We start from the raw sequence: 119,859 nt of genomic DNA on the forward strand, positions 1-119,859 counted from the left end.
ATCATTATTCAGAAAAGGATATTAGCTATACTTTCTAGACATGAAAATAAAATGATGCCTTATACGACCAATCCCCCCAATTCCCTTTCCACCCTGAAACTCTCTATCTCAGATTACATGGAATCACATATGCAAAAAGAAAACAAAAGTAATCATAACACACTTTATTTGACTAGACAAGTGACATCTCTGGCTTGTATATGTAGGAAAAATGAAAAATTAAGCTTGGGGTTATTTTTTAAGATTCTAATGGTTGTACAGCAGCAGCTTTAGGTATTGATGGGATATATTAACAATTATATATGATATATTGGCAGAGGTTTCACCTTCATGTGAAGGAAAGATTACCAAGCAATTTAACTGCCTACTCTCTCTTTATGTCACTCTTCCAAAGCCAGAAAAAGAAATAGGGCTAAATATCTATAAAACAATTTAGCAATCTAACAAGGAGACAAATGTATTGCACTACTTTAAAAAAGCTCCCACAGAGTAAAATTTAAAACTTGAAATTGCAGAAAACCCCACAACTTTATTTATACATGAATTTTACAATAAGCAAGAAAGCATGTACATCCATCACATAAAACAATACATGAAATTACAAACTTTCCACATCTATACTTACCCAATCCATTGGTAATTATTAATTATTTAAAACAGAATAAGTATTTTGCTTTTAGGCTATATTTAAACTTACCATTCTAACTGGAACCACCTTCCTGATAGATCAAATACATAGTACAATACTTTCTGCAGCAGAATTAATCTGCTGATTTCTCCATCTCTGAGCAATGCACTTAAAGATCCTGTCAAAAAGCCATCAAATGACTTGCTGCCAACGTAGACGAGGAAAAAATTCACATAATGAAGATTATTTTGATACCTGCCAAAGGTAATTAATCTTAACAAAAAATTTCTACAATTCAGGAATAAGACAAAATTTCTAATTGTGTATTACACTGGTGGATTAGAAGAACAACTTAAATTAGGAAAGATGTTTATTTTTGTATGTATTTGATAGCTTTCATTCAAAGATATCAGTAGTAATTCCCAGTAGTAGCAATGCAAAGAATGAACTTTTAGATTCTAAATTTTAGATGTGCGATGAGTTAATGACTTAAGGACTATTAACTTGATGCTCATTTTTTAAGGACAGAATTTATGTATTTTTAAATGGTAAATCATGTTATTATTGAAGTGAGATTAAGACTTACTGAGTTCCACAGGCTGAAAATTAAAATCGACTGCCTTAAATATCACATATTAAAATAACCATAAAGAGAATTTGAGCTTTCAAATTAAAGAAAATATAGTATTTTAACCAGGAAGGAGTATGCTACTATTGTGCTCTCACTATAAAAAGTATTCATAATAATTTCAAAAGTCCATGTTTTAAAAATGATTCATTTGTAGCAAGGATTGATTACTTCTATTTTTTCTTACACAAAAATATTTAATGTCAGAATCATACTTTTATCATCAATTTGACACATCTGATAAATATCGATGAGGAAATTTCATAACAGATCAATTAATTTTTCTCTCCTAATGTCAAAACCAAAGGCATGCATAAAAATTAAGAGAAAAATCAAAAATTGCTCATGACATGTGGCATGTCATACATTTTTTTTTTGCTGAAGGTTCCCAGTGACATTTCTATATTCTGTATTCCTAATAACAATTTCACTTTGACTATTAACTCTCCATATTTACAATGCCTAAATATTTGATTCTTCTTGGGATCAACCTACTTTTTACCTAAATAATAACATATTTTGATGGGGGGGGCTGCCACTTTTTCTAATTTGAAAAAACAAATATCAATTTGAATAGCCAGTTTACAACAATGGTCTTCATATCAATCCATAAATAATAAAAAGGATCTGCAGTATTTTTAACATTTTCACTTTTCATGTTACAAATTAGTGAAATGAGTGCTTTTACATACAAAAACTAAACAAAATGTGTTAATTACTCAACATTTTACTCACATTTCTTGAGGCTGAAATTCTAAGTCACAAGTCATCAAAACGCTGACCAGACATTATGCAATGATTCTACCATAAGTTTTCAAATTTCTCATCTCAAAAATACTGGTTTCACCCTTTTTCTTAAGGATGGATTTCTCTGCTGCTAAAACTTTTAAGAGATGCTCAACAAGCTAGATTCAAGTTACATGCATTGCTTTATCGAGCTTTGATAAAAACAGAACCATCTGGGACTGTGGCACCTTCTTCCTTCTCAGTTATGGTCTCAACAGTCCCTGATGCTGACACGATTACCATCGTTTTGTTTGCTGAAACCGTCTTCTGTTTTTCTGCAATAGCTGCACAAACAGCAACAATCTCATCACTTTCAAAGTCATAATCTGGAATTGATTTTGGTGAAAAATGTATTTCTTCAGCTGGTGTTTCAGTTCTTTTAACTCTCTGTGCTTCCTTCTGCTCCTTTTGCAGTGTTCTTGCCCAGGAAAGGTCTTCTTTCCATATTTCAGGATTCATTGGATAGATATGCAAGGCTACCTGGAAACTTCGAATTGCCTACAAAAAAAGGGATCAATAGTCCTTGAGTCAATCTATCTAATACTAGCCATATCCTGTCCGTATTTTCTATTTGTGTTTTATACTAGGAGTTCCCTGGGAGCAATCTATTGCCTTAAATCAAAAATATTATTTGTTGTCATTGACACACCCCAGAATGCAAACCAGTAAGTGACTGGCTAAGGCCTTACTAACTGTTTTTTAAGCTTCTTACCAAAGTCTTGTGTTCTGAATATATATCAAATGGCAGTGATAAAGGAGATGAGGGGGGCAGAGAAGCAGAGGCTGAGAGCTGGAGTCTGTTCTGATTTATTAGTGCACATTTGGTTCCCCTCCTCTATCACCAAGTTCTAAGGAAGAAATAGATGGTGCAATGGCTGTAATCACTTTGCCCTTTTCTAAGAGCCAGCCTTCTCACACCTGTAAGAAGATATCTAGGCAAAAAGTGAGTTTATATTTTAAAATGCCATTATTCTTGACTGCCATATCTCTCTGATTAGCAAGTGTGTCTGCTGGATGGTCAGGTTTGGGCCTCTTTTGTTCTCTTTCTTATAGTAACTGATTGATATCAGCTACACTTCCATCATTGATGTTGGTGTTCTTTCTTCATCAACTCATTTTTCAGTGATGATAACCTATCCAAATAGTTCAAGTTGGAATTTTTAAAATTTCATACCATATCTTTTTATCTAGTTTATTCTTCTACCTGTATAAATTTTAATATTTGTTTGATCAAGTTAGCAATCTATTTTCTGATAGGTAATTAAGGAATCCTTCCCATATGAATAATAAATCATTAAAATGTAATCAATTTCCTTTTTTGTGATGTTATTTGGTGATTGACATGTCCAGAGCCTAAAGATTCTTTTTTTCAAATAGTATTTATGACGTATAGGCACACGACTTCTGTACAGTCTATAAATCTTTGGCCTCTCTCATTTCCTATTTCTAAATTTTTAGTTCCCAACATAGTTTTCACTGTGCTTGATTACTCCCACCTTTGAATTTATATTACTGAATATCAAAGTAGATACTGACTTGTTTTGGAGAATCTTCTCAAGCTTTCCAGAACTTCCTCTAATTTTTCATTCTTTTGCAACACCTACGCATTCACATTTAAATATAAGAGAAAGAAGACATCCCCCTACACCCTACTCCTTTGCAGAAGTGATAGGTCCATAGGTGAGGAACACTGCATATATTTTCAGATTTTTTTTCAATTTATTAAGCAGATTTGTTTCTTATTATTTTTCTTCAAAAAAATAATCTTTATTAAATGTGATGGCTCTCTGAAAGGAGAGGAGAAAGCAATAGTAGGAAAAATGATGGCAATGTAAAGACGTTAATTGCTATTTTGGTATCAATATCAAAACAATATAGAAAAGATATTCCTGAAACTGTTTCTGCTTTCGTTTTTTTACAAAACAATTCTTGCAGTTCCATTATTTGCCTCTCCAGGAGGGTCTTTGAGTCATACTTGCATTTAGCTACAGTCTCTTTCTATCATCGTTTGTTCACAGAGAGAAAGCCAAGATTGCTATGACCCCAATTCCTTCCCAGCAGTATGTCCATTCCTCCTTTGGTCAATGGACAAAAATATGAAATTTAGAGTTCCAAAAGCAAAAGTTGCTTCTGTGCCACTCTGTCACTGTTACGACAGAAGTTGTACATTATATTTGTTCTCTCTTCATTGATAACCCAGGCTACAGAATTTTGGTGATAAGAATCTCCATATTTAACTAAGTTGGTCATCAAAGAACAGAGTTTCTTCCTAGGAAGAGACTTGAAGCCTTTACAGTCAAGGCTGCTATTCTGCTGGCACAGCTTGGGGAAGAACCTATCCAGGTCTATGATTCTATGAGCAATTCATTTGAGTTCTATAAATGAATAGGCTTTTATATTCAGGTTTATCCAATTAAAACATGTTATTCAGTATTTGGGTAATGTTTTCTTACCAAGACAATCTCCCCTAACCCTAGCTGAGCACGTCCCAGAGTCTGCCAAGCCTCCCATGAATGTGGATTTCTCTGAACAGCCATTTCTGCTGCATGAACAGCAGGGAACATTTCATGAAGAGACATCAGCACCTACATCAAGAAAAGAAAAAAGAACAAAAAGGAACCAACTCATCAGTTAGTGTCACAAAATGACAATTAGTTTCCTCAAAAAAATAAAAACTAAGTCAAGCACCTTTTTTATGTTTCTTTCTGCGTAAAATTTTTTGTTACACTTAAATGCTGTTATTTGTTCCTCCTCAACTCTCTCCCATTTATGTTGTGAGTTAGAAGATGTTGTCCCTCCCTCCTTGCCCCCCCAAATAACTAGAATTCTTATTTAAACATTAAAACTGTAAGAGTGGGTTGCAAAGGGAAACATGAAACATTTTTTTCTAAACACAAATATTTATAGCCATAAAGAAAAAAAAAAGTGTAGTTTTCAGGACATTTCCAAGGCAATGAAGTAACTCAAGCTTAAACACTTTCTTTGAAATAACAGCTTTATGCTGGGAGGACTAGCCAGCTTTCCACTTTAACCCTATGTATCTTTGCTCTTGTGAAAAAAAAGGAAGGAAGAGAAGGGGAATATTAAACTTCTCTAGAGTACTTTCTTCAGGAATTAATGAGTCCCTATTTCAATCCCACTAAGTCAACCAGATCAAGAAGAAACATTGCCCACATGAGGTCAAGAGATGTGGTACAATCCTTTTTGGGGGTCCACGAGCCTAAGTTCTCCTTAGGTATTGGGGAAACCAAATAATTCAGGATCAATGGCAGGTTCTAGAGCTCATTTCACACAACTGGCCACATGTTTTACAGCTGTTCTCTTACCAAAATGTTTCACATTCTTGCTGTTTTGAGGCTTTCAAATCTTTTAGTAAAACTCAGTCTGAGTGCTTAGCAACCACAACTCCTTCTGTCTGATTTTCCCATAAAAGTATCTGACATATTTAAATATGTGTATTATTTTTAAACTATTCATAAATATTCCTTTTGAGTATATTTTAATCTCCTACTCGGGCTTTTTTTTTTTAAAGTAAGCCTGATTATCAGGAACCAATGATATTCTTATTTTTAAGGAAACTAAGACATATGCCAAATACAACACAGACAATTTCCAAAGAAGATTTCTACTTTAAAAATATTTTTAGAGAAAGAAATCTAGCTGCCTCATAGACAACCATAATTAGTTTTTATAATTGTTGATTTAAATAAATTCATACATTTATCCATGAGTAGAGGCAGTGGCAAAGTACAGAGTCATGAATCCTTGGTCTAACTCTCACCTCTAAAATATATACTAGCTGCTTCACCTTCACTAAGTCCCTTTTACCTCTCTGTGACTCAAGTCACTAACTCTCAAAGATCAGTGGTTGAAAAGAGGGTGTCACTATGTCCTGTAAGAGTGAAATCATAGGCCACAACAACAAACAAAAATAATCCATGAATAACTGGTAAATGTGCTTTAATTCTTTTTCAGAGGGCAGCTGTGTGGCTCAGTGGATTGAGAGTCAGGCCTAGAGATGAGAGGTCCTGGGTTCAAATCTAGCCTCAGATACTTCCTAGCTGTGTGACCCTGGGCAAGTCACTTAACCCCCATTGTGTATCCCTTACCACTCTTCTGCCTTGGAACCAATACCCAGTATTGATTCTAAGATGGAAGGTAAGGGTTTAAAAAATAATTTATTCATTTTTAAAAATTCTTTTTCAAATAAAACTATCTTTGAATGATAAAATAAGAGCAAAAATGCTATTATAATTCACCTTGGCCCACCAAATACATGCTATATAGTTTCATCATCATCACCATAGCACTTCAAGATTACAAAGCATTATTTATACATTATCTTAACCTGATCCTCACAAGAACCCTGTGAAGTAGGTGTCCTTATTAATCTATTTTATAGACGAGGAAAACTGGGGTTTAAAAAGGTGCCATGATAATAAGTGTCAAGGCAATAAGGCAAGATATGAAAGTCAGGTCTTCCTGACTCCATGTCTAGTCTTTTTAACCTCTGTACAACCTACCTGACTGATAAAGAAAACTTTTATTACATCAGTTCAAAAGTAGAATACTCCCAATTACTATAAATTCCTTGGCATGGGAATTCTTTCTAATAATGCATATCATAACACATCTAAGGCCTTCCCATCTTGTGAAACTCTTGTCTATATTTATTAAAAGGCAATTCTGTCCACATATTAAAAAAAGTTTTTAAACCCTTACCTTCCATCTTAGAATCAATACTGTGTATTGGTTCCAAGGCAGAAGAGAGGTAAGGGCTAGGTAACTAAGGTTAAATGACTCAGGGTCACCCAGCTAGGAAGTGTCTGAGGCCAGATTTGAACACAGGACCTCCTGTCTCTAGCCTGGGTCTCTATCCAGTAAGCCACTCAGCTGCTTTTAATTGCTTTGGAACAATAAATCAAGATAGAAAATGCCAACTTTTTACCTTAGTCTATCAAAAAAATACTGTAGTTATATAATGAAAATTTCTAGAAGTGGTATCACATAAATTTTGACAATACTATACTTATTATAAAATTTAAAATACATGCATTCCCAGTATGATTACTAATGTGCTCATATGATCACATGATTTTAAAATGTTGAAAAATAAAAACTGAATCTACCTAGATAACATTTATTTTAAGCATTCAGTGAGATATCCAAAAAAGTGGGAAAGATGTTGTAAGGGAACTTAAATACATATAGACCATAGATGGCTATTTAAAATTCTCATAAAGAAATTAATAACAACTTTCACTGTCATCTAAGGAGCCCCCTCCAATACTTCAGCACACATCTGAGAATCCAGCAAAAACAAATCTCAATAATTTAGAACTTTGGATGAATTACAGGTTTTCTAGTCAAGCAATTTTTAGACACTGGAAGGCAAGAGAATCTGAAGCACAAAGTAAGAATTCAACAAATACTTTTCAAATGAATAAATAAAATACTGGAGTTATCTTTGCTAGTAGGCTTAGTCACCAGGAAAGTTCAGGCCTTTTACCCAAAAACTTAAATCTTTCTACAAACTACCTCCTGTAAAGTTTAAGGTCAGTCAGTGATCTTAGAGAAGAAAAGCACTTCTCCCCAGACTGGTGGTATAAATCAGTCCAAAAGATAATGTTTTCATGGCCTAGCATACAGTGAGGCATGCTATCATGCTATCATACTTTAATGTATCGGGTTTTTAACAATTTCACAACAGGGAGGCACTAGCAGATCAGGGAAAGTAAGCAGTTTTCTAGCTACTAAGTCAGGTCTTCTAAGGCTTCATTTAATTCCTTCATAAGGCTACTGATGTGACAGTAATAGCTGGTCACAGATGCTGGTTTAAAACCTAATGGCAAGCATATTGACTGCATGACTTCAAATAACTTAATTCCCTGGAGTTTATTTCTTAAGGCAGAAAGGACAAAGTTTTCTCAATAAGTATCTTTTTTGGAGGAGATGGAAGCAGAGAGAAGAAAGGAAGAAGGAAAAAAATCTGCTAAGTCTGCCTAGATGCATTCACACTTCACCTGCCAAGTTCTACCTATGCAAGTAACTAGCTGCATTAGCTTAGAGAAAGCATCTATTATCCTTACCTTATATCCCAATTTCTTCATCTGTATATTTTTAGCATGATTACTAATATACTAATATGATCAAAGGAGAACATATATAAACTACTTATTTCACAGAATTGTTGTGAGAATCAAACGAGAAGAGACTAGAATCATGAAACAGAGCACAATATATCATTTTAATTACATAAACTGGGCCTTGATTTGAGGCATCTATTAGTGTCTTCATTGAAAGAAGATGTAGGAAATTACAAAAGGGACAGCGATAGCTAAAAAGAAGCTTAGAGTATGGCTAAATTTAAGTATTCCCTATATTTTAAATAATAATATTATACACAAAAATATTTTAATTCAAATCCAATTTTGGGGACTACCCATTTTCTTCACTTGTTATCATTTTAAAATTCTAAGAGTACAAGTATTACCTGTGACTTCATCTCATACAAGGTAGCATCATCTGGAGTTAACTGAAGTGCTTCATCCCATTTGTGAATTGCCTCCCAGTACCTGTAGTTATTAAAATAATGTTATAATTCTACTAAGTCCCTCAAAGTGTGCCAACACTGTTAAACAAATGCTTATTAAGAATTATGAATAAGATTATTTAGGGATTGAGAGAAATGAAATGTACATACAGCAAGATGAGAAGTGACATGGGTGAGAACAGGCAGAGAACCTTGAATCTAGGGTTAGGCTAACTCTAATATTAAATGATAGAACCCCAGGACTTCTGTGAAAAAAAGGAGAACATGGGGTTATTTTCAAGGAGAGAAGCCTATGAAGCACTTTGGTTAGGTTTTTCCTGTGATTTCAATCAATTAGCACTTATTAAACGATCTACTATTTTCTCAGAACTCGCCTAACTTGGCCTGGGCTATAATAACAAAAAGCCTGATTGATCCCAGGTGCTCTCTGAAAAGACTCTTCTCTGTGCCTGAACACTCTCTCTACAAGAGTCACAGAATCTTTTAGTTAGAATAGCCTTCCCTAGAAATAAACTAGCTCTAATAAGTCATTCAGGTTCTCCTTCTCCCATCATGGAGCAGTTCTCTTTTAAAAAGCCTGAACACACCCATGGACAAGACACTAATTCACTAGCTTGATCACTCCATTTTTGGTTTCATCAAATTTTTAGAAAATTCTTCCTCCTAGTTTGCTGAAATTCAATTCGAGTCAACAAGCATTTATTTAGAGCATACTAGGTGTCAAGCACTGGGGAAACAAAGAAATAGTCACAGCCCGCAGAATTTACAGTTTACTGAGGGAAAACAAGTACACAGATAAATAGGAAATATGTACAAAAGTTCAATGGAAAGAGGAGAGTACTAAAAGCTGGGGGCAGCAGGAAAGGTCTCTGGTGTGTAGGGAAGTGGCATCTGATCTAAGTTTTGAAGAGGGTTAGTGATTCTAAGAAACTGAGATTAGAAAGGAGAATCTTCCAGGACTGACACACAGCTGGCACAAAGGAATGGAGGTAGGAACTAATAAGGAAAGTCACTGACCAGATACGGTTAAGTAGATGAGAGGTGGTAACAATAAATCGTTCTGGAAAGATGGGTTGAAAAAAGCTCTAAATACCAGAAAGGAATTTGTATTTTATCCTAGAGGCAAAAAGAAGCCAATGAAAATGATCTGGAAATAATAACATCATCATCTCTAGGATATATATGGTGCTTTAAGGACTGCAAAGCACTTGACATATCTCATTGATCATTACAATCATTCTCATTTTACAGATGAGGAAAATGAAGCTGAGAGAGGTTGAGTGACTTTCCTAAGGTCACAAAGAAGTGCCTGAGTCTTAGTTTTTAGTCTCAGTTCTACCTTTTGGAAATACACAGAGGAAGGCAAATTCCTCTTCTACATGACAATTCTTCAAATACACATTTTTAAAATGACAGCATAACCTGTGCTCTTAAGTCTTCCTTCTACTACTGTACGGTTACCCCTAGAATAAATACCCTTAATTTCTCAGACCAATTTCATATGGCATGGTTCTTTGATCCTTCACTACCTTGTTCATGAAGTTTTAAATATTCTTCTTAAAATGTAGCTCTCAACAAAGAATACAGGAGAACCTAACTTTCTTGATCTGGATACTATCCTTCTATCAATGCAACCCAAGACTGCATTTTCTGTTTTGACTGCAATATCACTTTTCTGGCTAATGCTAAGTTTGCAGAAAATTGAAACCTTTTCCAAATGAACTGCTGCTAACAGTCAAGTCAACAAGTATTTATTAAGGTCCTACTATATGTGCTAGACACTGTGCTAAGCACTGGGGATACAAAGAGAGGCAAAAAAAAGTTCCTACCCTCAAGAAGCACCCAGCCTAAAAGAGGAATCAAAATCCAACAAACTACATATCACAGACAGACACCACTTTCAAAAATATGTAAATGATACCATCCAGAGGAAATGAGATAGTCTCATTGATTCTCCCAGTTAAAAAAAATCCAGTGCATGAATTAACAAAATGAGAATAAATTGCTCATATTTGTTTAAATAATTTCTTCCCTTTTCAAAAAAAGAAACTATGCTAATATACTCTGATAATTGCTACAAGCATAATTCCCTCCCCAAAACACAGCAGGGCAATTAGTATTAGCAATCTACTAACTAAACGAAATTTCAAAAGGCAACACATTTAAGTACAATAAATTTATTCACAAAAATATGGCTGATTTATAAGACTATTTAATTATGTACTAACCTAGACTTCTATCAAAAGCACTTTTAGGTTTTATTATACTCCTGTAGAAAAGAATCTAATTATTCCCTTTTAGCTCTTATCATTCTAAAGAATCTCTATTTGTCCTTTTGCTTCATCCAATCTTGCCTTCAAAAAAGTTTTTTTCACATACCCAAAAAAAAAAAAAGCCCTTTTTAAGTAGCACAAATCACTTTGTTTAAACTCTATGAGGAAAGCAGCAAGGAATTGTTCATCAAGATCATGAAGACCCCCAAACCACAAAAAAAAAAAATCCCATACACCTAATATGACAGATTTAACAATCTATCAATTTTTTTTAAAAAATAGAAATAACAAAAAGCAAATCTCCATAGTCACACAGACAAAAACTATCACAAAACAATGACACCAAAGCCAGCTCTCTACCTGGTATGCCACTCTGCCCTTACAATAAATAAGGAGAATATAACTATACATCTTACATAATAGAGTTGGCAAGTAAAATCCTAGGTAAAATGTGGGTAAAGAAAGAGTTATTACTAACCTGGAAGGAAGGGAGAGGTCAAGGAAGGCCTCCAAAATGAGATAACATTTTAGTAAGGTATTAAAAGATTGGAATCCATCCCTGCTCCTTCCTGATTCCATCTTCTCATTATAATCATAACAGAATAAATGGATAAACAAGTATTTAATTTTTACTATGTGCCAGACACTATTCTTAAATGGAGAGGATAAAAATACAAAGAATAAAAAAAATCCCTACTCAGAGAGCTTTTGTTCTTTCTGGGGAAACAACAAGTATATATATAAATATATACAAAATAAATAAAGTAGTTGAGGGCAGAACTGCATGGCATGGTGGCTAGAGGCAGTTTCAAAGGAAGCAAGGAAGATCTAGCTGAGGTCAAATGCCATGTCTACTTGTGTGAACCTGAACAAATTGTTTTGATAATCTTATAAGGAGAACAGAAAGGGAGAGGAAGAGGAATAAATGGAGGGATGGGGGTTTTATAGAAAAGAAGGAAAGGAAAGATGAGGAAAATTAACTCACATAATCATAATGGCCAAGTAGAAGTCTAACCAAATAAGGAGGAAGGCAGCAAGGGAGTAGTTGACACTTGATCTTCACTCATATGAACTAGTGAAAGAGAAAAAAGCCACATACTTTTCTGCTGGGTTCGGGAATAGATTTCACTCAAGAGGGTTCAAAGGAGAAGGAAGAAATTAATCCTAAAAGAAAAAAATTCTGACAAAGGATATGCAAGTATGTATAGAAGATGTTTTAGTATTGAAAAAGAATTGTAAAGAGAAGGGGTACTCACCAATAGGGAATAGCTGAACAAGTGGTATATAAATATGATGGACTATTATTGTGCTATAAGACATGATGAAGAGGACAGTTTCAGAAAAACATGGGAAAACTTATATGAACTGATATAGAGTAAGATGAGCAGAACCAGGAAAATAATTCATGCACTGACAATAATACTGTAAAGGCAAACAATTTTGAATCATTTGAATCAGTAATCAACCATCATTCCAGAGGACTCAGTGAAATCCATCTCCCTAAAAGAGAGGTGACAGACTTGATAGATTCAGGACAGATTAAAGCCTTTTTTTTTTTAATGTAACAATGTGGAAATGTATTTTATCTGACTAAACATGTTCATAAAAAGTTTTGGTTTTCTTTCTTTCTCAAGTTGGGGGGAGGGGTAGAAGGAAGAGAAGGTAAATTTATGTTCATTGAAACCAAAATTTAGTTAAAAAACAAAAAACAGTTGCTGCAGAACTGAAAGTAGAGCTGTGCCTGGGTGTTCCTCTGCTACAGCAGGTGGAGGCAGAGTAGTGTAACTTCATCTAACTGGCTACCAGAGAAAAGAGATGGACATAATAGAAACCCTATGTCCTTCTCAGTGATTCTCACTAGTTCCTCAGTAATCCCTGCCAATAATCATGCTTTCAATTCAAGGTCTCAGTCACCCCAAAAGATAATGCCCTCTTTTATAGGGGCAGGTTAGCTTTGAACTGAGATGGTCCAACTCTGTTTTTAAATAACAAGCTGCTGTTTCAGCTCTGTCATATACCCAATTGTTCTTGTGGGAGTCAAGTAGGGGAAAGGAAATTTTATCTACTTCTCATTTGGGTTAGCTAGACAACTTTCAGAAGTCAATTGATGATTCTATTATTGCCAAGGATAGCAAAGAAAGAAAATGCCTTCCCACAGTTTGAAATACATAATCCTTGTTCAATGAATTAGAAATTACAAATCGTGAAAACAAATTTTACAACTATCATCCAGTTACATTTATAGGAATTCAGGCTATGAAGGTCTAGCATTTTATTTTCTTCTACTAAATATTTGCAATTTTTAAGTCATGCTTAGTTGTTTCCAAGTTAGACAATATATTTCTTAGGAGTTCATGTTTTATCTTTTATTCCACTATTTGATGAGCCTGTTAGTGAAAACAATACAGTAAAATGCCTTTTTACTGACTTATTTTTATATTCTGTTGTTTTGGACAGATTTCTTTTGTACAATATTACAGCAATGTTTGGAAGTTACGTTTTGTTTATTGTTTTAATTATGTACCAGCTGTTTGGAGACATGATACTGAAAGTGCTTTTTGATAGATCACTGTTTCTGTGGGAGAGCCAGACAAATGAGTTTTTCTATTAAAAGATTTTCATTTGATCAAAAACCATCTCCTTTCTAAAGTAGTGAATAAAACTACAAATTAGTCAATTGGATGTCAAAATTTTTCTTCCAAACCTTAATATTTAGATTGCATAATGTTTATCTCCCTCAAATAGAAAGTAGCTGTCCAAAAAAGAAAATCAAATCACCTTAGTTATTTCCTCATCTGTAAAACAAGGAAATTATACTAGATGATTTCTAAGGTCTCTACCAGTTCTAACATACTAGAAAATAGTATAAATTTCACACAATTTTTAACTTAAATGCATTCAAAATAAATAAAAATAACAAAGATTTTGACTTTGAAAAATGAGTGAAAACTATGAAAGAAAAAAAAATTTTATCACAACATTGGACAAAATATAGGCCCTTCCCCAAAACAGGCCACACCTCTAAAATGAGATCTCACTGAAAGGAAATGGGAGAGATCTCTTCCCTTACTTTGCAGCACCAATAATAGCAGGGGTTTCAGGTACAGGCTCCTGCAGCAAGAGAGAGGGAGGGAGACAATCAGTTGCACTAGTTTTGTTACTTCTAGAAAAAAAAAGAAGTACTTAACTGTCTTTGGTATATAACACATCATAAGAGTTCATATATTTTTACTTCTATTCTTTGCTTAAGGCTCAGCTCAAGTGTCATAATGATTCATTTCCCTGATCTCCACCCCTAAGAAATGATATCTTTCAACCCTTATCTTTTATGCCAATGTTTGACCTATTCGACACACTTCATCATATCTGTATGGTAGAATTATTTCTGAAACAGCAAATTGTCCTCAGCTGTTGCATCCCAACTCCCTCCCCTCTGCTGTGGCCTTCTGAGGTTACAACATGCCTTAAATATAACCTACTTTAAAAAGTCTTGATGGCTGTTTGTGTTCTCTGGTCTTTTTTTTTTTTTTTCAAAAAATATCAAGAGATGATCACATGGTTTGATGGGGATGTGATTGGGGAAATAAGACTCTAAACGATCACTCTACCTAATAAGTTATAGGTCTTGAGCAATGATACATGTAAAACCCAGTGGAACAGCCCACTGGCTACGGGTGGAGGAGGGGGAGGCAAGGGAAAGAACATTAATCATGTAACCATGAAAAAATATTCTAAATTAATTAAATAAATTTAAAATAAATATATCAAGAGGGGTAGCTGGGTAGCTCAATGGATTGAGAGCCAAGCCTAGAGACAGGAGGTCCTAGATTCAAATCTGGCCTCAGATACTTCCTAGCTGTGTGACCCTGGGCAAGTCACTTAACCCCCATTGCCTAGCCCTACCACTCTTCTGTGTTGGAACCAATCCAAGGTTTTAAAGAGTAAGGTTTAAAAAAAAATAAAGAGATCTTAATCACTACTTATTACTTTACAATGCCTACAAAAATCTGGAGTATAAAAATAATAATGTGCATATTACACTAGAAAGGTTAATGAAGGATATCAAATTTTGCTTTGATGTAAAATGTATACCCCAACAAGACAACAACACACTAGAACTGGAATTGAACCTAGGCAACTATCTGTGGTGTAATTTAAGGGATATTTTGTAGGTCACCCTACACAAATATTTTTCCTCCTCTGTCATGATGCTTCCTTGGACTTTCCACTCTTAAAATACAAGAGACCCAGGGGGCAGCTACATAGCTCAATGGATTGAGAATCAGGCCTAGAAACAGGAAGTTCTGGATTCAAAGCTATCATCAGACATTTCCTAGCTATGTAACTCTGGCTAAGTCACTTAACCCCTACTACCTAGTCTCTGTCACTCTGCTGCCTTAGAACCAATATATAATATTGGTTCTAAAACAGAAGGAAGGGTTTAAAAAAATAAAACCTCAAGAGACTTAGATGACAGAGCAGCATAAAGCAATGTAGTCAGCCAGTCTCCCTTCCACAAAAACTCTTTCTAACAGGCCTAGAAAATGCACCAGTCAAAATCCTAATGGGGAAATCTGGAAAATGTTATAGTGAGTCCTTTGTCAGGCACAGCTTTACAAAAAGAAACAGAGATGTCTGATGACCCTGGGGATAGGGCTGGGACATTATTAACACAGCACCCTGGGATTATCCTGGTGTCCAGGGAGAGGCTATCAGTGCAAGAGGAGGTGTCCATCTCAAATTAGAGTGCTTTTTAACAAAAAAGCACTAATGTCCTTCTATTGTAATACCCAAAATAATCCAGAAAAAAATAGCTCAGATTTTTATGGCACTTAAATTTACAAAGCACTTTTTGTAAGACTATATGAGGTAGGTTGTAAATAGAGATTATATGTATATATGTGTATACAAATTCACATGTATACACATACATACTTTGTTGAAACAAATTAACTAATATTTGAAACATAGGTTTCCACCAGTAAGATTATTCTCCAACATGTTAATCAGATTATTTTCTTTGTGTGAGGAGAATAACGGATGTATGTAGGAAAGAACTAGTTGTATTCGTTCAACTAGTTCTTTTCAACTTATTTTAATTTTGGTTTCCAATATAATACTAAATTGACTTTTGTAATAATTCTGCACTAAATGTTCAAATGTGCGTAATGATAAAAATGGACACCCTGCCTACTCTATTGAATTTCACACACCCTATGTTTTTCAATGTTTTATGTTTTATGCTAAACAATGTTCCAGGTAGTAGTTGCAAAATAATTCATCGTAGTCGAATACAGAACTAATGATGCTTTCTAACACTGTTACACCTTCCCCACACTAGAAATATTCTAATGATGATTATATATGTGATCTTATTATCCTTGCCCACACTTAGAAATATACTAACTAAAGTAAAAGAAGCTCCTGCTGATACATAATTTTATGTTAACTTATTACTAGTCAATATGGAAATGCTGAATAATAATGGCCTACAACTTAAAAGCAAAATTTTACAAGCAGTTTTTAGAACAACATAATATCATTTGGGACTTGGAAAACATTTTTCAACAAAAGCAGTATTATAAATGATGGTTAGATTTCCATAGTAGCCCACTAGTCTATATTTACCTATGATATAGCTAAAATACTGTATACATTAAAAGAAAAATCATAGAATCCCCTAGTTACCATACTAGTAATGAAATGTTTTCAAAAGAATATTGAAACTTTAAAAAGTTTTATTTATATTTTGAATTCTGGAATTCAAAAACATATCAATTATTCCCTTTCTCTCTAAGCTATCTCTTTTCATCAGCTCAAAGCAGACCTTGATCCTTGCTGGTTACCTACCTTATACCTCCACATCCCTGCAACAGTTAACCAACTCCTCTGCTCCAGATGACAAACTCTATTCTAGACCAATCTTAAACTCTAAGTTCTAATTCTTAGTACCCCAATGATATAGGGGGAACTCCCAGATGAGGAAATTCAACACTACTACTGTAGGTTAGCCCTTCCTTTGTAATTTATAGCCTTAGACAGTTGTCTAGACCACTTAAAAGATTGAGACATTTGCCCAAGGTCACGTGTGTAAGAGCCATGACCTTATAGAAAGAGAAAAATGGAGTAAGAGTTTTGATTTTCTTAATATATGGAAGTTTTCAGTATTATTTTTTGTTTTGTGATCTACTTCTAAAACTAAAAATACATCTGTAAAAATGAGAATGTTAAAGACAACCACAAATTTTTTTTTTCATTTTTCCCTATTTCTAGAAGATTTACTAATTTGTGAGGTCAGCAAAAAGTTGTTTCTCATGTTATCTAATCTCAATTTAACTAATATCTTTAAAAAATGCAGCTTCTCTTGAGCCTTTGCTTCAGAACCTGGTGTATTCATCTTAATTACCATAAGAGTATTCCTCTCTTAACCTAAAAACTTATTTTCTTAGTTGAATCTCTTTCTTTCAATTTACATAACTTTGTATGGAGGCAAGTTTTTTTCTTTCTACTTTGATGATTACATACTTCATCTATTTGTAGGCAATTTGTTCAACTTTTGTTTGGCTTACTGCAGTCTGACTAGTCTATTCTACTAGCTCCTAATTAATGTTTAGCTTTTCTATGAAGCCATGTATACATTATGACAAAATAAATGACTGAAAAAATTTCAGTTAAACATCTGATTATTTTCTCCATTTGACGTCAAAAAAAGAGGTCTGACTCACTTTTCACTGAATTAACAATATTTGGGTATTATGTGGGCAGGTAAACACATCTTGTTTATCTATATGACAAGGACACAGAGGAAATTCAGGAGAATACCATAATAATGACTAACTTGCCTTTTCCTTCTCTTTTCTTGCAATTTAGAAAAAGAACAATAATAGTACGTTATTAAAAAGTACTTACAAAAATTCCTAAACTTACTTTTATGGATGCTCAGAAAGTGATTTCATAAATGTGGAAATTTAGTTAGCCTTTTTTGTGGTTAAAACATAACAGCCAACCTTGTAAAGTACAACTGGAGGCATGTTTTTGTATTAGACTGCTAATTCATAATCCGTAACATTAACCTGGGTGTTATGGCTTATTCTCCTTTTAATAATGTGTAAACTAAGCATTTGTTTTCTATTTCTATTAAAATTTTGTGAAAGATTATACCCTAAGCCAAAAGTTAGAGGCAAAAAGAATTCGTTAACTTTAATACATCTAAGTTGTTTATAGTATTATAGTTCACAAATGATTAATGTAGGAATGTTACAATTTTCTCAGTTAATAAAGCATCAGTTAGCTAATATTTCATTTTTCAACATTCAATAAAACCCAGATTTTAAAGATATAGTCAGATATAACATAAGCTCAATTACACATTTGAATTTCAATGAAAAGATATTCTCTATACCATAAGTAAAATTTGGATTAATTTAGGTTTGACTATTTTTTTCATACCTATTCTACCTCCTACCACTATAATTCAGATTCAAGATGTGAAAATTTGCAATTAAACACTCAGTATTAACCTTTTCCATATTTTTCATGATATCCAATCCACACATAAATCAAAATATCTCCCTTGAATAATCAAAATATTAAGGAATTCATTAGTAGATCTAGAGCAGCTTCCAACTTGTACTGGTAAAGGGAGTTCTCTAAACCAATGAAATCATACACAGGTCCAGGCCTTAATAAAAAAAAAGATGAACCAGTATTTCAATTAATTAAAAAGTTCAAGTCAATAATAAAGAGGCTAGCCAAGAAGATCCATAAAGCCATTAATAAACAACTAGATTAGGAAAGCTAAGTAATTCAGTGGAGAGAGACCAGACCAGGAGACCAGAAGTCCTGGGTTCAAATCTGGCTTCAGATACTTCCTAGGACTTCCTAGCTGTGTGACCCTGGGCAAGTCACTTAACTGTGTATGACCCAACTGCCTAGTCCTTACCATTCTTCTACCTTGGAATCAATACTTAATATCAATTCTAAGCCAGAAGATAAGGGTTCAAAAAAAAAAGGAAATAATTAATAACACCCCTTCTGGAATCATCCATGTTCTTAATGATATATTTCCTTCACTGAAAGCAAATATATTTTGTTTGGGGTTTTTTACTTTTTGCTTATGCTTTCATGCATAAGCATTTTCCAAGTAAATGAATTCCCTTTACCAAGTCAGATCAGAAAGCCTACTCTGTAAATTATGGTTTTCAGAGAAGTGACTATGGCACTGAGAAGTTAACAAACTTGTCCAAGTTCATATACTCAGTGTGAGTCAGAAGCAGAAGTTGAACCCAGGTCTTTCTGACTTTAAAGGCCTGCTCTCTTCACTATGCCATCTTACCTACTGAAGATACTTTTGGTAAATACCATAAAATTTCTGATCTGGGCTCAAGGAAAAAAACCTAATATCAGAATATATAAGCCAATCATGAGGTTACTATTAAAAGTAGTAGTGAAAATGCAATGGAAGTCAGAATAATGCCAGAAAAGCAGCATAATCATCAGGATCTATTAAGAGACCTGATTTTTCTTTTTGTCATCCTCTCTTCACTTCCTGTTAGCTAGCATCTTTTTTGGTTCTTCCACTCACTCAATGATCTACTAACTCCACTCCCTCCATTATTACCTTCTCTATACCCTTATTATTTTATGTACTTCCTCAGTAAAATAAACAGGGTGGAATCATGAGATTCCATATCCCAAAAACATCATAAAAGTCAGAACTTACAGACCAGTCAGAAGTTGCTCTCAAGCAGTCCAGCATTCACATATCCCTTCCAAATTCTAACCATAAAATCTCTGTTCTATGTATAACATGGTTCTCATTACAATCACAAAGCCTGGAGCCACTATTTACCACTTCGATTGAATGATATCTCCAATGGTTGGTTTCCACCAACTACATTTTATTTTATGCTATCTTGCTTTATAATTGAATCTTATGTACATATTTTGCTAAATTGTAAACTCATTTAAGGTAGGGTCTATAATTTACACATCTTTCATATTTCTTATGAGACATAAAGGTACAATAACTTAAAAATTGATTCATTCAATCACACTCCACTTAAACTTCTATAGTGATATTCCTGTTCCCAACCTTTGTAGATCCCACTGCCATACTCAACTAGTACCCCTGTAGCTAGTGTTCCAGAACAAGACTAGGAATTGGGAGACTAGACTACTAGACCTAGTTCCATTACAAACTAGTTATATGACCTTGGGTAAGTCACTTCACTTCTCTGTGCCTTGTCTGTAAAACTATCCCCCTTAGTTTATGTGAAAGAAATAAAATACTAGAGGCCTAATAGATCTAGGTCTGGGAATGTCCAGGAGGCACATAAGATTAGTAGTGCAGAAGAAAGTGCTAATTATAGCTTACATTAGGGGCTGGTGCAATTCTTAAAAACTTGTCTCAATACTAAAACTTCTGGTCAATCTTTTGCCTTCTCTCCACTATTGTAATTCCTTTTCTACCTCCCTCTGCTGTTATTTTTTTTAAAGCAGTGTAAAAAGACAAAAAGTGGCCTTAAAGTACTTTAAAAAAATTATCCCAAGTACTGCCTTGTATTTTGTACTTGACAAAAATAAACAAGGCACAAAAGTAGCACTCTTTTTGTTTGCCTACTTTTAAAGACTGGGTCTCCCTATGTTACTCAGGCTAAAGTACAGCAACTATTCATGAGTCTAATACTTCTACTGACTGGTAGAGGAACTCTAACCTCAATTTCTAATATGGGCTAGTTCATCACTCCTTTGAAAGGTTGGTGGCCTCCTGCTCCCACCATTTTGATGCCAGACTTGGAACAGATTGCTGATCAGCTTAGTTCTCTGTAGTTCAAAACCATCAAACTCAAGAGATCCACCAGGCTCAGCCTCCATGGTAGCAGTGACAACAAATATGTGATGTTGCATCTTGTAATCTCCCCATTATCTGTATGTCTGGACAGCAGCTTCTCCCTTACTTTTGTTTTAATCACAAAGTTTAAACAATACTATAGAGATGGGGATAGCTAGGTAATTCAGTGGATTAAGAGTCAGGCCTAGAGTCAGGAGGTCTTAGGTTCAAATCTGGCTTCAGACAGTTCCTAGTTGTAAGACACTGGGCAAGTCATTTAACCCCCACTGCCTAGCCCTTATGATTCTTCTATCTTGGAACCAATTTAATGTTAATTCTAAAATGGAAGTTAAGAGTTTTAATTTTTTTTTTACATTTTTAAAAATAGCCTCAATTCTTAAACCAGGGACCAATTACTAAAATTCATTTAAAACTTAGATATTTGGTTAGATTATTCAAAGTAAAACTAAAGTTCTATTAACTACTATTGTAGTGAGATAACATGTATGTGTGTAGACATGTGTATATATATATGTGTATATATATATATATGCCCAAATACATAAATACATATTTCTGCTATTGCTCTTTACACCGTATCCTCTAGATACAGAAAGCAAAAGTATTTCAATCATTAGATGATAATCTAGCTATTCCCTAACAATTATCTAGAAATGCTGTTATTAGGCTATTAGATTTCCTAGTATGGATTTAGAAGTTCCTTACAGAACTTATGAATTAAGATGTAGATTAGTATCACATTTTCTTTAGTCATCAACTACATCAAGGAATCTATTTTTAGACCAAGTCAGATACAAAGGATCTCTTAAAGCTGGGGACAGCAAGTTCTCTAAGACAAGCTACACAAACAAATAAGTCTAGTGTTGGAGAAAAAAACCTTAGATATTACTTAGTACAATCTGATTTTTTATAGATTAAGACATTTACACCCACAGTCACTGGTAAAGCCAAATAATGAACATAGAAGGACTACTACTAGCAAGTATCAGCAGGAGAAAATGAGACAGGAAAAAGAAATCAGATAGAACAGAGACAAAAGATATCTACAGTAGAATGACAGTGGGCAACTAGTAGCTATCTCAGATGCCACTCCATTGTACCAGTGTCTGAAAGTCACCTAATCCTGCCCTAATTAGAATAATTTGATTCCTTACCCTGCTAAAGTATTTTTACAATTACTAAACAGAAATTTTCAAGGAATAAATTAGAACTCTCAGAGGAATGCTATAACTCAATCTCTCACCTAGTAGTGCCTCAGACTGGGAAAAATGTTTAGATGAAAGTATATATTCCCAAAGCTGCTTTTGAGAATTCCTAACTTTCCTAGTATTAATTCAAAGTTGTTAATGCCATAAGAAAGCTTCCAGAAGTCAAATATTCCAGGAGAAAACAAATCTGAAGTACTGCCTTTTTAGATGAAGCTTTGAATGGTGGCAGAGCAAAATCATGAAATAGTTTTGAACCTGTGAAATAATATAATCAAACTTAAAATTTTTAATCTACCTTAATCATAAGAAGTTTCAAATACTTTTGCAGTCTATTATTTATTTTGTTAATTTAAAATGTACGAATACATATCTTTATCTATGGACTACATGGTCAGAAAATTAAACATAAATTCCACTGCCTGACAAAGAAAAATATATACCATACCTCCTATTTTCAGCCAAAATTGCACCTTCATCCTTTAACCGTTTACTCTTCTCTGTACAGTCTTCTAGGAGAATTGCTTTCTTTCGTTTAATTGCATGAAGCCAATTAACGTCCTCATTCTCCACTAAGCCCTTCTCATCAGCAGCTTCAGCTTCAAACTGCTGGGATGTGACTTTTGAGACCTTTTCACCAATTTTCCTCTTCCATCCAAAGGAAGCCATTCTGGAAAATTACAGATGATCAACTTTAACAATTTCCCTAAAAATTGTAGATTGTCTGAAATGTTGGTGAAGGATCTGTGGGTGATTTCTTCAATCATGAAGAGCAATAAAAGAAAAGGGGAAAGATACAAAGATATTAAATCTGACAGTAAAGCATCTAAGCAGGAGCAGAAAAAAAAATCTGCCTGATATATTTTCCCTCCCAGATGAGAATCTTTAAAAAAAAAGGGGGAGTAAAGACTGCAGGGGGCAACTGGTTTGGAGAGGTAAGAGTGCTTTCCAGTCTAATGGAAGAGGGGTCTCAAGGGACAACTGAGCTACTGTAAGGGATCTGAGAATCTACATGTGTATCAAACACTATCATTTTCTTCTTTATTCAATTCAACAAAACATGTCGAATAAATTATGATCCTACAATCAACTGAGTTACTATTAGATTTGACATTAAAAAGAGGCCCTCAAACTTGAAAAGATTGGGAACCCCTAAGGTAAAGAACTAAAATTTACTAATAAATTCCTAGAGAACCCTTGGCCCACAATGTGCTATTAGGTCAAACACTTGTCGCTTAAAGAAGTTAATTTCACAGAAAGTTTCATTCACCCTCAGATGGCTATTTATAAATAGGTGTTATTGGTCATAAGGGTAAATCTACCAGAAGAGCATAACAGGATCCACATGACTGTAACAATATTCTAGAAAAGTAATTCATGAATGCATGCCCAATGACTATAGATCAGTAGTGTCATCTTCATGTATGAAGAACAGCACATAAATTATTTTAATGTTATTTTTATTATCTTTTGTTTTTACTAAATATGTCCTTTTTCCTTTTCCCACTCAGCAAGGTATTCCTTACTTGTAAAAAAGACTTAAAAAGAGAAAAGCCTAGCTTAGTAAATCAACTGTATCTAAAAGTATATGCAAAAGCCCCCACCCATAACCTTCCACCTCTGCAAAGACAGGCAATAGTTTCAAAACCAAGTAAAACCCAAATAAACAAGTTATTTACTTTATTTCTACAAATAATATTTTTATTTTAATTAAACTAGACAGATCTGATAATATTGCAAGTAGGCCCAAATTCAAAGAAAAAGTCAGCTTAGAGATCAGTGTCTTGCTTTTAGAACCTCCATGTTCATTCTTTAGAAATATGTATTACCCAAATCAAAGATTCAGTAAGCTCTAATGATCTTCAAACATAGCCTTAAATACTCTGACCACAGAAAATTTATATGTCAAAGTCAGATTCTTTAAAATAGTCTCTGTGGATTAACATTTTCCCAGTTCAACCATACTTTTGATTTATGAAAATGTTTTTTCAAGATAGTACAATCATACTTTCATTTCCAAAGTTACCCTGAACAACAAGGTCTTGCTAGAAATAGGCCTTTCCTAAATCTACAAAAGAAGTTGTTTTTATTAATCCTGGGTTGTTTTTTTTTTTTGTTCAGTCCTTTTAATCATGTTGCTCTATTCCTGTCCTGATCTGGGGTTTTCTCAGCAAAGATACTAGACTGGAGTAGTTTGCTATTTCCTTCTCCAAGAAGAATGCTCATCCACTTTATGGATGAGCAAACTGAAAACTGGGTCATGAGACTTGTCTAGGGTCCCAGCTGGGAAATGTCGGTAGTCACATATAAACTCAGGAAAAGGAGTCTTCGATATTTCAAACACAGAGCTCTATCCACTAGGTCGCAGCTGCTCCAGCTTTTAAAATACAATAACATAACATTAAAAAAAAAAAAGTTACTTCTGTGCTAACAAAACCGTTTTACATTCAAACGAAATCAGTATTTCGATATAGGAGTAGTATTAAAGCAAGCTCCCTGTTAAGAGGTCTGTCTTTTGCCTCTTATCGACAATATTTAGTACAGAACCTGGCACGTAGTAGGTGCTTAATAAGTATTTATTGACTGGTCGGTTATTGCCCTGATATGTACCTTACAAAAATGCACGCTAGGCACTCTATGCTATGCCTGATGGATATTTTATTTATTTATGAGCGATTTTTTATTCAATCCTGAGGCTCTGGAAGGCAAAGCTTATCAGTGCATTACCTAAACCCCAAACACAGGCAAGAACAGTATGACCACAGCTCAAGATCCTTTCTGTCCCCTGAGGTGTAGTCAGCGGTAACTCCGTGAAATGATGTATCTTCGCTTTAAAAAGGAGAGTCAAGAATCTTCCCCACTGAGTAACGTACTCACGGTCGCCAGAAAAAAAGGGGGGAGGGGGCGGGAGGGAGGCGGCGATCCGCAGATCTTACTCGCCCCAGAATCCACCAAACCACCCTCAGAGGCCCCCAAACAGTCCAGGGGAGGAGATAAGAACCCACACCTCCTACTCCCATCTCCGGAGAAATGAGTTAGTAGCCCAAAGGGCACAGGGGTCCCGACCGCTAAGGGTCAACCGGAACTCCCCGCTTAACCCCAGGGTGTACCAACCCACAGAGCTGTGGTCCGCCCACACCGCAAAGGATCCCCCAAACTCCTAGAGAGGTCTCTTCGCCAAAACTCGGCGCTCGCTGTCTCCAACTACCCAACCCACCAAGAGAGCCCGGGGTTACCTGGCGACAGCTCCCTGCTACCCGTGTTTACGTTCCGCTTTGCTTCAGCTAACCGGAAGCGGAAGCGGCTTTGCCCTCACTTCCGTCTTTCTTTACAAGGCAAGGCGGGGATGGAAGCGCCTTAAGGTCTCCTAGGAAACAGAGTAGCTATGCCTGCGAGAGTCAGGGAGGCCCCTGTCGGCCCGGCGGGGAACTCGCCCTCTGCGCGACTGAGGCTGCTAAGAGCCTGGAATTCCAAATGCGTCCAGCAAAATGCTGGGTTCTCGTCATCCCGAGAGGATTGCAGAGTGTAGTGTCGGAGACGTGTCTATTCTGTGGCCAAGCCCCTTCCCTCCTCTGACACTGCCACCACTCTGGTGTAGGTCCGTGCAAATAGCCAGCTGGTGAGTAGGCCAGCTTCAACTCTCTCCTCACTCTATCCTCTCCAGTCACTAAAGTGATTTTCCTAAAACTCAGGTTTGACAATGTCACTACCCTACTCAATAAACTGCAGTGGCTCCCTCTTGCCTCCAGGAGCAACTACAAAATGCTGTAAACATAACCTAGCTCCCACCTACCATTCCAGTCATTTTACACCTTACTCTTCAAAAAGTATTCTTCAATCCAGTGACACTGTTCTCCCAACCCTCTGGCTCCAGACTGGATGAGATAGAGCCCCCTTAGTCAGAAACTAACTAATCTGCAGACATTGACACTCCATCACCTTGACTGGGCAGTTCTCTGTCTGTCCCCCAACCCTGGAACAGGCTCTCTCTCTTCATCTCTGCCTACTGACTTCCCTTCTTACAAGAAGCCTTCCCCAGCCCCTCTTAATTCTAATGCCTTCCTTCCGTTAATTCTTTTTTTTTTAAACTCTTGACCTTCTGTCTTGAAATCAGTATTGTGTATTGATTCCAAGGCAGAAGAGCTGGTAAGGGCTAGGCAATGGGGGTTAAGTGACTTGTCCAGGGTCACACAGCTAGACTGTCTGAAACTAAATTTGAACTCCACTGAACCAGCCAGCTTCCCATTGTTACTTATTTATGTTATATGAGGCTTTGTGTGTGTTACATTGTCTTCCTCATTCAGCTGTAAATTGCTTGGAAGACAGACTGTCTTTTACCATTTTTTGTACCCCCTAAGCTTAGCACAATGCCTACCACATAGTAGGTGTTTGTTTAATAAATACTTATTGTTGGGTGTGATTGTGTAAACTTCCCAGCAGACAGCACAAACATTTTCCTTTCCACCCCTAAACGAAGAGAAGAAGGAACAGGAGGGAGGAAAGGATCGATCTCAGTCTCTCCAGACTTTCTTCAACTCTAGGGTCTTTGGACTCCTCTAGCTTTGAGAGAGAAAATAGGCAATGTCAATCCCATTGCAGATCGCTAAAAGAAGAAGCCAAATGAGAGGAGCTGGCAGTCTCCATCATACACCCATTCCCAGCTTGCTACTCTGAAAACTTCAGGTAGTTTCCCTTTTAGATGAGATATAGGATTCTGTCTCCTGCTTGGTTAAGCTGAGCTATCCTGCTCCCATTGGAAGAACTTTTTCACTCTGTATGTCTGTTATATCTTCTCCAATGTACACTTTCTCTATGTCTGTTTTGCTATGTTTTCAATTTTTTGCTACTACTAAAAGTGCTGTTATGAATATTCTATACACATGAAACCTGGTTTAGCCCCATTGTGGTATAGGTCTATTGGTAGATTCTCTGCTTAAAAGGATATAACCATTTTAGTTCCTTTTTTTTTTAAGGCATAAGGAGCTTGCTGTCCCTAAGAGAATATGACCTGTTCATTAATAAATTTAAGAGGTATACATCCCAAATATATAAGGATGTAATGGCAATGATGGGCTAACAGTACCTAAAACATATATGAAAAATTCTGACTCCAATCCCATTGTTCTTTCTAATATATAAGTGGCCCACTATTCCTTTTTCCTCCTTAACACTTTATATGCTGAATTTATTCAGATTATAAAATGACAAAATAATCTGATTAAACATAAATAACCTTAAGAAAATGAAACTGAATTTCATATCAGCATAAAACTGTTTTCATCTGCTTATTCTTTGCTGCTTAATACTACTAGAGAATCACAAAACTGTGCTTTTTAGGTCTATTATAAATTCATGCTATCTATATTGAACTGGAGCCTTTCTACTCCCCAGAAACCATTTTTTTCCATCTGTAGTTGGCTGCATTGGCAAATGAAATAGGGAGTTGTTTCAAATGTTTTATCTCCAAATAAATGGCTATTACCAAATGACCACCTTGCTTTCAGCCAATGATTTTTCCTCCTACTTGACTAAGAAGAAGCAATGCAATGCAAATTTCTTCAATTTCCCTTATGTCCACCACATTGCAAATTTCTTCAATTTCCCTTATGTCCACCACATTTCATTTTTTTTTGTCCTAAGAAATATTTTTCCTCTTTTCAAGGCTTAGCCCCAATGGGAGCGGGATAACTCAGCTCAAGCAGGAGACAGAATCTTATATCTCATCTGAAAGGGAAACTACCTGAAGTTTCCAGAGTAGCAAGCTGGGGATAGGTGTATGATGGAGATTTCCAACTCCTCTCATTTGGCTTCTTCCTGTGTTCCATATGTGCTCTAGATTTCTTTCTGCACCCTTTCTCAATAACATTCCTCCATTAATTATCCTACTCAACTCATTTACAATCTTTTCTACTTCATTACCCCATTTCCCTCTGTATTAAAATATATTCACATCCATCAGTGTAATTCAGCCGGCTTTTTGAGCATTTTCAGTTTGACTAATGTGTAGCCCTGTATCCTCAGTCACATGGGTTAGCCTCTTTGATTGGCTGCCAACATGGTTAAAGATGGCTAGACCAACCCAGTGATTTGTTTTCTGCTATTTTTTTTTTTGGTCACTCTTATCTGCTATGCTCAGGATGGAGGCCATGAATTGAACTAGGAAGAGGGGAAGGATTTCTTTTTCTTACTTACCTCTCTTTTAACGCCCCACTCCAATCAAGAAATGGGTTCTGGGGATGGTTCTGCTTTGTGTTGTTTCTGTTCAGTTTCAAGTGCTGTGATTTCCACTGGCCTGGTAATTGGAGTCATGGCGACTTTTGAAACAGAAATACAGGCAATAGTGCAGCTAACCAAGTTGGCTTGGAAGCCCTGAGAAGCCAGGGTACCTGGGACTCAAGTGTGAGGGAAATTTGTACTTGGCACTAGGACTGTGCATTACAGGAACCAAACAAATCTATGAACCTAATCCTGAGCCCCAGAGATTGATGTGAGGTGGAGTAAATTTTTATATTTGTGATTATAATTTCTGAGTAAATATTTCTTTTCTAAAAGGTCCTGTATTACACACGTGCAAAAAAAATCTTATTAAAAAATCTTATTAAAAACTTTCTATTCCCCTGAGCTGTATGTACGTAAACTTATTTTGCTCCTTTCTTTTACAAGTCAAAGGTAACAAAAAAAAATATCAGTTTCTTGTCTGTACTTCCTTATCACTGATTCATTTATGAGAAACCTTGGCATTCTGGCTTCTAGTCAGTTGTACTGGAACCAGCTCTAACCAACTAAGCGTTTTGTTAAATTTTCATCATGAGCTTTTACACAGAAGAAATCTATAGGCAAAAGCTACAAATCAGGGCTTGATTTATTTTGTTAATGGCCCAAAGGGTTAATAATGTGATAATTAAACATTAAAATTAATTATTAAAATTATTTGGGCACATATTTATCAAAGTTATTTACAAACCTTAAAATAAGTTACCAATTCAGTCCTTGAGAAACTACACCATTAGGTGCCATCCATTTAGAGAAGTACATCTTCAACTCCATAATATGCCTCACTCCCTCACCCCTCCCATATCAAAGGAAGGAATGATGTAAAGAAGGAATGGCATCCTTCATGTATTCCTTGCTTCCTGGCTTCTTTCTATCCTTTCTTCCTTCTTTCACTTTTTCCCATTTGTTCTTTCCTTCTTTCATTCCTTGAACCAGTATTAAATCATTCCTTCCTTCCTTCTTTTCTCCCTTTCTCCCTCTCTCCCACCTTTCTTCCTTCTTTCTTTCCTTCCTTGCTCCCTACCTATCCCCCTTCTTTACTTCCTCCCTCCCTTGCTTCCTTCCTCCATTCCTTCCTTTGTTCCTTGGACTAGTATCACTAAAAATGTGTAACTTTCCCCTTTAAGGTCACCACTGTAAAGCCAGTGTCTGTTTCTTAGTACTTATAATTTGTTTTTTAATCTTTAAAATTTAACTCCAATTTGCCCTTGAAATTGTGTCCTATTTAACTTCAACTTCTGGCTCTCCTTTTTCCTCTCTCTTCTATCTTTCAGAATGTCCTCAAATGACTGCATTTCTTCCTCTTCCCAACCCACACATTTGGGTAATCTCAAAGTTTACAGTCCTTTTATCTTCTTAGGTTTTTTTTACTTTGGCAATTTCATTAATTTCCATGCCATTAGCTTTTTAACTCTATATTATTTATTCTTTGTGTATTCATTCATAAAAAAAAAAAAAAAAACCCTTACCTTCCATCTTGGAATCAATACTGTGTTCCAAGGCAGAAGAGCAGTAAGGGCTAGGCAATGGAGTTTAAGTGACTTGCCCAGGATCACACAGCTAGGAAGTGTCTGAGGTCAAATTTCAAACTAGGACCTCCCATCTCTAGGCCTGGCTCTCCATTCACTGAGCCACCCACCTGCCTCCTATATTATTTATTCTTAATCTCTTCCTTCACTTACAATAATTGAGCTCCAATCACACATTTCTTACTTAGCATTTCCACCCAGATAGCTTGCTCATTAACTCTAATTGAACATGTCACTAATGAAATTCATTATTTCATACCTCTGCTCATCTCCCACACATACAAACCAATCTTACTGACTTAACTATTTTTGAAGAAGATAAATAATATGGAAAAAAAAAGAATGGTGCGTTAATCCCCCAGAGAAGGAAATGGAAAACTACTTCAGTATCTTTGGCGTAATATTGTCCACAGGGTCCCAAAGAATTGGACACAACTAAAGGACTGAACAACAGCAATAACAACTTTATAAAAGTATAGATTTTATAGTTCATATTTATGGAGCTTAGTATGATAAAGTCAGTAGTAAATAAAGGCTCAATCTGAAGCAGTTAGGCAATAAGAAGTTGATAGAGTGCTTGACCTGGAGTTAGGAAGACCTGAGTGCAAAGCCTGTTTCAGACACTTGAAAGCTTGTGTGACCCTAAGCAAATCATTTAATCTCTGATACATTTGCCTTATTTGTAAAATAGGGGTAATAATAATGGCAGTTAACACCCAGAGTTGTGGGTAGGATAAAATGAGATAATATGTACAAAGCATTTTGAAATGCTTCGTGCCATATCATTACATAAGGTGCTCTATTATTGTGAACTTTGAAAGTACTAGCTATTATAGGTAAAATAGGTCCATGTGAAAAATAAATAATACACTTGGATGAAAGAAGAAATAATGAAAAAATTACATTAATCAAGGATAATGTCAATTCAGAGAATGTATCAGTCTATGGGAGGTAGTGAAAGCACTTATAGGTAAATTTATAATGGTGAATGTCCTCCAAGTCATCATTCTGCCTCTGATACAATGGATTAATTTTTAATTAAACTGAGGGTTCAAATAAACTTTCCCTTCAATAAAAACAAATATAAACGTTTCCAGTAAAAGCAGTCATCAAAGTGGCTAAAAGTAGACAAGGAAGTTGTCAAAAAAAAAAAGATGACTACATACTTCTGGGGCAGTTAGGTGGTTCAGTGAATAGAGAACCACGCCTAGATACAAGAGGTCTTAGGTTCAAATATTGCCTCAGACATTTCTCAGCAGTGTAACCCTGGGGAAGTCACTTAACCTCAAATGCCTAGCTCCTACTGTTCTTCTGTCTTGGAACTCATACTTGGTATCAATTTTAATACAGAAGGTAAGAGTTTAAAAATAAAAAGATTACTACCCACTTCTGTTGATTCACATCAGTATACTTGACATGCTAAAAATATCTCTGTAAGATATTATTAGGGGCAGCTACATGGCTCAGTGGATTGAGAGCTATGTTCAAATCTGGCCTTAAGATACTTTCTAGCTGTGTGACCCTGAGCAAGTCACTTAACCTCCAGTGCCTAGCTCTTACCACTCTTCTGCCTTGGAAACAATACATGGTATTGATTCTAAGACCAAACGTAAGGGTAAAAAAGAAAAAAGTACTGACACAAATTTTATAATTTCTTGGAAAAAAAAATGAAGACCATAGTCACCTAAGTTGGGTTTTCAGCATTGGAAATACTCAACAATATAAGAGGGTAAGATTGTATTCATTTATGTACAGACAGATAAATAAAAAGCAGATTTGGGAAGTGAACAGTTGGTTAAGAACATGAAAATAGGATTTGAATTTGGGGCCCAGGGTAGGAAATCTCTTCACCAGCAGTAAGAATGAAATTAGCAAGGGATGCCCTTCAATTGGAGAATGGCTGAACAAATTGTGCTATATGTTGGTGAGACACTCGCCTGCGAATGCCTCAAGAAGAGAGAAAGGATAGTAGTTTAAATTCCACGAGGGGCGAGATGGAGCCGGGAGATGGCAGAATTGAGTCGGGAACCAAGCCGGATTGATTTTAATGGAGCCACAGCACAACTCCGGCCACTGGAAATCTCAAAGGAAAGAACCATCCAGTAGTCCAAAATTAACACCACTCAGGTCAGAGAAATGATAGAGCTTAGCTGAGAGATCAGCCTAGGTTCCTCAGACTAGTTGCCAAGCAGGAACCCTATGGCTGAGAGAATAGGGTGTAGATAATAGGATGAATTAGAAAGAGCTAGGTATTAGCATTGGAAAAGGAAAGCACCTGGCCAAAGGCCAGGTCCCTGGTGAGAGAGAGAGGAGAGAAAAAGAGGAGACAGTGTTGGGCAATGGGTGAGATCCAAGAGAGGAGGAAGTGACTGTGGGCCGCTCCTTGTAATGTATTTGATATGCAAATATGCATAATACATAAACATGAATATGGAGTGTATTGATTGGTTCAGGTGTAGATTCGAACCAGGTAAAGGTGGGGTTTATCCCAGCATGGATAAGACAAAGGGATCTAAATTTCGTGCCTTAATCTTAGCAATGCTGGGATCCAAGTTCATTGCCATGCGCAAGAATGGCCATGTGTCCATACACAATCCTTACATCTTAATTATACATATGGGCTGGACTGCTACAGTTGGTGATGGAATACTACTGTGCTCAAAGGAATAATAAAGTAGAGGAATTCCATGGGGATTGAACAACCTCCAGGAAGTGATGCAGAGCAAGAGGAGCAGAACCAAGAGAACATTGTACACAGAGACTGATACATTGTGGTACAATCGAAGGTGATGGACTTCTCCATTAGTGTCAATGCAATTTCCCTGAACAATCTGCAGGGATCTAAAAAACACTATCCACAAGCAGAGGACAAACTGTGGGAGTAGAAACACCGATGAAAAGCAACTGCCTGACTACAGCAGTTGAGGGGACATGACAGAGGAGAGACTCTAAACGAACACTCTAATGCAAATACCAACAACATGGAAATGGGTTCGAATCAAGAACACATGTGAAACCCAGTGGAATTGTGCGTCTGCTATGGGAGAGGTGGTGGGAGGGGGGGCGGGGGGAGGAAAAGAAAATGATTATTGTTTTCAATGAATAATGTTTGTAAATGACCAAATAAAATAATGTTTAAAAAAAAAGAATGAAATTAGCTTGGCGTCTTGAAAATCAAAGGGGATATATGTAAAACATCATGGAAAGTTACCTGTTGAAGTTATTGTATACTTAAAAAGCAAAGCAAGCTGTATAGTTGTAGTTTCACATTTTTTTGTTTTATTGTTTATTTTAAAATGTGCATTTTATCTGATACTTATAAAATTCAGAATTTTTTAAAAAGGAAAAAAATTAAAGAAATCAAAAGGGTTTTAAACTGAAAAAGGGAAAAGGAGAAAGCTGCCCCCCTAGAAAACATTTGCAGAGAGAAAATAACAGTTGAAACATCCAGAAATTCACAAGAAATAAGATCTACTAAAGGAGGCAGTGGCAAAAGCCAAGTCCAAATGTCTATATACAAATATGCACAAATACACAAAACTGAGGCAAACGAGCAATTTGAATTGGAGGTCATAACACAATAAATCAAATCTGTTCTGATAGATTTCCCTGGAACTTGGAGGTATGAGAATTATATTTAGAGTGTGGTTCTGGAAGGGTTACATTTTATTCAAAAGAAACAGGAGTAATGGAAGGTGGAGAGAGGGTAATATTAAACATTATTAAGGTATACTCATAAGAATATAGAATAGGAATGTAGATGATTCTTTTGATTGACCAATAAAAGAAAGGGGAAAGATAAGGTAATATGTCAAAGTAGTACAATCCTTGGGAAAAGATTAATGAAGGCAAAAATAGGAGGGATTTTGTCATCTTGGTATGGGCCTTATAGAGAAAAATGAAATCAATAATTTGGAAAAATAAGTCACAAACCAAGCTTAGGGGTGATATAATAGTAACAGGGGACTTCCTATGTACAAACATCTACTGAAGATATCTACCAAAAGCATATGTAAAAATTTCTTGTCTTGCTTAAAGGATACTTTGAACTTTAAAAAAGTGAAACTGCTAATAAGGTAAAATTCTATTCTGGATCTTATTTTTACCAATAAAGAGAAACTAGTTACTGAGTTAGCAATAATAGGAAACTGGGGCAAGTGACCACTCCCTTTTTAATATATTTTATTTGATCATTTCCAAGCATTATTCGTTAAAGACATAGATCATTTTCTTTTCCTCCCCCTCACCCCCCATAGCCGACACGTAAGTCCACTGGGCATTAGATGTTTTCTTGATTTGAACCCATTGCTTTGTTGATAGTATTTGCATTAGAGTGTTCATTTAGAGTCTATCCTCTGTCATGTCCCCTCGACCTCTATATTCAGGCAGTTGCTTTTTCTCGGTGTTTCCATTCCCATAGTTTATCCTTTGCTTATGAATGGTGTTTTTTTCTCCTGGATCCCTGCAAGTTGTTCAGGGACATTACACCGAGTGACCACTCCCTTTTAAGAGTTTATAACAGGGGCAACTAGGAAGCACAGTGGATAGTGCCAAGCCTGGAATCAGGAGGACCTGTGCTCAAATCTAGCTTCAGATACTTTTAGCTTTGTGACCCTGGGCAAATCTCTCAACTCTAATTGCCTAGCTCTTACTGTAAGCTTTTCTGCTTAGATGCTAAGATACTTAGATAGTATGACAGAATGTAAAGGATAGAAAAAAAAAAGTTTACAATTAAGAAGAGGAAAGGTGGGCAGAGTCTGACATGTCCCCTAAATTTCAGGAGAGAACATTTCAAGGAATTGAGAGGAAGGAATAAGAGATAAGAGAAAAAGAAATCAATACAATTATTAAGACTATTACACAGTTCTAGTGAATAAGATTAAGAATTTGAAGTAAAAGTATGACAAAAAAAAGGAAAATTTAAAAATATGAGGATAACCTTAAGACCAGTTTCCTCACACCTTATAGGTTACTATCATTAGCAAATCAGGAGCATAGAATAGTCTGTCTCTCAGATCTATATATAAGGGATTTCTGACCAAATGTGATAGGAAGCGTTACAGAATTTAAATAGATAAAATTTGATTATATTAAAATAAAAAAGGTTTGCACAAACAAAACCAATGAACCAAGATGAAAAGGAGAATGTGAAGAAAAAAATTTTTGAGCAACATTAACATTATTTCCCAACTATAGAGAGAACTGAATCAAACTTGTAAGAATACAAATCATCCCTCAATTGATAGGCAAAGGATACGAATAGGCAGTTTTCAGATGAAGAAATCAAGGCTATATATAATCACATGGGAAAATGCTCTAAATCATTCTTGATTTGAGAAATACAAATTAAAACAACTCTTAGGTACCACCTGTAAGATTGGCTAATATGACAGAAAAGTGTAAACCTCAAAATTTCTCAGACTTATGAATGTTAGGGGTTTCCCCCATTGGAGAATCTTCTACTTAAAAAAATTCCCTAGCAGATGGTGAGAACTCTACTTGAGTGTGGGGGCTCCCTGCCTTGGGAATATCCCTACTCCACCCTACTTAGGACTGCTTTAGGACAGAGAGCTCCTTGAGAACAATGAAAAGTACTTTGATCCATGCTTATGGAAGAGACAGGAAGTCCTTTGAGTCATGACTGTTTTAGAATTGATACAATGGGATACTAAGTACCTATAAAGGTGGGGCAACTTGTAAACTACTTAAACCTAAAAGGGTGATAACTTATTCAGAGGTTTTTTCTTATGAAATTTGTCCACACAGCAGCATTTTTTTTCTGACTTACTAAAGAAATTAAAACTATTCAGCTGTGAATTCAAAATGGGCGGCCCTTTAGAAACATCTACAGTGATTGGTAGATGTAAGGACTTAGGGGAGGTGACAGAGAAGATTTTGCCCTTAAAAATAAGAGCTCAGGGAAAAGCTGGGAAGTCATTCTGAAACATTCAGATTGGAGAGACTCATTCTGAGGAGACTGATTCTGAAACATTCAGATGGAGGAGGGAGCTGGTGAAAGCAGCTGAGATGCTGCTGGCCTGGTGTCATTAGAAATCCTTACTTAGACAGATCTTGTGGTGAGTTATAAAAAACTGACTGATTACTCTTTTAAGACTCAGATCTAGGCCATATTGGCTTGAGGCCCTTCATACTTATTCCTTTCTTACTCTCTTTCTTTGATTACTCATTGTATTGTTAATTAAAATCTCTATAAAACCCAATTGACTTGGGTATTTGAATAATTGGGAATAATTCCCTGGCGACCACCTTATATTTGATTTTAAAACCCAAGACACTGTAGTGAAACATATTTCTGCAGTCAAATTTACTCACCCTCTCTTATATCTATCACAATTTATATCTTCCACTACTTTAATCACTACAGTTTAAGACCTCAACCATTTTTAAATCTCACAAAAGTTAAATAATAAATGATGGAGGGAATGGTGGAAAATTGAAACACTAATAATACACAGCAGATGGAGTTGTGAACTGATCCAATCATTCTGAAGAGTGATTTGGTATGCCCAAAGAACCTTAAAACTGTGCATATCCTTTGATCCAGCAATACTATTACAAGGTCTGTATTCCAAAGACATTTTAGTTTAGAAGAGGGTAAAGCACTTGTTTGTACAAAAATATTTACAGTAGCTCTTTTTGGAATGACAAGTAATAGGAAATTGAGGGGAAATCCATCAATCGGGGAATGGATAAGCAAATTGTGGTATATATTTGTAGTCGAATACTATTGTGCTATAAGAAATGATAAGGGTGATTTAAGAAAAACCCGGAAAGACCTATATGAACTAATAAAAAGTGAAATGAGCAGAACCAGGGGAAAATTGTACATGGTAATGGCAATATTATATGATGGAACATTTATGAATGACTTAGCTATTCCTAGCAAAGCAGTGATCCAAGAAAAAAAATCCTCAAGGACTCGTGATGAAAAACTCCACCTGCCTCCAAAGAAAGAACTGATGGAGTCTGAATGCAGACTGAAACAGTACAGTTCAGTTTTTCACTTTTATTTGTTTGTTCGAGTTCACTTTCACATAATGACTAATATGGAAAGATTTTTTTTACACTATTATATATGCAAAATCTTTTATCATATTGCTGCTGTCTCAGAGAAAAGAGAGGAAAGGGGAAGAAAGGGAGAATTTGGCTCAAGTTTAAAGTCTCTTTTTCTCTTAATAATGAGTAAATAAACATCAAAAGTGCAAAATCATATGTACTAGGAGTAATAATCAGGCAATTAATTTTGCTTAACTACAATCAATTACACAAATTTGGGAGTTATAGTATTTATCTTGGGAAATGTCTTGTGTCAAAACAATATATATACACAGTACAACTAAAAATCCTAAATAAAGCCAAAGGAAGCAGAACCCAAAGAATTCATGAGTTAATTTTGCTAAATTTTAATGATCAACTCCTAAACTATTGGGGTAAGCCATTTAAATCATGCCTCTATAGAGGAAGAGGGCATAGAAGGAAGAGGGCAGTGCAGATAGAAACAGCTGAACCAACTGATGAATATCCATCAAGTTAGCCTTACCTTCTTCTGTTTTGTCTCATGACATTCAGGATTGATGTGTTCAAAGGCACCTTAGGCCAGTTTAACCTGAGATTGGTGTATCTGTAAGAGACTTCAGCTTCCTTTGTTTACCTTAGGGTCTGAGCAATTTTATATTAATATTAGCAAGTCACCTGCAGTTTTACTATTGTCTGATTAGAAATAACTCCTGAGGCACGGTTACACATATAGCTTCATTTATATAAACACACAAGCAGAAAGACTGATAAGATAGCAGTGAGACGGACTAGAATATAACTTTGTATTAATATTTAAGTATGAATCAAGGTGAATAAGATGAGAAAGAGCCAAAGTCCCCAGAGCTAAATGTCTTACGAGGACTCTGAGGGGGCAGAAATAATACCTACTCTACAAAATATAGTCGTAAAGGGACCTTTTTCATAATATCATAAAGTTTAAGCCAAAATGAAGCATCATGTACAACAGGGGTACACTTGAACCATTCCCAATAAATGTAAAAATGAGTAAGGATGACTACTCTTCTATTATTGGATGATTCTAGAAGTGCTAGTTATAGAAGATGAGAAGAAAATTAAAGGCACAAAAATAGAGAAGAGATAAAACTATCTTTATTTATTGATGATGTGAAGGCTTACTCAAAAAATCCTTGGAAATTAGAAAAGATTTTTAGCCAATAGCTTCAGCAAAGTTTTAATAAACCTATAAAAAGAAACACTCAAAATCAACAGCCTTTCTAATTAATAAAACCCATATAATTCCATTCCAAATGATTACAAAATACATAAAGTACCTGCTGACCAACATGCCAGAGCACAAACAAGACTTTTATTTACATAATTATAAAGCACTTCTTAATAAGGAATATCTTAAGTAGCTGGAGTAATACTGAATGCTCATGAAAGGGCTATGCCAATATAATAAAATGATAATACAATCAAAGTTAGTATAAGCTTTTAATGTTGTACCAATCAAAATATAAAGGGATACTTTGTAGAACTTGACAAAATTTGCCTGGGAAAATGAAAAATTTGAAATATCAAGGGAAATAAAGGGGCAAAGAGAGAACTGTGCTTCTAGATTACATAATGTATCTCAGGGGCAGTCATCAAAAGCATCTGGGAGTGGTTAAAAAGTCAACGTATATCAAAGGAATAGACTACACATGGGAGAATCAAAAACAATGGAATTCAATAACCCAGTGTTCAAGAAAGTTGGAAAATGCCTTAGATCAACACTTTAAACCATACAACCCAATACATTCTAAATCATACATAACCTTAACATTGAAGATCATACTATAAAAAAAATAAATAGAAGAGAAGCAGATTGCATACCTCTCACAGCTAAATAGGAGATGTATTCTTAATCAAATACGGTTTAGGGGCAATTATAAGAGGTAAACCTTGATAAATTACATAGTGAAAAGCTTCTTCACAGACAAAATCAATGAATGCATCTAAGATAAGGAAGCAGATTTATGGGAAAAATTCATCAAATTTTTCTGATAAGGTTGACATTCAAATATGTAAAGGATGAGCATGTACAGTATAATATATTTGTGATTTTCCAAGACAATATGCCAGCAGGGACCCATTTCTATTTGACTTTGATACCTTTAGTCCAGAGAATTCACAATGAAAATGTTACCTATTTTGTAGGAGACTGCAGATGGAGAAATATTTGGGGGAAAAGGGTTGGTAGCCTATGTGAGAATTTGTTTTGATTATATGTTTGTAATAATAGTTTTGTTTCTCTTTCTTGCTCAATGGGGGTAGTTGCAGGGAGAGATGAATTTTCACTAACTGAAAAACAAGCATAATTTAAATAAAATTTGAATGTAGGCAGAAAGTAGGTGAATCATTCATAGTCAGATGGATAGAGCAAGAACTTGTCTGTCCGCCTCATCCAAAATAGTGGTGAGTCCCTCTCTTAATTTTTCTTAAAAGACCAAATTTTAAGCATCACCCTGTTAAGAAGAGATGTGTTCAAATTCAGAGGTGGAAAAAGTAAGACAAAATATATTCACTATGTATCCAGCTGTATAAATGACAAGAAGGATCAAACCACCATTTTAACTCTAAAAATTCAAAAAGTTAATTTATTTGAAGGTTGAAATTTTCCATATTATCTTTCCATCTTTGGAAAAGAATAAACATGTTATTGGGGGAAGACAGAAAGACTCCAATGTAGACAAATTATAAGTGAATGGTAACCTGACTTTGGCACATATACAATTCTTGTTTGTGGCAGTATTTAAAGTTATTTTTCAATGCATTGTCATGGCATGGAGTTGATTCTAGATTCTTCCAAGTCTAGGACATTAAGAGCACAAGCTTTGGCAGGTATTACCCCAAGCTAGAAAGGCTTCAAATAGAGCAAGGATGACAAACTATAGACCCCTCACCAGAGGACTTACCACCATGTAACATCACTTTAAAATAAATAGGTATATCTTGGTATATAGCACAAGTTAACAAAGGTCAATCTTATATTTGTCTAATAAAATATCTCTACATTCCAGAATATACCTGTCAAATGTAAATACTGCTACTTGGTCAATTAAGAACCAACACATTAAAAGGTAAAAGGTTATTAGATCATAGAGGAGTTCAGAATAGAACTCTGGAAAGTCACAAACCTTTTGTGCTTTTTTCTTATAAGATAGTTTAACTTAAAAGGCTTATTATCCAAACATGAATAATAATCTCCTGGGTCCTTGAAGATAATCCCTCATAATTAACATGGATTATTACAAAAAGCTATCTCCATTTTTCCTTACCTCTTTCTTTTTCATCTCCCCCCTTCAGTTATGATTCTAGTATACATATGTAACTCTTTTCTTTAGACTGCCGAATGAACAAAATTCAAACCCCATTCAAGATCATCCACATCTGGAATTCTTTCTATCCTTATTTCACATTTCCCTCCTGACTTGGACACTTGTCAAATTGAACTTTTTCCCCCCTTTAACTCAGTTTGTACTTTTCTGACTGAAACTAGGTACAATATATCTTCAAATATAAAATTACCTAAATTTTTTAAAAACATATTCAAGTTTTAACCTGTATTTGTCATAGAAACCAGACCTACTCACATTGTTTGCAGCAGTGGTGGCTGATGAACTGCAAGAGATTCCAACATAGACAAGTGTACAACAAGGCAAAAATTATCATTAGCAAGAGCAACAAGAAGGTAGAAACTCAACTGCCAGTATACACAGTTTGTAAATCAACCTCAATTTGGAAGAATATTCTTTTTAAAACTGAAATAAAATTTACCATGTACTGTTCAGGAAAATAAAGTCATATGTTAAGAATAATAAATCTTTTCAAGTATATCCACTTGGGGGCAGCTGGATGGCTTAGTGGATTGAGAGCCAGGCTTAGAGATGGGAAATCCTGGATTCAAATGTGACCTTAGACACTTTCTCATTGTGTAATCCTTGGGCAAGTCACTTCCTTTATTGCCTTTTATATAAGGGTTATATATAAAAATAAAATAAAAGTATATTCAGGCTTACATTTTGGATGAAAGCCCAGTGGCCTATTAGCAAGTAACACTCAATGCAAACATCACATCAAAATGCATGATAATAGTATTGCTGTTGCTAATAAGCTTTAAAAAACAAATTCTTTTAGAATGCCCTGGAAAAAAAATTTAGTGGCTGCTCTAGATGGATATGCATATAAACCTGCCCATGTTTATGTAGATATAGATTATTTGTCCAGCTGACCATATCACCCAATATATGTTAGATCCACTCAGCATTCAAGGGTGGTAATTTCTAAAAGTTGAGATAATTCTGCAGTATTAAGCAACAGAACTTAACTAGACTGTGTTAAAAGTTTTGGGATGCCATATTGTAAATTAAATATTCAACAACCATTTAAATCAATTTTTAAAACCGTAATTCCTGATCTTCTTGCTTGCAGATTAAATTTAGTATACACATTTATTTCAGTGATGAAGAGAATAAGAGCGATTTCAACCATTAATCTCAAGAGATATTATGTAAGTATCATTTAATTACTGATTCATCTACCTTTAGTATATTAGTAATATACCGAAAAGCAGTTCAAATGAATAGAATGATACTCTTTTGTCTCTTAAGTTTGCTTTATGGGTAACAGTAATATGAATAAGTTGTAAAATGTTTCAAACAAGAAAACTATATAATTTTGAAAGGCAAGATATACTAAGTTAAAAGTTGATACATGGCTAAAAGATTGGCATATTTTAGATATGGAAGTCTATTTAGTATAATAAACCTAAATAAAAATCAGAAGACTATTATTCCTAAGATTGTGACTGACAACTGATTAGCACAGGCTCTATTAGGCAGCAGTATTATTAAAACAACACAATTAACATTAACAACTTAAAATATACTACAAAAGTACTAATACTCGGTAATTAATGGCAGTTGCTATAATTTCATTCAATATATATTTTTAAATTTTATTTTGAAAATATTTTTTCATGGTTACATGATTCATTTTCCTTCCCTTCCCCATCCCAGAGCCAACAAGCACTTCCACTGGGTTGTATGTTATTGCTTGATACCTATTTCCATATTATTCATTTCTGCTTTAGAGCAATCTTTTGAAGCTAAAACCCCAAATCATATACCCATATATAAAAGTGGTAAGTGATAAGTCATAAGCTTTTCTTTTGCATTCCTACTCCCACAGTTCTTTCTCTCAACGTGGATAACATTCCTTCTCATAAATCCTTCAGGAGTGTCCTGGATTACTGCATTGCTACTAGTAGCAACGTCCATTACATTGGATAATTTCACAATGCTTCACTTTCTGTGTACAATGTTCTCCTAGTTCAGTTCATTTCACTCTGCATCAGTTCCCTGAGGTATTCCATCACCAACAGATACCACAATTTGCTCAGCCATTCCTCAATCAATGGACATCCCCTCATTTTCCAATTTTTGTCACCACAAAGAGTATGGCTATAAATATTTTTATACAAGTCTTTTTTCCTTATTATCTCTTTGGGGTACAAACCCAGCAGTGGCATGGCTAAATCAAAGGGCAGACAGTCTTTTAAAGCTTAGTGTCCTGATTTTGCCTCATCCCCTCCAACATTTATTATTTTCCTTTACTGTCATATTGGCCAATCTGCTAGTGTGAGGTGGTACCTACGTTCTTTTGATTTGAACACGTTTTCATGTGATTATTGATAGTTTTGATTTCTTCATCTGCAAACTACCTATCCTTTGACCAATGACTTAGTTCCTTATAAATTTAAGAAATTAGACCTTTGTCAGAAGTTTTTGTTATAAAACTATTTTTCCCAGTCTACTGCTTTCCTTCTAATTTTGGTTGCATTGTTTTGTTTTTTAAACCCTTAACTTATGTTTTAGAATCAATATTGCATATTGGTTCTAAGGCAGAAGAGAGGTAAGGGCAAGGCAGTGGGGGTTAAGTGACTTGCCCACAGCCAGCTAGGAAGTATATAAATCCAGATTTGAACCCAGAACCTCCCATCTCTGGGCCTGGTTCTCAGTCCACTGAGCCACCCAGCTGCCCATGCATTGGTTTTACTTGTACAACAACTTTTCAACTTAATATAATCAAAATTACTCATTTTACATTTTGTAATGTTCTCAATATCTTGCTTGGTCTTAAATTCCTTCCTTTCCCATAGATCTGGCAGGTACACTAATCTATGCTCACCTAATTTGTTTACAATTTCCCTCTTTATATTTAAGTCATTGACCCATTTTGAATTTATCTTGGAATAGGGTGTGAGATCTTGATCTAGACCTAATCTCTCCCATATTGTTTATCAATTCTCCTAGTTTTTGTAAAACAGTGGGTTCTTCTCCCAAAAGCTAGGATCTTTGGGTTTATCTAACACTATCTTGCTGTCATTTACTCCAAGTCTATTCCATTGATCCACCCTTCTATCTCATAGCCAGGACCATATTGTTTTGGTGGTCACTCCTTTGTAGTACAGTTTGATATCTGGTACTGCTAGGCCCTCATCCTTCACATTTTTTTTCATTAGTTCCCTTCATTTTCTTGATCTTTTATTCTTCCAGATAAACTTAGTAATAATTTTTTCTAATTCTATAAAAAAATTTTTTCATAGTTTAGTAGGTATAGCACTGCATTCTCTATATTTTTAATGTCTTTTAAGTGACTCCTGATTTTAAATGAGTAAAAAATCCACTGTAATTTAGTTACAAGAGATACAAAATCACTTGCACACCATTTTAAGCTCAAAAATAATAATTATTTTGTATTTAGATACAATTTTTAAAAGTTATAGCTACACAGCTACAAATATTTTTTCATCTGGTATTACTAGAAATTTCAAAAGGAATTAGTTATAAAGTTCATAACAAAAGAAATATGATCACTGTGCTATAATGTACAATGGCTCTAAAGCAAAGTAAATTGTTTATTTGAAAATTTATACTGAAATACACTTCAGGCAAAACATACATGAAAATTTCTCGGAATATTGCACCACAAAGATCAATTTCTATCTTACTACCAGTTTATAAAATGTTGCATGTAGAATTTCAATCAATTTACCAATGACTATGATGAGAAATTATAATGAGAAAGAAGGCTCTGTCAAGGTATTTTCATACTGATGAAAATCTGGGAGAGGGAAAGTAAGAAAAAGACATACAAAATAGAACATACTTGAATAAAACTTTTTGGGTTTTCATTGCCAACACTGCAAATCAGATCTCTGAAATTTAGTGAAGCCCGCATCTTATCTCATAACATCATGGCACCAATTCAACAAGCAGGGCATCACTATAATTTCAAAGACAACAAACAGTGTATAAAGAGGGGAAATTGGTGTAAAAAATCATCCAAAATCTTCAACAACATATATTTTAAGAAAAAAGTGGAACAAATAAAAGATGGAGTTATATCTTAATCAAATCATACTTAAGGTAAGTAGTATTAGCTTCTGGTTCCCCCAAACCCAGTATAAAAGTCCTCTCAATGAGAAATCATCTATTTTTAATGGCAAAATCTTTACATGCCAGAAAAATTTGCATTATATTTAAAACTATGTATATAATACATTTGTGGCAAAAACCTATACATCTTCCAGCTGTCAAGACAAAGTAAAAAACATGGTTGCATTAAAGCACAAAAAAATATAAATTGCTGAAAAGATATAAAAAAAGATTAAAAACCATTTGCATCTTGACTCCTTGTACATCTTCAACATTAGTAAGAATTTGCAGACAACAACAGATTTGTGAAAGTTTTGATGAGACCTTGACATATACAACCAAAAGTTCAGTTCATTTCAAAAAGATCCCAGCTTTTAAAAGCAATATATTGCAATAAAGTCTGTGCATTTATTATACTATTTGTACAAGTGCAATATTAAAGCATCTTCAAAATGAAACTTGATTACTAGAAAGGATCACAACAACTTAAAAGAATATATCAGAACCGAATTTTATATGATTAATAAAGTATTTTAGAAAGTTCTATTTAATTGGTTCCTTTTCCTCTGCCATATTAGCTTATATACACAGTGTAGTAATGTCCCCTGTATTATATATGCACTACAAATCTTCAACTTTAGAAATATAATCTTTTGCTAACCTCCAGGGACATTATGCTTCATTTGAAGAGCATGTGTCAAAATACTGTTCTAAAGATGAAGGGCCATAAAGAAAAATTTTGAATGAGATTTTGTATCTATATTAAGTAGATCTATTAATATGTTGTTTAGTCCAAATTTAAAATTAATTACAGCAACCCCTAGACATAAAGCAGCATTATGCTTCATTTCAACTCAGGACATTTTACTAAATTATTGGAGTTGACTCTAGTAACCACTTATATAAGTTATCATGATATTCAAATGAACACACTATCTAGCATCTGATTAGACAGATACTCACTGTATTTGCCTTTAGCAAACCTAAAAAGTAAAAGTACTTAAATAAAGGAAAGAAATATTTGGAGATATGGAACACTTCTAGGTCATCTATTAAAAAAGAATCAAACTGAAAGTAACATATATAAGGCAAGAATATTAGATTCAGCATTTGTTTATTAGCATACACATGATATCAAATTCCTCTAAAATGGCTTTAAGTTTGTATTTACCATAGCTATATGACACCATTATCAAAAAGAAAAATGAATACCTCCAGCTATAGAAACAGGTTTCTAAAAATCAGATCTTGAGGTGGGTTAACATTTTCTTCAGTTCATATAATGCTATTTAAAAAAAATTAATGAAAACCTGGAACTAGTTTCAGAAATATGATCCTTCAGAAAACCTAACTTTTTCTTGCGAAAATTTATCAGAGAAATAAAACCCCAAATATCTGGATACTTAAATACTCTGTGTAGAGGTTATCTGCATTGTCAATTTTGGCTAAAGACTCATGCTTAATTTAATAATGAATTGTCAAGATATATTATAAAAGGTAAATAGAGTATTTTTAAAATTGGAGAGCACTGCCTGTCTTATTTACAGTGTATGCCAACTCATCCCTTCTGACAGAAAAAGCAATTTATATATAGAAAGTATTAGCACTTACTACTAGAATAAATTCAGTGCCACGGGATCTGAATGCTGAAGTGCTATCTGTGCTTGGACTTCTCAGCCTTGTCTAAAATGAGTGCATTTTATGTCTTTGAAGTAACAATTTTCAGTTATATTATAAGGTACTGAAAGGGATATAGTCATTCAGACTGTTAAAATGGTTGAATAATTAAAGGACAAGCACTTTAAAAGAGTTGAAAAAGATCACTTCTTTACTTTTCTAGGGACCAGTAAGCAAGTATTTATTGACTTAAATTTTGAAGCAAATTTAACAAAAAATAAGAAAAATATAAAGGCCTTTGAGGTAAAACAGTAATATTCTACAAAGCTCAGTGTGCAGTGAAATATTCAAAACTAAAGTGAGCTTAACAGATCTAGAATTCATTGTGTCTTTTGTGTCTTTTGTATTACATACCATATACCTGTGGAAGAATGAACAAAATAATCACAATTAACTTCTGCACATTAGCCACTGAACTATTAATCACTTTCCAATCTCTGTGCAAATTGCATTCAGAAAGGGCTATTCTTCTCAGCATCATAATTATAACTTGATTACAAATGGAAGCATTTGGCTATGATTTTTGCATGCTTATTGCTATGAAAGAAATAAGCAAACATTTATGTTTACTGTGCAAGAATTTTAATAAGATTTGCACACATCTCAAAAAACTCTATTGTGTGACTTCCTGGCCTTGGGGTTAAGTCAACTGTTGAAGAGTCAAGTGAAGTAACTGATGAGGTAAGGGAAACATCTGAGGATCTTCCTTGGGCTTCAGCATCTGAATCATTCTTTTGGCAAGATCGATAATTGCTCACAGAACCTGATCTTTGAGGAGTAGTAGTTCCAGATTTGGCTTCGGTAATTTCATCTATAAAAGAAAATAGCTCAATTTAATCTCAATTTTGAAGATGAAAAAAATTTTGTATACCAAAATTACACTTGACAAACTTGTCAGAAAATATATGCTCTTGATTTTGAAAAAAAAATGACATTTTTTCTAAGCTAAGTCAACCTCTGCAATCAATCATTTGTGCCCCTTTAAGACCCATTGAATCATTTTGGTAATCACCAGCTAGTCAAGTGCATTCTGTGGCTATGAAATAAGTTTTCTTATTTCTTATGTCTTATAAAATATTAACTGGAATTGAACCCACACTATGGTTTCATTAGCACCAAATGAATTCTTTTTTAAACCAAATGAATTCTTGATCTTTCCCAGTAATAAGATAATTCTACAGTATGATTAATTTCAGCTTAAATAGAGGAAAATCTAAAAATAAGAAATACAACTTAAAATACCACAAAAGGACAAAATTATTACTAGCAATTCAATCTTGTATTCATTCAACCAGTTATTCCTAATAAAGTTGTGAATAAGAATTTTAAAAGGGGGGGGGGAGCTATTATATAGTAAAATACATCATTCCTTTACCTGTATCATCTAACATAATGTAAGACAAATAATCAGACAATTCTAGATCATTAAGGTAATGTATACATAGAAAAGACAACAGATTTCTACAATATATACTATATGTCTTATACAGCAGTCTTATACAAGTTTAGAAAAATTTCCAAATTAAATTATTTCATTAAAAGTAAAAATTTTCAATTGATCGACTAATATGAGAGCACTTAAAATTAAAACATCTTTATAATGTTGAAAGGATAAAAAAAATAACTACAGGTCAATTATACAACCTAGTCTGAAGAATTAAAGTGATAAGACTTGTCTCAGACACTTCCTAGCTGGGTGACTCTGGACAAGTCACTTAACCCCTATTGCCTAGCACTTATTGCTCTTTTGCCTTGAAACCTGTACTTAGTATCAAGTCAGAGAGAAGGTAAGGATTTGGAGGAAAAAAAGAGACTGAGACTGAGACAGAGAAAGTGAGGAGTAGATAGAGAAGTAAGAAGAGAACAGGAGAGATCAGTGTCATGGAAACCCAGAGAGGTAAAAGTATCCAGAAATACACAGCAGTTATCAGTGTCAGATTAGTTACAAATTATGCATGGTGTAAAAAGGCTATTAGACTCAGCAATTAAGGGATGGTTAGTAACTTTGAAGTGGGGATTTTTCAGATGAGTGATGTCAGAAACCAGAGTGCAGTGGGATTAGAAGAGAATCACAGGAGGAAACTGAAGAACTGAGCATGGATGACTGGCCAGGTTTGCAACTTGGTACAATGCTTACTACTTCTCATTCTCAACCAGCCTAGTTCCTACCTCATTATCTCTTCTCAGGATTTACTGCAACAACTTATTTGGTCTCCTTGCCCCAAGACTTTCTACATTCCAATTTGTCCTCTAAACAACCCTCAAGGTGATTTTTCCAAAAGCTCCTCTATTAATAAATCCCAGTGGTTTCCTACTACCTGTAGAATAAAATTTAGATTTCTCTAGCATCTAAAGTGCCTTATGAGTTGGTCCCTTACTTCTCTCCCCCACTCTATGATCTAGCATTATTGACTGCCCAGTTGGCAGAAGATGGTCCAATACCTAGAATCTTACACCTATTGGAATCCCTGATTTCCTTCAAACCTCTGCTAAGATGTCATCTTTTACATAAAGTTTTTCCCAATTTTTCCCATTGCAATGTCTTTCTCTTGAAATAACTCTGTGTGTGTGTTCATGTTATATCTCCTATTATTAGAATTTAAGTTCAAAGAACTCAAAGAGGGTGGCAACTGCTTAATGGTCAATATCAGTTTTGGTCATTATTACATTAGGCTTTTACTTTCCTGAATAATACTTTTTTAAGAAATATGATTTACAGTGACACATGTAAAACCCAGTGGAATTGTACACCAGCTATGAGAGGGGAGTGGGGAGAGGGGAGGGAAAGAACATGAATCTTGTAACCATTGAAAAATATTCTAAATTAACTAATTAAATAAAATTACCAAAAAAAAAAAGGAAATATGATTTAGCTGATGGTGTGCCTCAACCAATGTAGTAACAAAACATTCCATTCTCATTCTATTGTGACATTTTATTCATACAAGTATAGCAAAAAAAAAAAACCACCACAATTTGTTTTCCTAATTTTAAAAAAGGGATAAAACAGTAAAACAGTACTCTTCCATGTCATAGTCAAATCCACCTGCATCTCTCCATTTGGGAATGACTTTTCCTTACTTTCAGTCAACACAGCCCATTGTTCTCCTCTAATTCTATCAATTACTATCAAGTAATATATATATATATATATATATATATATATATTTATATGCCTCAATACTTCATACTAGATCTTACCTTCCATTAGGGCACTGTTTATATGACTCATTCTGATCCTGTGTCAAACATGTAAACAATCATGGTTCCTGATTAAATGCAGCTCCTGAACAAATGTAGTAACTATGTACCTATACCCATTTCTGGGATCCCCAACTATAAGTTTAGACCCTCATCTGATTTCTAGTCCCCATAAAGAAAATTCTCAGAGTCTGGTATAAATAAGCCACTTGAGTTTTCCTCCCATGTCTGAGTCTGATTAGAAATGGCCCCATTCCATATCTGGCATCAATTACCTGTTGTCAACCAAGCCAATGTTTAAGGTTTAAACTTCCCTACTCAGAACCCACTCTGCACTTGGACTTTAAGAGATTTTAGCAACAGTATGTCTTCTTCACATGACTGACCTTAGCCATGTGAGTGGGCAAATCTCTGCCGATGTAGTTAGGCAGCATATGTGTATGTGCATGTATATACACACATGGCACTTTTGATTTTTGTCTGCTTGGTGTGTTACAGAGCAATATGTAGCATACTTATACTAGTTTCCTGTAAACCTTACAATTTCTTAGACCTATAAATGTTGGAAATTTCACCATTGGGAAATTTCATACTTGAAAAATTTCCTACTGATAGTCTATTGGAATATGAACCCCCCCCTTGGCATGGGAGGGTCCTTCTCCTCCCTACTTAAGATTACTTTAGGACAGAAACCTTTTGCTGAACAATGGAAAGGGCTTTGACCTATGCTTAAGCATAGAACAGGAAGTTCTTTGAGTCATGATTGATTTTAGAATTGATACAATAGAGATACTTGGAATGACAGAACCAGGTCTTGGAACTTCCAATCTCCACCCAACTCAGGGTAACATGATTTAGGAAGGGCTGCAGCAAAGGATCAAGTCTCTGTCTCTGTCTCTGTCTCTGTCTCTCTCTGTCTCTCTCTCTCTCTCTCCCTTTCTCTCTCCTGTTTGTAATTAAACTCCATAAAAGGTTGACTGCTGACTTGAGTTTTCATTAAGGAATTACATAGCTGAATTCCTTGGCGACCTTAAATTAATATATATCAGTCTTTTAAAGTGATTTCCTTGTCACATTCCTGAGTACTAATTTTCTTTAAATCCTCAAAGCCAGTTCTTTGCTCTAACCAAAGCCATGAGGCCAAATAAAGCACCATCTATTGACAGAGAAATGACAATCCAAATATGCAAAATGTGACTCATTTTTAGATGTGGTCAATGAGGGACTTTTTTTTTTTGCTTCATGAAGCAAATTTATTTTAAGAGTTTTGTTTTTCTTTTTCATTGGAAGGAGGGAAAGAAAAAAGAATGCTTGTTAATTGATAAAAAAATAAAATTTAATTTAAAATTTGAAAAAATAAGATTTTTGTAGCACTGAACAAAGAGGAATTGCAAAAAAAACATTAATGTACCCTGTAGTTTCCTAAATGTAACCTAGAGTGAGCTCATCCTCCTACATAAATATAAATACAAATATCTATTATAGATATATATTTGTAAAATATACCCAAAGATGAATTTACTCAGTGGGTTGTCAAATCAATTGCATGTTGTGCAGAGAGTAGCAAGTTTTCCATGTACCTGTTTATTTCTTTTAACCTGTGGGTTAAGTAAGACCAGTCAAGTGTATGAATATGGATTCATAGTGTTAGAAATGTATGAAATTAATATAGTACCAACTATATACCTTTTCTTGACATTGATAACTCCACTGATCAGCATTTTGAACATAATTACCTCCACTAAGATCCATCATAGTTTTGTATAGTTGTGACATTAGTGAGAGACACATCGTAAGAACCTCTAGTGTTACATTTTGTCCTAAAATCAAATGACCTTTTCAAATCAACTAAGAATAAGTAAGCAAAAACTAATTTCAATACACTTTTCAATTAGTAATGTAACTATAAATCTGCTTTAGAAAATAATTCATTTCTTTGTTGTAAGAGATTGTTTTTTGAAGGGGTGTGGGAAGAGAAATACAATAGAGGAAAAAGTAATCTAAAATATTAATAAAATTTATCTGAAAAAAAGTATTTGTTCAATAACAAGTAATCTATATACTTTGATCACTTCTCAACTGATAGGCACTCCCTTAGTTTCGGGGGGAAGGGGGGTTGCCATCACAAAAAAGCTGCTCTAAATTTTTTGTACACATAAGGTACTTCTGTCATTTTCTTTGATCTCTTTGGGATGTAAGCCTTCTGGTGGTATTACTAGGCCAAAAGTTGTAAGTGTCTATTATATGCCAGGCACTGTGCTAAGTACTTTTAATACTCTTTTATCCTCACAGCAACCCTGAGAGGTAGGTGCAACTATTATCCCCATTCTATAGATAAGAAAACCGTGGCTATACACTTGCTCAGTGTCACTTAGCTAGTATTTAAGCCAGATTTAAAGTTTGTTCTTCTTGACTCTAAATCCAGGGTTCTACCTAATATACCAACTAGCTTAAAAGACTGCTTGATCCCTTTCTCATAATTTTACCTGTAATCCCCTCTCCCCCTTTTAAAATCCTTACCTTTCATATCAGAATCAATACCATGTATTGGTTCCAAGGCAGAAGAGCAGTAAAGGCTAGGAAATGGGGGTTAAGTGGCTTGCCCAGGGTCCCACAGCTAAGAAGTGTCTGAGGTCACATTTGAACCCATGACCTCCCATTTCTAGACCTGGCTCAACCACCCAGCTGCCCCCTTAGTGTCAGTTCTAAGACAGAAGGTAAGAGTTAGTTTTTTTTAATTGCTGCACATAAGATTTTCTACTCCTTTTGGAATCTTCTCTTAAATGCAAAATTCTGAATGCCTTTAAGACTGTGCTGTCTAGGGGTAGCTGGGTGGCTCAGTGGAATGAGAGCCAGGCCCAGGTCCTGGTTCAGATCTGGTCTCAGACACTTCCTAGCTGTGTGACCCTGAGCAATTCATTTAACCCCCCCTTTGCCTAATCGTTACTGCTCTTCTGCCTCAGAACCAATAAACAGTATTGATTCTAAGACAAAAGGTAAAGGCTTAAAAAAAAAAACTGTGCTGTCTCCATCACTGGCCACCTTTTGCATTTGGACAGTTCCAGATGCTACTTCCTTGCAGAATACAAAGATATGAAGGTGCTAGGAGTCCAAATGTGGTGGCTGCACAAATATTACCAATGAGGGTACACATCATAAGAGAAATTTTGGAAAATTTATTCTGTGATGTATCTTTCTATTGTTTTCCTACTTTTATCCACAAGTTTTCTCAGGCAGGATGATCTGGTTTAGCTGGATTTCATTCCAAGTTTTGGCAAATTTAATTTCTTCTTAATTGATTTTAAAAAATATTTTATGATAAAAAACTGGTCAAAATCTTCTGTCACCCTCCTCCATAGTATTTTACAGAAGCTTTATAGTAGGATTTATGATTATAAATGACCTTAGGGAACATTTAGTCCAACACCTTCACTCTACAGAAAAGAAAACTGAAATCTTGTCATAAGATTTAACCCAAGTCAATTTCTCCACTCCATGCCATTTTCATAAAGCTTACTTTATACCACAGGAACTCTAATTTAAAGTTAAAGTGGGCTTTAACAACTGGAACCCAGAAAAATTCAATAACTTACCCAGGATCATAAAACTATTAAGTTTCTGAGGTGAGATTCAAACCCAGTTAATACAAGTCTAGTACTCTATATTATACCTCAGATTTCAATAAAATACTGTGAAACTGGACAATATTTTTATGAAGAAGTTGTTTTGTAACAAAATTAAACTATCTCTAATGTCCTAGTTAGTTTTGTATCATTAAATTTTTACTATCTTGACTGCAACAAGTTTTTAAAATTTAGGCTCAACTCATTTCTGTTGGCAGCAAAGGAACTTCTGTTCAGCAAAAAAGGATAGTTACAAAAACTTCTTTGACAAATGATAATGGAATTTCTAATTTTACTTTCTGTTGATTTCCCATTTTTCAAAGCTAATAGCTGATGCTATTAGTTAATAGTCTGATGCTATCTTCCCATCTTTAGCCTTTTTTGGATAATAAAGGAAGACAGGGAAATCAAGAAGTAGAGGTGAAGGGGCAGAGAATTCTAAGGAAGTACAAAAGCATGGAGGGCATGGGAGGGTTCAAGGAACAGCAAGGAAGCCTATGAAGCGAGATCATAAGAGTTTGTGGTGGGAAAAGTAGGAGGTCAGTAGGAGGGACTCATATTTTATTTTGGAAGTATAAGGGAGCCACTGGAGCTGTAACAGGAGGAGGTTCGGAATGTTGAGAGTGTGTGCAGTGAAGCAAAGGGTAGGCTTGTGTCTCAGGGTGATCTGTGCCCACCCACCCTGTGTTATCCTCGTCATCATCCAATAGGGAAGACTTCCCTTCAGCACACCAGCACTGGTCCATCACCCAGAAACTTCATCTTCCCATGATTTATCCCTCTTGCCTCAGCCCTGGTGTGGTGAGATAAGGAGAGCACCTAGCAGTCACAGACATACAGGTCTGCCAACTATTCCATCTTGACTCCTCCGTTACACCCACTAGGGCAGGGATAGTCACCTTGTTAGTCAACCATAACAACTCCCTCAGAACAACCATTACAGAGCTCATTGAGCATACATGGTTGGATATATGCTTTAGAAAAATCACCCTGGAAGGCTGAATAGATTAGGATAATGAAAGGTAACATCAGACTAGACTAGGGTTATGACTGTGAGCTAAGAAAATGAGATGCTATGATATTAGAAATGTAGAGAGGAGATTCCCACACTAAAATTCTTCCTTCATATTAGTTCCCTCCAAGAAATTCTAGATGGCTAACAGCTCTTGAATGCAGGAGTTAATCATATATAACTGCAATGCCTTTTCATTCCAATTCAGAATATAAAATTTCTACTATGGTTTTGAAAGAAGGAAAAATGGATTTTTAAAAAATTGGTGTAACAAAATTGCTGCATTAAAGTGAACTGTTATTCACAGAATACTGAGAATGTAATATCTTACTTCTAAATAGTTCATTTCAAATTTTTAAAGGGTTTTTTAATTTATAATTACTTGTTTGGAACTTTGAAATTTATTTCCTCATAAGAATAAATACATATAGCATCTTGATTCTCAGGTAAGCCTACAGAATCCTGTCTACTTCACAACATAGCTGGATGGACTAATATACAAGTAACATAGAAGCTAATATGAGTAACATTTCTTTAAAAATAACAATTCATTAAATATATCTTGAGCATTTACATATCTGCAAACCAGATTTCCAACATAGAATGCAAGAAACATGGTATACCTTGAGGTGAGATGGAAAAATTCCTTCCTTTTCTGCTATGGCTAAGACTTCCAGATCTAAACTATTTGTTCCTAACTCAGGGGATCTAAGTTGCATGGGAACAATTTATAAATTATATTTCAAAATATAAATCCTATATAAATGCCAATTATTAACTATTTGTAGATTGCCAAGAAGCCAAAACCTGCAGGGAAAATTTTTTTGGTTATAACAGGCTCTTCCTTCCACAGCCTAATGGATTCTTTCCTTTCACACTACCAAAATCTAATATTTTAAAACAGTTTCTCTCCTTTCCTAGGCCATGGAAGAATATAATGCAGCCCATCTAAAAATCTCTATCATTAACAAGATTTAAATCTAGCATGTATCTTTTCCCACTTTTGATACCTATAGTGAAAAATAAAGTCACAAAGTGCTAAAGATTAAGATGTATCCATAATTCAGAGGGAAGCCACTCTCCTATGAAGTTCCCAAAGCTTATCCCTTCCTCATTCTTCTTTCCTTCCCATTCTTTTCGATGGATCCAAATAATGTCTCACAGTTGGTAGTAGACCCAAAACAGCATGCTGAAGAAGGAGAGGCATACTCACAAGCCAACAAGGAAGAGGGAAAGAGCCAAGAATAACAGTAATTTATATGCAGAAATAACAATTACCTCTGAGTATTTATTTAACACAGTCAGTAAAGTTTTGACTAAAAGCAGAAATACAAGAAAAAATTCACTCTGAGATCAAATTACAATTAGATTAAGAGTCCAGAGAAAAAGAATTTGCTTATATTGTCATGAATCAGACATTAATATGATTAATACATAAAAGCTCAAATCACATTCCCTTTTGGTTTCTGAAAGGAAAAAAAAAACCTTTAAGACACAACAGATTTTCAGGAAGCCTAAAGTACCCACATTATTTGCTTTCAACTACATACCATCAATGCTTCGGAAGTCCAGTAAGTAAGTCCTACTGTCAACCTGATATAACTGTAGACTCATTTTTGAGTATGTGCTTGTCACTGGATTCTTCCTTCGAACACGCAAATAGTAAGGGTTTACAACCTGGCACACCAAATGAAAAGGAAAAAACATCATATATAATTCTTCATTAAGACAATTTACATACTTTATCAGGCACAAAAAAAATAAACATCTTGTGTACTTTATTGGGCATCAAAGCTCAATAGAAACTCCTTCCCTAACAATATAAAATTATACAAATAGAATTATAAAACTACTCATATCCTTTGACCCAGTGGTTCTATTACTATGATGCTAATGACAGAATAAAAATCAAATGTGTCCCTAAGTATTTCAAACAATACTAATCATAATAGCAAGCCATTATGAATATACTCTGTGTCCACTCCAGGAAAGGCAGCTAGATGCCTCTGTGGATAGAAGACTGGGCCTAGAATCAGGATTACCAGAATTAAATTTGGTTTCTGATGCTTAGTAGCTGTGTGACACTGGGCAAGTCACTTAACATTAAACATGTCTTTGTAATCCCATGGATCATACTGTCCATGATGTGTTCTTGGAAAAAAATGTAGTATGGTCAATAGGATCATGAAGAGTTAGACACAACTCACAGAACAACCACCATTGAGAAGAGTTGGACAAACTGTGTAGTATCTGAATGAAAAGTTATTTACTCTGAAAAATAATAAATATGAGATGCATGAAGTGATAAAGCAAAGAAAACAGGGGAGAACCAAAAGAAAATACATACTCTCTGAAACTATGTATAAACAATAATAACAATATTCTGATACATATGAAGATAGTCCAAAAGGAAGACAAAGAAATAAAAAACAGGATTTTGCTACTACCCCTGCATACATCTTTAAACAAATCATAAATCATTTTTTAAAAAATTCTCTCACCTTCCATTCATAATCCAGTTGTTTAATTGAGCGACAAACTTCTGCCATGATATCATTTGGTCGACTTTGACTTCGAATTCCCAAATGCCACTTTGCCCTCCTAACACCCTGGTGTTTGGACTTTTGAGGATTCAATTCATCCAAAGTATGACGTGACCTTGGTGTTTCAGCAACCAAGAATGGCACTCTTTCAGGATGTGGGCGAGAAAAATGGTGGTCATCTAAGAAAGAATCTGGTGGGCTTGTAGCCAAGTAGAAATCTTTGGCCTCATTCATTATTCTCCTGTTATCTATTATGAGGTGATAAGCAACTGCCAAAGGGTCCTGATGGTTTCTGCTATACAGACAGCTGAGAACCTCTTCTTCTGTACATTCAAATTTTTCACATACTTCTTTTAAGGCTTCGTCATCAATCATGGTTGAACTATATGATGGATCCTCAGGAAAGAGATACTTTGGAAGGTCTTGCTTAAACCACTCATGTTCCCTACATTAAAAAAAGGAACAAAAATCATGAATTCAAAGATTCTGAGTAGACTGTATCATATACAAATAATAATAGTTTGGGGCCATTTCAAATGTCATTCATAGGCACAATGGTTTTAAAAAACAAAATTTTAAAAATTAAGGATATAAATTTCATAATCCATGCAAATAAAATACTTGTCTTCTGTATGATATGGGGAAAATAGTAATTTTTGAACAAACGTAGAAATGCACCCAATTTAAATACAACTAAGAAACTAAAAATGTCCTTTCTTTTTAAAGAACCATAGCATTAAAAAACAAAAGAGCTAAGAATTGGTCATATACAAGTTGTTTTTTTTTTAATTCAAGTATGATTTCTCAATACTAAGTAAAAATACTATTGCTTTTCATTGAAAATTTTAAAATATTGATTTTAAAGAATTATATTTTTAATTTTCCTAAGATAAAAACAAATGTTATCAATAGAACACTTTTTTTTTAAACCCTTACCTTCCATCTTGGAATCAATACTGTGTATAGGTTCCAAGGCAGAAGAGTGGTAAGGGCTAGGCAATGGGGGTCAAGTGACTTGCTCAGGATCATAGAGCTGGGAAGTGTCTGAGGCCAAATTTGAACCCAGGACCTCCCATCTCTAGGCCCAACTCTCAATCCACTGAGATACCCAGCTGCCCCCTATAGAACACTTTTTAACATTTACAAAGTGCTTACTTTTTCTCATACTTTCTCACTTGGTGAAATGAATAAGGAAGACCCACTTGGTAATTTTGAGCAAGTCATTTAACAACCCAGAGCTTGTTTCCCCATCAGTAAAATGAGGATTAGAATTTGTCTCCTGGGATTGTGGTAAGAATAAAATAGAATAATACTTGCAAAGTTCTCTGCAAACCTTAAAGAACTATAGAAATACCAACTATTATAATTCTGAGAGGTATGTACTACAATTATCATTACTTCCATTTTTCTGATGAGAAAACCAAGGCTTCAGGACTTAATCACACAACTAATAAGAGTCTGAGATGAATTCTAAAATAACTCTCATTTTTTGCCCAAAGACTTCTCATTTGAAGTTTTTGGAGAGGGGAAAGAATCATTTAATAAATATTACAGGATCTGAATAATTTTTCCTTTCCATTTATGCCTCACCCCCACCCCACCAATTTCCTATTCATTCCTACTAACCCTGGGCCCAACTTCTCTCTATACTTTTGACTTTCTCAAATAAACATTCATTCTCCTTCAGAAAAATTAATAAAGTGGGCTTTCCAAAAGGAGAGAAATGAGAAGGGGATAGAGGGGAAATAAAAGTCTGTTGTATATTCACAAAGATCCCCCAAACAACATAACAGGACAAATACTATTCTGATCTTCAGAACCAAGTACAAAGGTTTTGGCAGCACAAGAGAATGAACATTTGACAGTAATTTTTTCATAAGTATTATATGCATGCAGCTTTTCTATATAATCAAAAATAATGTCAAAGGAATTTTATGACTTAAATTTTATTTTGAAGACCACAAGGAAGTGTCCTGTTAATTGATAAATTGATCAATTAACAAAGACTTATGAATATACTATATGCCAGGCACTGTGCTCAGCACTAGAGATAAAACTGAAACAATCCCTACTCTTGATGAGCTTACATTTTACTCGAGGAGACAATATGTACATATATAAATATAAGCAGAATAAATACAAAAGAAATACAAGGGAGTTGAGGGATCAGAAAGATTTTGTAAAGAAGGTACTGTCCGCCCTATATCTTAAAGGAAAAGAGGAATTCTTATAAAGCAGAGGTGAGTAGACAGTACATTCCAGGCATGGAAGACATATAATCAGTGTAAAGGCTCAGAGATAAAAGATGAAGTACTGTGTGCAAAAACTGGAAAGCTTGTTTGACTGGATTGTTAAGTACGTCCATGTGTATGTGCTGGGTTGAGGGAAGCTATTACAGTGGGAGAAGTCATAAAAAGCAGGCTAGAAAGATAGGTGGAGGCCAGGTTATAAAGGTTTTATAGATAAGGGCAGTTAAACTGCTCTTCGAGATTTTAGAGAAAATTGTCAAGGAGCTGAAGGTACTTTCTCTAATGTCATCAGTTTGAGCCCCTGTTAGTTATATTTCCCTCACTGTTAGCCTGCAGTAAGTAGCACCTCAGTTCTATTTAAATAATTAAAACTAATTATCATTTATTCAAGAATATTTGCTTCAAAATTATAGCAAGAATGAATTTAAATATTTTCTCCAAAACATTGAGGACACACTCTCCCTTATATTATCTTGGTTTATGGGGATACAGGGCTCACTCAGCACAGCTTCTATATAACACTGATCCCATTAAGTTCATATCCAGATGAGGTATGGCTACTAGATCAGTCTTCTGTCTCCTCTGCCACTGGTCTGAGTTCTAAAAGTCACAAACTGCTATTTCAGGTACCAATGCTAGCTGCAAATCCCAACATGAGACTGGATTTCCAGAATTCCAGAGGCTGGTTCTATTAACCTTTTGAAACTCATACAGAGTCTAGCTACATGACTGTAAGTCATACAAGCAATGCTCTCAAGATTAGAAATTACAGAGCTACCAATATGCAATGGTGGAAGGAGTTTCTATGCAGGGAGTTTCTTATGTTGATTTAAACTACAATTACAGATTTTTCTTAAGCCTAGAAAGGTAGGCTAGAGCCACATTATGAAAAGTTTTTTAATGTGAATTGAAGATCATATTTTTTCTTACAAAGAAAGGAACAACTTTTTCAGGAAGATTATTTTGGCATCTTTATTGGAAGATGGATTAGAGAGATCAATCAATAAATAAACATTTATTTAGCATTAACTATGTGCATCAAGGACTATGCTAAGTGCAGGGGATACAAAGAGAGGAAAAAGACAATTCCTACCTCAAGGAGCTTATAATCTAATTGGGGAGACAACATGCAAACAGATACATACAAAAGGAGCTACATACAGGATAAAATAGAAATAATTAACAGAGGGAAGACACTAGACTCAAGAGGCATTGGCAAAGGCTTCTTGCAAAAGGTAGGATTTTAGTTAGGACTTAAAAGAAGCCAGAGAGGGTAACAGACATAGGGGACTGGTAGTGTTCCAGGAATGGGGGATTCAGAAAGAATGACCAAAGCTGAGATATGGAATATCTTGTTCATGTAATAGCCAGGTGGCCAATGTCACTGTATTGAAGAGTATGTGTCAGGAGTGTAAGAACACAGGAAAGGTAAGCAGATGCCAGTTATGAATGGCTATGAATGGGAAACAAAGGATTTTGTATTTGCTCCTAGAGACAATAGGGAGCCACTGTAGTAAGGGGATGACATGGTCAGATGTGCACTTTAGGAAAATCACTTTAGTGGCTGAATGAAGAATGGATTCGAATAGGAAGAAACATGAGGCAGGGAGACCCATTAATAGGTTCCTGAAATGATCCAGGTGTGAGATAATTAGAGTTTATACTATAGTAATGGTAATGTCACAGGAGAGAAGGGGGATTAGAAAGCTATTTCAAAGGTGACTTGATGGGCCTTGACAACAGTTTGGATATTTGGTGGCAAAGAGAAGAGAATGAGAAACAGTTATGAATACAGGATATCTATTAGGACTGTGAGCTTATGAGACTGGGAGGATGGTGATACCATGCTTTCTATAGCTACAGCGAAAGTAGAAGTGGGGTAGAGTTTAGGTGGAAAAATGAGTGCCAATTTGGAATTCTTAGTTTATGGTGTCTATTGATATCCAGTTTTAGTTGTCTAAAAGGCAGCTGAAGATGTGAAATTAGAAGTCAGCAGAGAGTCTGGGGCAAGATAGGTACATTTGAGAACAGTATGGAGATGGTAGTTAAACTCATAATGAGACTATGAATTGAGCCCAGGACAGAATATTATAAAACAAACACCCATGGTCAGTGGGCATGACCTGGATGAGTATTCAGCAAATGAGAATGAGAAGGAGAGGTCAGATAGGTAGGAGAACCAGGAGACAGTGGTATACTAGAAAGAAGAAAGTATCAAGGAAAAGGTGATCAATAGTGTTAAAGGCTGCAGTGAGGTCAAGAGGAGAACTGAGAAAAGGCTACTGGATTAGCAACTAAGATATCACCAGAAAATGGAGGCAACTATTGAAAATAGCCTTTTTCAAGTTCAACCACAAAAAGCCTTAGAAGAGATATAGAACAATAGTTAGCAGGGATAGAAGGATCAAATGAGGATTTTTTCAGGATAAGTGAGACAAAGAGCATGTTTGTAGGCAGTAAGGAATGGGCCAGTGGAAAAGGATAAATCAAAAAATAAAGAATAGAGTAGGAATAACACAGTGGGCAATCTGTTTGAGGAGATGGGAAGGAATGGGATTGCTTGAGCAGGTACAGTCAGCCTTGGTAAGAAGTAAGGTCACGGAAAGGATTGGAAATTGAGGGGCTATTCATCAACTGTGAGATGACTGAACAAATTGTGGTATATGGTTATAATGGAATACTATTGTGCTATAAGAAATGATAAACAGGATGAGTTCAGAAAACCTGGAAAAACATATGAACTAATACAAAGTAAGGTGAGTAGAACCAGTAGAACAAGTGTTTACAGTAAAAGAAATGGTGTAAAATGATTAACTTGTTTGAAGGATTAAGCTATTATCAGCAAAACAAGGTCCCAAAATAATCCCAAGGGACCTATGACCAAAAAAAAAAAAGTACTATCCATAGTCAAAGAATGAACCACTGTTGGAAGCATGCCATCATTTATTTTATTTCTTTTATTAATTTTTTGTGTGTGATATGTATCTTCTGTCATGGCATAGGGAATGTGGAAATATGTATTGCATGAAAGCACCAGTATATTCAGACTATTTACCACTTGGTGGGGGAGAGGGAAAGAATGTGAGAAAGGGGAAGAATCTGAAATCCAAAATTTCAGAAAATAATTGTCAAAAATTATTTCTACACGTAACTGAAAAAAAGAAAGGGAAAAAGATTGCTAAAAAAATAAGGCCACCCTCATTATGGGCACCAGGGTTGATGGAATAGTGGCAGAAGGCATATATATGAGTGACAAAGAGATGAGAAAAGGCGAGAAGAAAGGCCTCAGCTTTTTTCTGTAAAGAGTTAAGAGAATGAAAGCCAAAAAAGTTCAATTTGAAGACTTACATAGTTCAGGTGAGAAGAGACGAAGAAGTAGGGTGGTAGCTATAAATGAAGAGAAGGAAATTAATAAAAGGTATAGTGTTGAGACAGAATTTATAAGACTTGACAATTAACCCTCAGTGAGAGTGTAGAGTCAAGGATGACTCCAAAATTTGTGAACCTGAGTGACATCACTATCCCTTACTTGAAATAATCAGTTGACAAATCTTATAGTTTCTATCTACAAGATATCTCTTGCATTTGACTTTATCCCTCTGCTTACAGTCACCACCTTAGTTCAGGACTTCAATAATTTTCAGCAGTACTATTGTAATGTACTCCTAATTGGCTTCCTGGCTTCCAACCTTTCCTCCCTTCAGTCTATCCTATATACAACCATCGAAATTATTTTCCTTAAGTGCAGATGTCACTCCCCTTCTAAGAAACTCCAGAGACTCTCTATTACCTTAAGGATAAAATATAAATGCTGCTAATTAGCTTTTTAAGTCCTTCAGAAACTGGCCCCAACCTATTTTTTCCACTTCATTTTGTATTAGTCATTGTCTCATACAAGCAATTTAACCAAACTGGACTTTTCTCCAATTCCTCATATATAACATTTTATTGCCCATCTCCATGCCTTTGTTCTGAAATCCAATCTCCCCTGCATGCCTGAAATGTCCTCCCCCTTCACCTACACTTCTTAGAATACCTCTCTTCCTTCAAGGCATAGCTCTAACACCACCTTAGAAACTGAAACCTTTCCTGATACTCCAACTTCTAGTGCCCTCTCTGCCTACCTATGACTTTGTATTTATTCTTTACAGTTATTCTGTATAAACTGATACACCTGTATAAATATACATATATTTGTACGCTCCCGTTAGAATGTAAGCTTCTTGAAAGTATGAATTATTTCTTCTTTTATATTTGTATCCCAAGTGCTTAGTATAGACCTGGCATATTAAGCAAATGCTTAATAAATGTTTGTTAATTAGTGAAAGGATGATAATGTTTTATAGCATCAGAAAAAGCAAAGTCTGGAAGAGGGTAAAAGTAATGAGTGCAGGCAACTTTTTCTAGGACTTTTATTGTAAAAGGAAGGAGAAATACAGGATAATAGCTTAAGAGGATAGTATAGTTAAAGAAGGTTTTGTAAGGTAAGGGAGACTTAGCATGTCTACAGGCCAGAGAAAAGTCAGCTAGAGAGAGGTTGGGAAGGTGATTGCTAATAAAAACCCTTCCAACTTATATTCTATGATTCTGCAACCATGAAATTTCTATAGTAAATGTAGTTTTCTAACAAAATTCAAGATATGGACTGGCTTTCATTCAAATGATGGTCTATCCTATGATCTTGAGGCCTATTCTGGAAGTGGTACTCTGTCATCACAATGACTATTAATAATCTAGCACTACTGTCAGAATGGTCTGAATGTGATAAGGAATAAGAGCAGGAGTTATACTAGGACAAGAAATTACTTATAAAAAGATAGAAGTAAAAATTTTGCCAGTGAAATGGTTTTTTGTTATTCAGTCATTTTCAGTCATGACTGACTCTTCATGACCCTATTTGGGGTTTTCTTTGCAAAGATTCTGAAATGGTTTGCTATTTCCTTCTCCAGCTCATTTTACAGATGAGGAAAATGAGGCAAACAGTTAAGTGAGTTGCTCAGGATCACACAGCTAGTAAGTTTCTGAGACTGGATTTGAACTCAGGAAAAGAAGTTCTTCCTGATTCCAGGTCTGGCACTTTATCCATTGCGCCATCTATCTTCCCAAAATGCTTGAGCAAGAGTAGTGGGGAGTAATACACAGTTACTGGAGCAGAAAACTTTAAAACTCAAGAGAATCTTAAAAAACTAGAAGGAACCTTAGAAGACATTTAATTTAATTTTGCACTCAATATGAATTCCTGTAATACTAATACTAATGATGACAGGTTGCTATATAACATTAGCCTATGTCTTGTTTATTTTTTATTTTATAGATGCCCTTTGCTTTTCTCATCACATCTTATATCTATCTCTGCCTTTATCTCTTTATTCTTCTCTACATCTGACGGGTCCTCTTTTGTAACAAAGATTAAGTATTTTTTATAATTTAGCAAAATCAACTGACACAACTATGATAGCATAGTTGACAATCCACACACATATTTCCCTCCTATCTAATAGAAGAAGGGAGTGGCATTTCCTCATCTTGTCCCTAGAGCCTAGCATGGTTATTACAATTATAGTGTTCAGTTTTGTTTTGTTGTTTACATTGTAGATAGTATTAATTTTACTCCACTCTGAATCAGCTAATCTAAGCCTCCCCAAGTTTTGCTGAATTCCTCAAAGTGACTATTTCTTACTGCATAATATTATTTTGTTACATTCATATTCTACAATTTAGCCATTCCACAACTGATAGGCACCAGTATTTCTAGTTTTTTGGTTCCGCAAAAGTGCTATAATGACTATTTTGGTTTATGTGGGGCCTTTCTGTCTGCCTTGAGGTTGTAGCCCACTAAAACAATTTCTAAATCAGTCTACTTTTTGTTGTTTTTTAAAAAAACATTAATTACAGAATGACTGGACCAGTTCACAGCTCCATTGACAGTATAGTGCCCATTCCCCCTGAGAAATGGCCATTTCTATTGTTTGTCATTTTTGCAAGTTTGTAGGATGTAACTTTGGTGTTGTTTTAATTTGAATTTCTCATTATCAGTGATTTGAAGCAATCTTTCATTTGGTTAAGATTTTTCAGTTCTTTTGAGAACCACCTGTTCTTATCTTTGACCATTTACCAACTGCAGAATAGCAGCTCATGGTTACATTTATTTCTGCTAGCTATCTATGTATTTTTAATATCAGAACTTTATCAGAGATATTTGATATAAATACTTTTCCCAATTTATATTTTCCCTTCTTCTCCCAGCTGCACTGATTTTGTTTCTGAAGTTGTTTCTATTCTTAATTTCCAAAATTGTTTCTTTTCAGATGCTAGTCCTTTTGTTCCTCCAAATAAATTCTATTACTTCATCTAAATCTCTACAAAGTAACTCCTTGGAAATCTAACTGGCCAAGCACTGCATATGTATATTAATTTAGTTTCTATCATCATTTTCTTTATAACAAAATTGTATTTAATTTCTTCCTCTTATATTACTATTACTAGCATTTTTATTAAGATAACGATGGTAAGAGAAGACATCTTTGTTTTACTCCAGTATTTATTAGGAAATCATCTAGTTTTTCCATTAAAAATCAAATTTGCTTCCAGTTTTGCACATACTTTTATATAGATCATAATATAAATGATCCTAATATGTCTGAGCATTTTAGAATAAAAGTGTTATACTATGCTATAGGCTTTTTCCCTAACTCTATTAATATAATTGTGTAGTTTGGGGGTTTGAAGGAGTATAGTTTTGGTGGGGTTTGTTGTTTTAAATATGATTTCTATTTTTACCAGGGCCTTTGACTCTTAATTCTAACACTCTTTCCACAGCACCATAATGCCTTATAGAGAAGCACTGGATTTAGTCCAAAGAATATTAATGAAGTACTTCCTCCTTTCCTTATCCTATTTCTTTAGGATCTCCTAAAATCTTTACCCTCCTTAAATCCTTACTCTTTCTTCTTTCATTCCTCAATTCTACTAATTTATTTCTTTAAACAAGAATCTATAAACATAATAACTATTTTATTACTTAGGTATTTTCTGGATAATTTTACTATTTTCTTAAGGGCTGTTTTAATTTGAATGATTTGCAATATGAATGTTTTACTTCCATTGCTTTGTTTTGTTTTAAAGTAATTTCTTAAATGGTTCTCTTTTTCCTGAAAGTCTATCATTTTCATTGATCATTACATAAGAGTTTTGCAGGTTATTTTTTTCATTTGAGTTACTTTTTTAGAGGGGGCGTGGGAGAGGAGAAATATCCCATTTCACTCTTTTCCTCCCAAGTTCTCAAAATTAAAAAGCAGGGGGCAAGTGGGTGGCTCAGGGGATTGAGAGCCAGGCCTAGAGATGGGAGGTTCTAGGTTCAAATCTGGCCTCAGATACTTCCTAGCTGTGTGACCCTGGGCAAGTCACTTAACCCCATTGCCTAGCCCTTACCTCTCTTTTGCCTTAGAGCCAATACATAGTATTGATTCTAAGACAGAAGGTAAGGGTTTAAAAAAATCATAAAGCAATCTTGAGTTATATGAACTGAAATTTTTTTTTAATTTTAATTTTTAAAAAGTTCTTAGTATAGTGCCTGGTACATAGTAAACACTATACAAATGTTCGTTTACTTTCTTTCTCTTCCCCATGCCTTTTCTCCTGGCTGCCTGTAACATGTTATCTGATATAGTGATTTTGAAATTCAACTATTAGAGCTAAACATACTATATATGGTTACTTAGCACTTTGTATTCAAAATTTATCATTTTATAATTTCTAATTTAAAATACTTTTAAAAAATTTACCCTGTTCTTTTCGGAGACTAATGACCCCTAAATTATCAATATTTATTCTTCATTCAAGATGAGTCATTTTCTTTTTTATAGAATATATTCTTTCAAAATTATATTTTGCTTTTCTTCTGCCAAATTTTCTTCCATTTTCTTATTTTTGAATTCCAAATCTGTCATTCTCTCTTTCAAAGGCTACTATTTTGAAGAGATCTTCCATCATATTTTCAAAATTGGCTACGAAATTGTTTTCATTACTTCTGTTTAACAGCTCTGACTACTGATCTTCTTTCTGTTTTAGTATCTTCTTTAAGGACTTTTGTCCTTTGAACCATTCTGGAATTTTTTATTTATTCTTACATGTTCAACAAACCTCAGAGAACTATAAAAAATTATTTTTCAGAAATAAAAAAATCCTTTTTTATTTAGGATTTCTGGTTGATGTCAGTTCATATTATAGTATCTTTTCAATGTATTATTTATGGCCTTTAAAAAAATTTTTTTTCCCTTTTGCATTTCTGAGTCTCTGTTTACTTGGAAAGTAGTCCTATACCTGGTCTTGAACTTTCTACTTTGCAGCCACTATTCTTGTACTCTCAGCAACTTATCTTTGGCTATCTTCTACTCTTGGCCCCTCTTTCTTCTATAACTATAAGAGAGAGAGGGGCTCATACAAACACACTCCTAAGGTTGAGCATCCACAGCCTCCCTAAGTTGAAGAGAAACGGTGTCCTCAACTTCTTCTAATATAGAAATTATCATCTTTACTGGTTTTTCATCAGAAAAACTCATTACATAGAGCCCTTGATTCTAAAGTAAATATTGGTTTCAATTTATTATATACACTTTAAAAACTTGAAACTTCAATCCTATCCAAGTCTTATTCTCAGTATTACACACCCAAATTTGAGGAGGCTTTTACAAGAGACTAGATTTATCAATTTTTTTTCCTACTACCTGACCATAAATGATAATAACACATCAGTTACTAAAGGATAGTACTCTACATCATGAGTTCACCAGCAGGGAACACTATAAAGCATTAGGTAGTTCAGAATTCAACAGTCCTTTACCTAGTCTTGAAAAGTATTAGTTCCCTAGAAAACAGAACCCAGAAAATACATTCAAATAGTTTGGAAATTTTCTAGAGAAAAATAACTAAAGAAATAACACTTCTGGCATAAAAGTTGTTAGAAACACCTTGATGCCTACTTATACTCACTAGACAAAAAGGTAAATCAATCATATAATGACAATGAAAACACAGACAGGCAGCCCAAGTGGGACATTACTAACAAAAACCTTACAATCCTCTGAAAAGATCTCATGCAGAAGTTCTTTGGGAAAATATTGACAAGAATTGCACAGGAGAAGGTGGTATATGGAAGTTGAAATCTTCATCAGCCGAAAACATGGATCTACCTCCCCACCTCCACCCCCCAATTCAAGGATCCTCTAATGCACTAAAAGAAGTGTTCTATTATTTTGTTAACACTTTTACTAAAGTCTCATATAAAACTTTTAACTAAGCTCACATAGCCAAATATGTCCCCAGTTTCAAAATCATTCTAATTTCTATCACATTTTTTTAACTTTTCTTTTTAAAATTAAACCCTTACCTTCTGTCTTGGAATCAACACTGTGTATTGGCTCCAAGGCAGAAGAGTGGTATGGGCTAGGCAATGGGGGTCAAGTGACTTGGCCCAGGGTTACACAGGTGGTAAGTGTCTGTGTCACATTTTTATTGCAATGTTTGTATGAAGATAAAAAACCTTGAGATTCTTTTCCAAACTCTCATCAATTTGCAAAAGAATCAAAGAATTTTAGAGCTGTGAAAGTAGACTTTCCTGGGTTCTTATTTTAAGGATAATAATAGTTTGAATAGGATGTTTAACTGTGCCCTACTGGAAGCTGGTTACGAGAGCTGAACTACTGGTATGTCAAAAGAGCTCTCCATCACTGATAGTAGCATCCTACAGAACTGTGTCTCTATTTACACAAATCAGATGAACAGAAATTCAGTAGGAAGAAAAAGAGATGAGCTGCTATATAGAAAAGTCAGGAGAAACAGACCCAAAAACTTATAAAGTTCATAAAGAAAAAGAGAGCTAGGAAGAAGAAAGCACTTACCTTTGCAGAGATCTGGAGGCTGATGGAGGAGTAAAGTGTAGAAGGACGATGAGAATACTTGTTCTTTGTAGGACTGCTTTGTGAACCTTGTACCTGCAGCACTCCATGGAATGACCCCATCACCAACTGCTTGCCCAAATAAGGCCCAAAGATTCTCTTTCACCACAGAGGGAGGAAGATAACCTGCCTGAGTGGTTTTCCAATGTATGCCTTCATACACCAAATGATAGTGTAAAATCCCTACTAATCTCATAATTCTCTGAATACTTAAAAGTAGATCCAAGTCTTTAATTCTAATTCTTGTCTATTTAGATATTATAGTAGCATTTCACTATAAACTCAAGATACTCACTCTCCCTTGTGCCAATTAAGAATTTGGGTTATAACAATTATTTTTATCTCTTAAAGATGCTAGTGCTTAATAGCAATTAAGTAGAAACAATAAATTCAAATTTATTTCATATAACTAATTTCTTAACCCATTAAAGAAACACAACAATGCTGCTTTTTACCTGATGTCTTTGATTGTGGCTCTCTTCATGGGATCCACCTGCAGCATATGTTTCAGAAGGCTAATCACAGAAGGATTCAAGTACTGAGGGGTATAAAAGATCCCATCACATATCTTCTTAAAAAGGGTTGGCACATGATCATCATCAAAAGGAAGGGTGCCACATAATAAAGCATAAAGAATGACACCACTGCTCCAAATATCTACCTCTGGACCTGCATACAACCTGGAAAAAATACAGCATTAAATGGCAACATTAAATAATATGGAATGTGGCATGTTTAATTATTATCTAAAAAAGAAGTAATCACAACTTTAAATTTGTACTGTATGGAAAAAATTACATTAGTCAGAAAATGGTCTTTATAGTCACACCAAGTAGAACACAATTACTAGCAGGATTCTCAATCTTTAAAACAATGAACATCAATATATAAACTTATTAACTGAATAATTTGGTTCTCTTCACATAATCTCCTGACAAGCCTCCTAAATCTGAGACAAACTGATTTAGAAACATTGTTTTCACTTTAAATTAATGAACTGGGAGCACCAAAGCACACCCTTCAACAATAAAAATGTCACCAGGAATACTTCCTAAGTAGGGAATGTGTTTTGTTATTTTTTTATTCATGATGACACTCCTAAACTTTTTATAGCCATATTCTCACTTAAGTTCCTTTGTGAACAGATATAGAGAATTCCAGGGCAGCTGACCAGGATTAATAATAATTATTATTATTATAAGCACTTATATGGTACTTTACAGTTTGCAAAGAGCTTTATAAATATCTCATTTTATCGTCAACTGCCCTGGTAGATAAGTGTTATTATCATCTCCATTCTAGAGATTACAGGTTTAATGGTGTTGTTTGTGCTAAAGAAATAAAGAAAAGCTAAGTAGCATACAGAGGGACAGAAGCTAAGAATTTGGCACCAATAACATGACATTCTAACCATTTCACCTAGCACTAGTCACAGACTAAGTTCAATACAATACATCTTGTTATGAATATAACCTTGTTAGTATAAAGTCAAAGTTAAAAAAACATGCTGAATTCATTATTATTAAATTATTAAAACCAGTCATTTTTACCATTTTCTGTTTCATAAGTTGTGTTGTTTGTTTTTTTTTTTTCCCAAGAGCAACTGATTAACACTGGGGAATGATTTCTCTCTATTTAAGCCAATAAAGCTTAATTACTCCACTTATCAGAGTATCCTTCCATAAAAGTTAAAAGGTTTTTAAATGTTGCCAGTCATAACTACTATTCATTCTAGGCTTGGCAGAAAGAATCTATCTAAGGACAGAGAAATAGATTTCAGTAGTATTCCAGAGCATAGATATAACCGATTTTTAATATCATAAAGCCAATTATTTAATGCTAAATGTCTGCTATGTCTAAGTCCTAACCACCACTCACTTTCTAAAACAGTCACGATATAACAGACTGCAATAGACAACAGACAAGAGACAACACAAATGAAAGCCAAGGGAAAGGAATTGGGGGTTTTGCACATCATGTTGCTATAAAGAGATGATGAAGCTTGGTAGGTTTAAAATGAGATCCACCTGCATTATTTAAAGAAGGGCAGTCACACAAACACCATATCTCTATACAAGCTAGGTAGGGATATAAATATTGTTCATACAACTACTCTGCCTCAGGTTCTTCCAGTAGGGAAAAATAATTTTTGAAGAAATCAAAATATTGCTGCAATAATTTTGAAGTTCTAGAACACAATAGGTCATTGAAATGATCAACATAAGTTACAAAAATAAAGATATGCATTTTTGATAGATTATTTAAAAATAATGGGGAAAAATAGTGAAAAAAGTTTTGCTTCCATAAATTTTAATTACATGGTTTCTCTGTCTTCCAAACTATTAAAATGATAAACTTCATCTATTAAGTGAAAACATAGCAAGAATCCTTAATGTCTAAAGGGGATTGCTTGTATGTTTTTTAATGCTGTGGAACCTGGAGACTTAACAGTGGCAGGCATTGTTTCAGAGGATCATAGGATTTATAGTTGGGCAGGATCTTAGAAATAATAGTCTAATTCTGTTGTTTTACAGATGAAGAAACCAAGGTCCACAGAGGATGAAGTGATTTGTCCAAAATTAAATGAAAGGACACTTTACCTGTCATAAGTTTTAATCAACACTTAATGAAATTCCTCTATCAAGTACCATTTTCATAAAGCTTTTACTTACTCATAAAAATGTTAAGAACTTGAATTTCATTTTTATTTTATTATATTATGACTAATGAAAATTTTCTAAAGCATTATATGGGTCTGCACTTATTATATTCTTATGGCTTAATATTATTTTTAAAATGTAACATTTTTTCAAGTGTTTTAAGGGCATTAGGTTTCTTTCATTAGGAAAAAATAATGAAAACTAAAAAATATATATGATATTTATATATGAACAGAATTTTAGTTTGTACCTCAATTCATGCTACCAGAAATGGGACTATTAAACTTATTAAGTATGTTCTATAAAACCTTATTGTATGTATCATATTTTGTAATATACCATATAACTAAAAACATTTCAAGATAACAGGTTTGAAGAGGAATGAAAATTCTATCTTCTATCTTCTCCTTCACTGGGAATATGACAATTGTAAACTAACAAAAGTCTAAAGGATAGGGGCTATAACAACAACAACAAAAAGGAAACACTACCTTCCTGAAATTACTTCTGGTGCAGCATAGTTGGGAGAGCCACAGCTTGTTCTTAAAAATTCGCCATCTGACATCATATTTGAAAGACCTGAAAGTGCACAAAAGCAGCTACTCAAGGATTTCCCAGTGGCACCAAATTGTTTTTTTTTTTAACAACTGAGGGTTTGCATTTAACAACTAAAGCTTCATCCTGTACTCTACTTCAACAACATCAGTTACCATCTCTATCATCCCCAAATATAAACATTTAATTATTTCAACATGCAACATGATAGTTTTACCTTGAATGTAAGGCTAGTATTTAAATAGCATACATGTAAGCTAATGGTTATTTTGGTTAATAGGACACAAAAAAATTATCAAGAAAAGACCAGAAAAACAGGAATCTAGAAAAGCTGAATATAAGAAAGGAAATTCAAATAAATCTATTCACCTTGACCTGGTTCTTATAAGAAACTACATAACTCTCAGGGATGTCATCAGTTTCCATGCATTTAATTATCATCTTTATGATCCAGATCTATATCTTAAGACCTGTATTCCCAAGGGACAAGTAAAACTGAATGTCCTATAGATTTTTAATATTTAACATATCTAAAATTGAAATTATTTTCCCCACAAGCCCACCCCTCTTCTGTACTACTATTCTTCAGGTCACAAAGGTCCAAAATGCTGATCATCCCACATTCTTCACCTCATGTAGCAAATCAGTTGCCAAGTCTTATAATTCTAATTCCACAGTATCTTTCAAACTTGAACCCTTTCTCTCCACCTCTAAGAGACACATCCTAGATCAAATCCCCTTTCTCCTGGGCTCATTGCTTTAAGTGTCTTCCCACTCTGATCTACCTGCTACACAGCTGTCAAAGTGATACTGCTAATGCACATATCTGACCATAATGGTAACTCCCGTGACTCTCTATTAACTCTACAATCTGTTTGACATTTAATTTTCATCACAAATTGACTGCAATCTTCACTGCAATCTACCTTTCCAGGCTTATCCTGTACTACCCCTCTTTCTATACCAAGGTCTGGCCAGATTGGGCGTTTCTCACAAATGATATGCAATCTCTGGTTGCCATGACTTTTCACAGTCTATGATCCTCATGCCCAGATTGTACTACCTCTTTGCCTGAGATTCCTGGAATCCTGATTCCTTTTTTAAAAAACCTTACCTTCTGTCTTAAAATCAATACTAAGTATTAGTTCCAAGACAGAAGAGTAGTAAGGGCTAGGCAATGTACAGTTAAATGACTTGCCCAGGGCCACACACTTAGGAGTATCTAAGGACTCCCAACTCCAGGCCTGGGTCTCAATCCACTGAGCCACCTCACTGCCCCAAACCTGTTTCCTTTAAAGTTCATTTCAAATTTCCACATGAAGCCTAACTGCTATTCAATCTACACAATTTGTGTTTTGTTCTAACTCAATGAGGACAAGGATTTTTTCTTATCTAAATCTGATATATCTCTCTCCTGCTCTGGGTAGCATATTATACTTATATTAACTGTTTTGAATTAATTGAAATACTTTTTCACACAAAAATAGTGGTCCAATTTATAGCTAAATCAAGGTTCTCAGACTCAAGAGTTGGATGGCTATTCTGAACAGTACCAGAACACAAATAACATACCCAACAAGTGATTACAAGCTTCTACTTACAAAACCTCCTGTGAAGGAAACATGCTACTTCCCAAAAATATGCATTCCTCTTCAAGATAGCTCTATTAGGAATTTTAAACAGAGGGTAAACTTCTGTTTCTCTATAATTTTCTTCTATGGCGTCTAGGAATGTACTCTAGGGCCAAGTGGAACAAATACAAGGGCTCTTCCACACAACAACTCTTTCTTATATTTGAAGATAATCATATTTTCCCTTAGGCTTTCTCTTTTCCAGGTTCAACTAACTTTTGTTCTGTGAATCAATCACTGTAAGGCAGGGCGGTACAGCTGCCTATGCTCATCTGTGTAGATTTTAACTTGATGTCCATCAGAAAATATGACACCCAAAACTGAAGTCTCTGTATTTTCTGGCTCACACAAACCTAAACAACCATCTCTATCACAATGTGAACAATACCTGATCTTGCCATACTTCTCATAAGTTTGGACTTCCCTATCTACCAATCAAAGTTCTTCTACAAAACTGATTCAACTGTCCCATCTTTTCTCATATTCATTCCGATTCATTCAATCCTTCCCAAACAGACTGCTTTCTTATTTCTGACCTGCCTGCACTTGCTCACACTGTTCCACAATCCCTCGATTTTTTTTTTAATCTTTACGTTATGTCTCAGAACCAATACTAGGTATTGGTCCTGAGGCCGAAGAGTGCTAAAGGCTAGGCAATGGTAGTTAAGTGATTTGAAGTGTCTAAGACTAAATTTGAACCTTCTGCCTCCAGATCTGGCTCTCTATCCACTAAGTCACCTAGTTTCTCCCCTCACTTGAACTTTTAAAGCTTTATATTTCAAAACTAAAGGAAATGCTTGAGCATTCTCTTCAATTTAATTTTTTTTCCCATAAATTCAATCACTAACAATAAGGCATTCTTTGCAATAAATGAGTCTCAAAAATGGCAACACATTTTGACAGAAACAAAACTTATGCCCTATTCTACCTATGACTTTCCCCTTCAAATTTCTGTAATTTTTTAAATAACTGTATCTAGTCAAAATTGTTTCAAGCAATATTCTTTTCCTATTTCAAAGTTTTAAATAATTTAGTCCCATTCAATAACTTTGCCATATAAGGTTCCTTCTAAAGACACCAGAAGAAAAAAGTTGCTTTCTTTCTCTTACATCAAAGGTGGCCATAAAAAAAAAAAAGCCACTTAATACTCAAAGATCTGCCCATTAATCTTCCAACTATTTCCATAGCACTAAAAGGTCACAAATACTCTCTCTCTCTCACACACACTTTCTCTTTCTCTATCACACACACACACACACACACACACCTTTACTAATACTGCTTTCTGTTTTATGAGATATAAAATTTTAAGTGTCTACTATGCATACACCACTGTGAGGGGGGAATGCAAAACTGAAAGGACACAGTCCTTGTCTTCAAGGAGTTTACACTCTAAGAGACAGATAAGACACCAAGACAGAAACCTGCAGTATACATAATAGGACACACTAAATATATAAAAGTCACAAAATAAAGTGCTGTCTTGTAACTGAAGAGGAAGAATGTTACTAATAGCAAAAAATAGGAGAAACTTCATAGAAAGAGTGGGGCTTGAAAGGATGAGTAAGAATTTAACAAGCAAAGAAAGCAGACACTGTAAACATCTAAGTACAGGCATGAGTGCAATGAGTGTTCAGAAGACAAGAGTTATCACCTCCATGCTTTTTATACTAACAAATCCCAATTCTTTCCCTTCCCCAAAGTATAAAACAAATTCCTTTTTTCCTCATCTCTTAACTATCACTTAACTCAGATACCAAGTAATCCATGATTCAATTTCCAAGTTAAAACAGTAAGTGTCTGGAGGGAGGGAGAGGGAGAGGGAGAGGGAGAGGGAGAGGGAGAGGGAGAGGGAGAGGGAGAGAGAGAGAATGTCTGTGTGTGTGTAGAGCTGTCTGTCTCTAGAATTTAGCTGAAACATGGAGGAAAACAAATATGAACTAATTGGAAAGGTAGAATGGGAACAGGATGTTGAAAGCTTTGAATACTGGGAAGGGAATGTGAGCTTACTTGGGAGGCAAAAGAGAAAATCTGAGTAGGAATGATTAAAACCAAACATTATAAGAAAATTATTTTGCTCATAAAATGAAAGTTAGATTATGGGTTGGGAGAAGGGAAATGGAAACAAAAGACTAATTGAGAAGCTACTGGAACAGTCTAGACAGAAGGTAATGAGGGCTTGTATAACAGGAGTAACAGTGGGAATCAATAGGAAGAGTTTGACTCCAATGATGCTACAGATATGGAATTGATAAGATATAATTAATTACATACTAAAAATAACATCCACTGTACACTGTGTGTTGTATAATGCTACAAATTCTTTATGCGGGAATTTAGTACACTGATATATATTTAAGTTCCTGAAGAATACATTAATGTATAGTTATTAAGAATGAGCACCATGCTTCATTTATGCAAATTATTTTTAGAATTAAAGTTTTTTTTTTCTGTAGAGAAAAATATTAGAAGAAAATCTCAGCAGAATTATCATGGTAAAGCATGATGCCACAAAAGTACACAAGTCATTGTTTCATTTATTTAGAATTCACTTTTCAAAAACTTTTAAATAAAGTCACATTCTCACCCCAACAGATACTTGTACAAAACATATTTTTAAAAAATTTTATACACCAAATTGTTTAAAATGATGCATACTGGGAGTCCCAAAAATCTTGGTGCCATTTTAAGCTTTAATAATTTAATAGCTTAAAATTGCACTAAGACTTTTGGGACACCCTGTATAACTGTTTACTGTAAAAAAAAGTTAAAATAACAGATTATTGAACTAAAAATTGTTAAGAAATGTGTCAAGCATAACATCTTAAGCAAGTACTAAACAAAAGAAACTCAAAGCAAGCTGGATTATTTTCTCCACTATCTGTTATGAAGAATGAGAAAATTCCCACAATTAAGTAGGAAAATTATTTAAAAGGCTATATGAAATAACTGAATATGGCATAACCGAGTACATAGTTTAACAGCTTTCTAAAACAACACAAGAAAAATGGGAACTGAATGTTAATTATATTTATTTCACAACTTTTGCATTTTTTGCAAAAATTATTTATGTTTATGTAATTTATAGATTCTACTGTCATAATATTCAATTCTCTTAAGAGTTATAAAAAGCAAACGGCAGGAGAGAAAACTCCTTTGACTCCTTTCTGATGTCTTAATTGGTTGACAAGTGAGGAGACAGTCTTGGATAACTGGTGCAATACTTTGAATGAGTAAAGATCATCTAAAATAACACTGGCATTCCAGAGTCAACATTTTTTAATTTTAAAACATTCTTACCAAAATCAGCTATCTTTGCATTCATGTGTGCATCAAGCAGTACATTTTCAGGTTTCAAATCTCTATGGACAACCATGTGTCTATGACAATAATCCACACCAGAAAGGATTTGTTGGAATAAACGCCGACTTTCTTTTTCATCCAGCTAAAGAAAAGGAGAAAAGCATTTTATGTGCAAGACTTTTGAACAAAAATTACCAAGTACATGAATCCTCCTAAATATACCTCCTATTAATCAGTGGAATAGGCTGGGGTAAGTGACCTCAACAAGACAGTCTATGATAAACCCAAAGATCCCAGCTTTTGGGACAAATTGGAAGGTAATATGGGAGATTGGGGTTGGATCAACATCTCACCCCCTACACCAAGATAAACTCAGAATGGGTGAATGACCTGAATATAAAGAAGGAAACTATAAGTCAATTAGGTGAACACAGAATAGAATACATGTCAGATCTTAGGGAAAGGAAAGATTTTAAGACCAAGCAACAAGAGTTAGAAAAAAAAATCACAAAATGTAAAATAAATAATTTTGATTACATTAAATTAAAAAGCTTTTGTACAGACAAAACCAATGCAATCAAAATTAGAAGGGAAGCAACAAATTGGGAAACAACCTTCATAATAAAAAACTCTGACAAAAGTCTAATTACTCAAATTTATAAAGAACTAAACCAATTATACAAAAAATCAAGCCATTCTCTCCACTTGATAAATGGGCAAGGGACATGAATAGGCAATTTTCAGTTAAAGAAATCAAAACTATTAATCAGCACATGAAAAGGTGTTCTAAATCTCTTGAGATGCAAATCAAAACAACTCTGAGGTATCAATTCACACCTAGCTGATAGGCTAACATGACAGCAAAGGAAAGTAATGAATGCTGGAGGGGATGTGGCAAAGTTGGGACATTAATTCATTGCTGGTGGAGTTGTGAATTGATTCAACCATTCTGGAGGCAATTTGGAACTATGCCCAAAGGGCACTAAAAGACTGTCTGCCCTTGGATCCAGCCATAGCACTGCTGGGTTTGTACCCCAAAGAGATAATAAGGAAAAAGACATGTATAAAAATATTCACAGCTGTTCTCTTTGTGGTGGCAAAAAATTGGAAAACGAGAGGATGCCCATCAATTGGGGAATGGCTGAACAAATTGTGGTATCTGCTGGTGATGGAATACTATTGTGCTCAAAGGAATAATTAAAGTGGAGGAATTCCATGGGGATTGGAACAACCTCCAGGAAGTGATGCAGAGTGAGAGAAGCAGAACCAGGAGAACATTATACACAGAGACTGAAACACTGTGGTACAATCAAATGTAATGGACTTCACCATTAGTGGCAATGCAGCGATCCTGAACAACTTGGAGGGAACTATGAGAAAAAATGCTATCCACATTCAGAGGGAAAACAATGGGAGTAGAAACACAATAGAAAAACAACTGCTTGAATACATGGTATGAGGGGATATGATTAGGGATGTAGACACTAAATGATCATCAACATCAACAACATGGAAATAGGTTCTGATCAAGGACAAAAGTAATACCCAATGGAATTGCGCATCAGCTATGGGAAAGGGAGGGGAGGGAAGAAAAGAACATGATTCTTGTAACAAAGGAATAATATTCTAAATTGATGAAATAAAATTAAAGTTAAAAATAATAAAAAATAAATAAATAAATGTACCTCCTATTAACAGACACAATATGTAGCAGTCCAGCCCATAGGCATTATAGGGAGACAAGGATTGTGAGTGAGCACATGGCCATCCTGTGCATGGCAATAAATTTTATTGCCAGCGTGGCTGAAGTTTAGGTGCGAAACCTTGCTTTCCTTTGTCTTACTCTCCCGGGGATAATAACCCCACCTTCACCTTGTCATAAGTTGCATTATCCAATGGGAATACCCCAGGTAACTCATCCATATGTATTGAGGTATCATATAACTGTTCAATATGTATTGAGCTGCCAAGATTATAAATAAACGAGCCGCAGCCAGCCCGCCCACTTGGAGGACATCCACAGGTTCGCAAAGGAGCATCTTCTCCCCTGTCTCTCTCCTCTCTATCTTTCTCACTAAGGCCTGGTCTTTAGGCCAGGCCTGCCTTACTTCCTCTCTCTCTCTCTCCTAATGCTACCTAGCATTATCTACCTCCTTTAGTTTCTGATCTCCTTTCCATCTGAACTAGCATTATCCTCTGACCAGTGTAGTGTTAAATTGAGATCATTGGGTGGGACAGCCTGGATAGTAACACCCAGTGGTCGGAGCAGCTGTGGCTCTTAAAAATAATAATTGTCTACTGACTCAATTATTTACATCTCTAAAGTCGGCTCGTTCACGCCCTTCGTGGGATCTAAAACTTCTACTCTATCTCTATCTTCTCTCACCCTTGCAGCCTCTCGAGGGCCGGGAGGCAGCACAATAATTTCAAGTTAACTCAACAAACATTTATTATTCAATATCTAAAATATAAGCATCCTCCTATATATATTTTATATTAGCAGACACATTAATAATTTCAAGTAAACTCAACAAACATTTATTATTCAACATCTATAATATAAGCAATGTGCCATTAAGAGATTATGTGCCGTTAAGAGATAATAGATCAAAGTAATGTCTCTGGCCTTCCTGAGCTTATAATTTATAAAAAAAAAAAGGCATTAACAGGCCCCATTCATGATTTATAAACTCATTTCCTCACAACCACGATTTGACAGACATTGATTCTAGCAGTCATGGCTACTAAATTTCTACATGAATAAAACTATACATCCAGTTCTGATGAACTCTGTCCCTTTCTCTATAGCAGTTATTCCATATCTCTTCTCCTCACAAGTTCCTAATGCCACTTTCATATTCTTCTCTCCAGAAGATAACTCTGATTCCTACTTTACTAAAGACTGAGGATACATGCATGCTTTTTTGTAGTGACAAACCCCAATTCTTTCTCTCCTCCAATACCTACAACTTAGTCCTTTCTTTTATTAACTTTCAGAATCTTTCTCTACCTTCAAGGCTCAGTTGTCATGTAATCCATGATACTCTCTATACAAAATTTCCTGGAACTTTCTGGCTAGATCCCCTTTGAACAACTATTCCCTTCTTTGTGTTTTCTGTGTATATGTCAGATCTCATGATACAACGAATACCTTAAGGTCAAGGTGCTATCATTTTATCTTTTTATTTCCAACACTTCATAAATTACCCTTTTCACAATTCTTTTTTAAATGTTTACATATTTTAACATAACTTTCATTTCCAAATCTCGCTCCCATTTCAGAATCCTTCCTAAGAATTACCTTAAGAGAAACAAAAATACAATTGAGTAAAATCAATTAAGTTTAACTCAATTCAACTGAACAACCAATTACTGTCTCCCCAATTCCAAAATAAATAAATGTACTATGACGATACTTATGCTATGAAGAAAATGTAATTAAGCTGTTCTTTGTCAGATATAAAATTTTGAAAAAAATAGTACTATGATACCATTATTTGAATTATCAAGGCATCTTAACTTTTTTTTCTGATCCTGCCATGGATACAACTTTAGATTACTTAATGTTGGTGTCTCCACTATTGTTTATAAAATAGTAATAATGCTTAACCCCATCATCTTCAAGGATATGTTAATAAAACTGCTTTGAAATTGCCAAAGTATTATAAACTCAAAAGTAAAATGTAAGCATACTAAGAGTGCACAGTTCTCCATGATCTTATTTGACATAACATGACTAAACAAAGCTCATGTCACTAAATAATTTATTAAACTTGCCCACATGTCTGAGATCAGCATTAATTTGAGTTAAGCAATAACAAAGAATGATTTATATTTACTTTAATAGTGAAAAGTCAAAACAAACAATAAGTAAAACTTTAATTTAAATTTAATTTAATTTAATTCCTAATTTCATCAAGGAAGCAGCAAGTTGATAAGAAGAAATGTTGTGAATATGGCAAAATGTTCCTTCTCTGTAACATTGACTCTATGGCCAAAATATTCATATAAACACTAGATCCTCTTGTATTTCATTAAACTTGCAATTGATTAAAATGTTCTATCTCAAAATTAAGAGAAACCAAAATAATCAAAATACTTGGGGCAAAATCATACATTTCTTACTATCAACAAAGCAATGGGTTCAAATCAAGAAAACATCTAATGCCCAGTGGACTTACGCGTCGGCTATGGGGGGTGGGAGGGGGAGGAAAAGAAAACGATCTATGTCTTTAACGAATAATGCTTGGAAATGATCAAATAAAATATATTTAAAAAAAAATCATACATTTCTATTATCAACAAAAGTAAAGTGAAGCAATACTATGCTTTTGGGCAAAAAAAATAAAAAATCTACACTCCCATGTGGATGAGATCCTTTCCAAGTAAGGATTACTTCCAAACAAGAGATAGAGAACATTACAAGATGTAAAAATGAATAATTTAATTATATTAAATTGAAAAGGATTTGTACAAACTAAACCAATGCAATGAAGATTAGAAGGCAAGCAACAACCTGGGAAAAATTTTTAAAACAAATTTCTCTAATAAAAGCCTCATTTCTCAAATATATAAAGAACTAATGAAAAATTAAATCAAAGCTATCAATAATCATATGAAAATGTTCTAAATCCCTCCTGATTAATGAAATGCAAATCAAACAACTCTGAGGTACCACTTCAAACCTATCAGATTGGTCAATATGACAGTAATGGAAAATAAGAAATGTTAGAGGGAATATGGCAAAATTGGGACAAACGCTTTGCTGGTGGAGTAGTGAATTGATCCAACCATTCTAGAGGAGAATATGGAATTATGCCCAAAGGGCTATTAAAAAATGCATACCTTTTGATCCAACAATACCACTACTAGGTCTATATCCCAAAGAGATAAAAAAAATGGGAAAGGACTTGTTTATACAAAAATATTTATAGCTGCACTTTTTGTTGTGGCAAAGAATTGGAAACTAAAAGGATATCCCTTAATTGTAGAATGGCTAAACAAATTGTGGTACATGATGGTGATGGAATACTATAGTACTATAAGAAATGATAAACAGGATGATTTCAAAAAGAACTTGAAAGACCTTCATGAACTGATGCAGAGTGAAATAAGCAGAACCAGGAGAACATTATACACAGTAAATGAAATGTTGTGAAACAATCAAGTAACATATTTTGATGCTAACAGTAATACAAGACAATTATGAAAAAGAATGTTATCCACTTCCTGAGAAAGAACTGTTGCAGTATACATGCAGATGAAAACATGTGATTTATCACTTGTTTATTTGGGTATATGATCTGAGGTTTTGATTTTATAGGATTATTCACTTAAAAAAATGAATAATATGGAAATGTTTTGCATGACGATACTATATAACACAGACTGAATTGCTTGTCAGCTCCAGGAGGGAGAAGGGAAGAAAAGAAGGGGGGGGGGGAGGGAAGAATATGAATCATATAATTTTGGAAAATTTATGTGGAAATTTGTTATTAAAATAAAATAAAGATTTAAAAAAAGGGGGAAGAAAAAAACAAATTAAGAATTTACTTGAGTAAGAACTCTTTTTTATATAAGAATTGCTGGGAAAAATTGAAAAGTAGTTTGGGAAAAAAATATCACACTTTGTACATAAATAAATTACAAATGGATATGAGATCCAAATAGAAAAATTCCTTTTTTTTTAACTCAGCAAAGTAGAAGGAATGCTTTTTCAAAGTTATGGTTAGTGGGAGAATTTTTAATCAAATAAGAAATAGAGAAGAACATAGAAGATAAAATGTACAATTTCAATTTCCTGAAAATTTGTTTAAAAATTTGCACAACAAAACAATGGAGCTACAATAAGGAAAACTGTAAACTAGAAAAAAATAGCATGCAAACAAATTGTTCTCAAAAGGAAAATTTAGCAGCTACACAAAAGATTTTTCCAAATCCCTGATAATACAAAGAATGAAAATCAAAACAACTCTGACCTTTCAACTCACACCAAGCAAACTGGCAAAAATGACAAAGGATTAAATAGCCAATGTTGAAAGGCCTGCAAGAAGACAGGCAGGCTGACAGTTGGGAGCTATAAACTGTTCTACCCATTTTAACAAACAATTTAGAATTATGGAAGGGGAAAATAACTAAAATAAACTTTCACTTATAGATCCAACTACTTCCATTGATATAAAAATAGAAAGCTCCCATTTATAATCAAAATATCCATAGAAGCATTCTTCGTGATAACAAAGAACTGGGCACAAAGTGGAATCCCATCAATTGGGAAATAGACATATGAATATAATGGAATATTACTGTGAAAAAAATAAAGAAAATACAAACATGAGAAATTCAATGAAATGAGAGGAGGTTGGAAGTGTGACAGAGGCTGGCACTAAAGAAAAAGTGTCAAGCTGAAGAGTATGTGGATCTGATCACCTTGACAGGGGAGGGGTCCCAGAAGGCTGGAATCTTGAGGAGCAGAAAGTTCCCTCTGAAGAGTAGTTGGTCTCTCAGTCTGGAGAGGCTGAAGAGGGAGGGGTGAATAAGATTTTCTCTGGAGGGTTACCCATCTTTTCCTATTTGTGACTGGAAATCCTTCCCCCCAACATTTCCCAATTGAAAAGACTATTGAAGAGAAAACTGAGAAAAGGCATTTTGAATCTGTTAGACTTTACCTCAGCTCCTGTTGCCCTGGGTCTGAACTGTGGCCAAGGGGCCAAACCCAGGTTCAGTCAACCTGACTATCTCTCAGGGGCTTAGGCTGCCAAAGCCTGAGTCCCCCCGCCCCAAACTCGAGGAAGGAGGAAAAGAGTTCTAGCTAGAGTAAGGGACCCACTTCCCCCACTTTCCTTTCTCATTCTTCTCCCTGTCAGTTATTCCTTTGTATTACCCTGATTGAGTTAACTGACATTAAAGTAGTTATCTTTTCCCCAAGCTATGAATCAAGTGTGAGTGAACAGATCAAGGGGAGAAACATCTTCCTATGAAGAAACATTTAGTCTCTAGTAGTGGAGGGGGGACAAGAGAGACAAGAGCAAATCTGTGAGAGCAGCTTTAGATAAGGAGGGAAAGCAGAAGGGGAAAAATATTCAAAGCCCCTCTCCTCTCTCCTGAGCCAATCCTAAACAACATCTGACTCTCCTAGATTCCTGTTTTTTTACCAACTCCAAACCATTTCTCCATTACAGAAATAACAGAAGCAGGAAAACAATGCGCACAATGACAACATGAATAGAAAAAGAAACAATAAAATGAAACTTGAATGCTGTAGAAAGACCAAGTCTAGCACCAAAGGAGCCATAAATATGTATTTCTCTCTTTCCAGTAAAGGGATGGAAGAATTTTAATGTGGAATACTTCACATATCTTAGGTAAATGGATCTTACTAAATTCATTTGGTGTTTTTTAATCTGTTACACAGGGAGACTTGTAACAAAGGAGATGGAGAGGCATATTGAAAAACAAATATGATGCAAAAAAATACTTTTTTAAAGTACCCATATTGAGGGGTCAGGGGAACAATGTTTACATAGTCCAGTTACTCTAAGGGTCTGGAGTTCATAAATTCATTATACCTTTAAAAGAAAAAAAAGAATGGATACAATGTTATAAAGGCAATTGAGATGGTACTTTCATTTCACTATGAAAACATTTCTGGTAAACTTAATTACATTATCTCCTGCTCTTATTATGCCTTTTTATGCATCAGCAATCCTCAGCCAACTTATTAAAGGATGCTTTCCTTAAAGCACATAACAGGGACACAGATGGTATCTGTGGACTAAAATTTGTACATTTAAGGGGAAAGCAAACATTTTTCAAAGATTAATTTTCCCCCCTCTGATTTTATTAGCATGATTCTACTACTTTGTGGCACACTTTCCATTAACTATAGCATATACTATGTGTAGTCAGTGTGAGAATTTGTTTTAACTGTACTCCTTGGTTCTACTGGGGGAGAGAGATTGGGAAATCAACATTATTGGGTTTCTTTAAAAGCATCAACAAGGGGCAACTGGGTAGCTCAGTGGATTGCGAACCAGGCCTAGAGATGGGAGGTCCTAGGTTCAAATATGGCCTCAGACACTTCCCAGCTGTGTGACCCAGGGCAAGTCACTTGACCCCCATTGCCTGGCCCTTACCACTCTTCTGCCTTGGAGTCAATACACAGTATTTTTTATTTTTTAAAACCCTTACCTTCCATCTTGGAGTCAACTCCAAAAAAATAAAAATGAAAAACTAAAAGCATCAACAAGCCACTGTTTTTTGAAGATGTTCTACAGAATATTTAGATGAAAAGGTTTCTTATTTATATGGGAAAGTGACATTACTTACTAATTCAGAAAATAATTAAAATGTTTGGAAATGACCAAATAAAATAATGTTTATTAAAAAAAAAAGAAAAAGAAAATAACTGGTTTAAGATGACCAGAAAGAGTAATGATATTTTCCCCTAGTGTATATATTCATTAGTCTTTTATTATATACATTCTTTCTAATTGAAATGCAAAAGTGCTAAATGCATGTTATAAAATATAATAAAAATATGTTCTTTACTTATTTATAAAAACCCTTTATAGAATCTTAATGGAAGTTTTCAGGTTCATTAATGTTTTGCTTCCCAATTTGTCACATTTCCTAGCTTAATAAAATTTTCCTACTAACTTACTTTTGATAGCTACTGACTGTTGAACCATGATGTGCCATTTAATAAATAAGCTAGTAACCTCTCTTATAGGGAATTTATGCATTCTTAAATAGATTAATATGTTAAATATTCTAAACAGTCTTTCACATCTTAAATTCTATGAAGTTTAAAAACAGCAATAGTAACAATCCAAGTAGGAGGTTACTTTGAAAGAAGGAAAAAAAAAGAATTATGATAACCTTTCCCTAAAAAGATTATCAATCCTTAGGTAACATTACACTCTAAGAAATTTTAAAATGGCATTCATTTTTTTAAATAATATGAAAAAGGTCACTCATACATGGATGTGAAGATTAAAAAATTCCACATGAGGAATTAAGTAACTGTAAAATATCTTTAAAAAATGGAAGTTATGTTATACAGAAAAGCACATGATACATACAATGGGGGGAAAATGTATGTAAAGGTAACCTTCAAAAAGGAAAGGCAAAAGAAACATTGATTCCACTAAACATTCAATAAACCTCTACTATAATATATACAGGTCAAGACAGTAGGGAAATAAATATAAAATTAGACATATGTCCATGAAATTTGAAATTGGATATGAAAATCAAAATATGAAATTTAGACAATATTGTCTAATTGCTGCATGTTGCTTTCAGACAAATTACCTAAACATTTTATGTCTCAATTTCCTCATCTGAAACACAGGATGAACCTTACTTCAGTTACCAAAGATCAAATGACAGGGGGTAGCTAGGTAGTTCAGTAGATTGAAAGCCAGGCCTCAATCTTTATTTAAAAATTCAAATATGTATTGGGAATAGAAACAAGTAATACATGGAATAAAAAGGCTAGATACTATGCATGAAAAAAGGAACATTTAAATATACATACATGAACACACATATATATATACAAATACATATGATTTACTAACTTAAATCTGAGGATACTTAAGACACTGGTCAAAGTTACCATAGTAAAATTAGTATAGCACAACAATACCTGAATTGATTCCTTGTATTTTGGCTACTTGAAAAAATTCTATCAATGAAACTATAAATTTAAACGTTTTGATATATAGATTAACATATATAATTATATATATATATATACATATATATATATATACATATATATATATAAAGAAAATATAACATGTTGGGAAAAGAAGTATTTGGATACCAACACACAGTAAGCACAATAATTTCTAATGACAACTAATCATTTATAAAGTGAGTCAAAGCACTGGGGATTCAAAGACAAAAAGAAAACACTCCTTGCCTATAAGGAGCTCACCCAAAATGGTAAGAGATGTGCATCAACTCTGAAGAGCAGAATGACCTGCATAAATATAAAATATTAGATTAAACCACTGACTAATTTTCTTTAGATTGGGAAGGAGCTGTGGTATAGATTTGCAGTTAAATGTCCTCCTGGATTCTAGTCTTGATTGTATGATTACGAAGTAACTGAGCTGAGATTTAGTTAAAAATAAAATTAAAAACTCAATTTCCTTGTGTGTAAAATAGATATTTATGCGCTTATGACTGTTGTGAAGATCAAATGAGAATTTATATAGCTTTAAAAGTCAGAAACACTGGTTGCCTGCTTTCATTATGAAAACAGAAAGAATAGGTAAGATTCTACAAATGAAATAAGCCCAAGATAGATAGAAGTCCCCAAGAATAAAATTTTGAAAACATTGCTAATGACAAAAAAAGATGAAACAGACTAAAGATATCAGCATGGGTACATAGAGAATTCAGAGGCCAAGGGTTCTTAACCTTTTTTTAAAATGTCATAATTAAAGGAAATATTAAACTTTAGTTAAGAGGGTAATGAAAAATAAAGATGTAATTTTTTTCCCCATCTAAGTTAATCCTCCCTTGAAATTAATTCACAGACCTGAGGGTTCCATTAAGGAACCTCCCAAATAGAACAATTTAGGTTTGGGGGAAAAAAAGTTAACCAAGGCAATTATCTCAGATTCTCAAGAAAGGACGGTGGGAAGAGACAGAAGAAGAGAGGAAAAAAATAGAGGAAGGAAGAGATAGAAAAAGAGAGGATATACCTATATATGTAGATAGATATATCTCAACTGAAAGTATAAGTTCAGATATTAGATATAATTATTGCTTTAGATTGAAGGAAAGCTGTAGTATAGTCAAAAGAATATTAGTATAATCTAAAAACTATAGGCCAATGAGCTTAACTTTAATTGTTAGAAAAATTTTAGAATAAATCATTATGATAGTTAATGAATATTCAGAAAAGAAAGTGATAATTACAAAGGGCCAGCACATCTTCTTCAAGTACAGGTCATCTAACTTGACCTCTTTTAGTTTTTTTCCTGATGCAGTTTCTAGATTGGTACAGGCTAGATGGTAACTTAATTAAGTGGTTTGACCCAAAGAATTGTCATAATTAACTCAATGTCAACTTGGAAGAAAGTCTTCAGAATAATATCCTGAAGATGTGTTCTTGGCTCCTTACTATTTAATTTTTTAATCCTAATCATAAACAATTGCCCAAATGGATAATATACTAAAGTGTAGCTGATATAAACTTAAGAAAGTAAGACAAAATAACGCATAAGAGTCAGAACTCAAGATCAGAATGTAGGGCTGAATCTTTTAGGATAAACACAAAAATTTACTTGAGTTCAATAAATTTTGCTTTAATAATAAAAGATATAGAAGGTATGGTTAGGCAATAGTTTGTCTTCAATCTGGGAGGTATAGTGGAATTGAAAGTCAACAGTGTTACAGAGCAGTCAAAAAAGCTAAGTTATCTGAGAAGGCACCAACAGAGAGACTACCAAGACTAAAATGATACTTCCGTTATTATTGTTCTTAAGTCTTTTTAGTCACGTTCAACTCTTTGTGATGCAACTCTTTGTGATGCCATCTGGGGTTTTCTTGGTAAAGATACTGGAGTAGTTTGTCATTTCCTTCTCCAGCTCATTTTATAAATGAGGAAACAGGAAACCAGGGTTAAGTGACTTGCCCAGGGTCACAGTTAGTAAGTGTATACAGCCAGATTTGAACACAGGAAGAAAAGTCTTCCTGACTCTAGACCTGGCCCTCTATTTAACTGCTCCACTGAGCTACCCAATTCCATTGTACCCTACCATAATCAGGCAAGATTTGGATTGTGTTTAGTCCTGGGTACTACATTTTAGGAAGTACAATAATCTGGAAAGTAGTCAAAGGAGGGAGACCAGATGGTGACAGACCTCAAGATTATGCTATATGGGAAATGGTTAGAGGAACTCAATGGTTAGCCTGGGGAAGAGACTGAGAGGAAACAAGATAGTTGTTTTCAAGTACATTAAGGTCTATCACATAAAAGAGGTGAAGATTTTTGTTTGGTCCCTAAAGGGAAAACTAGACAGAAATTACAAGAAAGCCAAATAGTCTTAAAATAGCTGTAAATAAATGAAGTGTGCTATCTTGAGTTATTAGGTCATCAAATAAAAACTGGAGGATGATTTTTTAGGAATGATGATGACTGCTTTGTCGTCCTTGTATAAGTTAAACTAGATGGTCTCTAAGGTCCCTTCAAGTACTTTATTCTATGATTGTTATTTTTATAGATAATAAAACAGCAACAAGGGCCATTTTATCAATGTTAATAAAGGAGGATACAAGATTACAAGAGATGCTAAAATATGACAGAAGTTAAATAGTGAGGAATGGACATAGTTGGCTTGATGGTAAGATGGAGATGGAAGAGTTTTGTAAAAGAATTAGAAGGGAGAGAAGGGAATAGGCATTTATTAAGAACCTACTATGTGTCAGGCACTGTGCTGAGCACTTTACAAATATTTGATATTTGATTCTTGAAACAACCCTAGTATTATCTTATTATCTCAATTACAGAATTAAGCAAATTAAAGAAGACAGGGTGAGTGACTTGCCCAGAGTCACAGAGCTAGTAAGCATCTGAGACTGAATCAACTCAGTTTTTTCTGACTCCAGGTCCAGTGCTCTCTTCACAGGGAGTCATTCAGTTGTCCCAATTGGAAGGGAATGTTCCTAAAGATTAAAATACAGAGTTTAAAATATTTACAAGTTCTCCTAGGACAGGGATGACTAGAAACACTAAAGCAAAAAAGGAATCCTTGAAAAGGTTAACTTCTTGCTTATTTTAACTCAATCTTGGGAAGTTATTAGTAGTAGACAGAAAAATATGGTAAGGGAATGGCAATTTTTTTTAACCTCTAAAACATAGTGACATTTTACTGTTTATATTTTTAATTGGCTTTGATAGAAGGTATCTATTTCAAATTTCTTTCAAAAGCCAAACAAAAGACTTGGAAGCAAAAATTACAAAGTATAGTTCTAAAACTGAGTATTTAAATTACTTATTTTCTATGAAATTTACTATGAAAGACTATGTATTCCTTCAATATTTTACCTGCTATGTGTGTATATATAAGATCGCACATGATTTCACCTTTGATGGGCTTTGTGATATGCCATTTAATTCTGAGAGCCCATTTTACTTTCAATATGTAATTTTCTGCCTAACAATGAAGTATTATTGTAGCACCACACCCAAATGACTACTACAGACTTATTCTACTCCCCCAAATCTATTAATGAAGGCAACCCTGGAAACAAATCTGAATGAAACATGTTAAACAGATATTAGCAAAATTAATTAAACCTAGTTTAGATGAGAACAAAACAAGTCGTGGTGAGGGAAACAGCAGGAAGCACTCTGGATTAAGAATCAATGCACCTGCATTCTAGTTTTAGCTTTGTTACTAAATATGTGAGTTTAGGCAAATTTTCATCTAATTTTAATTTTAGGCAAAAAAAAGTTTCTTCATTTATAAAATGTGATTAGATAAGCTGATTTGTGGGATCCCTTACAATTCTAAAATTCCATGATTCTAAAACTTACCTCCATCATAAAGCCTTTTCTAACTATTGTAGTCTATCTAATTTCTCACTGAGAGTCAGTCCCTAGCACAAAAGTAGGAAGGATTAGAAGGGAAAAGGAAGAAGGAAAACAACCCAAGTCTACTACTAATGTGGACTGGATTTCTAAGATCCTTCCAGTTCTAAAAATTGTATGACTCCATAATTTCAATGAAGGGGGTGCCTGAGGAAACTCAACTAGAACATTTGGACTAAATGATCATAGCACTTGAGTTAAATCAACCTATTATTAAAAAAAAAAAAACCTTTCCAACTGGCACTTTTAAACTTCTCAGGCGTAATTACACACTACATGCCACAGGGGTAGCTAGGTAGCTCAGTAGATTGAAACAGGCCTAGAGTTGAGAGATCCTAGGTTTGAGTCTGGCTTCGGGCCCTTTTTGGCTATGTGACCCTGGGCAAATCACTTAACCTCCACTGACCTGCCTAGCCCTTACCACTCTTCTGCCTTAGAACCAATACACAGTATTTATTTTAAGACACAAGGTGAGGGGTTTTTTTAATGCAAAGTATTTAGGTCTAAGGGACTTATAGCTCCACTATACTATACCCTAATCTGGCCTTATATGAAGTTTTCTGTTCTGTTCTTTAGACCTCATTTTAGTAAGAGCAGTTCCAAACTGCAGTATATACAGGGTATTGATTCTAGAAAGGAAAGGGTTTAAAAAAACATACATGCCACTTCAGTATAAAGTTAGAATCACTTACCCTTCCATTTTTACAAATATAATCAAACAGCTCTCCACCGGACACATATTCCATTACCATGAAAATGTCAGATGGTGTACTAATGACCTGATACCTGGTGAGAGAAATAATCTTATAGTAAAATTCAAAACAAATAGTAGCAAATTAAAGTTTCACAAAAGTTCAAAATTAATTTCAAAATATTTAACAATAAAATCTATCTTTTAGTTACCTACCAGTTATCCCTAAAATATACTTTTAAAAATCTATAAACACAAAAAGATAACAAAACATAACAAAATATTTAAACATTTCTTAAGTACCACTCTGTGAACTAGGTACTGAAGATACAAAGACAGAAGTTGAAACAGTCCCTACTGTCAAAGATCTTACTAGATTATTTGTTCCAATGGAACTGATATAGTAGGGAACATTTTCAGCATAATGTGTATTTCAAGTTTGCATCCTATGTAATTTCTCCTGTGAGAAACAATGAAAGTAGTCAGAAAACTACACCATTTCCCAACAACTTAAAAGCTACAACTTTTCCAAAACTGATTTTCACAACTAAACTTCAGTCTTTCTAAAATGCCATTGCACAACTTCTAGTGCAACAGGGTTGGTCAATGCTATGTTTACTCCTTTTGTTCAGGGCCTCTAGGCCTGAGGCCCAGAGTTAAGGTCAGCCCAATTTGTTTTAGGGATTGGCAGAGCAGTATTCAGAGGCCACAGACAGAGCACTACTTTAGTATGTAGGTATTTCTTAACCATCTATCATGTATAAAAAAAAAACTGCTACTTTTTTATAAGGTTCCTATCTTTTTTAAAAAATGTCACTGACAAAAGTTTTTGAGTGTTAGGCCCACACCCCATTTTTTTCCATAAACCATAGTTGTTATGGTGTGATATCTCATTGAGCATTGCTTTTGAGGAATGCATATCTAGCATTATAGCAGAGCTGGATGTACACATATATACAAATTAATACAAGGTGATTTAGGGAGAAAGGGATTGGAAGCTGGGGTGTGGTGTTCAGAAAAGGTTCCATAAGGAAGGTAGCTTAGGGCTGAGCCTTGTATATATTGAAGGTATAAAAATACCTTCAAAGCCAGGTATTCTGAGAGATAAAGTGAGGAAGGGAAGCATTTTAGGCAAATAGAATGGCCAGTATAAAAACATTTGACAAGAACATGACATGGTCTCTGGTTTGAAGACCACTGCACAAGGCTTACAGGTCAAATGCCCTTGGTCTGAGTCCTGGCTCCTCCAGGTCTTTATTATCTCTATATCCTTGAGGAAGTCACATTTGTGTTTCAGTCTCCCCAGTGTTAAAATAAGCCTGATCCAAGCCCTGCTTTCCTCACAAATCTATTTTAAAGTACTTTGTATGTGGAAAAGTCTTACAGGAATGTAATTATTAATGAACAAAATAACAAAGACAAAAAAGGGGAAAGATAGTCATCTTTCTTTTCAAACAATAGGAAATTAACAAAATATAATAGAAGTTGAGTGGATATAATTAACACTTAAGTAGATATAATTTAACAGTTAATATTTAAATCTAACTTACAGCTTGATGATATGAGGATGTCTGAAAAGCTTGAGGTTCTGGATTTCTCTGCGAATTTTCCCTACCACATCAAGGCTTCGGATTTTCTGTCGATTCAAGATCTTCACAGCAACTTTGTGCCCAGTCAACTCATGCTTGCCAACTGTAGGAAAAATAAAATTTGACAAAATTAGAACTCAGCTGGACTGATAATTCTATTAGTTACCTTCCACAAGGACCAAGGATACTGGAAAAGGCTATTTAAGCCCCTCTCTTTATTGCCCTACTTCTTCATGAAATAATTTTCTATCACTTTAAAAGTGATTCAAGACTTTTGTTTTTGGAGATGAGAAAATTATTTTCCATTCATGTCAGAGTAAGCTAGGCAGAGAAAAGATTAAAATTATATGTTTGCATGTTGATCTTGATAATTATGGATTGAAATTCAACAACTGTAGTAAGTTAACTCTGTAAAATTCAAGCACAGAACAGATTAGGTAACTAATGGGTGAAGGAACCAGAAGCCCAATATTTATTTAACACCAGAATATAAACTACTAGGGAAAAACTTTCTATTCAACAAGAATTATTGAGAAAACAGTTTGACAGAATTGGAAGAACTGGGGAAACAGTTTGAGAGAAATTATATTTGAACCAACATCTCCACCATATATTAAAATAAGTTCCAAGTGGATACATTTTCTTAACATAAAAGGTCACATAATTTTTTTTAAAAAGGACCTAAAGGAGAAGTTCTCTTTAAAGGCAAACCTTTAAAATCTATGGTTTGAGGGAAAATTCATAACCAAACAAGAGACAAATAACAAAAAATGAAAAATGTTGACTTAAAATTTTCCTAGGACAAAATCAACGGAACTAGAATAATGAAAACTTGCCAATGGGGGAAAACATATTCTCACGAAATATCTGAAGCCTGATTGCCAAAACATAAAAGGAAACTAGTACAAATACATGAAGCAAAAAAAGTGTCAAAGACAAAGTTTTTAAAAATTAGGAATACAAACTACCACGGCCCTATTTTTAAATGTTCCAAATCACTAATTACAAGAAAAATCCAACTCTGAGATTTCACCTCACATTATCAGAAAAAAGGGAAATGACAATTGTTACAAAGACTGGGAAGACAGTAATCCCAATTCCACTAGCAGATCTGTAAAGTAGTCTAACCACTGAGGGAAAAATTTGGAATTATATCCCAAGAAACACTAAACTCTATCTTTTGTCTTAGCAATACCACTACTAAGCTTATATCTTAAAGAGATCAAAGATAAAAGGAAAAGGCAGCCAGGTGGTTTACTGAATGATAGAGCACTGGGTCTGAAGTCTAGAAAACTTGGGTTCAAATCAACCTTGGACACTTACTAGCTGTGTGAACTTGGATAAGTCACTTAACCTGTGCCTATCGCAATTTCCTCATCTGCAAAAATAGGATAATAAATCATATCTACCTCACTGGATTTTTGTGAAGATAAAATGAGATAATTATTTATGAAGTGTTCTGTAAACTTTTAAGGGCTATAAAACACTAGCTATTACTGTGTACATAAATATTTATAGCAGCACTTTTTGTTATAGTAGAGAATTAAAAACAAAGTGAATTTTTGTTCCAGTTTCAATCCACTGGAAGAGCTGAACAAATCATAGTATATGAATGTAAAGAAAGATACTGTGCTTTAAGTGATAAAAGGGATTAATTCAAGCACACTTGTCCTAAGAGTGAAGTAAATAGAACCAGGAGAAAAATTAATAAGTTAAAACAATACTAAAGAAAAACACCATAGGAAGACTTAACAACTCTCACTAATGCAATGATAACTCACAATTCCAAAAGAATGATGATGAAGTATTCTTCCTACCTCCTGCCAGAGAGGTGATGTACTAAAGGTACAGATGGGAGATGAACATTTTTAGATACTACCAATACAGATTTGTATTGAATGATTGTATTTGTTACAAGGAAAGGTTTATACTGAGAAAGAGGAGAGGGCTGGGTGGGTAGAAATGAATGGCCTCTCTTTTATTTAGCATGATGCCTGGCACTTAGTAATGACTGACTGACTGACTAGTGATGCTGACTCAGAAGAAAAGGAAAATAAAATGACACAGGAAAAAAATATTCAGAAAAAAATTCAGGAATAGGAGAGATAGAAGACAGTGTTGGTAATAAAGTTAATGAATGCTTCAAGAAAAACAAGTTATACATGGGTTGATGGGGATATGATTGGGGATGTAGACTCTAAATGATCACCCTAGTAAAAATATCAATAATATGGAAATAGGTCTTGATCAATGACACATGTAAAACCCAATGGAATTGCACATTGGCTGCAGGAAGGGGATGGGAGAAGGGAAGGGAAAAAACATGATTCTTGTAACCATGGAAAAATACTCTAAATTAACTAATTAAATAAAAATTTCCAAAAAAATAAGAAAGAAAAACAAGTTATACATAGCAGTTTCAGTTTCATACATAATCTTTTTTTCCTTTCCTTTGCATATGGAAAGTTTGTGTTTCTTGAGAACATTTTAAAAGAAAAAGCTATGCTAAAAAAGTTTCTAAGCTGTTTATATTCTTTGACCTAGAGATATTACAAGTAGGTATATACTCCAATGAAGTCCAAGACAGAAAAAAAAATACCATTTATATGAAAATATTTAAAGCACTTGTACTTTTTGTGGTAGCAAAAAAAAAAACAAAATGGAAAGCGTGTGGGAAATCTTTGATTGGAGAATGGCAGAACAAATTATGGTAAATGAGGGTAAAAATTTATGGTACTATCAGAAACAGCATATATAAAGAATTCAGAGGAATTTAGAAAGAATTGAATGAACTGATGCTGAACAAAGTAAGGCAAACCAAGGGAACAACTACAGAAATCAAACCAAGTGTATTAGTAAAATTTAACTCTCCGCTCATTAGAGATGGTGGGACTACAGATATGACTTGAGGCAGATGCCATCAAGACAAAATAAAGGTGTCCTTTTGCTTCATCTAGCAAAAGAGAAGGCTCTATTGGCAAGCTATAGTGAGAGCTAAAAAAAAGAAAGAAAGAAAAAAATTAAGTATTTTTATCATATTCCAAGTGGTAATGCACAGTATGGGGGGGGGGGGGGAGTTCTGTCTGAACAATTATTTTAAATGTGGAGCTAACTACTGGCTTGCTGCCAGGTTCTTGGGAGTTTTTGGACATCAAAAGATCCTGGAGTGTTATATAAACATTTAATTTTAACTATAAATCATGATTAAATGACTGTTTCTGACCAAAATTACTACTTATTAAATTTTGGATGCATTTTACCAAAGTATACTTAAATTTAATTTGCCCTTCCTATGAAAGCATATGAATTGCCTACCTCCTATTATGAATTCAAAAGATGAAACGGTCCTACTGACCAAACAGAGGCTATTGTCAAAGCTAATGGAGAAGTGATAAAGAAAACAATTTTTAAAATGCACATAATCAAAAAATCATACTTTCTCATCTTGGTGATATTGGTGATAAATCTTGGTGATTTCTCAGATTGGTGATAGGGACAATGGTTTCAGAAATGTCAGGCCTGTTCCCATGCTATCAGAGGCCAGCAGTGAGTGAAATCCTGTTCAATCTAATGCCATCAGGATTTATTAAATGCCTACTATGTGCAATAAATAAATTACATCAATTGTCCATTGGTTAATTGGAAATAGAAGATACAAGAATCAAAGTTACAACAAACTTATTCAATTTTTTCCTTTAGTGTAATGAATGGCAAATATTTCATAAAAAATGTCATTAAGTATGAAGGGTATGGGTATGAATACATGTATATGTATGTGTATGTGCTGTATATGTTATCTTATTTAACTAAGAGACCCACAAAATTGAACTGACAGTGTCTGAATACCAATTGAAGCATATTTTTCTTTTATTTTCCTCCATGAATTTTTCTCTAGTGTAAACAATATATTTGTATAAGGTAAGCAGTGTCTTCTTTTTCAATATAATAAACATGGAAATATGTATTACAAGATAGATAACACATGATTCCAAATGTTAGAAAAGGACTATTATAAATTGTATATAATAATATTTATTTCTGTATATAATAAATTATTTCTGGCATAAAGATTTTTTTTCAATCTATCAGTCAACAAGTAGTAACTGTTTACTATATGTTAAGCATTAAAGATACAAAGGGTTTAATAAAATAGTAAGAAAATTGCTATATTTGTATCCCCTTCCATTCATTTTTTCCTTCTGTACATTTTTAAAAGTGTTTTGTTAATACTTTTTCGTATCTATCATGCATATTAAGAGATAAGAGAGTCAGTCACTGACTAACAAATCAACACACAGGACATATTTCAGAATCCTTGTCTCACCCTATACCTGCCTAGATTGAGCACTGGGAGGAAAGGCCTTTTAGAGAGAGTGTTGTTTGGGCTAAGTCTCAAAGGAAGCCAGAAATTCTATGAGGTGAGAGAGAGTATTCCAGTCAAAACAGTGAGTACAAAGGCATGTAGACAGGAGATGGGGTGTTCTGTGCAAGGAACAGTAGGAAGGAGGGGAAAAAAGAAGACCAGAAAGGCAAGAAGAGGACAGGTTGTGAAGAGGATAAATAGCAAACAAAGGACCTGATATATGATCACGGAGGTAACAGGAAACCACTGAAGTTTACTGAAGAGAAGAGTGAGGGTGGCCAGGCCTAAGCTTTAAGAAAAATCACTCTGACAGCTGAATAGAGTGAGGATTACAGAGGGAAGATTTCATGGGGAAGAAACTTGAAGTAGGGAGACCAGCTATGGAAGTAGCTGTACAAAAGAGTGGAGAAGACATATATAGAGGAAATATTGTAAAATTAGAGATGACGACATTTATTAAATATGATGATGATAGGTGGCATTTAAATAATGCATTAGGGTTTATAATGAGCTTTATATGTTTGAACCTCATAACAACCCCGTGAAGTAGGTGCTATTATTTTTCCTATTTCATAAGAAAACTGAGGCTCCAGATCATGCCTTCTAATCACAGGTGTTCCTCAGAGTTCTTTCCTGGGTCTCTTTCTCCTCTTCTACACCACTTCATGTAATTTCATCAGCTGCCATCTCTATGCTGGTTACTCTCACATCTACCTATCCTATTCCAAATTCTGCTGACCTCCAATCTTGAAACTCCAACTGTCTTTCACATATCTCAAACTGAGGACTTAAATTCAACATTTACAAAATAGAACTCATCATCTCTCCCCCTACACCATTCCCTATACTATAATGGGCAAAGCCATTCTCCTAATCCTCTGGGCTTGCAAACAGTCATCATCCTAAACTCCTCACTATCTCTCACTCTCCATCCATATCCATTCTCTTAATGAGGCTTGTCAATTTCATTTTTGCACTATCTCTCTTATAAGCCCCCTTCTCTATGACACTGCATGCTTTCATTATCACATGCTTAGACTATTGCAATAATCTATGGGTGGCTCTTCCCACCTCAAGTCCCCAGTCCAACCCATCTTCCTAAAGCACAGATCTCGCCATGTCAATCCCCTTATTCAAAAAACTCCAGTGGCTTCCCCATTGCCTCCAAGTTCAAATACAAAATCTTCTATTTGGCATTCAAAGACTTTCCTAAACTAGCCCTCTCTTGCCTTTCCAGTTCTCTTATTCTTTACTGCCCCAATATCTATTTTTTTATTCAGTGACAACGGCCTCCTGCCTGTTCCATGAACAAGACATTCCATTTCTTGGTTCTGGATATTTCTCTGGCTGTCTCTCACAGCTAGAACACTCTCCCTCCTTCATTCCACCTAATGACCTCCCTACTTTGCTTTAAGACCCATTAAAATCCCTTCATTTAGTAGAAGTCTTCCCCAACTACTCTTAAGGCTAATGCCTCCCTCCTGTTGATTATTTCTCATTCATCATATATTTAGCTTGTTTTGTATATACTTGTTTGCATGTTGTCTCTCCCATTTGATGGTAAGCTTCTAAAAAGGTAAGACTGTCTTTTGTCTCTTTTTTTATCCAAAACACTTAGCATAGTGACTAGCACACAGTAAACCCTTAAATACTGACTGACTGAAGCACAAAGAGGTTAAGTAAATTGCCCAGGATAACAAGACCAGTAAGTCTCAAATATTCCTGATTCTAAGGCCCATGCTTTATGTATCTACTGTGCCACTTAGATGTCCATTTTGGGAAATGACTGATTATGCAGAGTATTCCAAAAGTCTCAGAGCAGTTTTAAGCTTTTATCACTTAAAATTACACTAAGACTTTTGGATATGCTACATAAGTTAAGTGAGAAAGATGATTAGAGTATGACTGAGAATGAGTAATCTTATCGGAGTGAAAGGAAGGCAACTCTGGATAATAACACATAAGTTCAGAAGAGGGGAAATTTAAGAGGAAAGCCAGTGAGTTCTAAGAACTGAATGAATCCTAATGTTCTAAATGTTAAGTTTGAAATGTCTATAGGACAGTCAGTTTGAGATGTCCAGTGGGCAGACAATGATAAGGGACTAAAACTCAGTAGGTTTGGATATACAGATTGAGGAGTCAATCTCCATTAAGATATTAAACCCTTAAGAGCTGAGGAGGTCACCAAGACAGACTGTGGAGTTGGAGCTATTAATCTGAGATCCGTGGCCTTGTTTTTAAAAAATATTTTTACAACAGATTCAATATAATTGGTTTCCTTTATAATCCTAAACATTTTATTTTATGCATCTCTGAAGAATCCATAAGCTTTATCAGACTGACAAAGAGGTTTAAGAGAGGGCAGCCAGGTAGTTCAGTGGGTGTCCTAGGTTCAAATCTGGCCTCAGATACTTCCTAGCTGTGTGCTGGGCAAGTCCCTTAACCCCCACTCCTACTCCTTACCACTCTTCTGCCTAGAAACCAATACACAGTATTGACTTTAAGATGGAAGGTAAGGGTTTTTTTAAAAAAGAGGTTTATGAAGCAAAAAAAGGATTTAGAAGGATGGAGGACAATATTCTTGGGGGTATACCTACAGTTCCAGGGCAAGATATGAAGGATGAACCACCATGGAGTACTGAGAAGGCAAAAAAAATAAGAGGCAAACAGGAAGAAGAGAATATACTCAGCAGGAAAAGATGGTCAATTGCATTACATACAGCAGAAGTCCAAAAGAATTAAGAAAAAGCCATTATATATACACAGTAATAGCAATAATATACAATAAACAACAGTGAATGAATGAATTATCATCAGCAATGCAAGGATCCAAAACTACCCCAAAGGACTCATGAAGAAAAAAGGCTAATTACAGTCATAGAAGGAACTGACAGTATCTGGATACAAATTGAAGCATACCTTTATTTTATTTTCCTCCATAAATTTTTCTCTAGTGTAAACAATATATTTGTATAAGGTAAGCAGTGTCTTTTTTTCCAATATAATGAACATGGAAATATGTATTGCAGAATAGATAACACATGATTCCAAATGTTAGAAAAGGACTATTAGAAATTGTATCAACGGTGGTACAATCGAATGTAATGTGACTTCTCCATTAGTGGCAATGCAGTGATCCAAAACAACTCGGAGGGATCTATGAGAAGGAACACTATCCACATTCAGAGGGAAAACTGTGGGAGTAGAAACACAGAAGAAAAATAACTGCTTGATTACATGGATGGAGGGGATATGATTGGGGACGGAGACTCTAAATCAGGGGTCCCCAAACTTTTTACACAGGGGGCCAGTTCACTGTCCCTCAGACCATTGGAGGGCCGGACTATAAAAGAAACTATGAACACATCTGTATACCGCTGTCTTGGATAGCGGAGGCTTCAGCGCTGGCTGGGATGGGCCTGTCACACCTTGCACAGGGCCCATCACCACCACCACTATACTGGGCAGCAGTATACACAGTGTGGAATCCCCTCCCCCCCATCACCGCTCACCATGTCTTCCATTGTGCAGCCACATAATCCTTTGCACAGTGCCTCCTTCTCTCAGAACAAGGTGACAGGCAAAGGATTATGTCACCAGAAGTAGTACTGTATGTGAGCGATGCCGCCACATACAGGGCTCCTCTCACTGGCCACCAATGAAAGAGGTGCCCCTTCTGGAAGTGCAGTGGGGGCCGGATAATTGGCCTCAGGGGACCACATGTGGCCCACAGACCATAGTTTGGGACCTCTGCTTTAAATGATCATCCTAGTGCAAACATGAACAACATGCAAATAGCTTCTGATCAAGAACACATGTAAAACTCAGTGGAATTGCATGTCGGCTACGGGAAGGGATGGAGGGAGGGGAAGGGAAAGAACATGATTCTTGTAACCAAGGAAAAATGTTATAAATTGACTAAATAAATTTTTCAAAAAAAAATTGTATCAACATATAAAAAAATATTTTTTAAAAGCCATTATATATGGCAGTTAAGAGATCAACAGTAACTTTAGAGAGAGAATTTCAGTTGAGTTGATTGACTGAGGTTGGAAGACAAAGTCCAAAGGGTTCAGAAGTGAGTGATGGGAAAAGAAATCCAAGCAAAAAATAGAAAGTGTGTTGCTGTGGAAAGGAATAATAGGAGGATAGTTGTTGTTGTTAGGAAAGGCTTTTTAAGCTAAGAAGAAAAGCCAGCAGAAAGGAAAAGAGATGAAAGAGGGAATTATTATGGAAACAATGTCCAGGAAAAGATGTGAGGGATTCATTGTTGGTGGAGTTGTGAATTGATCCAACCATTCTGGAGGGCAATCTGGAACTATGCCCAAAGGGCAATAAAAGACTGTCTGCCCTTTGATCCAGCCATAGCACTGCTGGGTTTGTACCCCAAAGATAATAAGGAAAAAGACTTGTACAAGAATATTCATAGCTGCGCTCTTTGTGGTGGCCAAAAATTGGAAAATGAAGGGATGCCCATCAATTGGGGAATGGTTGAACAAATTGTGGTATATGTTGGTGATGGAATACTATTGTGCTCAAAGGAATAATAAAGTGGAGGAATTCCATGGAGACTGGAACAACCTCCAGGAAGTGATGCAGAGCGAAAGGAACAGAACCAGGAAAACATTGTAAACAGCGACTGATACACTGTGGTACAATCGAACTTAATGGACTTCTCCATTAGGGTCAATGCAATGTCCCTGAACAATCTGCAGGGATCTAGGAGAAAAACACTATCCACAAGCAGAGGACAAATTGTGGGAGTAAAAACACCGAGGAAAAGCAACTGCTTGACTACAGGGGTTGAGGGGACATGTCTGAGGAGAGACTCTAAATGAACACTCTAATGCAAATACCAACAACATGGAAATGGGTTCGAATCAAGAACACATGTGATACCCAGTGGAATCTCGGGTCAGCTATGGGGGGGGGGGGGGGAGAGAAAATGATCTTTGTCTCCAGTGAATAATGTTTGGAAATGCTCAAATAAAAAAAAATAAATTAAAAAAAAAAGATGTGAGGGGACATGATCAAGGGTACATGGGAGCTGAGAAGGGATGCTATAGACTGAACTGAAAGAATAGAAAAATAGTCTCTTCCTGTGTTGTTAGTATGTTAGCTTTCATATTGTGTTTGTTTCAAGCAGCCACTATTCTTTCATTATCTGAGGAATGGGAAACCAGATAATCAAATATTTTAGAACTGTGTCTAACATGAAAATTAGGCTCAGTTTTCAGGCTTGAGTTCCTCTCTTATGATAGGCATTATTTGAAGTTAGATTTGCTGGATTCAAATCCTAGTTCTATTATTTATTTACTACATTTGTGAAATTGGGCAAGTCAATTAACTGGGCCTCAACATCTTCATGTACAAAACAAGGAAGTTGGGCACAACTAATAGAAAAAGAATATTGCAAAATTACAAAGAACAAGAAAGTCCCAAGAGAGGCGAGATGAGAAGGCCTTCCCCCAGGCCCTACAACTCAGTACTTAGGGTACACATTAAAAATATTTCCTTTGCAAAATTTTTCAAATATTTTCAATTAATCCATTTAGCTCACTTTTTTCTTTTCTTTCTCTTTTTTTTCTTTAAAATACTCTGTTGGGGGCAGCTGGGTAGCTCAGTGGCTTGAGAGACAGAACTAGAGACAGGAGGTCCTAGGTTCAAATTTGACCTCAAACAATTCCTAGCTATGTAACCCTGAGCAATTCACTTAACCCTCATTGCCTAGCCCTTACCACTTTTCTGCCTTGGAACCAATAAACAGTATTGATTCTAGGGTGGAAGGTAAGGGTTTAAAAAAATATATGTTATATGGAATGGGGGAGGGGGGAGGATTATATATTCTAAGGAAAATGTAAGCAATGTAAAAACAAAATATACAATTTTTTTTTTTAATGAAGGTGTTGGACAAGCACTTCTCAAGTCCTTTCCAAATTTAGCTGGATGATCTATGATAATTCCCATTCTAAATCCTATGATCATATAAAAAGCACAAGTTTTTTTTGGCAACTATTTTGCAGTATCTAGCTTATCTGCTCAGAGACCTTTTTGCCTACCCAGGTTTTTGGCTAAGCACCAAAGAAGTGATATTACTGAATGAGTGACCTCTGTATAAGTAAAGTATTACTGTTCCTATAATTATGACTAAAACAGAAATAAAAACTATTATTAGCTCCAAACAAGAGTCTGACTCTGAAACTTCTCAACTCAGGTTCAAATAGTTATGACTTCTAAAACTGTGTTTTTCTTCCAGAATAATCTCCCTGTTACAATATAATAAATTTTCCTTCCTTTTAGAGAAAATTAGGGGAAAAAAAGTTATATGAGACCCAATTCCCACCTAACTTCAGAGCCAAAATCACAATTTAAAAATAAAAATAAGAATCATACAGATATAAATAATTCATCAAGAAACAGCATTATTACCTTTTGTTCAAAAAGAATTTAATTAGGACAATTAGGAATGACCATAGGCATGTGGATATAGAGCTGAAAGAGTTCTTATAAAGAAAGCTAGGTAGCTTAATGGAGAATAGAACACCCAGCTTAGAGAAAGATCTGAATTCAAATTCCACTTCAGTCACCAGCTGTATGACTTTGGATATAAGTAGCTTTACCTCAACTGTAAAAGGAGGATAATAGTACCTTACAGAATAGTTGTGAAGATCGAATGACATTTGTAAGAAACAACACAGTGACTGATATGTAGTAGACAGTTAATACATCCTTGTTTCCTCCTTCCTTATAGATAGTCTAGTACTCAATTTACAGATGAAGAAACTGAGATTCATGGAAATTAAGTAATTTTCCAAACTCACATAGGTTGTAAGTCAAGATTCAAATACAGATTTTCTAACTACAAGTCCAGTGTTTTTTGTATTGCAAGTTGGAACAAACTTTTATAAAAACTGAACTCAAGATTCTTCTCATAGAAAAACTTTTCTTTGAAATGTCCATCACTAAGTATTCCCCCACTTTATTCAGTATTTGATAAGCTTACTCCAAAAGCTCCCAAGAGATTTATTTATGACAATGCTCAGATAGAACATTCAGTTAGGAGTCCAAAAAAGAAGATAAAAGCATATGTTTATTCACAGTTGCAGACAGTTCTGCTGTGGCTCTGCAAGTCATAACAGCAAAGGTCCTGACACTCAAATTTTCCTATCTCCAAAAGTGCAAAGCTATAAACTGAAAAACTAACAAGACCAAATTATCTCTACCTCTTCCACAAGAAACTTTGTCTAAATACTTTAGAACAATGTAACAAATGCTTTCCCCTTAACCAGTTGCATGATCTTGATTTTATGAAAGATTATAATTTGATGGAATGTGATTCTAAATGGAATAAATGTCAGGTAGTCACCAGGCTAAGCCAATTTTTGTCTTAACACTTGTGTTAAAAATGTCTCTCTCCTCCATTTACAATGCTTCTATTTACACTATCTGACAATATAGTAATGACCCAGTTAGGCTAGGGGGTGGTGGGGTAAGGGAGTGCTTTAAAAGAATCAGTAAATATAATTTTTGAGATAAAACATTTAAAAGGTTTTTTTTTTCTACATCAAGATCCATTTCAACCTAAAAGGAAACTAGTTTTATTTGGAAAGATTTCCCATCTCAGGCCAAACACCATTACTAGGAAATAAAATTTTAACAATAAATATACAGAAAATAACACAATAATCACACAAAATTAAGACTGTCTCTTACTGGTATTAATGATCGAGAAATCAAGAACAAAAAGAGCCTACAATTTTGAGGAACAATAGAATCAGCACTGTTATTGAGAGTGCACAGAATTTGGCATGTGAGAAAACCTGTGCTGGTATCATTGTCCAGTAACTCACTACTAAGAGACTACCCCGCCTGGAACAAGGTACATAACATTCACCAAGCCTCGGTTTTTCTCACCTATAAAACAGAAATAATACTTGCACTGCCTATTTCACAGGGTTGGTATAAAGCTTGTCAACGTGGAATCTAGAAACCTCCAGCTTGTAACCTAGAAAGATCTGATGAGCCTCAAGTTTTAGGACTAGCTTGTAAGTTGGGGACCCCCAAACTTGTACCAGTTCCCTGTTACCAGGAGAATACACCCTGAAGGGAATGTCAGGCTAGCAGTTTCAGACAGAAGAATGGACCCTAAGGTAAAAGATAATCCCCTTCAGGTGGGGCCAAGCCCAAACCAAGTGACTCTTTAGCACAGTAGGCGGCAGACTTGTAAATTGAAGATCCTGAATTGGTGTGATACAGAGGGAAAAGCTTCAGGAGACAAGAGTCACTAGGCTAGGGCTTGGCCCCACCTGAAGGGGATTATCTTTTACCTTAGGGTCCATTATTCAGTATGAAACTGCTAGCCTGAGATTCCCTTCAGAGTGAATTCTCAAGGGAACAGGGAACAAGTAAAAGCTTTGGGGTCTCCAAATTACAAACTAGTCCTAAAATTTGAGGTTCATCAGATTACTTACTAGGCTACAAGTTTGGGAGCTTCTAGATTACACATAGACAAGATCCAACAAGAAAAAAAAAAGTGCTTTGTGTAAACTCTGAAGTTTTACAAAAAGAAAAATATTATCAAAAATCAAAATGCTTTTCCAATGGTTTTATCTGTATAAAAAGATAGAACAGGCATCCAGACAGCTTCAAGGGGAAAAAAAGTTTAAGCAATGCTAAATCGTCCATTCACCCAACACTTATCTAATATAAGCAAAATACTTCTACCAATAACACTGAGGTTCTACAAAGCATTTTCTCACAAAACGATAAGGCTAAGGGTTACTACAAGATTCCCCACCCTGGATTATAGCAGCAAAAAAAAAGATCTTATGAACTCACAACAAATTGCTGCTTAAGCAATACTTTTTACCTTCCAAATTCAGGGGTTTTCAAATCTTAAATGAATATTTCTATACTTGAACTCTGGGGGAGGGGGGGTGTAGGGTGATGGGGTGTCTACAGTGACAAAATGAAATACCAAATAGAGAAATGAAAGACATAACTTTGATCTAGTTCTTGGGTCAGGTTCATATTAGTTAAATGATTCTAGTGTTAATTCAGGTAGAATTTCAGGGGGAAATCATCAAGGATAGTTTATAATATCCTTTTAGGATACTAATAGGTTTTTCTTACAAATAAGAATACTAAGAAATAACATAAGCTCTAAATGATACCAGAGTCAAACAACTCACTTCAGAATCATACAAATAAATCCTAGTCCAGTAGAAACCCACCCTAATAACTATCATTAACCTATTCTGTCATTTTGCTTAAGTTCTTTACATTTATTCAACTTAAAATGGCATTGCTGATTTTCACAAGTAGTTTTAATCAGTTTCTCCTTAAGAGCTCTACTGCAATTTTCCACTTCTATGACTCAGAAAAGGCAAGATAAGGGTGGATTCTCCCCTCCCATCCAGAGATAAAACCAGAAAAATGTTTGTTTAGCTCTGGAAGAGCAAGGCTTAGCTATTTATTTATTTCACCATTCAAAATTTTATATACATTTCAAATCAAAACAAACACTGAGCACTCATGTACCAAGTAACAAAAAATTATGGGGAAATAAATTTTCAATTACAACTTATCATAAAAGCCATACTTGTTCCATCTATTACTGTACCCAGTGGTCAGTATCAAATGTTTAAACTGCACCCATTTTGCAACGTTTCAGCATTTGGTTTAAAAAAGGGGACATAAAGTTCCTTAATATTTCATTTCATAAATATGGTGTTGAAACAGGAAAGCTGGCCAAGAACCTCTGTATAGTTTTTCTTTCTGATCAGTTGTAAAATAATGTTGTAATTTCTCAAAAAGTGAGTATCTTCACATATAGTAAACGCAGTTAACAGTACCTTTTAGTACAAACTAAAAACCTTACTTGGAGTAAATATGCAAAAATAGCTAAAAGATTCAGCATACAAAGAATGAAGGGCACTTACTGATTACCCCCAAAACAGTGAAAGCACAAAAGTATAAAGTCAAAACATAGACCTATCAATACTGCACAATTGGAGGAGCAGTTTAGGACCCCTGATGATGAAAAGTGCTCCAACAAGACCAGGTTAGCCGGCTGGGAGGTGGGGTTTGAAAACCATGTACATTCTCCGGGTAAAGACGACGGAAATAGGGTCAAGGCTGGGCAATGAGAGGACCTGCGGAGCAATGGGCTGGTCCTGGCTCAGCAAAGGAAGCAGTGGAAGCGCCGGGGCAGGACCCGTTCCGAGACTATCAACCCCCTAGGACCCTCGACCCCAGGCGGCCGAACATCGGTCCTCCCAGGTCCAGGTCACGCAAAGCCGGCCAACAGCAACCTCACACACAACCCGCAGCCAGGGGAGCCTCCAAGCCCCCTCCCCCGTCCCCGCCCCAGTTGCCATGACGACCGAGGGTCCTCCAGGGTTGCCTCGGGGACTGGACTGGAGAGTTCTCGGCTCCAGGGTCCCCGCGCTCCATCTCCGAGAGGGAGGAGTAAGGGAGGTGGTTGGGGGGGGGGGGGGGGGAGGAAGGAAGACGACGAGGGGGAGGACGACGAGGGGGAGGAGGAGAAGGGAGGGATGAAGAGATGAGAAACAGGGAGGCATAAGTGGGAGGAGGGGATGTACCCCAGCTCCATGGCTGAAGGAGAGCCTGGCCCATGGAGCTCTTACCCTTCACTTTGCCGAAAGTGCCGACCCCGAGCGTGTCTCCTAGGATGTAGTGGCCGATCTTCACCCGCCCGTCGTGTTTCTGCTTCTCCGCTGCCGCCATCTTCCTCCAGGAACTGAGCCTGCGCATGTCGCCGGGGGAGGGGGAGAAAAAGGGGGAGGGGGGAGAGGAGGAGAGAAGGCGGAGAGGAAGGGAGACAGCGGGGGGAGGGAAGAGTGGGAGGAGAGAAAGGGAGGGGAGAGGAGAGGGAGGAAGGGAGAGGGAAAGAGTAGGAGAGGGAGGGAAGAAGAGAGGGAGGTAGAGGGCTGAGAGGGAGGGAGTAGTGGGAGGAAAGGAGGAGAAGGGAGGGGAGGGGAGGGAAGGGAGGTGCTGGGAAAAAGATGGAAGAAAGGGGGCGCTCCCCCACCCCACCCCACCCCTGAGAGCACTGGAGACAGAGGAGGGGCTAAGGGTGGGGACGAGAGGACGGGGGAGCCGCGATCTCCACCGCCCAGTAACGTGGCTGCGCTGCTGCCGCCGCCCTTTGGGGTGGGAGCTCGCTCTGTACGCTGGTTTTTCGCTTCTGCCTCGCCCTTGCTGTTCTACGGTCCTTTACTCCTCCTGCTTCGCGCCGCAGTCGGACCCCTACCACTCTCGACCGGCTGGGGCAACTTGAGGGTGTGGAGTCTAGTGGTATGGGAAGGACCCGATCCCAGGTCACAGCCTTCGTAGCCCCCGGGGGGGCTCTCCCAGGTGCGGGGGCGGCTGGCTAGGACTCCCCTCCTCCCCCTGGCTATCCTTTAGCTCCACCCTCTGCTGAACCCGCTGCCCGGTGTAAGAGCCCCGGCCGGGCGATCTCGGCGCGTGGGGCCCCAGGCTAATTCTAGTGTCTCCTAGTGTCTTCTTTGCCTAGAGGTATTTGGGCTTGGGTTTAAAACCGCAGTGAGACTTGAGTCTGTGCGTAGGGAGACGGGTGGAAATGGACTGGATTGAAGAATTATCGCTCAAAGCATCCCATCTTCCTTCCCTTCGTCCTCAACTCTTGCTTTCTTTCTCTAGGGAAGATCTAGAAGTTCCCGGGAATGTCTCTTGGCATGTTTCGTGAAGGGTGTCCTTTCCCATCCTTGTGCGTTGAGCCTTTAACCACCTTTGTCACCCATCAGCATTGTCCAGCTAAACCCTTAGTCTCCCCCTTAATTCTCTTTAAAATCCTTCGAAAAATCAAATATTTTTTTTTTGCAAAGAACTCCAAAGTGGTTGACTTAGTAATTTGAAGTTCTTAGAATTTTGATGGATAGAATTTTAATTTCCCATTTATTTAATTTAATATGTATTAAGCCATGTGGTTATGTGCATCTCTGTGTGAAGAATACAAAGATATTCCTCACATAACAGTAACGTAAAATTATACGTGAATAACTAAGAGAAAATTCTAAATCAACATTTGAACTTCAGTTCCAGTAAACTGCACATAAATATTAAAGGAATCTAGAAAGAGAAAAGAATTACAGTAATTGTTGTTCAAAGATGGAGGAATAAAGGGAAAGTGCTTGGCAAAAAAAAAAAGTTTTGGTTTTTGTCTACATTCACAACAAGCCTGAGGTATCAACAAGTTATCAAAGATTTTAAAAAAAATGTGACTATGAAAAGTCAGACAGCTTAAGCTAACTCATTGCTAGTGAATTTACAAATTGATTCAAACATTTTGAAAAACACTGAGACTACTGCTCGATAAATTCATATCTTTCGGCCAAGAGGCAGCCCATTACTGAGACTTATTCTAAGGAGGTTATTGACTGTAAAAAACAACAATTTATATACAAAAACGTTCTTAGTCCATCAGTCAGTAACCATTTATTAACTACCTACTGTGTGCCAGGTACTTTGCTAAACACTGTGGATAGGAAGAAAGGAAGGAAAAAACAACAAAGAACCCAGTACCTTCTTTCAAGGAACTCGCAATCTAATGGGGAAAACGACATTCAAACAACTAAATGCAAACAAGTTATATGCAAAATAAATTGTATATGATCAACAAAGGGAAGGGACTAGATTTAGGGGGATTGGGAAAAGCTTCGTGTTGACTATAGGATATTAGTTGGGACTTGAACTAAGCTGAGTGAGAAAGCCTAGTAAAGGGGGGAGGGTGGCCGGCAGAGCCGAGGCCACCTGTGAAACCGATCAGTGTCTTATTTCAGGAAAAGCAAGGAAGCTATTACTGACTTCCTGAGTACCAAGATGTGAAGGGAAGAAAGAAAACTGGAAAGGGTTTGGGGTGAAAGGACGACAGATTACAAAGGATTTTCTACTAAACAAGATCTTTGTTTCAAGGTGATAAAGAGCCTCTGGAATATATTGAGTTAGGGGCAGGGTAGAGGAAAATGACAGTTAAAACTATGCTTTAGGAAGATCGCTGACAGCTGAGTGGAAGATGGCCTGGAATGGAGAGAGACTTATGACTGGCAGACCAAATACACCTTTCTTCTTTTCTCCCTAGCTTTTTTTTTAAAGGTTACCAGCCTCTTTTCATTTCCATAGCTCTTGCCCCAGATCTTCCTAAAGAAGATATAGCTTCCTGCTTCCCATTTGAGAAGACTGGAAAGATATCCTCTCATTTAAATAACCCCACAAATTTTCCTTCCTAATGTGAGTTTAATCAGGTTTTTATTTTTCTTTTATAAAACCTCATGATGCTGATGGCCACTGGGAATTATGTGAAAACAAAAATAAAAAACCAAGTTACACATATAGTTACCTAGTTAAGGTGTAACTATAAGCACTAGGCTTTGCTATCTACACTCACAGAAAATAGTTTAGAATATGAAATTCTTCCAAAAAAAGTACATGGAGAGAATAGTGAGGTGGCTCAGTGAATTGAGAGCCACACCTAGAAGTCCTAGGTTCAAAGGTGACCTCAGACATTTCCTAGCAGTGTGACCCTGAGCAAGTCACTTAGCTCCCATTATCTAGCCCTTACAACTTTTCTATGTTGGAACCAATATGCAATATTGGGGAGGTACATTAAAAGGTAGGTACTTTAAAGTAGTGAAGGAAGGTACTTTAATGAAACAAGATACTTTAAAAAGTAGTTGGAAATTCTGCTTTCCTTTTATTATAGATTTATAATTTTGGCCTGGGTTATTGAAGTTGCTAGTGATATGACTTTGGGCAAGTCACTTAATTTTTCTAAGAAACCTGAGTTTCTCATTTCTTTTTTTTTTTAAACCCTTACCTTCCTCTTGGAGTCAATACTGTGTATTGGCTTCAAGGCAGAAGAGTGGTAAAGGCTAGGCAATGGGGGTCAAGTGACTTGCCCAGGCTCACACAGCTGGGAAGTATCTGAAGCCAGATTTGAACCTAGGACCTCCCATCTCTAGGCCTGGCTCTCAATCTACTGAGCTACCCAGCTGCCTCCTCTCATTTCTTAAATAATAAATATGATACTTACCTCAAAGGATTGTTATGAAACTTAATATTTGTAAAGTGCTTTGCCAACATTGAAGTATTATATATGCAATAGTTATTCCTAGTCAGTCTCTCTCATGATCCTTGTTCCTAAGAAGAATATAATCTTTTAGAGGGTATATAACCTAGAACTAGAAATTAAAGAGGTCATTTATTGAATTGATTTTCATCTATAGGATCCTCAAAAAGGGTTCACTAAACTTCTGCTTGCAGCTTGAATATTTCCAGATCCATTTCTGGTTGCAATATTGGAGGCTCTTCATTTGGGACTGAAGGCTACATCTTTGAAATTGCCATACTCTTGGAATGTAACAATAGTTTTCTGCATGATAATCTTTCAAATATTTGAAGACAGAATCTATGGCCTGCCTCTTAAATGAGTCAGTAGATATAACCTTATATATATGGCTTTATCATTCAGTCAATAAACATTTATTAAACACCTACTTCATGCCAGACACTGTACTAAGTGCTGAATATTGAAAAAGAGGCAAAAGGCATTCTTATTCTTAAGGAACTCACAATCTAATGAAGAAGGCAATAAGAAAAAAAATACAAAAAAGTTATATATGGATAAATAAAAAATCATTAAAAGAGAAAAGGGACTAGAATTAAGAGGGATTAGAAAGTGGGGCAGCTAGGTTGTTCAATGAATTAAGGGCCAAGTCTAGAGAGGAAAGGCCCTGGGTTCAAATGTGGCCTCAGACACTTCCTAGCTGTGTGACCCTAGGCAAATCACTTAACCTCAATTGCCTAACCTTTTCTGCCCTACTGCCAAAACTCGATTATAAAACAGAAGGTAAGGTTTTGTTTGTTCATTCTTAAGAGGGATTAGAAAAATCTTCCAGTAGAAGATAGGATTTTAGTGGGACTTAAAAGAAGCCAGACAAGCCTTTAGATGAAGATGAGAAAGGAGAGCATCCCAGGCACAACAGATATAATGTCCTCGTAGTGTATGACTTCAACTGAGGCTATACTGGTAGTAGGTAATTCTGCTCCCCATTATGTTTCCCAGAGAAATAGTTTAAACCTTTTCCCCTTTCCTTAGTTACCAACTCCCATCTTCCCAGAATATGAACTCTATCTTTAAGAAAACTGGAGTCACTTAAATGAGAAAGCCTTCTCATTTGCTTCCTTCAGTCCTCAAAATATATCAGCATTAATCATCCAATCTTTATTCTACACACAAAGATGAGGTTATCCTTACTCCTTACAAAGGCTAAACTGGGAAAATTATCTTTGTTTCCAATGAATAATGTTTGGAAATCACCAAATAAAATAATGTTTAAAGTAAAAAAAAAACCAAAGGCTAAACTGGATCTTTATTTGCATTCATGATACCAGGCCCTTTCACCTCCTCCAGGACTTTGATGAACAGATGAATAAATGAATGAATGAAAAGGCATTTAAGTGTTTTCTATATTCCAGACAATCTTCCACATTCTCATGCATCTTGATTTTTCTCCCTCCCAATTACCAACATACTGAGGTTAGTCCAAACCCAAAAAGCCTTCTTTTGACTCTTCCACCTTCAATTACTATCCATATCTTCTCTTCAGTAACAAACCTCTCCTTAAATGTAGTCACTGTAATGACTCCAATATACTTTCACCAATCTACTGAAATTCTTCCCTCAGAAATCAATAATAACCAAAAATACCGTGCCCTTTTTCAGTGTTGTGCTCCCTGACCTTTCTAAATTTTACTCTGTTAGCTATTTCTTTCTTCTGGATACTGTCTCTTCCTTTCGGTTTAAAAAAAAAACAAAAACAGAGGCTTTCTTCCCACTTCTCTAACTACTACATTTCTGTGACACTACTCTGTGCTGGTTGTCTTCTTACCTGTATAAATATAGCATCTCAGCCTCCTTTGCCAGATCACCATCTGTCTCCTTCACATTAAATTTGGGTAGTCCTCAAAGCCCAGTCCTGGAAGAACACTCTCTTTTCCTCTCTCCCTGCCCCCAACAAGTAAACTAAATTATCCTTTCTTTGCAGATAACTCCCATATCTATACATCTAGCTTTTATCTCTCTCCTGAACTATAATTTTACATAGACAATTAATTGCCTGTTGAAGATCTCAAATTCAACATTTCCAAAATAGAACTCATTTTATCCCTCCCCCATACTTCCCTATATCTCTTGAGAGCACCGTAATCCTTTTAGTATCCAGTTTACAATGTCAGATCCATCTATTGCTCTTCCCCCTCAATAACTCTCATATCAGATCAGTTGCCAAGTCAACTAACAGTTCTACAAACATTACATGCTCTCTTCTATCTCCTTGTCTTTGCACAGACTATCTCCTCCATCTCTTGAAAGCACTTCTACCTCAGTTCCAACTTAGAATCCCTAGCTTCATCCAGGGCTTTGGTTCATATAGAAGTAGCTTGGAACAAGATTGTGGTGAGCTTTAACTGCAAGACTATATTTTTATGCTAGAGCAAGGGGTCTTAACCTTTTTTCTATCAAATCCCTTTACCAGTCTGGTGAAGCAGATAAACTCCCCAGAATAATGTTTTAAATGCATAAAATAAAACACAGGATTGTAAAGGAAATTATATTGAAAGAGTTTTATTTGTGTGTGTGTGTATATATATATACATATATATATATGAATGCATATATATGTATAAAAATTAATGGACAACCAAGTTGAGAATATCTGTATTTGGTCTAGTGCAATGGATTCTGAAAAGCTATCTTTACTCTCTTCCAATTCATCCTTCATATTCTATCTAATGTTCTTTATTCTAATGCTCCTCTGCTAAAAAAAAAAAAAATATATATATATATATACATATATATATATATATATATACATCTTCAGTGGTTCCATATTATCAACTGAGTAAAACTCAAATCTCTTCATCTAGCTTGTGTTCAGGATTTTCCAAAATCCAATTTTACACCTTCTGTCATCCTACCCCCTTCCACATGCCTTTCTGTCCCTCCAAACTGAAATTGAACTCTACTATCCCTACACAAGATCACGATATTCCCCTTGCTAATCTTCTCTCTTCTATTGTAATGACTACCTATATCCTCATCTTTTAAAGCTCATCTTAAATCCCATCTTTACAGTGAAGGCTTCCCTAATTCTTGTTAACTGGTAATGATCTCTTCTCCATCAGATCTTATTCGTGTAGCATTCTGTTTTCATCTCTGCTGCACTTATGCATTTGTTGTCTTTTACTTATTCATATATGTATTATATCTCAAATAGACTGTAAATTCCCTAAGGGCATGGACTATAGCTTTAGAAACTTTGTATCTCCACCAGTACCTATCACAAAATTCAGTACACAGTTGATACTAAATGTTTCTCAAATGTCTCCCCTTAATCTTTTCTTCTCTGGGATCAACAAATCCAGTTTTTTTCATTTTGCTTATAACATGATTTCAAAACAAATGCTGAAAATACTCTTGGTATTCAAGCCCATTTTCATGAATAGACCCCAGAATTAAACAGAATGTTTCATACATGGCCTGACCACTATGGCATAAATGTTTAATTTCCCATAACTGAACACTATATTTCTGTGAACACAGTCTTTGGGAGTGCCAGTGGACCATCCTGCTGTATATTTATTCTTTTTCATTCTTATTAAATGACTAATGCACCCCCTTTTTGAAATACATATCCTTGAGAATGTCTTTTATGTCACTTTTCCCACATAAACCATAGCTGGTAACTTGCTGCAGTCTCCTTCTGCCAACTACATATACATATTTCAGTTTTGTAACATCTACAAATCTAATAAGCATACCTCCTGTATCTTCATTTGAGTCACTGATAAAACTGTTGAATAGGAGAGATGTAGAGATAGAGCTTTCTGAAACTCCAATAAAGATTTCCTTTGGAATTAAAGGAAAGTTTCTAGTAATAGTCTTCTATATGGCTGTTCCAACAACTATTAATCTGATTCTAAGGAATCTGTGATCTCTTTATTATGGCTGTATAGATAACATCCCATACAGATTTGTCCATCTAGTCCATGTACACCACAGGTTTGTGCCAACATACTGAAAAGGTTTCCTATGTTTTCCCAACAATGTGAAGATATGAACAAAAACATATGAGCTGTTCATTGTAGATCCCTTAATCTCACTACATAATTAGTTCATTATTTTTATTCATATATTCCTCTGATGGCATCCTTTGCACTATTCCCCTAAATTAAATATACGCAACAATTAGAGAACAATGCAAAAAGTGTTTAGCAAAACCTAATGTTCTTACTTCAGAGACCAGTTTTTTATGTTTCTCTGTTCTTACTAAAAAAAAAATATATATATATATACATATATATTTTATATATATATTTCATATATATATATATATATATATATGTTGGAAATGTGCACTGTGGTGGAACTGTGAATTGATACAAACATTCTGGAGCGCAATCTGGAACCATATCCAAAGGGCCATAAAATTATAGATACCCTTTCATGCAGCCATATCACTACTGAGTCTATATCCCAAATAGATCAGAGATAGGGGAAAAGGTTCTACTAAAAAATGTTTTAGCAGTTCCTTTTGTAGTAGCAAAGAATTGGAAACTGAAGGAGTGTCCATCAATTGGGAAATGGTTAAACAAATTGGGATATGTGGTTGTAATGGATACTCTTTTGCCATAAAAAATGATAAACAGGATGAATTCAGGAAAATCTGGAAAGACTTATATGAACTGATACAAAGTGAAATGACCAGAACCAGGAGAATAGTGTATACAGTAATAGAAATACTATACAATGATCAATTATGAAGGACTAAACTATTATCAGCAAAATAATTTTCTAAGATAACCTTAAGGGACTCATGATAAAAAAAAAAAATGCTATCCTTAGCCAGAGGAGGAATTGTTGGAAATTGATTTGCAGATCATGAAATGCTATCTTCCATTTTGTTTCCTTCATGATTTGTATGTGCATGTAATATGTCTTCTGTCACAGGATGGGGAATATGGAAACATTCATGAACTGATATAACCTTTATCTGAGTGTTTACTACTTCAGAGAGGAGAGGGGAGAATGGGAGAGAGAGAATCTGAATTGCAAAATATTAGAAAACAGTTACCAAAAACTGTTTCTACATGTAATTGAAAAAAATAAAAGTTTTAAGATATATGTCTTATAAATAATAATAACCTTCAGTGTGATTCACATCAGTAAACCTTAAACGCCTAGCATATGGAGATACAAAAATAACACAGTTCCTGTTCTCAAAGAACTTATATTTTACTAGGGAGGATATAATTACTATCAAGGTTACCCTCATCCTCCCAGGCACCTAGGCATAATCCTTAACTCTCTGGCCCCCAACATTCAGTCAGTTACCATCTGTTATCTACCTTTATAATACCTCTGCTAGATACCTCCTTCTTTCTAACCTCACCACTATCTTGATGCATATCCTTATCAATTCATTCCTGGATGATAGCAGTCCAGGAATAGTCAGTCTCCTTGCCTCAGATCTTTTCCCCACTCCAGCCCATCCTCTACTCAGCTATCAAAGTGATCTTCCTAAAAAACAGATCTGACCATGTCTTCCCCACCCCCTTGCCCCACTCAACAAATTCTAGTGGCTCCCTATTACCAATAAAATCAAGTATAAAATAGTTTGTTTGGCATTCGAAGCCCTTCATAGTATGGTCCTCTTCTAACTTTCCAGTCTTCTTATATTTCAGTCCACATATTTTTGTGATCTAGGTACACTGACCTCTGCACACAAGACATTCTATTTCCCTATTCTGGGTATTTTAACTTGTTGTTCCTCATTCTTGGAATTCTCACTCTTCTCTGCCTTTTGACTTTCTTTATGTCTTTATCATAATTTCCTTCTTCTTCTGGAAGCCTTTTCCAGGCATCCTTAACCTTAATGCTTTTTCTTTAAGCTTATCTCTAATTTTTGCTATATACATCTTGTTGGTACATGGTTGTTTACATGTTGTCTCCCTCATTAAACTACAGGCTCTTTGAGAACAGGGTCTTTCCCCCTACCCCCTTTTCTTGGTATTCTCAGTGCTTAGCACAGTAGCTGGAATGTAGCAGGCACTTATTAAATGCTATCAATCTGTCGACTTGACATATCTTATAAAAGTGTCATGGGACAATGGAGAGATATAGGGAAATGTGAGGAAAACAAGATCTCTTTTGTTCATATTTCTTCTTCTGTAAAATGGGGGGGTTAAATGATATCTAAATTATTTCCAAACTCTAAATCCTACAAACTAGGAAGAGAAGGAAGATTTCATATCAAAGGTGACATTTGAATTAAGTATGGTATTTGAATTAAGTATTTTCTGATAGGTGGGAGAGGATAAAGATGTGTATTCCATGCATGGAGGAAGGCCAAGTTAAAGAACAAGAGACTTTATCAGTTTCCAATTTGGCTGGAATATATAGTACATGAATGGAAGTAATATGAAATAAAGATGGGAAGATATCCTGGAGTCAGATTGTGGAGAGCTTCAATTGCAGGTGTTATATTTATTGTTGGACAAAATATTTAGTTGGTCATCAGGGATTTAATTTCTAAATCCCAAAAATAAATTACTGAAGTCAAATGTAATTTATGGTAGTTTATTTACAATAGAGGGAAGATATTAGGGAAGACAGAAAGAGAAGAAAAGGGGAGAGAGAAAGAGAGCTCCAGCTTCCTCTGAGCCAGGTAGAGATTCTAAGGCCCCAGCCAGAGGAAAGGAGTCTCAAGACCATGAGCCTTTTTCCCCAAGGCTGATGCCTCCAGAGGGCTAAGGAAGGAAGTCAGCCTTTACACTCACCATGTGTCAGTTCAATCAGCAAATTCTTTATCAGCCTCAACTCCAGCAGGCTCTACTCCAAGTGTGTCTCTTTCAAATTCCAAGTGACTCTCTTCACTCCAAATGTGTCTCTTCACTCCAAGTGTGTCTGTGTGTGTCTCTGTTTCCACTTTTAAAGACCTTTTTTTCTTGTATCACTTCCCCTAGATTTTTACATCTACCAATCACAGCTGAGGCTCCATTCCAAGACTGCCCACTCTTTCACACATGGGTCACAGACCTCCCATTCAATGCATGAAATGGGTATTCACACCTTTTTGTCATTAAAATCCAAAATCTCCATACTCAATTTTAAGTACTGTGCTTACATTTTGGGGGATTAAAATCTAAAAATAGACAGGGGATTATAATTTAATCTTCACAATCCAGGAAGAGCTGAGTACCTTCATTGTTACAATCAGGGGAGAGCCAAATCCAATCTTCACACAGGCTATGAAGTTTATATTTCATTCTACAGGGAACAGTCATCTCTAGAAGGGTTAGATTTTGTTTGTGGGATTTTGGTGGGGAGGCTGAGAGCAAGAAGGGAGCAGGAGAGGTGTGGAGAAGAGAGATAAGATGAGTGATATGTTAATACCTCTACATTAAGAAGATTATTTCTTAGGTCTTGATCAATGACACGTGTAAAACCCAGTAGAATTGCTCACTGTCTACAGGAGGGGGGAGAAGGAGGGGAGAGAAAGAACATGAATCATGGAACCATGGAAAAATATTCTAAATTAATTATTTAAATAAATAAACTTTTAAAAAAAGATTATTTCTGCAGCTGTGTGAAAAAAAGAATGCTCAACAGTCAAGAAATATTAAGAACCTGCTGTGCATAGAGCATTGTCCTAAGCTCTGAGGGAGATACAAAGTTTAGATAAGTCATAGTCCCTGAATTCATGTAGCTTTCAGGTGAGTTGGGAGATGACATAATAACAATAAGTAAGCTGAAATTGGAGAAAGAAATGGCAAACCACTTTGGTATGTTTGTTCAGAAAACCCCATGGATAGTATGGTCCATGGGTTCACAAAGAATGAGATATGACTGAATGACTGAACAACAACAAGCTGAAATTATTTTTAAAAAAAAGCCAGCACACACAATTGCACAACTTTACAAGCTCCATGTTTCCCCATCTCATATTTCAGTTGTGTTCATTTCTCCCTGGTCAGTTGTATAGAACTGATTCATTTCTAAGGAGTATGAGGTTGGGGATGCCCATACCAAACTATGTAACATATTTGATTTCTATAACTTATAAGTTATTCGGGGTTTTTTTTATAACCTTTATAAGGTTCAGTTTGTGAAAAGGATGAAAAAATGAAAGAATCTGTTCTTTCCTTCAGCAGATAATTCTTCCAGCAACAAGAATTTCATCATTGCTGATTTCCATATAAGCAAAGACAAAAAATAACCAGCAAAGGGAGGGCTAGGTCTGCTTTGGAAGGGTAGCTCTGGAGTTTTTGACAAGTCACTTTAGCTTTCCATGCTGCAGTTTTTCTACAACCTACCCTCAAAGTACTTATCTGGCCCCTGCTTGAAAACTTCCATTGGTGGAAGTGGAGTTGGGGGAGGGAGAACTAATGACCTCCAAAGATAGTTCATTCATTCCACTTTCAGATAGCTCTAATTGTTAAGCTTGTTGTTGTTTTTCTTACATTCAGCCTAAAGATTCTTCTTTGGAACTTGTAACCAACACTTGGAATTCTGCCCCTCTGAGACCAAAAAGAGCAAGCCTAATCCCTTTTCCCCTTAAGAGCCCTTCAAAGAAAGCTCTCATGTCCTAAGTCTTGGCATGAAACACAAACCATCCTGAGAGTATTTAAATATGAAAATAGATGAACAACAATCAGACTCAAAAACCTGTCAAGATTTCTATAACATGCTAGTTTCTCCATCATTGATGTTGGAGCCCCACAGCCATATTTGAGTTCTAACATCACAGGGCTGGGTGTGCTGTATGGAAGTAAAAACTGCATCAGTGGAAAAAATGGGAAGAGCAATTCTATCAAATGCAGCAGGAACAGAAAGTAGTATGTGATTGAGATGATATAGTT

At 35.4% G+C, this 119,859-nt stretch overlaps 2 protein-coding genes, 1 long non-coding RNA gene and 1 other non-coding gene across 9 annotated transcripts; 1 reads left to right on the top strand and 3 right to left on the bottom strand.

The window, feature by feature from the left end:
• Positions 1-495: 495 nt before the first annotated feature.
• TTC33 (tetratricopeptide repeat domain 33) lies at positions 496-25,318 on the bottom strand. 4 transcript variants are annotated; one of them, XM_007487416.3, is made up of 5 exons: positions 25,163-25,318; positions 22,375-22,683; positions 8,536-8,617; positions 4,496-4,627; positions 496-2,540 (listed from the first exon to the last, which is right to left on the bottom strand). In XM_007487416.3, the coding sequence occupies exons 2-5, from the start codon at positions 22,593-22,595 to the stop codon at positions 2,187-2,189; spliced, it is 789 nt and encodes a 262-aa protein (XP_007487478.1). In that variant the 5' UTR covers positions 22,596-22,683; positions 25,163-25,318; the 3' UTR covers positions 496-2,186. The 4 variants fall into 4 exon arrangements, with proteins under 4 accessions (XP_007487478.1, XP_007487477.1, XP_001364705.1 ...); XM_007487415.3 differs by having other exon boundaries at positions 22,375-22,596; positions 25,163-25,307; XM_001364668.5 differs by having other exon boundaries at positions 22,375-22,596; positions 24,654-25,182.
• LOC103097054 (uncharacterized) lies at positions 25,230-92,670 on the top strand. 2 transcript variants are annotated; one of them, XR_008917868.1, is made up of 4 exons: positions 25,230-25,545; positions 41,222-41,300; positions 83,821-84,003; positions 92,498-92,670. It is a non-coding gene; the product is annotated as an uncharacterized LOC103097054 (long non-coding RNA). The 2 variants fall into 2 exon arrangements; XR_464647.3 differs by lacking the exons at positions 83,821-84,003; positions 92,498-92,670 and adding an exon at positions 47,932-48,439 and having other exon boundaries at positions 25,233-25,545.
• Positions 43,676-107,673, bottom strand: PRKAA1 (protein kinase AMP-activated catalytic subunit alpha 1). Of its 2 annotated transcripts, XM_001364537.5 has the most exons (9): positions 107,547-107,673; positions 92,496-92,637; positions 90,947-91,040; positions 76,637-76,781; positions 71,642-71,729; positions 68,946-69,170; positions 56,244-56,730; positions 55,293-55,419; positions 43,676-46,717 (listed from the first exon to the last, which is right to left on the bottom strand). In XM_001364537.5, exons 1-9 carry the CDS (start codon positions 107,671-107,673, stop codon positions 46,473-46,475), a joined length of 1,680 nt encoding a protein of 559 aa, XP_001364574.1. In that variant the 3' UTR covers positions 43,676-46,472. The 2 variants fall into 2 exon arrangements, with proteins under 2 accessions (XP_001364574.1, XP_056680547.1); XM_056824569.1 differs by lacking the exons at positions 68,946-69,170; positions 71,642-71,729; positions 76,637-76,781; ... (1 more) ...; positions 92,496-92,637; positions 107,547-107,673 and adding an exon at positions 61,883-61,916.
• On the bottom strand, positions 76,005-76,064 carry MIR7262K (microRNA mir-7262k). The gene has a single exon (NR_162884.1). It is a non-coding gene; the product is annotated as a microRNA mir-7262k (primary transcript).
• Positions 107,674-119,859: the final 12,186 nt, after the last annotated feature.

Source organism: Monodelphis domestica, chromosome 3 (assembly GCF_027887165.1).
Source record: "Monodelphis domestica isolate mMonDom1 chromosome 3, mMonDom1.pri, whole genome shotgun sequence".
Classification (NCBI taxonomy): domain Eukaryota; kingdom Metazoa; phylum Chordata; class Mammalia; order Didelphimorphia; family Didelphidae; genus Monodelphis; species Monodelphis domestica.

Bases quoted from the DNA above. Each gene is read 5' to 3' on its own strand.
- PRKAA1 (XM_001364537.5), bottom strand. From the start codon at position 107,673: ATGCGCAGGCTCAGTTCCTGGAGGAAGATGGCGGCAGCGGAGAAGCAG. The intron at 56,731-68,945 runs GTAAAAAGCAGC...TTTTTAATGTAG, and splicing joins GCCACAATCAAAGACATCAG to GGAACATGAGTGGTTTAAGC. The intron at 55,420-56,243 runs GTGAGAGAATTT...TTGGTGTGCCAG, and splicing joins AACTGGATTATGAATGGAAG to GTTGTAAACCCTTACTATTT.
- TTC33 (XM_007487416.3), bottom strand. From the start codon at position 22,595: ATGGCTTCCTTTGGATGGAAGAGGAAAATTGGTGAAAAGGTCTCAAAA. The intron at 8,618-22,374 runs GTATGGTATATA...TAATAACTACAG, and splicing joins ATTTTGGCTGAAAATAGGAG to GTACTGGGAGGCAATTCACA. The intron at 2,541-4,495 runs GTAAGAAAACAT...CTTTTTTTGTAG, and splicing joins GGTTAGGGGAGATTGTCTTG to GCAATTCGAAGTTTCCAGGT.